This window comes from Oncorhynchus clarkii, chromosome 4 (assembly GCF_045791955.1).
Source record: "Oncorhynchus clarkii lewisi isolate Uvic-CL-2024 chromosome 4, UVic_Ocla_1.0, whole genome shotgun sequence".
Classification (NCBI taxonomy): domain Eukaryota; kingdom Metazoa; phylum Chordata; class Actinopteri; order Salmoniformes; family Salmonidae; genus Oncorhynchus; species Oncorhynchus clarkii.
Window position 1 is genome coordinate 33,561,065 of NC_092150.1, and position 144,179 is coordinate 33,705,243.

The window sequence follows — 144,179 nt, forward strand, 5'->3', positions numbered from 1 at the left end:
ATCAATTGGCCAATAAGTCTCTGTAGAGGTTCCTAGAATTCCTAAACTAAAATATATTACCATATTCTGTGGAGGTACAGCGTTCTCACTCACTGGTGCAACAAATATAGCCTGTTTCAAGGCACGCCTTAAATAATGTTGATGAGCCAGAGACTCTTTCCCCGCACATACAATTTTCCCACAATGCACTATGGTTAATACTGTAAAACAACTCTATGATATTATTCAGGTCATACAGTATTATATTGTTGATTAATACAGAAAGTTATTGATAAACTTACAAAACGGCTAATAGTGTGGTTACTACAGGAGGGGAAGGTCCTGCAGTGAGCAGTGTTGTGAGCATTGGTCAGTAGTGAGAGTCTATATCGGTGCTGAAGTAGAACTAGCTGGTGCCTTGGGCTGTGATGAGTTGTAGAGAGCAGTGATCACCTTCTCAGTGCGCGTGTGTGTGGCCTGTGGGGAGAAGTTCACTGCAGTGATTCACTCAGTGAGATAACTGGGTCTGATGGGAGAATGAATGTTCTTGTCGAGAAGAGGAGTGCTGAGAAAGGTAGCAGCCACCAGAGAGGCAGCTGGAAGGTGAGAGAGACAGAATGAGATGATTGGAGCAGAGCTGGGTGTATGTCCCAAATGGCACCCAGCTTTTGACCAGGGCCAATAGAGCTCTGGTAAAAAAAGAGATGTACTATAAAAGGAACAGGGTGCCATTTGGGAGGCACATCTATTCCTGAAACTTTCCTTCACTAAGGTTATTTTTCCCAGCCTGTGGAAAACACCTAATGCTTTCCTGCATTTGATCCCACTGGCTGTGAGGATATTTTGGTTAGACTGTTTATTAGTTATGAATGATATCAAACTGCTATTTTATGCTTAGTTTTGGATGCAAATGTAAATAGGACTCATTTGGAACAGTAGCCTAATTGAAGGGCCCTGTGTTTTGCGAGATCATGTGACATGCTTGTATTTGAACCTTTAATTAAAGCTTTTTCAAAAAATTTCTCCTTTACTTTTTATTTCAGGTGTTCCAGCAGGCAACCGCTGTGAGATGCTTGTCATTAATTTGATCTGTCAGGGCCAACAGCCCCATGGTCAAACAACCAGCTTTTAAATAGTTGGTAACCACCCTGCATCCTCAATGCAAAGTAATCTCCAGACCTACTGCTTGTTTAAGAATACTTAAAGCTGCCAATCACATGAAGAAGACAGTTATGGCACACCTTGGCAGGGTAAATTATGTTGCCACCACCACTGATTGTTGGACAGCTCATCAAAGGAGTTACATCGGGGTCACGTGCCACTGGATAGATGAAGAAACTCTGGTGAGACGTTCTGCTGCACTCATTTGCAAGAGATTGAGAGGTTCCCACACATTTGATGTGCTTGCAGGTGCCCTCGATGACATCCATTGTGCATACAGGATCAGGGGGAAAGTGGTAAGAACCACAACATACAGTGGATCAAACTTCATCAAAGCATTCAATGTTTTTGGTGAGCAGAGCCAGGCAGTCGAGTCAGCAGACCAAGACTCAGATGCTGAAAAGCCAGCAGAGCAGGTTGAATTCCAAGACATCTATTCCATCCTGGAAAATGACAGTGGCCTAGAATATCAACTCCCTCGGCATCAACGGGGGTGCATGATAAATCTCATTGCAACAGATTCTGCGTTGGCAGAAACAAATAGTGATAGCTACAAAAGGTTTTCCAGGTGGTCTTTTGCCAAATACCAAGCTATGTGGAATAAAACGGGGCGGTCAACCCTAGCTGCTGAAGTTGTAGAGAATGAGTGCAAACTGCAGTTGATCCATCCAAATCAAACACGTTGGAACTCAACTTACCTGGCTGTGGAGAGGATCACACGTATCATACAAGAGAAGGGGGAGGATGCCATAAGAAATGTGTGTGAATTAAAAGTGAAAATGTGAGTAGCAATTCTTTGAATCAATGTAATGTTTTCCTATTACAGTACTATTTATTGTCCATGAAATGTTAGAATTCTAAGAGGTATTACATTTCCCTTACCTTGTCTTTCAGGCTGAGCCCAGCAGAAATGTCCTTCTTGAATGAGTACTGCAAAGTGATCAAGTCTTTGGTCTCAGCTTTGAACCTTCTATAGTCTGAGACCAACACACATATGGGGTAGCTGCTGCCAGGGATCTGCTTACTAAAAACAAAACTTCCAAGGCTGGAAGCATCTTGCCAAATGTGCCAACCACTTATCAGAGCCATTCAGAATGGTCTCCAAAAGCGCTTTGGAGAAATGATGGAGGAGCCACAGCTTATTGCTGCCGAAATCCTTCTGCCAAAGTTCCAGACGTCTTGGACTGACAAAGCTGGTGTCATCACAGCCGGTATAATTTCTTTACTCCAAAAGGTTTTAACCTCATTGTCCATATGATGATATATTTTAGTCTGAGTCTTTTATTTAATAGTTTTTTGTTATGTTTTTCTTTTTTTCATTATTTAAGTTGCATTACAGGTGTTGGACAATCACCTTTTGCATATAACTCATTTTGGGTACAGCCAGACATGGACTCACCTCATTAGAGAATGTGTTAGATCTGAATGTATTTGAACACCTCAAATCAATCTCAGTATCTGAGAATAACAAGTGGAAGTCTGTGTTAGAGCTATTGCAATGGCAATAATATGATTGTGTTGCCAGCCACATACAACAGAGTTTGCAGAAACACTGACTATGTGAATGTTGTGATGCTTCCAATGTACAGGTTTGGAGTACCTGCAGAATCAACTTGACACAATCACACAAAAAATGTTGTTGATTTTCCCATGATGTCAAGCAAAGAGGCACTGAGTTAGAAGTTAGGCCTTGAAATACATCTATAGGTACACTTCCAATTGACTCAAATTATGTCAATTAGCCTATTAGAAGCTTCTAAAGCCATTACATAATTTACTGGAATTTTCCAAGCTGTTTAAAGGCACAGTCAACTTAGTGTATGTTAACTTCTGACCCACTGGAATTGTGATACAGTGAAATAATCTGTCTGTTAACAATTGTTGGAAAAATGACTTGTCATGCACAAATTAGATGTCCTAACCAACTTGCCAAAACTATAGTTTTTTAACAACAAATTTGTGAAGTGGTTGAAAAACAAGTTTTAATGACTCCAACCTAAGTGTAAGTGACTTCAACTGTATAAGGGAGGACTATCGTCTTATGGTGAGGATAGCCGTGTTGCAAGCCCAGCTTCAGATGCAATCGTTAGGCAAGGGCAATTTAAGAAAAAACAGCATCTGTGTCACCAGTAAGTACAGTTATTAGTATAAATTTACCCTCACAGTCCCTGCAGCCGGACAATTTTCTCAAGGCTTCTGGAAAGAAATGTCGGCATTCTCAACCGGTGTCGCTCATTCAGCAACGAGTCGGAGTTAGAGGCCGAGCCTTCTCAGGTTTCTCCTCCACCCATTACGGGTCTGAGCCGCCAAAGCCTCCCACAATTAACTATGATAAATTGAAAACCCTATTGACGACTCCATTAGCCGCAATATTAGACTTGAAAATAATCATCCGGCGACACTGTTACTCTGTTTATCAGGGGGCTGGGCTACTGACATAGAGGCTAATCTGAAGAGGGTGCTTGCTAAAGCTAAAACTGGCGAGCATAGAGTATAGGGACATTTTTATCCACGTCGGAACCAACGATGTTAGGATGAAACAGTCAGAGGTCACTAAGTGCAACATAGCTTCAGTGTGTAAATTAGCTAGAAAGATGTGTTGGCATCGAGTAATTGCCTATGGCCCCCTCCCAGTTAGAGGGAGTGATGAGCTCTACAGCAGACTCTTTCGCTGGTTGAAAACTGTTTTCTGCCCTTCCCAAAAGATAGAATTTGTAGATAATTGGCGCTCTTTCTTGGACTCACCCACAAACAGGACCAAGCTTGGACTGCTAAGGAGTGACGGACTCCATCCTAGCTGGAGGGGTGCTCTCATCTTATCTATCAACATAGACAGGGCTCTATCTTCTCTAGCTTCACAATGAGATAGGGTGCAGGCCCGGCAGCAGGCTGTTAGCCAGCCTGCCATATTTGTGGAATCTGCCACTAGCACAGTCAGTGTAGTCAGCTCAGCTATCCCCATTGAAACCGTGTCGGCCTCGATCTAGGTTGAGCAAAACTAAACATGGAAGTTTTCGCCTTGGCAATCTCACTGGAATAAAGACCTCCTCCATTCCTCTCATTATTGAAAGAGATTGTGAAATCTCACAACTCAAAATATGGCTACTTAATGTTAGATCCCTCACTTCCAAGGCAGTCATAGTCAATTAACTAATCAATGACCATAAACTTGATGTGATTGGCCTGGCTGAAACATGGCTTAAACCTGAAATATTTACTGTGTTAAATGAGGCATTTTCTCCTGGGCTCACTAGTGACCTTATCCCTTGCGCATCCACAAAGATGGAGGTGTTCCTAACATTTATGACAGCAAATTTACAACAAAAGCTTCTAATCATGAAATCTGTGCAGCCTACTCAATCACTTTTTATAGCTACTGTTAACAGGCCTCTTGGGATGTATACAGTGTTCCTCACTGAGTTCCCTGAATTCCTATCGGACCTTGTAGTCATGGCAGATAATATTCACATTTTTGGTGACTAATATTCACATGGAAAAGTCCACAGACCCACTACAAAAGGCTTTCGGAGCCATCATCGACATGTCTCCGGACCTACTCATTGCACAGTCATACTATGGATCTAGTTTTGTCCCATGGAATATATATTGTGGATCTAAATGTTTTTCCCCATAATCCTGGACTATTGGACCACCATCTTATTATGTTTGCAATTGCAACAAATAATCTGCTCTGACCCCAACCAAGGATCATCAAAAGCCGTGCTATAAATTATTGGACAACCCAAAGATTCCTAGATGCCCTTCCAGACTCCTTCCACCTATCCAAGGATGTCAGAGTGCAAAAATCGGTTAAACACCTGAGGATCTAAACTTAACCTTGCGTAATACCCTAGATGCAGTCACACCCCTAAAATAAAAAAACATTTGTCACAAGAAATTGGCTCCCTGGTATACAGAAAATACCCGAGCTCTGAAGCAAGCTTCCAAAAAATTGGAACGGAAATGGTGCTCCACCAAACTGAAAGTCTTCCGATTAGCTTGGAAAGACAGTAACGTGCAATATCAAAGAGCCCTCACTGCTGCTCGATCACCGTATTTTTCCAACCTAATTGAGGAGAAATAGAACAATTTATTTTTGATACTGTCGCAAAGCTAACTGAAAAGCAGTATTCCCCAAGAGAAGATGGCTTTCACTTCAGCAGTGAGGAATTCATGAACTTCTTGAGTTTGCACAGAACTGCCAGGAACTAGGATCAATGGAGACACTCCAGTTTTTTAAATCCTGTATCTCTTGACACATTCATGAAACTAGTATTGGCCTCTAAACCTTCAAGCTGACAAGTGGACCATATTCCAAGTAAACTACTGAAAGATATATTTCCTGTGCTTGGCCATCATATGTTGAACATAATAAATGGCTCCCTACCCACCGGATGTGTACCAAACTCACTAAGTGTCAGTAATAAAGCCTCTCTTGAAAAAAAAAACATGACCCAAAAAATGTAAAAACTATCGGCCTATATCGAACCTCCTATTCCTCAACTTTTTGGGTGAAAAAGCTGTTGTGCAGCAACTCATTGCCTTCTTGTGAAATTTGATTTGATTTGATTTCTTGAAGACAAATAATGTTTACAAAACGCTTTAGACCCCATCATAGCACTGAGACTGTACTCGTGAAGGTGGTAAATTACCTTTTAATGGCAAAGACCAAGGCTCTGCATCTGTCCTCGTGCTCCTAGACCTTGGTGCTGCTTTTGACACCGTCAATCACCATTCTTTTGGAGAGTTTGGAAACCCTAATTGGTCTACACGGACAAGTTTTTGGCTTGTTTAGATCTTATCTGTGAAAGATATCAGTTAGTCTCTGTGGATGACACACAGCTGTACATTTCAAAGAAACATGGTGAAGCCCTAAAATTGCCTACCCTGGAAGCCAAAACTAATATGCTACTTTTAGGTCCCAAAAAACAAAGAGATATGCTGTTGGATCTGACAATTAAGCTTGATGGTTGTACAGTTGTCTCAAATAAAACTGTGAAGGACCTTGTTGTTACTCTGGATCCTGATCTCTCTTTTGACGAACATATCAAGAATATTTCAAGGACAGCCTTTTTCCATCTTCGTAACATTGCCGAAATCTGAAACGTTTTGACCAAAAATGATGCAGAAAAGCTAATCCAAGCTTTGGCCACTTCTGTATTTGTTTACTGCAATGCTTTACTCTCTGGCTATCCAGGTAAAGCACTAAATAAACTTCAGTTAGTGCTAAACACGGCTGCTAGAATCTTGACTAGAACCCCAATATTTGATCATATTACTTCAGTGCTTAAAGCTAGGTATTAGGGCTGGGCGATATGGCCAAAATCTCATACCCCGATATATAGGTCATTTCACATCCCGATAACGATACATATCACGATATAGCACATTTTCTGTCAATTCAAAGAATAAATAGTTTATATAAAATGACCACATGTAAAGGACTATTTCTTATTACATTTTGAATCATACACAACAAATAAAAAGGTACTTACTCATATTTGATTATTTAATTTAGAACCTGTGCAGATTTTCAATTAAGCATGTAATAAAATATGAATGTATAAAATCTAAAAAGGTAAATAGAAAACACTTAAATTATAGTTGCAAACAACATAAATATAGGCATAAAATAGCTATTTGTTATTTTGGCATTTAATACGTGTCACACATCAATCTGCATTTGGTACCTTGGGTCGAGTGTTAGCACCAACTCACAAAACCCCTGTTTCTCCACTGTGTAAATGGGGCCATGCCTTTGCAGATGTAAGTTGTAACGGCAGCTGTTATCTCCTTCCATCTTTGAGTCTTTGCCATATGGTGTGCCGCGGGCAAAAGCCTCTTGCAATGTCTGAGTCGGGGGTTTGTTTTGAGCACTCGACTGTACGTTTTTGGGTCTCATCCGTAGACTGTCCGTACTGTTTCACATGATTCTAGCGTAGGTGGTAAAAGAGGTTAGGGGTGTTTGAGCCTGTTGTCCGTGTCATACTTTTCATACCCGAAACACATCCATGCGACCGAAGTTGCCCCTCTTTTAGGTACGAGCTCCGTGCTCTGTGTCACGTTCACTCTCTTTCATGTTGGTTTGAGTTGCACATTTCCTTCCGAATGCAAAGCTTTGTCCAATTGACAAAAAATATTGCCGTAAAGAGTGTGATTTGCGAAACAACTAATAAAACAATAGAAACATTTCTATTGTTTCATGTTATGCTCTCGTCACACGATATATACCGTCATTTCGCCCAGCCCTATTAGGTATGATTTCAAGGTTTTACTGTTAACCTACAAAGTATTACATGGGCTTGTTCCTTCCTATCTTTCCAATTTGGTCCTGCCGCAGGCCTCCTTATTGTACCTAGAATTTCTAAGCGAACAGCTGGAGGCAGGGCATTCTCCTATAGAGCTAAATTTTTATGGAATGGTCTGCCTATCCATGTGAGAGACACAGACTCGGTTTTGACCTTTAAGTCTTTACTGAAAACTCATCTCTTCAGTAGGTCCTATGATTGAGTGTAGTCTGGCCCAGGATGTGCGAAGGTGAACGGCAAGGCGCTGGAGCGACGAACCGCCCTTGCTGTCTCTGCCTGGCCAGCTCCCTTTTTCCCACTGAGATTCTCTGGCTCTGACCCTATTATGGGAGCTGAGTCACTGGCTTACTAGTGCTTTTCCATGCCTTCCCTAGAAGGGGTGCGTCACTTGAATGGGTCGAGTCAGACGTGATCTTCCTGTCTAGTTTTGCGCTCAGGCTTGTACGGTGTTTGTGTGCTATACTCAGCCTTGTCTCAGGGTAGTAGGTTGGTGGTCTGTTGATATCCATCCAGTGGTGTGGGGGGTGTGATTTGGCAAAGTGGGTGGGGTTGTATCCTGCCTGGTTGGCCCTGTCCAGGGGTATCATCGGATGGGGCCATAGTGTTCCCCAACCCCCCCACCCCTGTCTCAGCCTCCATATCTATCCCCAGTCTACCTGGTCGTGCTGCTGCTCCAGGTTCAGCTGTTCTGCCTGCGGCTATGGAAGCCTGACATGTTCACCGGACATGCTACCTTTTCCCGGACCTGCTGTTTTCAACTCTCTCTCTGTACCTCACCTGCTGTTTGGCCCCTGGCAATGAAAAGCCAACTGACATTTACTCCTGAGGTACTGACATGTTGCCCCCTCTACAACCCTGCTGGTCATTTATGAACAATTTGGCCTTAAAAGAACTGTGTGTATCATAATGACTACTTTCTGTTTTCACATGTGAAGTGTTCCAAAAATGTATGTTTTCACGTGATTTCACATGTGAAATTGTTTTTTTTCTTCTCATAAGGGCCACTTTCCATTTAGGAATAATACCCAAGAGAATGGATAGATAAATATGTGTCAAGGGCTCCACAATCAGTTGCAGCAAGCCGTAGAAGACATGGGTCAAGCATGTCTGCCCCAGTGGACTTTTTAACATCTAAGAGTAGAGAGAACAGTGGTTCACCATTTACAGTATAAGGAAATTCTGTGATTTAACAGGGGTGCATCATCTAGAGATGAGCTTGTGTCACAAACAGTCTTTTCAGAGTTGTCCTTATTGCTGCTATATCCCCTTTCAAATAATTGGTCTGCAGCAATAAAATGTTGGTTAACCGCCTCAGTTATTAAAGTATTGACGTTAAAACCTCAGAGGTGTGGCTGATTCTTTTTAGTGAGTTAATAGCCTTCCAAACTTTGCTGGATCGACACAAGAGTCAGAAATAGAATTAATGAAATAGCCCTTTTTATGGAAGCAGTACATTTGTTTCTAAGTTGTCTGAAAGTGAGCCAGTCAGTAAAGCTTCCAGCGTGTCTGGCTCCAGACCAAGCTTTGTTCCTTAGCTGAAATAACACAGCAAGTTCAGGTTTGAACCATGGGTTGGCTCTATCTTCTAAGTCTTAATCTCTTCATAGCAGCATGTTTATCAACTACAGAGATAAACATAGTAGAGAGTTGTTCAAGGGCAAATTCCGCTTCTGGAATGTCATTATCACTAAGTAAGCCTGAATGGTAAATGTCATATAAGAACCCTTGCTCATGGAAGTGTTTAAAGTTTCTTGTGGTGATAAGGTGTGGTTTAGTTTTAGGCAACTTGGTGTTTCTGACATAGACAATTGAAAAGTGATCACTGTGGTCCATACAAAAGACCCCATATTTGTAAGTATCAAATCAAATTCAAATGAGTGGGGTCAGAAATCAGTTAGACTAAGTTCAAATCAATGCATACTGATTTTAGACAATCTGACGAGGGAGTAAGCCATCGAGATTCCGATCCTCCGATATCACTGTTTCAGAGGCCATGAATGGGTAGCTCAGAAACAGTCATGTTTGCTCCGGCTGTGGCGGAAGGAGGGCGATAGATCCCTGCCACGTAGAAAATATCATTTTGAGAAATAAAAACATTTATAACTTGTAGCTCAAATTGCTTTGGAAGCCAGACATTGAGAGATTGGGCCGCCTTAATAAAGTTATTTTTCAGATAAATAGCTACACCGCAACCCTTCTTTGCCCTATCAACTCTGTAAACATTATAATCATGAAGTGCAAGGGAATTATCATCAACATAGCTTTTTAACCATAAGGCACTGGAATTATCTTGATCCTTTAAGTACTTGTTTTCTGGATCATTCAAATGTCATAGACCATAGATTCACTCTTTTAAAAGTTTAAATTCAAGACAATATGTAAAACACGCTCAGATTCCAAACATGTCATGTGCTTGATATTGTAGCAGAACTACTGTAAAGGCCAAATAAATTCTACTGACTGAAATCTAAACCTCTACCTTTTTAAGTCTGCGTCTTGTACAACAGATAAACTATTACTATTTTAACGATACAATTAGCAACAGACTGTAGTATTACATCAACAACAATCCAATGAAATGTGTCTCTGATGGAGAGAACCAGGCTGTGGTGATTTGCTGCTTGTGTCTCTCTGGGGGAAGTTCTGTCTCTGGTGACGCAGGACCAGGCCAGCAGAGGTATGAAAATCACGTTATCTTCACTTCATCCCAAATGGCACCCTGTTCCCTTTATAGTGTACTGTACTTTTGACCAGGAACTGTAGGGCTCTGGTCAAAAGTAGTATATTGCATAAAGAATATGGTACCTTTTGGGACACAGCCAGATCAGGCTGTGTTGGCACCTTGCCTCTGTCCGCTACAAGGGCAGGTTAATCAAGAGTTTAGCAGTGTCAAGACACTCAGTAATAGAAGAAAATGCTGCCTTCTGGCTATGGAGTCCATGAACTCAAGTCACTGCATCTCAGTGCTTGAGGCATCACTACAGACAACCTGGTTTGAATCCAGGCTGTATCACAAACGGCCGTGATTGGGAGTCCCATAGGGTGTTGCACAATTGGCCCAGCGTCGTCCGGGTGTGGCTGGTGTAGGCCATCATTGTAAATAATAATTTGTTCTTAACTGACTTGCCTAGTTAAATAAAGGTAAAAAAAAAAAAAGTATATTTGGAAAAGCCTGCATATGTTTTATTAAGCTCTGAGCAGCTGCAGAAGTGTACTCTCTGTGTTTGCGTCCCAAATGGCACCCTCTTCTCTATATTTAATTTATTTAACATTCATTTTTTATCAGGGCGTCATACTGAGACCAACGTCACTTTTACAGATGAGCCCTGAATTAAATAAATTACAGAAAATGCACAGTTCACTATAAATACTAAAAGTCTTAATCAGCCTTCTGAATTGCAATAGAGGCACCAAAACATCACATTTGAGAAGATTCTTCCACAAATAATGTGCAAGAAATCTAAAAGCTGGTTTACCTTACTCTGTAGAGACCATCTCTGAGACCGGGTGTGGTAACTCTTATGTCTGAAGTTTAGTAAAGATGTTCGGTACAGTGGGACTTTAAAGAATCAAATCAAAGTTTATTTGTCACGTGCGCTGAATACAACAGGTGTAGACCTTACAGTGAAATGCTTACTTACAGGCTCTAACCAATAGTGCAAAAAAGGTATTAGGTGAACAATAGGTAGGTAAAGAAATAAAACAACAGTAAAAAGGCAGGCTATATACAGTAGCGAGGCTATAAAAGTAGCGAGGCTACATACAGACACCGGTTACTCAGGCTGATTGAGGTAGTATGTACATGTAGATATGGTTAAAGTGAATATTCATATATGATGAACAGAGAGTAGCAGCAGCGTAAAAGAGGGGGTGGTGGGTGGGACATAAAGCAGACAGCCCGGTTAGCCACTGTGCGGGAGCACTGTTTGGTCGGTGCAATTGAGGTAGTATGTACATGAATGTGTAGTTAAAATGACTATGCATATATGATAAACAGAGAGTAGCAGCAGCGTAAAAAGAGGGGTTGGGAAGGGGGCACTCAAATAGTCCGGGTAGCCATTTGATTACCTGATTACCATAGTCTTATGGCTTGGGGGTAAAAACTGTTGATAAGCCTGTTTGTCCTAGACTTGGCACTCCGGTACCGCTTGCCATGTGATAGTAGAGAGAACAGTCTATGACTGGGGTCTTTGACAATCTGTCTGTGGATCTGTTTGGGCGGTATGCTAATTGGAGTGGGTCTAGGGTTTCTGGGATAATGGTGTTGATGTGAGCCATTGCCAACCTTTCAAAGCACTTCATGGCCACAGACGTGAGTGCTACAGGTCTGTAGTCATTTAGGCAGGTTGTCTGTGTTCTTGGGCACAGGGACTATGGTGGTCTGCTTGAAACATGTTGGTATTACAGACTTAATCAGGGACATGTTGAAAATGTCAGTGTAGACATCTGCCAGTTGGTCAGCACATGCCCGGAGCACACGTCCTGGTAATCCGTCTGGCCCTGCAGCCTTGTGTATGTTGACCTGTTTAAAGGTCTTACTCATGTTGGCTATGGAGAGCATGATCACACAGTTACCTGGAACAGCTGATGCTCTCATGCATGCCTCAAGTGTTGCTTGCCTCTAAGCGAGCATAGAAGTGATTTAGCTCGTCTGGTAGGCTCATGTCACTGGGCAGCTCGCAGCTGTGCTTCCCTTTGTAATCTGTAATAGTTTGCAAGCCCTGCCACATAAGACGAGCGTCGGAGCCGGTGTAGTATGATTCAATCTTAGCCCTGTATTGACGCTTTGCCTGTTTGATGGTTCGTTGCAGGGCATAGCAGGATTTCTTGTAAACTTCCGGTTTAGAGTCCCGCACCTTGAAAGCGGCAGCTCTACCCTTTAGCTCAGTGCGAATGTTGCCTGTAATCCATGGCTTCTGGTTGGGGTATGTATGTATGTATGGCTTTATAAATGAAAACATAGCAATGTATCAAACTATGTGAAGTCAAAGAGGGCCAACCAACTTTCTGGTGGAGAATGCAGTGATGAGTACTAAACTTGTCACCAGTAATAAAGAACAGTGCGCTATGATAAACTGCATCTAACGACTTTAACGAAGTGGCAGCTACATTCATATAGATGATGTCGCCATGACATAGGACCGATAAGAATGTTGACTGAATAATCTGCTTTCTACTATTTAGCTAGAAGAGTATAGAAGACAATTAGTTTTATAGAAGAAGCCCATTTTTATTCTCAGCTTCTTTACAAACTCATCAATATGCTTTTTAAAGACAGTTTTTCATCTATCCAGATGCCCAGATATTTGTAAGCAGGTAAACAATCAATTTGGACACCATCCAAAGTACATATGCTTAAAGATTTTATGCGTCCTCTAGAGAACATATCATTCGTTTTACATGCATTCAGTACTAATTTCAGATCAATAAAGTTTTTCTGTAATACAATGAAGGCAGACTGTAGTTAACTGTAGCCACAGGAAAGGATGACACAGAGTTACCTCTGCTGCAGAGGACAAGTTCATTAGAGCTACCAGCCTCAGATATTGCATCACAAATAAATGCTTCATAGAGTTCAGACACATCAACTGTTCAGAGGAGAATGCGTGAATCAGGCCTTCATGGTCGAATTGCTAGAAAGAATCCACTACTAAAGGACACCAATAATAAGAAGAGACTTGCTTGGGCCAAGAAACACAAGCAATGGAAATTAGACCGGTGGAAATATGTCCTCCTGTTGCAGGGTTGGGGCTGCCATGGGGGGTAGGACTGTCCTGGGGGTGGGAGTAGGGAAGGTAACCATAACTAGCCTGGGGGAGAGGTTGTGGGGGGAAATGAAGAGGGTGGTGTGGAGGGCCATGTAGCTGGCAAAGCTCCAAACTCAGCATATGAGTGCTGATGATGTGGATTATAGATGGTGTGGACTGCATCATATGGTGTACAACCCTCGAGAATGTTTTGTCATAGCACTATCTCTACTAAATCCTTCCTCTTTCTCACACTGTTGGTTTTGTGTTTGTTTATCTACACTATGTGCTAATTCTTGTTGTTGTCCTTGTTGGGTTTATAGTCCTCCTATCCCATTCCTTCCTTATGTTGCCTAATGACTCAGCAGATGAGTCTTGTAAGAACCAAGTCGATCAATCTCTCAAAATCTCTCAACTATTTCCACAAAAGAAAGGTATCTTCAAATTCCTCTAGATGGGCAGAACACAGCAATGCACAAAAAAACTAAACTGTTCACATATACTACATGTATTTTTTATTGCAATTTAGGGAGGAGCTCTTAAGTGCTGCTGCTTGTGGAATTGGTTTCTAGGAGATTATATAGTTCACTACTGTTGGCCAAAGCCCATAGGGCTACTAAAGTGCACTGAATAGGCAGCAATTTTGGATGCACCTCGTCTATAAGAAATGTCATTTGTAGAAGTTCGATGATGTCAGCTTAGGAAGTCTGATTGTCCTGGTGCTTTCTCACAATATGGGCCATAATTTCTATAGTCTGGAAGTGACATGGCCATTCCAGTCACCTCTCCCAATCGCTTCTCAAATAACTTCCCTGTTTCTCTTTGTACTGTACTGTGGTTGGGGAAAATGTAATGTAGCATACAAATTGTTCAGTTGCCTTGTTTTCGCAGCCATGTCAGGAGAGTGTAATTTGTGTTTTGCTGTCAACCCACTGGCAAAATAAAAGCCCTGGCAAAATAAGAGAGAACTCAATAAGAAAAAGGTGACAACCCCCCCCTAATCGTGCAATGAATAGTCACACTTTAGCAGCCTGTCTGGCTTGGAAGAAAAGCAGTGTGAAACATAAGCACCAGATGGAATTATATTTCCTTTGTTGCGGTTTTAAGCTGAAATACATGCTATTGTTTGTGATAATGTTTAATTTTCAGACATCTACGTTGCAGAAAAAAGAAAGAAGAGGAAGAAAAAAGCAACAACAAAGAATAACGCAACAATTATAAAATGTCCTCCTGTGGGGTGTATGATCTAAAAGAAAGTGGGATCAAACCACTTTGTGGAGAGAGAGGACATGAGAGTTAGAGAGAGATAATGAGAGGGAAAGCATCAAACACTCTGGTCCCACAATGGGGCCCCCATTTCTCAGGGTCCATGTGCACCCCTCACTCATGAATAGTCACTTTCATCGACTTTTATTCTACTTGTTAAGATCCTGTGTTGTTCTTTTTGTACCGTGTTTGTCTTAGAAATACTTATTCTACCTTCCATTGTCCCTTTCCCATAACCTGTTTATGTTTGCCTTTCGTTCATTCTCACAGTAGAACCATTACAGGATGTGGGTAACGATTTTGATGTGGCTCTTTAGAAACTGGCTGTCTCCCAAATGGCTGCCTATACACACAGTATTCCCTATAGGCCGCGGTCAAAAGTAATGCACCATGTAGAGAATAGGGTGCTATTTGGAAGCAAACAATGTGTAAAGTGTATTATGAGTGATAGATGTGACGTGAGGTGTCCATCAGTGCCCAGTGTGGGCTTCTGGCTGGATGGAGCTGGCAGAGCACTGACAGTAGACTGCGTCACAAATGCAGAACAGCCTCAATTCGTCTGGGCATGGACTCCACAAACGTGCAACAACCCAACGGTTTGAAGTTCGAAACTCATCACAACTTCAGCATTTGAGCTAATTTGCAACTTTTTAACAACTTACTACTTTTTTGGCTTCTTTGCAACTACTTAGCATGTTAAATAACCCTTCTCCTAACCCTCTTAGCTAAACCTTTCCCTAACCATAACCCTTTTAGCTAACCCTTCCCCTAACCTTAACCCTAATCGTAACCCTTTAACATAACGCCTAAACTTAACCCTAACCTTAACCCTAACCCCTAGCCAAACTAATGTTACCCAGCTAACTAATGTTAGCCAACTAGCAAGAATTTGTAACATTATTGAACATTTTACAAATTCGTAACATATATGAATTATAATTCGTAACATATCATATGAAATGGGCATGGACTTTAACATTAGGAGATATAAATACAAGTTGTAACGCAACAACATTTGGAAAAAGTCAAGGGGTGTGTAAAGTTTCTAAAGAAAGACTCACAGCTGTAGGCTAATTGCTGCAAAAAGGATAATTCTAACATGTGTTGACTCAGGGGGTTGAAAACTTATCTAACCAAGATACAGTGCATTCCGAAAGTACTCAGACCCCTTGACCTTTCGACATTTTGTAACTTTACGGACAGATTCTACAATGGATTGAATTTAAAAAAATCCTACACACAATACCCCATAATGACAAAGCGAAAACAGGATTTTAGACATTTTTGCAAATGTATTAAAAATAAAAACAGAAATACCTTATTTACATAAGTATTCAGACCCTTTGCTATGAGACTCGAAATTGAGCTCAGGTGCATCCTGTTTCCATTGATCATCCTTGAGATGTTTCTACATCTTGGAGTCCAACTGTAGTAAATTCAATTAACAGTTGACAGTGCATGTCAGAAAGAAAAAAAAACATGAGATCAAAATAATTGTTCGTAGAGCTCTGAGACAGGATTGTGTCGAGGCACAGATCTGGGGAAGGGGAACAAAACATTTCTGCAGAATTAAAAATCACCAAAAACACAGTGGCATCCATCATTCTTAAATGGAAGAAGTTTGGAACCACCAAGTCTCCTCCTAGAGCTGGCCGCCCTGCCAAACTGAGCAATCGGGGGAGAAGAGCCTTGGTCAGGGAGGTGACAAAGAACCCGATGGTCATTCTGAAAGAGCACTGGAGTTCCTCTATGGAGATAGGAGAACCTTCCAGAAGGACAACCGTCTCTGCAGCCCTCCACCAATCAGGCCTTCATGGTGGTGGCCAGATGGGAGCCACTCCGCAGTAAAAGGCGAGAGATAATCCGCTTGGAGTTTGCCTAAAGGCACCTAAAAGACTCTCAGACCATGAGAAACAAGATTCTCTTGTCTGATGAAACCAAGATTGAACTCTGGCCTGAATGCGAAGCGTCACATCTAGAGGAAACCTGGCACCATCCCTATGGTGATGCATGGTGGTGGCAGCACCATGCTGTGGGAATGAGAGAAACTCCCCAAATACAGGTGTGCCAAGCTTGTAGCGTCATACCCAAGAAGACCCGATGCTGTAATCGCTGCCAAAGGTGCCTCAAAAAGTACTGAGTAAACGGTCTGAATACAAATGTGTATGTGATATTTCAGTTTTTTTTTGTCATTTCTTTGTCATTATGGGCTATTGTGTGTAGATTGATGAGGAAGACAAACACATGTAATAAATGTAATAAAGCTGTAACGTAACAAATGGTGGAAAAAGTCAAGGGGTCTGAATACTTTCTGATGGTGCAGCTGTTGTGCCTTTTGAGGATCTGGGGACCCATGCCAAATCTTTTCAGTCTCCTGAGGGGGAATAGGCATTGTTGTGCCAACTTCACAACTGTCTTGGTGTGTTTGGACCATGATAGTTTGTTGGTGATGTGGACAGCAGGGAACTTGAAGCACTCAACCCGCTCCACGACGGCCCGTCGATGTGAATGGGAGAGTGTTCTGCCCTCATTTCCTTGTAGTCCATGATCAGCTCCTTTGTTTTTCTCACTCTGAGGGAGAGATTGTTGTCCTGGCACCACACTGCCAGTTCGCTGACCTCCTCCCTATAGGCTCTCTCGTCGTTGTCAGTGATCAGGCCAACCACTGTTGTGACGTCAGCAAACTGAATGATGGTGTAGGAATCCTGCTTGGCCAAGCAGTCATGGGTGAACAGGGAGTGGAGTGGAGTAGAGGAGGGGCCTAAGCACGCACCCCTGAGAGGCCCCTGTGTTGAGGATCAGTGTGACAGATGTTGTTGCCTACCTTTACCATCTGGGGGTGGCCCATCAGGAAGTCCAGGATCCAGTTGCAGAGGGAGGTCTTTAGTCCCAGGGTCCTTAGCTTAGTGATGAGCTTCGTGGGCTCTATGGTGTTGAACGCTGAGCTGTAGTCAATGAAAAATCATTCTTACATGCTGTAGGTGTTCCTGTCCAGGTGGGAAAGGAAAGTGTGGATTGCAATTGCGTCATTTTTTTATATTTATTATTATACATTTTCTACTTAACCTTTTATTTAACTATTTAACAATTTCGTATTTACAATGACGGCCTACACCTGACGACACTGATACAATTATGCGCCACCCTATGGGACTCCCAAATACGGCCGGTTGTGATACCTCCTGGAATAGAACCAGGGTGTCTGTAGTGACGCCTCTAGCACTGAGATGTAGTGCCTTAGATCGCTGCGCCACTCGGGAGCCCATGTTGGGGCGGTTTGTGAATTAGAGTGGGTCTAGGGTTTCCGGCATGATGTTGTAGACGTGAGCCACGACCAGTCTTTCAAACACTTCATGGCTACCGACGTGAGTGCTACTGGTCGGTAGTCATTTAGACAGATTACCTCTGCGTTCTTGGGCACAGGGACTATGGTGGTATGCTTGAAACATTTAGGTATTACATACTCAGTCAGAGAGAGGTTGAAAATGTCAGTGAAGACACTTGCCAGTTGGTACGTGCATGCTCTGAGTGCATTTCCTGGTAGTCTGTCTGGCCCCGCGGCATTGTGAATGTTGACTTGTTTAAAGGTCTTTCTTACATCGACTATGGAGGGCGTGATCACACAGTCGTCTGGAACAGCTGGTTCTCGCAAGGATGCTTCAATGTTGCTTGCCTCGAGGCGAGCATAAAAGGCATTTAGCTCATCTGGTAAGCTCTCATCACTGGGCATCTTGCAGCTGGGTCTCCCTTTGTAGTCCGTAATAGTTTACAAGCCCTGCCACATCCATAGATTAGGTTCTAATGAATTTATTTAATTTGACTGGTTTCCTTATATGAACTATAAGTCAATAAAATCATTGAAATTGTTGCATGTTGTTTTTATATTTTTGTGCAGTATATTTAAACAATATATATATATATATATATATATATATATATATACAGTGCCTTGCGAAAGTATTCGGCCCCCTTGAACTTTGCGACCTTTTGCCACATTTCAGGCTTCAAACATAAAGATATAAAACTGTATTTTTTTGTGAAGAATCAACAACAAGTGGGACACAATCATGAAGTGGAACGACATTTATTGGATATTTCAAACTTTTTAACAAATCAAAAACTGAAAAATTGGGCGTGCAAAATTATTCAGCCCCCTTAAGTTAATACTTTGTAGCGCCACCTTTTGCTGCGATTACAGCTGTAAGTTGCTTGGGGTATGTCTCTATCAGTTTTGCACATCGAAAGACTGAATTTTTTTCCCATTCCTCCTTGCAAAACAGCTCGAGCTCAGTGAGGTTGGATGGAGAGCATTTGTGAACAGCAGTTTTCAGTTCTTTCTACAGATTCTCGATTGGATTCAGGTCTGGACTTTGACTTGGCCATTCTAACACCTGGATATGTTTATTTTTGAACCATTCCATTGTAGATTTTGCTTTATGTTTTGGATCATTGTCTTGTTGGAAGACAAATCTCCGTCCCAGTCTCAGGTCTTTTGCAGACTCCATCAGGTTTTCTTCCAGAATGGTCCTGTATTTGGCTCCATCCATCTTCCCATCAATTTTAACCATCTTCCCTGTCCCTGCTGAAGAAAAGCAGGCCCAAACCATGATGCTGCCACCACCATGTTTGACAGTGGGGATGATGTGTTCAAGGTGATGAGCTGTGTTGCTTTTACGCCATTGCATTGTTGCCAAAAAGTTCAATTTTGGTTTCATCTGACCAGAGCACCTTCTTCCACATGTTTGGTGTGTCTCCCAGGTGGCTTGTGGCAAACTTTAAACAACACTTTTTATGGATATCTTTAAGAAATGGCTTTCTTCTTGCCACACTTCCATAAAGGCCAGATTTGTGCAATATACGACTGATTGTTGTCCTATGGACAGAGTCTCCCACCTCAGCTGTAGATCTCTGCAGTTCATCCAGAGTGATCATGGGCCTCTTGGCTGCATCTCTGATCAGTCTTCTCCTTGTATGAGCTGAAAGTTTAGAGGGACGGCCAGGTCTTGGTAGATTTGCAGTGGTCTGATACTCCTTCCATTTCAATATTATCGCTTGCACAGTGCTCCTTGGGATGTTTAAAGCTTGGGAAATCTTTTTGTATCCAAATCCGGCTTTAAACTTCTTCACAACAGTATCTCGGACCTGCCTGGTGTGTTCCTTGTTCTTCATGATGCTCTCTGCGCTTTTAACGGACCTCTGAGACTATCACAGTGCAGGTGCATTTATACGGAGACTTGATTACACACAGGTGGATTGTATTTATCATCATTAGTCATTTAGGTCAACATTGGATCATTCAGAGATCCTCACTGAACTTCTGGAGAGAGTTTGCTGCACTGAAAGTAAAGGGGCTGAATAATTTTGCACGCCCAATTTTTCAGTTTTTGATTTGTTAAAAAAGTTTGAAATATCCAATAAATGTCGTTCCACTTCATGATTGTGTCCCACTTGTTGTTGATTCTTCACAAAAAAATACAGTTTTATATCTTTATGTTTGAAGCCTGAAATGTGGCAAAAGGTCGCAAAGTTCAAGGGGGCCGAATACTTTCGCAAGGCACTGTATATATATATACATACATACATACACACACACAAAACCTGTCAATAAAAACCTATTGTGTGTACTCAAAGCTAATCAATAAAGCCATATGATTAAGGCATAATTCTAATGAAGTCATATCCTTCTTGATATTTTGGTAACATTAACGGAACATTAACTAGACAAAGGGCTGTGCTTAAATGTTTTTTTAAATTTTATTCCAGGTTATCATTTAACATTCGTCACTCTTTCGTCTCACCCCTCTCTCCTGTAACTTCTCCCTAGCTAACACCCAAGACTAGCTAGCATGATACTTGAAGCCTACGCTGTCATTTTGTCACTAGATGGGTAAAGAAAATGACATACTGTATGTTTGTAACCTTAAACAGCTAAACACAACTCTACAACCAAAATACAAGCCCAGGTCTGTTTTTTTTACGTTGCTGAAAACAACTTTTTTTGTTGATAACACGGCGAAACATGGTCGGACTGGGCTGCTCTTTTGCAGTAAGGTTGTCCTGCTCACTCAGATCGTGCTGACTTCACTACATTATTCTAGTTTCTGTGTTATCTGAGAAAATGGGCGTGTTACTTTCGTCCCGGTTCTCCCCTAGTTGCAAAGTAGAAAGTATTTGCGAAGTTGCTAATTAGCTCAAATTGTCAGTGATGCGATTTGAACACACAAGCTTTGGGTTACTAGACATTCACCTTATACGCCCACCTATCCTCCCCAACCAAAAACCCCTCCTTTCATTTATGGCTTAAGTAACCTTCTGTCTTATGTAACCATACCAAACATAACTTATCTTACGAATTGAAGGGACTGGAATATACATTTACTTTGGTAAGTCTCGTCTTTGAGGCCCGGCTTTATTTTGAACACTTGGAGAGAACGCATATTTGGGCTGTTTTGTGATGTGTGAGCAGGGATCAAAACATTGTGCAAACACCATAGGTTTTACCCAACAGCATGTGTTTCCCAGCGTTTGCATACCAAACTGAGATAAGAACGTCCACTATTTCCCTTTCTCTACAGTATTTCATTCTAAAATCAATAATTCACGTTGTGGCACAAATAATTGAAGTGTTGATTTCTCTATCACAGAAACACATTCAAATGTATCACGGCTGCTAGATGCAGCATGTCACACTGCCTCTGTAAAAAGCAGGAGAAGAAGAAAGCCCTATGTTTTAAGACCTCCAGTTGAGAGCACTCCACAATTCATTCCCATTACACACAGATAGCCTGGTCACTCATTTACTCTCTCCCGTGGCAATTCCCAGACACTAATGCTCTGCAATGACGCTCAATACAGAGTCCACAAGAACAGTCGTATGTGCTGCAATGAAGCTAAACTAACACACATGGACTCTCGGTCCGCACACCATCCCCCAGCAGTGCCATCGCAATATTGTTTTCTTCATAATGTATCTGGATTTGTATTTTTTTGTTGTCAGCTCAAATATCTTATTAATGAAAACTAGCTTGTACATTCCGGTTAGAGGGAGAGGGAGGCTATTAAGGCCTGGATGCGCTGTGTGGCCTTACAGCTCTCAATCCATCATATATGTCATCAACCATGAGTAGAAACTATGGATGCATCCCAAATTACACCCTATTCCCAATATAGTGCACTACCTTTGACCAGAGCAAGGCTCAGCCAACCTATAGACTATATTCTATTGAAGTAGAACCTGGTTTCCAAGGTAGGTAGAAGAAAACAACACGGATTGTTCCCACTCTGCGAGAAAGCATGTTTGCATTACTATGCTTTATACCCACATAATTGCATCAGGTTACGACACATTACCTCAGGAAAAGGCTGAGTTTATACAGAACACTACAGTGTATGAAAATCATCCACTTAATACAAATAAGTCAGATTTGTTTTTTTTCCAGAAACAAATGGCATATTTCTTCATTCCCAAATTTCCAGAGTATTGACATGCTTTCAATTCATTTACATTTCCCTCACTCATACAGGAATGCACAGTAGTTCAACTGGAATATTTATCATCCAAACCTTTTTATAAAGTCTTCTGGGCTCAGACCATGTCTTATTATTCAACATGGCAACAAATCATTTTATTGAATGAACCTATTTGTCTGGCTCCTAGACCATCTTAAACCGAGAAGTCTTAATTTTCCTCTGTCACTGAAGAGAGGACAAAATTGAGACTGGGCTGTGCATATTTTCTGTTAAACTGAAAAAGAGGTATCACTGTTATTAGATTCTCTAATTTGATATGCAGTCGAATACTGGCAGAAAATGTTATTTTCCATTCGGTGAGAACACCCCCTACAAAATACGAGATGCCAAGACGGTCGCTCAATAATTAGACACAGGACCTTTTGAAGCTATAAAGGTATAAGTTGACAGTAGCCTTCTCACCAGATAACGTTCTTCTTACGTCTCCCTAAAGATTAAGATATCTGACAGGCAAATAAAATAAAATATGTACTGTAACAACATGCAGATTAATAACACTTAAAATGGTTGCCTGTTTTGTGTTATATTATATGCTTTTGTTATTTTGAAAATGTTGAAACACATGCAAATAACATTGATGTGATAAAAAAAACTCTTAACAGTCTAATTAGGGCTGTGATGTTAAGAAGCTGCCTTTGTCTAAGACAGGTTGTTTTGAGAGACGTTTCTATCACTGCTGCTCCTGGGGGTGGCTACATGCACACAATAATACGATCATTGTGGTTGGTCAGATGAATGTAATAGTTTGTTGAACATTTTTACATGCTTTGCAAGAAGAACAATGTCCTTAAAATCCTGTTAACACAGTCATATACCTAATGGGACTTAAATAAATGCAAAAATCGCCAATCAAAATAAACGTTTTACCACAGCGATCGTGTTATTTTTGCAAAGTCATTTTGATTCTGAGTTTGGACATATAACATTTTTTGTGTGAAACATTTCTAAGACGCATACTTTCAGTTTTTCCCAAACTCACTTCAAATCGTTCATAAGAGGGAGGCTTGCTCTACCCGTGCTGGCATGTGCAGATCAAATACACCGCAGGAACACAAGTTAAGCTATCTATCTACAGGTCCTAATATTTTTAAAGATTGCTCAGAAAACCAGGTATTTTAATCGGCGTATGATTACTTTGATTTTGACTTTACATCGTTGAAGATACGCAGAGTAAAATGTTCACATGACTATTGCCATACTCTGCCTTCTGCCATAATCAGTTTAAAATCAAATTATTAGTGTGCATGTAAAACGTACTCAATGACTGTAGCTTCAGGACATCCTGAAAAGGATATGATGGACAACTGCTAGCTAGGAAAATGAAGGACAAACTTCAGTCTTCTTCTATGAAGCTGCCAGATACTGGAAAGGCTAACATCGGTATCAGGGAGATAACATCTGTATCAGGGAGATAGCATCCTAAAATGCTATACCCTACGGGCCATGGTTAAAAGTAGTGCACTATAAAGCAAATAGGATGCAATTTGGGCTTATCCCAGCTCTGTGGTTCTCCTCTCTGATCTCTCATCAGCTGAAGTTGTGCTGCCTGCAGTTCTCCCAGACTGGAGGATCCACTTATCCATCGGCTCCCTGTCACTGCTGTTATGATGATGAAGGGGCCAAACGTTAATGGCAAAGCTGAGTCGATAACTGAGACTGTAGATATTTCCTGCAAACGGAATGGTTGTCAGAAAGCTCATTACAGAGTTTTACCCAGTTGTATGTTATTATTATTGTGGGAGATGGAGAGGGGGTGTACATACTGTTAAACAACATCTCTGACATGACTCAGAAAACAGAAATTTCAGACAAATAACCAATTCTGTGACCTTTGTATTCAGAGTTTTGTTTTGCCCTTTGCATGTCTGGGTCGATATGCAGTGCATTTGGAAAGTATTCAGACCACTTCACTTTTTCCATATTGATGAGGAAAAGGCTGAGCGTAACAATCTACACACAATACCCCATAATGACAAAGGATAAACTGGTTTTTAGAAACTGAAATATCACATTTACATAAGTATTCAGTCCCTTTACTCAGCACTTTGGCATTGATTACAGCCTTGAGTCTTCTTGGGTATGACGCTACAAGCTGAGTACACCTGTATTTGGGGAGTTTCTCCCATTCTTCTCTACAGATCCTCTCAAGCTCTGTCAGGTTGGATGAGGAGCATCGCTGCACTGCTATTTTCAGGTCTCTCCAGAGATGTTCGATCGGATTCAAGTCCGGGCTCTGGCTGGGACACTCAAGGACATTCAGAGACTTGTCCCAAAGCCACTCCTGCGTTGTCTCGGCTGTCTACTTAGGGTTATTGTCCTGTTGGAAGGTGAACCTTTGCCCCAGTCTGAGATCCTGGACGCTCTGAAGCAGGTTTTCATTAAGGATCTTTCTGTACTTTTCTCCGTTCATCTTTCCCTCGATCCTGATTAGTCTCCCTGGGTTTCCCCCAATCTTGGTTTCATCAAACAGGAGAATCTTGTTTCTCATAGTCTACGTGCCTTTTAGAAATATCCAAGCGGGCTGCCTTTTACTGAGGAGTCGCTTCCGTCTGGCCACTCTACCATAAAGGCCTGATTGATGGAGTGCTACAGTGATTGTTGTCCTGGAAGGTTCTCCCATCTACACAGAGGAACTCTAGAATTCTGTCGAAGTGACCATCGGGTTCTTGGTCACCTCCCTGACCAAGGCTCTTCTCCCTCGATTGCTCAAATTAAATCAAATCATATTTTATTGTTTACATACACATGGTTAGCAGATGTTATTGCGAGTGTTGAAAAATGCTTGTGCTTCTAGTTCCGACAGTGCAGCAATATCTAACAAGTAATCTAACAATTCCACAAAAACTACCTAATACACACAAATCTAAGTGAAGGGATGGAATAAGAATATATACATATAAATATATGGATGCGCAATGACAGAGTGGCATAGGCAAGATGCAATAGATGGTATAAAATACAGTATATACAGTGCCTTGATACTGTTGTGAAGAAGTTTAAAGCCGGATTTGGATACAAAAAGATTTCCCAAGCTTTAAACATCCCAAGGAGCACTGTGCAAGCGATAATATTGAAATGGAAGGAGTATCAGACCACTGCAAATCTACCAAGACCTGGCCGACCTTTTGCCACATTTCAGGCTTCAAACATAGGACAACAAAGATATAAAACTGTATTTTTTTGTGAAGCCACAAGCCACCTGGGAGACACACCAAACAACAAGTGGGACACAATGAAATATCCAATAAATGTCGTTCCACTTCATGATTGTGTCCCACTTGTTGTTGATTCTTCACAAAAAAATACAGTTTTATATCCAACCTCACTTATGTTTGAAGCCTGAAATGTGGCTACAAAGTATTAAAAGGTCGCAGTTTTTGATTTGTTAAAAACGTTTGAAATATCCAATAAAGGGATTGTGTCCCACTTGTTGTTGATTCTTCACAAAAAAATACAGTTTTATATCTTTATGTTTGAAGCAAGGCACTGTCGCAAGGCATATATATATATAGTGGATGAGTAATGCAAGATATGCAAACTTCATTTTTAAAGTGGCATTAATAAAGTGACTAGTGATCAATTTGTTAGAGTGGCCAAAGATTTCAACTCTGTATGTAGGCAGCAGCCTCTCTGTGTTAGTGATGGCTGTTTAACAGTCTGTTGGTCTTGAGATAGAAGCTGTTTTTCAACTGCAGGACAGGTAGTTTCCCTGGTGATGCGTTGTAATGACCGCACCACCGTCTGGAGATCCCTGCAGTTGTGGGCGGTACAGTTGCCATACCAGGCGATGATACAGCCTGACAGGATGCTCTCAATTTTGCATCTGTAAAAGTTTTTGAGGGTTTTAGGTGACGAGCCAACTTTCTTCATCCTCCTGAGGTTGAAGAGGTGCTCAGTTTAGCCAGGCGACCAGCTCTAGGAAGAGTCATGGTTGTTCCAAACTTCTTCCATTTAAGAATGATGGAGGCCACTGTGTTCTTGGGGACCTTCAATGATGCAGACATTTGTGCCTCGACACAATCCTGTCTCGGAGGTCTACGGACAATTCCTTCGACCTCATGGCTTGGTTTTTGCTGGTTTTTGCTCTGACATGCACTGTCGACTGTGGGACCTTACATAGAGAGACATGTGCCTTTTCAAATCATGTCCAATCAATTGAATTTACCACAGGTGGACTCCAATGAAGTTGTAGAGAAATCTCAAGGATGATAAAGGGAAACAGGATGCACCTGAGCTCAATTAGAATTTTCATATTAAAGGGTCTGAATACTCATGTAAATAAGGTATTTCTGATTATTTTTAATAAATTTGCAAAAAAATCGAATTGCTTTGTCATGATGGAGAGTTGTGTGTAGAATGATTGGGATGTTTTCATTTATCCATTTTAGAATAATGCTGTAATGCAACAAAAGGTGGAAAAGGTGAAGGGGTCTGAATCCCTTCTGAATGCACTGTAGCAATGAATCAGACTAGGGAATAATGGTTGGAATATTGTGTGTATTGGCATTTATTCCCTCCCTGTTACATTTGGTGTATTCTGCAGGATGAAATATTTACTATTTACCAATGTATCACTATATCCCGATGTGTACAGTAGACACTTACATTTTTAAACGACTGGTAACTTTGGTAATGAGACCCATATTAGGATACTGTATGTCTACAAGTGAGGAGTTCATTTCCAAAATTGTGTTTTATCATCAGAAATTAATGCTTACCTTTATGTGTTTGTAAAATATTAATGTTCTCAGATTTCCAATTAATATATTTTAGATGTGTAATAAATGGGTTTTGTTGCAAAACACTATATGTAGTGCCTCCAGAAAGTAGCTATGCCCCCCGTATTTACATTTTGCAGTGTTACAGCCTGAATTCAAAATATATAAAACAAATCCTCACCCATCTACACACAATACCCCATAAAGACAAAGTTAAAACATGTTTTTATACATTTTGGCAAATTGATTGAAAATGAAATAACTTGTACATGCATACTGTAAATCTATACACGTTAGAATCACCTTTGGCAGCGATTACAGCTGTGAGTTTTTCTGGGCAAATCTATAAGAGCTTGGCACACCTGAATTGTACAATATTTGCACATTCTTTTAAAAAATCTTCAAGCTCTGTCAAGTTGGTTGTTGATCAGACAGCCATTTTCAAGTCTTGCTATAGATTTTCAGCGCAATTTAAGTCAAAACTCTATCCAGGCCACAGGAACATTCAATGTTGTCTTGGTAAGCAACTCCTGTGTCCTTTTGGCCTTATGATTAAGGTTATTGTCCTGCTAAAAGGTTAATTTGTCTCCCAGTGTCTGTTGGAACACAGACTGAATCAGGTTTTCCTCTAGGATTTAGCCTGTGCTTTACTCTATTTCATTTATTTTTATCCCCTAAAACTCACCAGTCCTTGCTGACAAGCATTCTTATAACATAATGCTGCCACCACCACACTTGAAAATATGAAGAGTGGTACTGGATTTGCCCCAAACATAATGCCTTGTACCCGGGACATAAAGTTAATTTCTTTGCCACATTTTTACCAATTGTACTTTAGTGTCTAATTCAAATCAAATTTTATTGGTCACATACACATATTTAGCAGATGTTATTGCGTCTGTACCGAAACATTTGTGTTCCTAACTCCAACAGTGCTCCAACTGTTGCACCTTCTTTACCACACTGTCTGTGTGGGTGGATAATTTCAGATCATCAGTGATGTATGCGCCAAGGAAGTTGAAGCTTTCCTCCTTCTCCACTGCTGTCCTGTCAATGTGGATAGGGGTGTGCTCCCTCTGCTTTTTCCTGAAGTCCACGATCAGCTCCTTCGTTTTGTTGACGTTGAGGGAGAGGTTATTTTTCTGGCACCCCTCCTCCAGGGCCGTCATCACCTCCCTGTAGGCTGTCTCGTCATTGTTGATAATCAGGCCTTGTACGGTTGCGTCGTCTGCATACTTGATGATTGAGTTGGAGGCGTGTGTGGCCACGCAGTCATGGGTGAACAGGGAGTACCAGAGGGGGCTGAGTAAACACCCTTGTGGGGCCCCAGTGTTGAGGATCAGTGAAGTGTAGGTGTTGTTTTCTACCTTCACCACCTGGATGTCCAGGATCCAGTTGCACAGGGCGGGGTGGCAGCCTTGCGAGGGTTGACCCGCTTAAATGTCTTACTCATGGCCACGGAGAACGAGAGCCCATAGTCCTTGGGAATGGGCCACGTTGATGGCACTGTGTTATCCTCAAAGTGGGCAAAGGTGTTTCGCTTGTCTGGGAGCAAGACGTTGGTGTCTGCAGCGTGGCTGGTTTTCCCTTTGTAATCCGTGATTGTCTGTAGACCCTGCGACATACCTCTTGTGTCTGAGCCGTTGAATTGTGACTCCACTTTGTCTCTGTACTGAAGTTTTGCCTGTTTGATGGCCTGACGGATGGAATAGCTACACTGTTTGTATTCAACCATATTCGACAGGTCACCTTATCATGGTTAAATGAGGTGGTTTGCACTTTCAGTTTAGCGAGAATGCTGCTATCTAGCCACGGTTTCCGGTTTGGGTAGTTTTAATAGTCACTGTGTGAATAACATCACCTATACAATTCCTGATGAACTCAGTCACCATGTCCGTGTATATATCAATGTTATTTTCCGAGGCTACCTGGAACATATCCCAGTCCGCGTGATCAAAATAATCATGAAGCAAGGATTCCAATTGGTCAGACCAGCGTTGAATAGACCTTAAAACTTGTCTATTCAACACTTGATCTGATTCGCCGAAGGCAGGGCAGGGGGAGGGCCTTGTAGGCATCCCGGAAGAGAGAATAGCAAGGGTTGAGTGTTTTCCCGGGACAAGTACTACAGTCAATGTGTCGATAGCAATTCAATAGGGTTTCCTCAAATTTCCTTTGTTAAAATTGCAAACAGGATGTATGTCTTGGAATATTTTTATTCTGTACAGCCTTCCTTCTTTTCACTCTGTCATTTAGGTTAGTATTGTGAAGTACAGTGCCTTGCGAAAGTATTCGCCCCCCTTGAACTTTGCAACCTTTTGCAACATTTCAGGCTTCAAACATAAAGATATAAAACTGTATTTTTTTGTGAAGAATCAACAACAATCATGAAGTGGAACAACATTTATTGGATATTTCAAACTTTTTTAGCAAATCAAAAACTGAAAAATTGGGCGTGCAAAATTATTCAGCCCCTTTACTTTCAGTGCAGCAAACTCTCTCCAGAAGTTCAGTGAGGATCTCTGAATGATCCAATGTTGACCTAAATGACTAATGATGATAAATACAATCCACATGTGTGTAATCAAGTCTCCGTATAAATGCACCTGCACTGTGATAGTCTCAGAGGTCCGTTAAAAGCGCAGAGAGCATTATGAAGAACAAGGAACACACCAGGCAGGTCCGAGATACTGTTGTGAAGAAGTTTAAAGCCGGATTTGGATACAAAAAGATTTCCCAAGCTTTAAACATCCCAAGGAGCACTGTGCAAGCGATAATATTGAAATGGAAGGAGTATCAGACCACTGCAAATCTACCAAGACCTGGCCGTCCCTCTAAACTTTCAGCTCATACAAGGAGAAGACTGATCAGAGATGCAGCCAAGAGGCCCATGATCACTCTGGATGAACTGCAGAGATCTACAGCTGAGGTGGGAGACTCTGTCCATAGGACAACAATCAGTCGTATATTGCACAAATCTGGCCTTTATGGAAGAGTGGCAAGAAGAAAGCCATTTCTTAAAGATATCCATAAAAAGTGTTGTTTAAATTTTGCCACAAGCCAACTGGGAGACACACCAAACATGTGGAAGAAGGTGCTCTGGTCAGATGAAACCAAAATTGAACTTTTTGGCAACAATGCAAAACGTTATGTTTGGCGTAAAAGCAACACAGCTGAACACACCATCCCCACTGTCAAACATGGTGGTGGCAGCATCATGGTTTGGGCCTGCTTTTCTTCAGCAGGGACAGGGAAGATGGTTAACATTGATGGGAAGATGGATGGAGCCAAATACAGGACCATTCTGGAAGAAAACCTGATGGAGTCTGCAAAAGACCTGAGACTGGGACGGAGATTTGTCTTCCAACAAGACAATGATCCAAAACATAAAGCAAAATCTACAATGGAATGGTTCAAAAATAAACACATCCAGGTGGTTCGAATGGCCAAGTCAAAGTCCAGACCTGAATCCAATCGAGAATCTGTGGAAAGAACTGAAAACTGCTGTTCACAAATGCTCTCCATCCAACCTCACTGAGCTCGGGCTGTTTTGCAAGGAGGAATGGGGAAAAATTTCAGTCTCTCGATGTGCAAAACTGATAGAGACATACCCCAAGCGACTTACAGCTGTAATCGCAGCAGAAGGTGGCGCTACAAAGTATTAACTTAAGGGGGCTGAATAATTTTGCAAGCCCAATTTTTCCGTTTTTGATTTGTTAAAAAAGTTTGAAATATCCAATAAATGTCGTTCCACTTCATGATTGTGTCCCACTTGTTTTTGATTCTTCACAAAAAAATACAGTTTTATATCTTTATGTTTGAAGCCTGAATTGTGGCAAAAGGTTGCAAAGTTCAAGGGCGCCGAATACTCTCGCAAGGCACTGTAACTGCAATGTTGTTGAATTTGATCCATCCTCAGTTTTCTCTTATCACAGCCATTTTAAACTCTGTTTTATATTCACCAATGGCCTCATGGTGAAATCCCTGAGTGGTTTCCTTCTTCACCGGCAACTGACTTAGAAATTACGTCTGTATCTTGGTAGTGACTGGGTGTATTCGTACACCATCCAAAGTGTAATTAATAACTTCACCATGCTCAAATGGATATTCAATGTCTGCTTTAAAAAAAAACATTTACCAATATGTGCCCTTCTTTTTAAGGCATTGGAAAGCCTCACTGGTCTTTGTGGTTGAATCTGAGTTTCAAATTTACTGCTCGACTGAGGGACATTACAGATAATTGTGTGTAGGGCACAGAGAAGATGTAGTCATTCAAAAATCATGCTAAACACTATTATTACACACATAATGAATACATGCAACTTATTATGTGACTTGGTAAGCACATTTTTACTCATTAACTGATTTAGGCTTGCCATAACAAAGAGGTGGTATACTTGTTGACTCAAGACATATCTGCTTTACATGTTTTATTAAATTGTAAAAAAAAAAATCTGACTTTATGTAGTATTGTGTATAGCCCAGTGGCCATTTAAGACAACAAAATGTAGAAAAAGTCAAGAGGTGTGAATGGTTTCCGAAGGCACTTTTCCACCATTCATTTTTCCCATTGGGGATTTTAGAAACACTTAAAATAAGGGCTTGGATTCGTGTAGGCTTTACCCTGGCGGGACATTTTGATAACCATGTAACTCTCTCTCGGACAAGGTGACTTCTCTCAATATATTTGCCTGTATTTACCACCAACAAATGAAATGTTAATTAGTTGCTAATGTGGTTGTCATAAAGAACTACAAATGCCATGATGAGCTGGACGAGACTGACGAATCGAAGCCAAAGTCACCTTGTCCGAGAGAGATTTACATGGTTATCAAAATGTCCCGCCAGGGTAAGCCTACACGAATCAAAGCACTTATTTGAAGTGTTTCTAAAATCCCTTATGGAAAAGAAATGAATGGTGGTAAACCATTTCTCTGTTTAACCGTTAGGTTTTATGGGGATTATGACACCCCTGCTGTGGGGCTCTACGGCACCCTGTTTCCTTTATAGTGCACTATTTTTGTCCAGAGCCCAGATCTCATACTACTGTATTGATTACTTTTTAAATATATGTGTTTTACAATGTTGATGTCACAAACTTCCAGTGCTACTTTTTTTCTGAGAATGTAATGGATAACTCATTTCACAACAGAATGTGATTGTCTCTCTAAAATAAAACCATCTAGTGATAGGATTCAAACAAATACATGTCTGTCATTTAACAACCCCATGCCATGATTAGATGTGGCAAAACACACCAATCTATTTAATATGTTTTTAAACAAGAAAAGCAAATTGACCAACGTTTCTGAAAATGTATTTACAGTTTAAGGTTTTGGAAAGACATTTGTCAAGTGCTCCTCTTATACTGACTTGAGACTGAAAAAATGTGACTGTATTATTTCTGTCCTGAGTATATGTTAAGCAGAAACTGATTGTCAAAAATGATATTGTACTGTAACATCAACAAGCACATTTTAGGGGGGGGGGGGGTGATCTGACACAGTGCCAGTTAAAGAGATAGCTGAAGTTCTTATCAGAGCTCGTTCCCCATATGTGGATGGCCTCTAACTTGGCCATAAACCAGTCCTGTGGTATTCCCCTGCAATCGTTACCAATTGGATTAAACTAATCTGTCATGCCTCTATCTGATGGCAGATCCTAGGATAGCATCCGACTTTGAATGCCTCTCGTCTGCTGCTTTATATTCCGCTTATGAACACTCTCTATCTCTCTAACATTCCACATCTCAGTTCTTCTCAGAATAAACGGTTTACATGGCGAGAGAAGAAGAATACAAAGCTACAGTGCCTTCAAAGTATTCACACACCTTGATTTTTTACACATTTTGTTGTGTTACAAAGTGGGAATAAATTGATTTAATTGTCATTTTTTGCCAACTACACAAAATACACTAATGTCAAAGTGGAAGAAAAAGTAAACCCTTTGTAAAAAATAAATAAAAATAAAGCACTAATAACATCTTGATTAGTTTAGTATTCAATCCCCTGAGTCAATACATGTTAGGATCACCATTGGCAGTGATAACAGCTGTACGTTTTTCTGCGTAAGTCTCTAAGATCTTTCCACGACTGGATTGTACAGCATTTGCCTAAAAATGTTTTTTTATTCTTCAAGCTTTGTCAAATTGGTTGTTGATAATTGCTATACAACCATTTTCAAGTCTTGCCACAGATACTCAAGCAGATTTAATTAAGTCAAAACTGTAACTCGGCCACTCAGGAACATTCACTCTCTTCTTGGTAAGCAACTCCAGTATACAGTTGAAGTCAGAAGTTTACATATACCTTAGCCAAATACATTTCAACTCAAATCTTCACAATTGCTGACATTTAATCCTGGTAAAAATTCAGTTTTAGGTCAGTTAGGATCACCACTTTATTTTAAGAATGTGAAAAGTCAGAATAATAGTAGAGATAATGATTTATTTCAGCTTGTATTTCTTTCATCACATTCCCAGTGGGTCAGAAGATCACATACACTCAATTAGTATTTGGTAGCATTGCCTTTAAATGGTTTAACTTGGGTCAAACGTTTTGGGTAGCCTTCCACAAGCTTCCCACAGTAAGTTGGGTGAATTTTGGCCCATTCCTCCTGACAGAGCTGGTGTAACTGAGTCAGGTTTGTAGGCCTCCTTGCTCGCACATGTTTTTTTAGTCCTGCCCACAAATTGTCTATAGGATTGAGGTCAGGGCCTTGTGATGGCCACTCCAATACCTTGACTTTGTTGTCCTTAAGCCATTTTGCCACAACTGTGGATGTATGCTTGGGGTCATTGTCCATTTGGAAGACCCATTTGCGACCAAGCTTTAACTTTCTGACTGATGTCTTGAGATGTTGCTTCAAAATATCCACATAATTTTCCAGCCTCATGGTGCCATCTATTTTGTGAAATGCACCAGTCCCTCCTGCAGCAAAACACCCCCACAACATGATGCTGCCACCCCTGTGCTTCACAGTTGGGATGGTGTTCTTCAGCTTGCAAGCCTCCCCCTTTTTCCTCCAAACGTAACAATGGTCATTATGGCCAAACAATTCTATTTTTGTTTCATCAGACCAGATGACATTTCTCTTAAAAAGTATGATCTTTGTTCCCATGTGCAGTTGCAAAATGTAGTCTGCCTTTTTTTTGGCAGTTTTGGAGCAGTGGCTTCTTCCTTGCTGAGCAGCCTTTCAGGTTATGTCGATAAAGGACTTGTTTTAATGTGGATATAGATACTTTTTTTTACCTGTTTCCTCTAGCATCTTCACAAGGTCCCTTGATGTTGTTCTGGGATTGATTTGCACTTTTCGCACCAAAGTACGTTCATCTCCAGGGAGACAGAACAAGTCTCCTTCCTGAGCAGTATGACATCTGTGTGGTCCCACAGTGTTTATATTTGTGTACAATTGTTTGTATAGATTAACATGGTACCTTTAGGAATTTGGAAATTGCTCCCAAGGATGAACCAGATTTGTGGAGGTCTACAATATTTTTTCTGAGGTCTTGGCTGATTTCTTTTGATTTTCCCATGATGTCAAGCAAAGAGGCACTGAGATTGAAGGTAGGCATTGAAATACATCCACAGGTACACCTCCAATTGACTCAAACAATGTCAATCAGCCTATCAGAAGCTTCTAAAGCAATGGCATAACTTTCTGGAATTTTCAAAACTGTTTAAAGGCACAGTCAATTTAATGTAAACTTCTGACCCACTGGAATTGTGAATTATAAGTGAAATAATTTGTCTGTAAACAATTGTTGGACAAATTACTTGTCTTGCACACAGTAGATATCCTGACCGACTTGCCAAAACTATAGTTGATTAACAAGAAATTTGTGGAGTGGTTGAAAAACAAGTTTTAATGACTCCAACCTAGTGTATGTAAACTTCCGACTGTAAATTTTGCCTTGTGTTTTAGGTTTTTGCCTTGCTGAAAATTGATATACAGAAAAATGTTTTGGAAAGAAATTCGTCAAGTGCTCTTCTTATATCGATTTGAAACTGAAAAAAATGTGACAATGTAATTCAGACTGACAAAATGTGACTGTATTATTTCTGTCCTGAGTTTATGTTAAGCAGAAACTGATTGTCAAAAATTATATTGTACTGTAGCATCAACAAGCACATTTTAGGGGGGGGGGGGGGAGAAAGTGATCTGACACAGTGCCAGCTAAAGAGATAGCTAGAGTTCTTATCAGAGCTCGTTACCCATATGTCGATGGCCCTCTTAGTCGGCCCATAAACCAGTCCTGCGGTATTCCCCTGCAATCGTTGCCAATTGGATTAATAAACTAATCTGTCATGATCTGTCTATCTGATGGCAGATCCTATAATAGCATCCGACTTTGAATGCCTTGTCTGCTGCCTTATATTCCGTTTATGAACACTATCTCTCCAACATTCCACATCTTTGTTCTTCTCAGAATAAATGGTTTACATGGCGAAAGAAGAATAAGAATGCAAAGCTACAGTGCCTTCAAATTATTCACACACTTTGGAAGAAAAATTATAATTTGTAAAAAAAATCCAAACAAAAGAAAACACTTGTTTAGATACAATGCATTCAGAAAGTATTCACTAGTACTTTTTTTGTTAATGTTTTTTTTTAATCTACACAGAATATCCCATAATGACAAAGCAAAAACATTTTTTTGACATTTTTGCAAATATATAATAATAGAAAAACCTTATTTACATAAGGTGCATCCAGTTTCCATTGATCGTCCTTGAGATGTATTTTTTGTACATTTTATTTTTTTACCACAGATGGAGTCCAGCTGTGTTAAATTCAATTGATTGGTCATGACTTAGAAAGGCACACACACCTGTCTATATAAGGTCTCACAGTTGACAGTGCATGTCAGAAAAAAACAAGCTATGAGACAGGTGCCATGATTCTCCTGTGAGGATCACAATGGGTCAGATCAGCTTGGCAATGAGTGACAATAACCAGACCTTCTCTCACCCACAGAAAAGGGGAGGAAGCAACTGGGCCGGTTTGGCAGTTCACACGCTGTTGTAAATTACAGAAGAAGGGTGGCTCTTTCTCCCCCTTTTGTATCAACCAAAGGAAATACTTTGTTTCGCAGACTTTGAAACACAGTCAAAAGTGGATACTGGAACAATATTTCTAACATATGGTCAGTGGGGTCAGTGGGGAGCTATAATAAACAAATGTCATATGGGTTTTCATTTTGTGATGTCATTAAACATTGTAAGGATCAAATGCTGCAACTTGGAGTATATCCCCTTTATCTGTCAAGTTTCCATCCAATACGTTGTGCATAAAATATGAAAAAAGATGAAGGTATTTTTGTTAAGATATGAATGTGATTTTAGGAGGGATAAGATAATTGATCTTCTATAAACTGTTCATAGTAAGTAGCCATGCCCCGAATGAGGGCAGAGAGCGTGTCAGACTGGCGGAACAATCTCATTTTGATGAGAGTGCATAAAAAGCACTGCCAACGAAATTAACAGTAGACCAGGAAACGTGAGGCAATAGCTACATGTTTGAAATGGTTGGAACTTTGAACCTCAACACGAGCTGAAGAAATAAACTCACCTTCCTTTAGACCAGAGAGACGGTGAGTTGCAGCTCATGTCCATTGTGGTCCAAATCCTGAATAATCAACACGAGGTGTAGGCGAGAAGCTCACCTCTCAGACAATCACTGAGACACCTGATTAGCTGTCATGAGTCAAATATCTTGAACTCTTCAAACCATCCTACTAATCTTGTCAAATCACCTAGTACTCTACTTGCATCACCCCACTGTAACCATCGGCACAGCTGGCTAGCCATCTTTCAGAGTGAACAACAATAGAAGATGGGAAAGGAAAGACCCCTTTTAGACAATGAGAGCCATACAGCTTGACGCTGAAAGGCCAATGACCTTCTTAAGGAGGGCTGGTTCTGACCGAACAAAGGCACTCACACGTAAATACATTAATGATTCCTTATTCCAAACGGTCAGCAGTTCATGTGCAAACTATATGATTAATGTGAGAATAGTTCTGAAATGTATTGCCAATAAGTGTTGTTTTTTTTCTCTCTCTCTCTCTCTCTCCCTCTTCATGTCGTTGTGTAAAAGCCACCATGTTGTAAAAGTCCGCTAGGGATGTATTAAGTGTATATGTTATCCAGTTATTATTTAGTTAGCGAGTAAATTGACAATTAAACCAATTGGAGTAGTACTGAATCAATAGTGAGCTGGGTTTTTTGCAGATGCAAGAGGTTACGAATGTTCAGAATGATGATATGATAAGAGATAATGATTAATAAGATGACTCTTTATCAATGTAATAGATACAGTGACTTTCAAAAATATTCAACCCCTTGCTGTTTTTCCTAATTTGCTGCATTACATCCTGGAATTTAAATTGATTTTTGGGGAGGTTGTATCATTTCATTTACACAACATGCCTTCCACTTTGAAGATGCAAAATATTTTTTATTGTGAAATAAACAGAAAATAAGACAAAAAAACAGAAAACTTGAGCGTGCTTATTTATTCACCGCCCCAAAGTCAATACTTCATAGAGACATCTTTTGCACCACCTTCCAGCAGGACAATGACCCTAAGCATACTGCTAAAGCAAAACTGTAGTGGTTTAAGGGGAAACAGTTAAATGTCTTGGAATGGCCTACTCAAAGCCCAGACCTCAATCCAATTGAGAATATGTGTTGTACACCAGTGGGGTGCAAATCAAATCACATTTTATTTGTCACATACACATGGTTAGCAGATGTTAATGTGACTGTAGCGAAATGCTTGTGTTTCTAGTTCCGACAATGCAGTAATAACCAACGAGTAATCTAACCTAACAAAATCACAACAACTGCCTTATACACACAAGTGTAAAGGGATGAAGAATATGTACATACAAATATATGAATGAGTGATGGTACAGAACGGCATAGGCAAGATGTACAGTATATACATATGATATGAGTAATGTAGGGTATGTAAACATATAAAAGTGGCATTGTTTAAAGTGGCTAGTGATACATGTATTACGTAAAGATGGCAAGATGCAGTAGATGGTATAGAGTACAGTATATACATATGAGATGAGTAATGTAGGGTATGTAAACATTATATTTAGTGGCATTGTTTAAAGTGGCTAGTGATAAATTTTTTACATACATTTTTCCATTATTAAAGTGGCTGGAGTTGAGTTATTATGTTGGCAGCAGCCACTCAATGTTAATGGTGGCTGTTTAACAGTCTGATGGCCTTGAGATAGAAGCTTTTTTTCAGTCTCTCGGTCCCTGCTTTGATTCACCTGTACTGACCTCGCCTTCTGGATGATAGTGGTTGTTGTCCTTGATGATCTTTATGGCCTTCCTGTGACATTGGGTGGTGTAGGTGTCCTGGAGGGCAGGTAGTTTGCCCCTGGTGATGCGTTGTGCAGACCTCACTACCCTCTGGAGAGCCTTACGGTTGTGGGCAAAGCAGTTGCCGTACCACGTGGTGATACAGTCCGACAGGATGCTCTCGATTGTGCATCTGTAGAAGTTTGTGAGTGCTTTTGGTGACAAGCCGAATTTCTTCAGCCTCCTGAGGTTCTTCACCACACTGTCTGTGTGGGTGGACCAATTCAGTTTGTCCGTGATGTGTATGCCGAGGAACATAAAACTTACTACCCTCTCCACTACTGTCCCGTCGATGTGGATAGGGGGGTGCTCCTTTGTTTTGTTGACGTTGAGTGTAAAGTTATTTTCCTGACACCACACTCCGAGGGCCCTCACCTCCTCCCTGAAGGCCGTCTCGTCGTTGTTGGTATTCAAGCCTACCACTGTAGTGTCGTCTGCAAACCTGATGATTGAGTTGGAGGTGTGCATTGCCACACAGTCGTGGGTGAACAGGGAGTACAGGAGAGGGCTCAGAACGCACCCTTGTGGGGCCCCAGTGTTGATGATCAACGGGGTGGAGATGTTGTTACCTACCCTCACCACCTGGGCCAGTCAGGAAGTCCAGGGTCAAGACCCAGGGTTGACGATAACGAGTTTGGAGGATACTATGGTGTTAAATGCTTAGCTGTAGTCGATGAACAGCATTCTCACATAGGTATTCCTCTTGTCCAGATGGGTTAGGGCAGTGTGCAGTTTGGTTGCGATTGCGTCGTCTGTGGACCTATTGAAGCGGTAAGCAAATTGAAGTGGGTCTAGGGTGACAGGTAGGGTGGAGGTGATATGATCATTGACTAGTCTCTCAAATCACTTCATGATGATAGAAGTGTGTGCTGGTAAACGCATGCTGTTTTACTCACATCAGCCATGGAGAAGGAGAGCCCACAGTCTTTGGTAGCGGGCCATGTCTTTGGCAGTGTATTGTCCTCAGAGCGCGCAAAGAAGTTGTTTCATTTGTTTGGAAGCAAGACGTCAATGTCCGCAACTGGGCTGGTTTTCTTTTTGTAATCCGTGATTGTCTGTAGACCCTGCCACATATGTCTCTTGTTTGAGCCGTTGAATTGGTACTCCACTTTGTCTCTATACTGACACTTTGCTTGTTTGATTGCCTCACGGAGGGAATAACTGCACTGTTTGTATTCGGTCATATTTCCTGTCGCCTTGCCATGATTAAATGCGGTAGTACGTCCTTTCAGTTTTGTGCGAATGATGACATCAAGGGGGGGGGGGCCTTGTATGCAGCGTGGAAGTTAGAGTAGCAATGGTCGAGCGTGTTACTCGCTCGTGTACAGCAATCAATATGCTGATAGAATTTAGTTAGCCTTGTTCTCAAGTTAACTTTGTTAAAATCCCCAGCTCCAGCAGCATCAGGATATATGGTTTCCAGTTTGCATTAAGTCCGGTGAATTTCCTTGATAGCCGTCTTGGTATTCACTTGCAAGGGGATATACACGGCTGTGACGATAATTGAGGAGAGTTGTCTTCGGAGATAATACTGTTAGCATTTGATTGCGAAGAATTCTAGATCAGGTGAAGAAAATGACTTGAGTTCCTGTATGTTGTTACAATTACACCATGAAACATACATCCCCGCCCTTCTTCTTACCGGAGAGATGTTTATTCCTGTCAGCGGGATGCAATGAAAGTCCCATTGGCTGTATGGACTCCGACAGCATGTCCCCAGCTATCCATGTTTCCAGAAACAGCTTATGTTACTATCCTGAATTTCTCTTTGGAAAGCAACTCTTGCCCTGGTTTCATCGACATTGTTAATTAAGGACTGGACATTAGCAAGTAATATTATCGAAAGCGATGGGTGGTGTGCGCACATCCGTAACCTCACTAGAAGACTTCTCTGGCAGCCTCTCCTCCGGCAGTGTTGTTTTGGGTCGGCCACTGTAATCCGTTCAAATGCCCTGGGAGGTGCAGACAAAGGATCCACATTGGGAAAGTCGTATTCCTGGTCGTAGTGCTGGTAGTTTCCTAAGGACTAGAAGTGAAGCTGCCATTTCTATCGGCGCTATCTTGCTTCCTCCCACTCCTACCTACATGTACATACATACCTCAATCACCTCAACTACCTCATACCCCAGCACATTGACTCAGTACCGGTGCTCCTTCTATATAGCCTCGTTAATGTTACTTTATTGTTTTACTTTATTTTTACAAATGTTCATACTTTTGAACTATTCATTGGTGGGAAAGGGCTCGTAAGTAAGCATTTCACGGTAAAGTCTAAACCTGGTGTATTCAGCATGTGACAAATAAAATTCGAGTTTACAGCATAATCCAGCACCATCAACAAAACACTAAATTATGGAATTTCTCATGGAATAATGGTGTCACATCTCTCCAATAGAGTTCCATATACTTGTAGAATGTATGCCAAGGTACTTTGAAGCTGTTCTGGCTTGTTGTAGGCCAACGCCCTATTAAGACACTAAATGTTAGTGTTTCCTTTATTTTTGCAGTTAACAGTATGTTCTTTCCTAAGCATTGGAATGATCACAATGTGCACTTTCCATTTAGCATACATCCATACAGTAAAAGTCTAACCTTTTGTTATGTGAGCTGGTGAAATCGTCATACTGCAAAATATACTGTACTGTTTCAAATCACATACTATATACATATATATATCTCTCTATTATCAGTGCAGTATTCTCACCTTTCCCAGTGCACTCTAGCCATTTTCCTGCTAATAGTACATCATTAAGATCCTTGTGTCAGTTAGAGTGAGGGGCGGGTAACCTTTCAAGCAGCTCATATGATCAAAAGCCTGGCTCGAACACTGGAGGCGGGTGAAGTGACATTATCGTGGGTCAGTCACAGATGCTGAAGAGTGAAGATTGAACTCTGGTCAGATCAATATAGTCATGGGTTGTGTCCCAAATTGTTAATTTTGTGAAAAATTTCAGCAAGGAAAAAAAAGAAAAAATGAAAGTGATAATCCTGCATAATTATACATTTACATAAACCCACTTCAGTAAAAATAGAAAGTCATCATCTGTACTGACGTAAAATAATGAGCACAATCCACCACCTCTGTTTGTTTTAGTTTATGTCATCAACACAGCATGACTACATCACAACAGTCACACCGAGACACAGTTCGAATCTCAGGCTCCTCTATGATTGCGTCCCAATGGCACCGTATTCCTTAAATAGTGCATCGTATTCCCTAAATAGTGCACACTATTTTCCAAATAATGCGCCCCATTTAATACATATTGCAATACTTTTGACCTGCAATTGGACAAAGTTGTGCGCTATATCAATCTGGACTCCAGGGTTGACATAACATAGTAAACTGAAACCCGGGACACTCAAATAAGTATGACATGTGACGTTTGGTATAGTAAACGCATCAAAAAAAGAAACGTCCTCTCACTGTCAACTGCGTTTATTTTCAGCGAACTTAACATGTGTGAACATAACAAGATTCAACAACTGAGACATAAACTGAACAAGTTCCACAGACATGTGACTAACAGAAATTGAATAATGTGTCCCTGAACAAAGAGGAGAGGGGGGGGGGCAAAATCAAACGCAACAGTCAGTATCTGATGTGGCCACCAGCTGCATTAAGTACTGCAGTGCGCATCTCCTCCTCATGGACTGCACCAGATTTGCCAGTTCTTGCTGTGAGATGTTACCCCACTCTTCCACTAGGAAGTTCCCGGACATTTCTGGGTGGAATGGCCCTAGCACTCACCATCCGATCCAACCGGTCCCAGACATGCTCAATGAGATTGAGATCCGGGGTCTTCGCTGGCCATGGCAGAACACTGACATTCCTGTCTTGCAGGAAATCATGCACAGATCGAGCAGTATGGCTTGTGGCATTGTCGTGCTGGAGGGTCATGTCAGAATGAGCCTGCAGGAAGGGTACTACATGAGGGAGGAGGATGTCTTCCCTGTAACACACAGCGTTGAGATTGCCTGCAATGACAACAAGCTCAGTCCGATGATGCTGCCCCAGACCATGATGGACCCTCCACTTCCAAATCGATCCCGCTCCAGAGTACAGGCCTCGGTGTAACGCTCATTCCTTCAACGATAAACGCCAATCCGACCATCACCCCTGGTGAGACAAAACCGTGATTCGTCAGTGAAGAGCACTTTTTGCCAGTCCTGTCTGGTCGAGCGATGGTGGGTTTGTGCTCATAGGCAACGTCCTTGCCCATGATGTCTGGTGAGGACCTGCCTTACAACAGGCCTACAAGCCCTCAGCACAGCCTCTCAGCCTATTGTGGACACTGATGGAAGAATTGTGCGTTCCTGGTGTAACTCGGGCAGTTGTTGTTGCTATCCTGTACCTGTTCCGCAGGTGTGATGTTCGGATGTACCGATTCTGTGCAGGTGTTGCTACACATGGTCTGCCACTGCGAGGACAATCATCTGTCCATCCTGTCTCCCTGTAGCACTGTCTTAGGCATCTCACTGTATGGAAATTGCAATTTATTGCCCTGGCCACATCTGCAATCCTCAAGCTTCCTTGTAGCATGCCTAAGGCACGTTCCAGCAGATGAGCAGGAACCCTCAGCATCTTTCTCTCTGTGTTTTTCAGAGTCAGTGGAAAGGCCTCTTTAGTGTCCTAAGTTTCCATAACTGTGGCCTTAATTGCCTACCGTCTGTAAGCTGTTAGTGTGTTAACAACCGTTCCACAGGTGCCTGTTCATTAATTGTTTATGGTTCATTGAACAAGCGTGGGAAACCCTTTACAATGAAGATCTGTGAAGTTATTTGGATTTTTACGAATTATCTTTGAAAGACAGGGTCCTGAAAAAGGGCCGTTTCTTTTTTTGCTAAGTTTGTTTGGTTATCTATTTAACTAACTATTTAGCAGTGTTATGGCTTGGGGGTAGAAGGTGTTCAGTTCCAGACCGACTACCGCCTTGCGGTAGCAAAGAGAAAATTCTGACTTGGGTGCTGGACTCTTTGACAATTTTTAGGGCCTTCCTTTTATACTGCTTGGTATAGAGGTCCTGGATTCGGCCGTGCTTGTTACCCTCTATAGCACCTTGTGGTCGGATACCAATCAGTAATCCAACCAGTCAAGATGCTGTAAAAGGTGCAGTTGTATAACTTTTTGAAGATCTGAGGGGGAATATGCGGTGTCGTGCCCTCTTCACAGCTGTGTTGGTGGGTTTGGAACATGATAGATCCTTTGAGATGTGGACACCGAGGAACTTGAAGATCTCGCACTGCTCCACCTCAGCCCCGTCGATGTGAATGGGGGCGTGCTTGGCCCTCTGTTTCCTGTAGTCCAAGATCATCTCCTTTGTCTTGCTGACATTGAGGAAGAGGTTGTTGTTTTGGCACCACACTGCCAGGTCTCTGGCTTCCTCTCTATAGGCTGTCTCATTGTCGTCGGTGAGCAGGCCTACGAACGTCATGTCATCAGCAAACGTAATTTTGGTGTTGGAGTCGTGCACAGTTGTGGGTGAACAGGGAGTACAGCAGGGGACTAAGCACTCACCCCTGAAGGGGCCCAGTGTTGAGGGTCAGCGTGGCAGATGTGTTGTTGCTTACCCTTACCACATGGGGGCGTCTCGTCACAAAGTCCAGGATCCAGTTGCAGAGGAAGGTATTCAGTCCCAGTGTCCTTAGCTTAGTGATGAGCTTGGAGGGCACTATGGTGTTGAACGCTGAGCTGCAGTCAATGAACAGCTTACTCTCTAGGTCTTTTGTCCAAGTGGGAAAGGTGTTGAGTGCAATAGAGATTACATCATATGTGTATCTTTTGGTGCGGTATGCGAATTGGATTGGGTCCAGGGTGACTGGGATGTTGATGTGAGCCATGGCCAGTCTTTCAAATCAGTTCATGGCTACAGATGTGAGTGCTGTGGAGCAATAGTCATTTAGACAGGTTACCTTGGTGTTCATTGGCACAGGGACTATGGTGGTCTGCTTGAAACGTGTACGTATTACAGATTGGGTCAGAGAGAGGTTGGTCATGAAGACACTTTTCAGCTGGTCAGCGCATGCTCTGAGTATGTCTCCTGGTAGTTCGCCTGGACCTGTGGCCTTGTGAATCTTACTCATATCCAGTAGCGGTGAGTGGATAAAATCACTGGGGAAGCCAGAAGAAAAGCCATATTATACCCTTGTGTTGTGATAATTGCATTGCTTGCTCTATAACCTGTTAATTCATATCATAATAATTTTCCAGCCTCATGATGCCATCTATTTTATGAAGTGCACCAGTCCATCCTGCAGCAAATCACCCCCACAATATGATGCTGCCACCCCCGTGCTTCACAGTTGGGATGGTGTTCTTCAGCTTGCAAGCCTCCCCCTTTCTCCTCCAAACATAATGATGGTCATTATGGCCAAACAGTTCTATTTTTGTTTTATCAGACCAGAGGACATTTCTCCAAAAGGTACAATCTTTTTCCCCATGTGCGGTTGCAAACCGTAGTCTGGCTTTTTTTATGGCGGTTTTAGAACAGCGGCTTCTTTCTTGCTGAGCAGCCTTTCAGTTTATGTCGATATCGGACTTGTTTTACTGTGGATATAGATACGTTATAGATATGTTTCCTCCAGCATCTTGACAAGGTCCTTTGCTGTTGTTTTGGGATTGATTTGCACTTTTCACACCAAAGTACGATCATCTCTAGGAGACAAATCGTGTCTCCTTCCTGAGCAGTATTACAGCTGCGTGGTCCCATGGTGTTTATACTTGCATACTATTGTTTGTACAGATGAACGTGGTACCTTCAGGAGTTTGGAAATGGCTCCCAAGGATGAACCAGACTTGTGGAGGTCTACATTTTTTTCTGAGGTTTGGCTGATTTCTTTTGATTTTCCCATGATGTCAAGCAAAGAGGCATTGAGTTTGAAGTTAGGCCTTGAAATAAATCCACAGGTACACCTCCAATTGACTCAAATGATGTCAATTATCAGAAGCTTCTAAAGCCATGACATAATTTTCTGGAATTTTCCAAGCTGTTTAAAGGCACAGTAAACTTAGTGTATGTTAACCTTTGACCCACTGGAATTGTGATACAGTGAATTAAAAGTGAAATAATCTGTCTGTCAACAATTGTTGGAAAAATGACTTGTGTCATGCACACAGTAGATGTCCTATCCGACTTGCCAAAACTATAGTTTGTTAACAAGAAATTCGTGGAGTGGTTGAAAAACGAGTTTTAATGACACCAACCTAAGTGTATGTAAACTTCCGACTTCAACTGTAGGCCTAAGGCTGAGACAATAAGAAGACACAGTAGCAGAATAAATTCAACAGCCTCTATCTGGATTAGAGCACAAAGCATATTGCATATAACAGACAGTTACATACCTACAACATGTTCAAGTAAGTTTCTGCCATTTTCGGACCACTAAACTACTATTGATTTATAACCACAGAGAGTCACCACAAGTCGCAAAGATAACAGTAGCTGCCTCCACTATTCCAACAAATTTTCAACTTTAACATTTCAACATCATCAAATCACCTCTCCTTAGTATAATACAGTGACTGTCACTCCCTGACCTTAGAGCTTTTTATGTCTCTATTTTGGTTTGGTCAGGGTGTGATTTGGGTGGGTATAGAAGACTTTCAAAAAGTAAGTGAATATTTAATCGCTGTTCGTGAATTTATGAAACCTGTGCTGGTGGAAAAATATTTTGTTGTGGGGCACCGTCCTCAAACAATCGCAGGGCATGCTTTCACTGTAAAGCCTATTGTAAATCGGACAGTGCAGTTATATTAACAAGAATTCCAACTTTTAGCCGATATATGACACTTGTATGTTCCTAAATGTTTAATAGCCATAATTTTCATTTATTTGAATTGCGCGCCCTCCAGTTTCACCGGAAGTTGTTCCGCTAGCGGGACACCTTTATTGAGCAATGATATGTTTCTGTGATTTTTCTTGATTTTTGAGTTTGGTACAACGTGTTGGAAGATCTTTTTTCCCCACTGAAGGCCGAAGTCCAATAGCCACGGTTCGCCACAGTTGTTGTTTTATATTGTCAAGGAACGTCAAAAGAACCTGAGTCTAAAATGGCACCATATTCCCAAGTCTGAGTCCAGTTTAGCCAAGGAGAAAGCACTGAACTACATGCATTCGGAGAGTATTTAGACCCTTTCACTTTGTCCACATTTTGTAACGTTACAGAAATACCTTATTTACATAAGTATTCAGACCCTTTGCTATGAGACTCTAAATTGAGCTCAGGTGCATCCTGTTTCCATTGATCATCCTTGAGATGTTTCTACAACTGGATTGGAGTCCACCTGTGGTAAATTCAATTGATTGGACATGATTTGGAAAGGCACACACCTGTCTATATAAGGTTCCACAGTTGACAGTGTATGTCAGAGCAAAAACTAAGCCATGAGGTTGAAGGAATTGTCCGTAGAGGCACAGATCTGGGGAAGGGTACCAAAAAATGTCTATATTATTGAAGGGCCCCAATAACACAGTGGCCTCCATCATTCTTAATGCACCCCACTGAATCACAGATTACACAGCCTATGGTAGCTTCACGCCATCACTATCACACTTTCACAAAAAGCGACAACAGTGACACATCAAAGGATGTGAGTGTGATCATAATTCTGATAGGACAGTGATCCTAACACCAGCGCAAACCATGAATGAGAGCATACTTCTTATTCAAAAAAACATATTGTAGGGCCGATGAACAGACAGCAGACACACACAGCATGATGTTAAAGTATGAGCATTCCATTCACTCGGACAAAATAAACCAGTAGGTCCCAGAATAAAAAATAATTTGGAAATGTTACTTCTCATTGCAAACATATATTTCACGTTCAGCACACAAAGTAACTGGTCATCTAAAGTTTGAATGCAACAACGTTTCACGCACATTGGTTATTTTCAAAGACACACTACGGTTCAAAAGTTTGGGGTCACTTAGAAATGTCCTTGTTTTTGAAAGAATAGCACTTTTTTTTGGCCATTAAAATAACATCAAATTGATCAGAAATACAGTGTAGACATTTGGAATGTCGTAAATGACTATTGTTACTGGAAACGGATGATTTTTTAAAATAGGTGTACAGAGGCCCATTATCAGCAACAGTCACTGCTGTGTTCCAATGGGACGTTGTGTTAGCTAATCCAAGTTTATCATTTTAAAAGGTTAATTGATCATTAGAAAACCCTTTAGCAAATATGTTAGCACAGCTGAAAACTGTTGTTCTGTTTAAAGAAGCAATTAAACTGGATTTCGTTAGACTAAAAGAAAATAAGGCTTTTTCATGCGAAAAATTGCCAATAAACTGAAGATCTCGTACAACGCTGTGTACTACTCCCTTCACAGAACAGCGCAAACTGGCTCTAATCAGAATAGAAAGAGGAGTGGGAGGCCGCGGTGCACAACTGAGCAAGAGGACAAGTACATTAGAGTGTCTAGTTTGAGAAACAGACGCCTCACAAGTCCTCAACTGGCAGCTTTGTTAAATAGTACCCGCAAAACACTCGTCTCAACGTCAACAGTGAAGCGCCGACTCCGGGATTCTGGCCTTCTAAGCAGTGTCAAAGAAAAAGCCATATCTCAGACTGGCCAATAAAAAGAAAAGATTAAGATGGGCAAAAAAACACAAACACAGGACAGAGGAACTCTGCCTAGAAGGCCAGCATCCCAGAGTCACCTCTTCACTGTTGACATTGAGCCTGATGTTTTGTGGGTACTATTGCGGGTACTACTGAAGTCGTGCACAATTATCAATTTCTATTTAGGTTTATGTCGCCCATTCATTGTCAGTTAGAGACACAGTAGGGCCCAAAAGCATAATCAGTGCTCTAACTCGCCCTTGCACTGGTCTGGAGCATTGAAGTGGTGGCACAGGGTACCGTACTAAACCACAAATTACTTCAAAGTCCCGCCGTGTAAGTTTGCAGCTTTTAAAGGAGGAACCACTGTACGTGCTCTATTTCTAATGCTTCTCATTCCTACGTTTTGTTTTGCGTCTTTTACTTTTGGTTTTGTACACCAGCTTCAAACAGCTGAAAAAACTATATTTGGGGTTATGGAAAATATATTTCACAGTGGTTTATATTGTACAATGATTCTCCACACTATGGCAGCTTATTTTGTCACATAAACTGAAATGAGGCAAACTATTACAATTTTAGGAACCAGGAAATGGCAGAGTGATTTCTGCATATTGCACCTTTAATTGTACAGTAGTTTTCTAATTGACTAAAACAAGCAGACAAAAAAAGCATTTCTTTTTAAAAAGGTTATTGTCACGTGTGCTCCGTCTCCGTCCTCTAGGTCACCAGGCTGCACACCTGTCACCAGCGTTCCACTCACCTGGACTCCATCACCTTCTTGATTACCTGCCTTATATTTGTCACTCCCTTTGGTTTCTTCCCCAGTAGTCATTGTTCCTGTATCTGTTTCATGTTGGTGCGCTGTTCGTGTTTTGGTCATTTATTTATGAAATGTATTCACTCCCTGAACTTGCTTCCCGACTCTCAACGTACATCGTTACAGTTATGTTTTTGATGTGAGTCAATGGGGTAACCTACTGTAGGTCACCCCAGGTTGTTTCCACACAGGCAGGTTGGGCTGCATCGTTCTATCTAATATCGACTGGGAATATAGTTGAATGCCAGATGCCTTCTTTAGCTTCTGAGGGCCTAACCAATGGCTGAGTTAGCTAGAAAGGATTATCTCCCCAGATTGGATCTTAAATTAAATAAGAACATAATTGAATGTAATTAGAATACCATTGAAATATTATTGAAAATATTAAATATTTGAAAACTCTACCAATTATTTTATAAATCCTTAGGTCTTCTCTGAAGGTGTAGAAATCCCTCAGTTTCCCACTGAACAAAAAAACGGTGAAAGTTAACAAGAAAAGATTGAGTTTTGAAGGAAACTTTCATTGTCCTACCAAGAGTTTCTGAATATCTCCATATCTCCAGACTGCTAATTTGTGACTACATGAATAAAATGAGAGTGACCAGAGAAACATGTTGGGCATCCCAAATGGCAGCCTATTCCCTTTATAGTGGACTACATTTGACCAGGGCCCATAGTGCACTATATAGGCAATGGGGTGCCATTTGGGACTCAAACATGGTTTGTCTAAAGTCGTTTTCTATTGGCGCTGGAGTACAATCTGATTTTACAGTTCTGCAGTGTCTTGCTGCAGGGCAGACTCTATATATCTTGTATTTTCCTCCTACTGTAGCACTGACTGCTGATAAATACTTTGAGGGAAAAATGACTTGATATGATTGTGCTTTGTTGTCTCAGCTAGCTATCTATCTTAAGATGAATGCACTAATTGTCAGTCACTCTGGATAAGAGCGTCTGCTAAATGAGTAAAATGTAGAATGTAACCTCTCAGAGTTGGCCAGACGGCATCTGTTGTGTTTTTGTTGTTAGTTCAACCCTAAGGCCACATGCCATATGTCCAACTTTATTTACTTAATGTACATTTATTCAAACGCATCATAATCCGGGACAGGAGAGAGTCCATTTAGTCGTTTTCAGCCTCTTCTCCTAGAGGTTAAAAAGAACAGTTATGGTATGGAAGGTAACTTTTAATACAGGATATATCTTCTGTCAGATATGATTATACATACAAGTACTGTACAGTTTTTTTTTTAACCTATGTTTGAGATTTGTTTGACGCCAAGGGATTTACTTCCCTAAACAACATATTTATATATTGGGGTGGCAGGGTAGCTTAGTGGTTAGAGCGTTGAATTAGTAACCAGAAGGTTGCAAGTTCAAATCCCCGAGCTGACAAGGTCGGGGATTTGGGATCTGTCGTTCTGCCCCTGAACAGGCAGTTAACCCACTGTTCCTAGGCCGTCATTCAAAATAAGAATTTGTTCTTAACTGGCTTGCCTAGTTAAATAAAGAATAAATAAATGTTAGTTCACCACAATTCAGGTTACCTGATATACTGCAGTTTCAGTAATGTCTGTCTCATGAGGTGTATTAGTTTAGTCTATCGAATTGTATTTGTCAAATGCGCCGAATACAACAGGTGACTTACTTTACAAGCCCTTTTAAACAACAATGCAGTTCACGATCTTCCCTTAAAGGAAACATTCACCTGTTTTGAATGTTATATCGTGTTTGTGCAATGTTCTATTGATTCCCAGGGTCATTTAATGTTAGAATGGGTATTTGAGCTATATTTGCTAAATAAGCAGGCAGAAACACAGCCAGTCTGACTCAAGATACACATGAAAACATGAAATGACCCCGGGAATCGATAGAATATCGCTCAGAGATTCACAAATATGATAAAACATAAAGAAATTGAATATTTCCTTTTGAACAGTTGCAGTTGTTTTGCTGCAGCTGCATTGTTTGTTGTGTTAAGTCAATGAATTGCAAATGTGAGTTAGTGGGAGGCTTTTCGATCCAGGCTGGTCTTCTGCCATCTGTTTTGTGTGATTTTAATTGGTCTTGGGACCAGTTCGCCAACCAAGAGGTACATACTGTGCGCCTCCATCATTTTCTATTATGGAGTTTGTTATCTGTGAAGGAATGAGACTCATCTAGAAGTTTCTCAATCTTCCTCTCACTGATCTGCCATGGAGTGACTTATTGCGTTTTCCCTTTCCTAACTTTCTGATAACCTTCCCTCAACTTAATGATATAAGCTGTTTTGCTGTTTCATAAAGTATATACTTAGCATGGAATTATAAAGCAAGGATAGGGACGTGGGTGTGTGGACTGATACGCCTTTTCAGTAAACACGATAAGGTTACTGTTGCGGTTTTCTTCTAACGAAGGAGAGGAGGACCAAAATGCAGCGTGGTTATTTAGATTCATGTTTAATGAATAAGAACACAAACGTAACGAGAAAACCTAAACAGCCTATACTGGTGCACACTAACACAGAGACAGGAACAATCACCCACAAAATCACCCACAAAATCACCCACAAAACACTCACAAAAGAATATTCACAAAAGAATATGGCTGCCTAAATATGGTTCTCAATCAGAGACAACGATAAACACCTGCCTCTGATTGAGAACCACTCCAGACAGCCATAGACTATACTAGATAACCCCACTAAGCCACAATCCCAATACCTACAAAAACCCCAAGACAAAACACACCACATAATAAACCCATGTCACACCCTGGCCTAACCAAAATAATAAAGAAAACACAAAATACTAAGACCAGGGTTTGACAGTTACCATGCTGATGTTATGATTATTGGCACAGGAGGAATGCAGGTAGACTAACTGTTTAATAAAACTCAACACATGCAAAATTCCATTACACCCTATTGGATAACATTGGGGCGCTTTTTTTAGTTTATGTACATTTTGCCTCAGAATGTTAGGCTCAGTGTTGCTCTGGTCTATGACTAATCTATCCAGAATCATGTACTTTATGGATCTAATTTAAGCGCTGCTGGCTACGCTGTTATCCATTTATTAGTCATCATCCAAATAATTTAGTACAGCATCCACATCCCATCACAACTGGAACATTATCATATTTTAACAATGCAAATATATGTACTGTGAACATGTATTTTGTCAGAGGGCACAGATAAACACCGCTCTCCGGCTTTACAGATGTTCTTCCAACAGTATGTTAGGGGGTAAGTGGTCCTAATCTGACCTGATTATCCTTTCAGAATGACCCCTAACACAAAAACACATGCCAGAGGGAGTGGACAGCTGGGTTACGGATGTACTGTACTGTACGTTCTTGGAATGACCTCTGTGGCTGGGAAAGCACATCCATTGTCATTTAGAGGAATTTATGTATTTATTATTACATATGGCAAATACAGTTGAACTCAACCTTGAACTGGTATAGTCGTTGTAATGTAATGTCAACTTTCTTTCTCCCCTCTCTCTCTCTCTCTCTCTCCTTTCTTTCTTTCTAAATAAGGGATTACCAACCACGGTCATTAAATGGTTAAAGGATGTAGGCTAAAGGCATCTGCATGCTTCAGTTCGGCTGGCAGCTTGCCAAAAAGAGGCAATAGTACTGTCAATCATTTTGAAACGCCTTAGTCAGTATGCACTTCCCCAAAATAGTCCAAATGTCTCTAAGATCACTCAAGTAATCTGTAATTGATTCTGACGTTTTTCCTGAGATCTTAGTTGTGCGATTTTACATCTAACTAAGATGTTTGGTGCAATATTTCTAAATGAAAAAATATGCATGAAAATGAGTCTTTCGTTGAATGACAATAAAGACTTTACTGAAGAATCCCTACTGTTGGCCAATCACCGATGAAGGGGCGTAGACTGTGGCTAGCAACTTCGGCTTGCCTCAATAATAATTTGTTTGTTCACAAACAAAAGCATCACAAAAAGACATCATAATATATGCACAAACTCTTGTGAACTGTTTCAGCTGTGAAGCATGCGGACGCCTAGAGCATTATCCCCTTATTGAAGCAGACATATCATGACAATCTGAGATTGCTCCAATTAAAATGAGAGCATTCAAGTTACCTTTTTATGTTATACACTGCTCAAAAAAATAAAGGCAACACTAAAATAACACATCCTAGATCTGAATGAATGAAATATTCTTATTAAATACTTTTTTCTTTACATAGTTGAATGTGCTGACAACAAAATCACACAAATTATCAATGGAAATCAAATTTATCAACCCATGGAGGTCTGGATTTGGAGTCACAATCAAAATTAAAGTGGAAAACCACACTACAGGCTGATCCAACTTTGACGTAATGTCCTTAAAACAAGTCAAAATGAGGCACAGTAGTGTGTGTGGCCTCCACGTGCCTGTATGAACTCCCTACAACACCTGGGCATGCTCCTGATGAGGTGGCAGATGGTCTCCTGAGGGATCTCCTCCCAGACCTGGAGTAAAGCATCCGCCAACTCCTGGACAGTCTGTGGTGCAAAGTGGCGTTGGTGGATGGAGTGAGACATGATGTCCCAGATGTGCTCAATTGGATTCAGGTCTGGGGAATGGGCGGGTCAGTCCATAGCATCAATGCCTTCCTCTTGCAAGAACTGCTGACACACTCCAGCCACATGAGGTCTAGCATTGTCTTGCATTAGGAGGAACCCAGGGCCAACCGCACCAGCATATGGTCTCACAAGGGGTCTGAGGATCTCATCTCGGTACCTAATGGCAGTCAGGCTACCTCTGGCGAGCACATGGAGGGCTGTGCGGCCCCCCAAAGAAATGCCACCCCAACCCATGACTGACCCACCGCCAAACCGGTCATGCTGGAGGATGTTGCAGGCAGTAGAACGTTCTCCACGGCGTCTCCAGACTGTCACGTCTGTCACATGTGCTCAGTGTGAACCTGCTTTCATCTGTGAAGAGCACAGGGCGCCAGTGGCGAATTTGCCAATCTTGGTGTTTTCTGGCAAATGCCAAACGTCCTGCACAGTGTTGGGCTGTAAGCACAACCCCCACCTGTGGACGTCGGGCCCTCATACCACCCTCATGGAGTCTGTTTCTGACCATTTGAGCAGACACATGCACATTTGTGGCCTGCTGGAGGTCATTTTGCAGGGCTCTGGCAGTGCTCTTCCTGCTCCTCCTTGCACAAAGGCGGAGGTAGTGGTCCTGCTGCTGGTTTGTTGCCCTCCTACGGCCTCCTCCACGTCTCCTGATGTACTGACCTGTCTCCTGGTAGCGCCTCCATTCTCTGGACACTACGCTGACAGACACAGCAAACCTTCTTGCCACAGCTCGCATTGATGTGCCATCCTGGATGAGCTGCACTACCTGAGCCACTTGTGTGGGTTGTAGACTCCGTCTCATGCTACCACTAGAGTGAAAGCACCGCCAGCATTCAAAAGTGACCAAAATATCAGCCAGGAAGCATAGGACCTGAGAAGTGGTCTGTGGTCACCACCTGCAGAACCACTCCTTTATTGAGGGTGTCTTGCTAATTGCCTATAATTTCCACCTGTTGTCTATTCCATTTGCACAATAGCATGTGAACTGTATTGTCAATCAGTGTTGCTTCCTAAGTGGACAGTTTGATTTCACAGAAGGGTGATTGACTTAGAGTTACATTGTGTTGTTTAAGTGTTTCCTTTATTTTTTTGAGCAGTGTATTTGTACTACCATACATTTACTTTCAGAAGTTTGTATTAGATCTTTGTTGGCATTTGACATTTTTACACTACTCTCCTTAAAAAAAAATCCTAATTAGTTTAATTTGTTATGTAAGGAGCCTGAATGTCATCCTGGTCCTTCCCAGACTTGTAGAATATTCAACTGAATGTCAGCATGAAGATCAGGGTCATAACGTAGGCAATGAACATGAAAAGGACACAAATAATACCACATTGTCTGCACCAATACATGCAGTGGATCCATAGACATATGTTTGCCTGCAATATGCATGTTAGTCCCAATATGATTTATGTTATAGGCAAATTACTTGAGGCCCATAATAAAAACATATGCAACTAATGATATTTCCACAGAGAGATGCATGAACAATGTGGGTTATAACAATTTTAATCTGACATTTATTATAGCTACCTGTTCCATAGACTTTTCACATACAGACTGCCTCAGAAAATAGCCCTTGATAACCACACTAAGACATTTCTTTAATTTCAACACTAAAACACCCTGAAATGCACGGTAACATACCGTAAATATGTTTTACCGCACACTGAAAGACATTTAAAGGTAACATTTAAACAAATAAAGGTGAAATATATTTTTATTTTATTATGTAATTCAACAGTAAAAATGTGTTTTACAGAATTAATTGTGGTGCATTGTGGACGGGGAAAAAAATATCTGGCTCATTAACATATTTTAAGGCATGCCTTGTAAGAGGCTATATTTGTTGAACCCGTGAGTAAGAATGCTGTACCCCACAGAATAAACTAAATATACTGTAGTTAAAGAAATATGAAAAATTATGTCCTGTAAATCTACTTACTCGCCAAGTGCTTCCAGTAAGTTACTGTAATTCAGAATGCAGTACCATACTGCATTATGGAGTGCCAAAAACCATTTCAACCCTACAATGTAAAACATTTCCTGTACAGTAATTGGCCATTAAATTACTGTAATTTATTTTACAGTACAGCTACTATAATCCATTTTGCTGTACCAACAATATTACTGTAATTTGTTTACAGTACCAAGTCAGTTGCTGTAATCTAATTTACTGTACCAATTAGAGCATATTACTGTTATTACCCACTGACATATTACCCAATGTTTGCAAGTTTACATTTTAATATTTGTATTTGTCATTTAGTGGGCGAAAATCCTTGTCCTTAGCAACTCATTCAACCAAGGTTGATCTAAAAAAGATATTGTAGTCATAGCAAGTAAAGAATGATTTCACTGTTAAGGAAAATGTTGTTACAGTTAAGGATTCACTGGTCTTCAAAATAATTACATTACGTGCGAATGACTTGAAGATGGAGTCAGGGGAACCTATAGAGGTTGGTAAGAAGGTGGTACACATTAAGAGTAAATATGGAGCGCTTCAGAAGGAAATTGAACATGACAAGGAGGATGAATTCACTGCAGTGGCAGGTGTGGTGAAGACCGCAGAGTTTGAGAATTGTCCCGATGGTAATTAAGAAAATGTTTGTCCAGTGGGAGTGAGATTTCTGGATAGAATGGATACTTGCCTTTTTTGATGATCCATATGTGGTGTCAGGTTGGGTGGAGAAGAGGTTGGGGAATGTTGGGTCAGTGAAAGTCACTCGAAGTGGAATCGTATCGTTTTTTTGCGTTTCTGCCATCCACAGGGAGCGTGCTCTCCACACCACGGGACTGGGCACAAGAACTGTGACTTGCTTTCCTCTCCGGAGCAGGAAAAGGAGTAATAACCCGAGTAGCATTAAGTGTTGAGGAGGGTCAACTGAATTAGAAGATTCCCGGTGTCTGTGACGACCGTCGTTTGATGCGACGCAGACCCGGTGGAGAGTGTGGTGAAACAGAGAAGACACTGTCTGTACAACTGCGTTTTGATGCAGAGTTTTTACCAGATAAAGTCAAGTTAGGATGTGTCAGTTATCCTGTGAGAGCTTTATCCCGAACCCATTATGATGTTTGTGTGAAAAAGTTGTGTGTGTAAACTGTAGGGGTACTGGTGCTGGAGATCGGAGGTGTCCAGTGAGAGAAAAGGCAGGTTGAGGTTGCCATCAGAGTAGTGCAGAAGGTGTCGAGTGCTGAGGAAGTGAAGAGAGAAGTAGAGGAAGATGAGTCCAGGGTGAGGGATCCAAAGAGGATCCCTATGAGTAGGCCGAGGTCAATAGAGAGTGTCACGAACCGGCTCAAAGTTCACAACATAAAAGGGAGACAATGTGGAGCTAAGAAATAACAAAATATATTTATGAACTAAAGTAAACTAAATACAATTATTAACAATGGTGTGTGTGCAGGCAGTAATCAGTAGTATAAGTGAGTGGTTGTGTGCATAAATGTCATAATGAGAGGTGTTGAAAGGTACCAACGCAAACAAACAAACGCACGCAAGCATGCAAGCAGGCAAACAAACAAACAAACAAACAAACAAACAAACAAACAAACAAACAAACAAACAAACAAACAAACAAACAAACAAACATGCCACAACCCAAACTCTATCAGTGTCTGCATGGAGAGAGTCTCTTCAATCAATGGGGAGGAGGTGCATTTATCCTGGGACACACCCAAGCCCAGGTGTGTCCCATTTTGCTGACGACACTCCCGGCTCCGCCCACCAACATCCTATTAAGGAAAACAAGATCAAAGAGAAATAATTCGGCAGACAGAGTGGGAGGGTCATCACAAGAGTGATAGGAATAACATGTGCTTCAGTAAGGTTGTTTTTTTGGGCGTTCATGGCCATGATTGTCAACTGTACCGCAGGAATGGAACGTAAATCACAGATGTTCTGTGGGCAGCTGCAGAGAAGTAAATGGGTGTATGATATTTTACTGCAGAAGAATTACAAGGTGTTTTGAACGATTGCGTCCGGTCCTCCCAGGCTTCTGGCCTGGTGTAGGATCAGATAGAGCAAAGTAGTGGAAAAGTGAAGAGATTTTAATGGGTGTAGGGTCAGTTGGTAGGGCAAAGTGTAATGAATTCAAACTACAGAATATTAGGCTGACACAAAGTCAATACAGTAGGTAGCGGGATGCACCTACTATATAACATTTGTTTGCAGCCTGCCATAATACCAAAGAAGAAGAAGAAATTCCAGACCATTATTCCTCTTCCACCAAACTTTATAGTTGACACTATGCATTTGTGCAGGAAGCGTTCTCCTGGCTTCACCCAAACCAAGATTAGTCTTCAGACTGCCAGATTCATCACTCCAGAGAACGAGCTTTACACCACTCCAGCTGATGCTGAAGATTATCAACCCCTTCAGCTGGCTGCCACTTCACCACAGAAAGCACTGAGCTAAGCTCAAACACCTGCATTTTGGAGCAGCCTTACTCAAGAAAGCAAAATTGTTTTCAAACTCATATGTGAGACGTATTAATGCCAAAATAACATGCAAAGCAGGCAACAACAAAAAAAATTCAAAATTACGATATATATACAATACCAATCAAAAGTTTTGGACACATACACATTCAAGGGTTTTTCTTTATATTTCACTATTTGCTACATTGTAGAATAATAGTGAAGACATCAATGGTATGAAAAAACACATATGGTATCATGTAGTAACCAAAAAAGTGTTAACTCCAAATCTATTTTAGATTATTCAAAGTATCCACCTTTTGCCTTGATGACAGCTTTGCACACTCTTGGCATCCTCTCATCCAGCTTCACCTGTAATGCTTTTCGAACAGTCTTGAAGTAGTTCCCACATATGCTGAGGACTTTTTCTTCACTCTGTGTTCCAACTCATCCCAAACCATCTCCATTGGGTTGAGGTCGGGTGATTGTGGAGGCCAGGTCATCCAATACAGCACTCCATCACTCTCCTTCTTGGTCACATAGCCCTTACACAGCTGGAGATGTGTTTTGGGTCATTGTCCTGTTGAAAAACAAATGATAGTCCCACTAAGTGCAACCAGATGGGATGGCGTATCGCTGCAGAATGCTGTGGTAGCCATGCTGGTTAAGTGTGCCTTGAATTCTAACTAAATCACTTACGGTGTCACCAGCAAAGCACCCCAAAACCATTACACCTCCATCTCCATGCTTCATGGTGGGAAACTCACATGCAGAGATCATCCGTTCACCTACTCTGCATCTCAATCTCAAGTTTGGACTCATCAGGCCAAAGACATCTCTGAAGAGACCTGAAAATAGCTGTGCAGCAAAGCTCCCCATCCAACCTGACAGAGCTTGAGAGGATATGCTGAAAAGAATGGGAGAAACTCCCCAAATACAGGTGTGCCAAGCTTGTTGCGTCATATCCAAGAAAACTTAAGGCTGTAATCGCTGCCAAAGGTGTTTCAACAAGGTACTGAGTAAAGGGTCTGAATACTTATGTAAATGTGATATTTCAGTATTTAAAAATATATATAAATTAGCAACTATTTCTAAAAACCTGATTTTGTGTTGTCATTATGGGGTATAGTGTGTAGATTGATGAGAAAAAATAATAAGGCCATAACCTAAGAAAATTTGGAAAAGTCAAAGGCTCTGATTACTTTCCGAAGGCACTGTATCCGAAGGCAATGTCTGCACTGTACGCCTGGGGCGGCACATAGTCTAGTGGTTAAATTGTTGGGCCAGTAACAGGAAGGTTGCTGGATCGAATCCCCGAGCTGACAAGGTATAAATATGTTGTTCTGCCCCTGAACAAGGCAGTTAACCCACTGTTTAAATAAAGGTTAAGTAAAAAATAAATTCCTACCTGCTGGGGAGCCAGCCAGTCAGAATACATTTTCCCCCACAAAGGGGCTTTATTACAGACAGGAATACTCCTCAGTTTCATCACTTGTCCGGGTCTCGGACCATCCACCAGGTGAAGAAGCAGGATGTGGATGTCCTGGGCTGGCGTGGTTACACATGGTCTGCAGTTGTGAGGCCGGTTGGACCTACTGCCAAATTCCCTAAAACAACGTTGGAGGTGGCTTATGGTAAATAAATGAACACTCAATTCTCTGGCAACAGCTCTGGTGGACATTCCTGCAGTCAGCATGCCAATTGCACACTCCTTCACAACTTGAGACATCTGTTGCACTGTGTGACAAAACTGCAAATTTTAGAGTAGCCTTTTATTGTCTCCAGCGCAAGAGGCACCTGTGTAATGATCAAGCTGTTTAATCAGCTTCTTGATATGCTACACTTGTCAGGTGGATAGACTATCTTGGCAAAGGAGAAATGCTCACTAACAGGGATGTAAACACATTTGTGTACAAAATTTAAGAGAAATAAGCTTTTCGTGCGTATGGAAAATTTCAGGGATATTTTATATCAGCTCATACAACATGTTGCGTTTATATTTTTGTTAGGTATAAATATAAAACTATGATCCTTCTGTCATCCCAGCCCCCCAGAGTGTTACTCCTCCATCCTCAAAGCTATGAGCTAAATGATGTCAGTCTTCTGAAATGACCTTGTGTCACATCTGTGGCCGGGGCCTTTATTAAGGCGTGTCTTCTACAATCTGTTTCCCCAGTATATGAGCTTGAAATAAATAAACAAATGGCCCCTCTCTTCCTTTATGACCTCTGTCTTCTTTGCCCATTTGATTGTTTGTACAATACCTTTACAGTAAACTACTGTTCAAATGAAGCATCAATCTGCTGTTTTCTGATCAGCAGTTTCATATACTCGTTGTATTAATACAATGTCTGGTCTTGGATTGCATGACAGTGACATGATCAATCATTGTCATCATGTTTTGACAATATTCAATGTAACCATTTAAAATCCAGCGTGGCATTGCATTTCTTTATCCCCATGGAAGAGGTTGTCTAGGAGAACAACCATGGTAGAATAGTTTCACCAGGACCAATAGGGCTCTGGTCAAAAGGATTGCACTAAACAGAGAATAGGGTGCCATCTGGGACATAGACTCATTGGGACACACTCATTATTACCATTTTCTTTAGAGCATACTCATTCTGGAACCTATAGTACTAATACGTGTCCCGTGTGCAAGCGGAAAGTATTCAGACCCCTTGACTTTTTCAATATTTTGTTATGTTACAGCCTTATTCTAAAATTGATTAAAATGCACCCGACCCCACTCTCATCTACACACAATAGCCCATAATGAAAAAACAGGTTAATAATTTTTATATATATAAAAAATGAAACACATTTACATAAGTATTCAGACCCTTTACTCAGTACTTTGTTGAAGCACCTTTGGCAGCAATTACAGCCCAGAGCCTTCGGCACACAGCATCTCTCCTCCGGAGAGATCTCTCCCACTCCACGAGGTACTGAAGGACCCTCGCCCGACGCCTCGAGTCCAGTATGGATCAAACTGCATACGCCGGGGCCCCCTCGATGTCTAGAGGGGGCGGAGGAACCTCCCGCACCTCAGACTCCTGGACTGGACCAGCCACCACCGGCCTGAGGAGAGACACATGGAACGGGGGGTTAATACGATTACCAGGGAGAAGCTGTAATCTGTAACATACCTCGTTCAGTCTCCTCAGGACTTTGAACCGCCCCACAAACCACGGGCCCAGCTTCCGGCAGGGCAGGCGGAGGTGCATGTTTCGGGTCAAGAACCAGACCCAGTCCCCCGGTGCGAACACCGGGACCTCACTGCGGTGGCGATCTGCGCAGCTTTTCTTGAGCCTCACGGCCCGCTGAAGGTGCACATGAGCGGTGTCCCATGTCTCATCAACACGCCTAAACCAGTCATCCACCGCAGGAGCCTCGATCTGGCTCTGATGCCAAGGCGCCAGAACCGGTTGGTACCCCAGTACGCACTGGAAGGGGAGAGGTTAGTGGAGGACGTTCCATGAACGTCCTCCAGACCCTTGGCGTGAACTGGGGACCTCGATCAGATACTACGTCCTCAGGCACCCCGTAGTGCCGGAAGACGTGTGTGAACAGGGTCTCGCAGTCTGTAGGGCCGTAGGGAGACCGGGCAAAGGGAGGAGACGGCAGGACTTAGAAAACCGATCCACAGCAACCAGGATCATGGTGTTACCCTGTGAGGGAGGAAGATTCATCATGAAGTCCACCGACAGGTGCGACCACGGCCGTTGTGGAACGGGTAAGGGTTGTAACTTCCCTATGGGTAGGTGCCTAGGGGCCTTGCGCTGAGCGCACACCGAGCAGGAGGAAACATAAACCCTCACGTCCTTAGCCAAGGTGGACCACCAGTACTTCCCACTGAGACAGCACACTGTCCGACCGATACCCGGATGACCAGAGGGTGACGTGCGGGCCCAATAGATCAAACGGTCACGGACAGCAGACGGAACATACAGATGCCCAGCTGGACACTGGAGGGGAGTGGGCTCCGTACGTAATGCCCGCTCGATGTCCGCGTCCAGCTACCACACTACCGGTGCCACCAGGCAAGACCGGGAGAATGGGAGTGGGATCCATACCACTCCTCACGTCCTTAGCCAAGGTGCGACTACCCTCGCATTCTGAGACAGCACACTGGTCTGTAGGACAGGCTGGATGAAAAATGGGTACGTAACATGGCCCACTTTGCCTGGCGAGGGTCACGGACAGCAGCCCGGATGTACTCCAGACTGCGGTGGTCCGTCCAAACGGGTAAGGGTTGTAACTTCCCTATGGGTAATGTCTCCATGCTTTCAAGGCCTTAAAGACAGCCAACAGCTGTGGCGTACCCGAGCACTGAGAGAGCACAGCTCCTCTCCCTGCCTCGGACACATCCACCTCCACTATGAACGCCAAAGAGGGATCCGGATGAGCCAGCACTGGAGCCGCGGTAAACAGAGTCCTCAGGTGACCAAAAGCCCTGTCTGCCTCAGCTGACCACTGCAAACGCACCGACCACAATCCCCCCCTTCAGCAGTGAGGTAACCCTAGAAACCGCTGCACTTTCTTTACGGAAGGTGGGAGTCAGCCAATTACTCACGGCTGAAATGCAGTCACTCTCCATCTCCACCCCTGAAGTGGAAATGCTGTACCCTACTAGGAAGGAGACAGACTGTTGAAAGAACAGCCATTTCTAAGCCTTGACATACAGGTCATGCTCCAACAGTCGACCAAGCACTCTGCGCACCAGGGACACATGCTCATGCTCAGCGTGTGTAGCGGAGTATATCAGAATGCCATAGATTTACACCACTACACCCTGCCCGTGCAGGTCCCGGAAAATCTCGTCCACAAAGGCCTGTTGGCTGTGGAGCATTCATCAACCCGTAAAGCATGGAGACATTGCCCTGAGGTGGTGCTAAATGCCATCTTCCACTCGGACCCCGCAATCTGGATACGCACCAGTTTGTACGCGCTCCTGAGATCTAGTTTGGTGAAGAAGCGTGCACCGTGCATTGACTCGATCGCACTGGCTATGAGAGGTAGTGGGTAACTGTACCCCACAGTGATTTGGTTGATGCCTCGATAGTCAATACACGGGCACAGATCTCCATACTTCTTGGTGGCACCGGTACTAAAAAGAAACTTGAGGAGGCAGGTGAAGTGGAGGGCCGAATGTACCCCTGCCCCAGGGATTCAGAGACATATATTTCCATAGCCGCCGTCTCCTCTTGCGACAGGGGATACACGTGACTCCTGGGAAGTGCTGCGTCTACCAGGAAATGTATTGCACAATCCCCCCCTCAATAGGGTGGTAATTGAGTCGCCTTCTTTTTTACGGAAGGTGAGAAACAAATCGGCATATTCAGAGAGGATGCGCACGGTGGAGACTCGGTCTGGACTTTCCACCGTAAACCCATAAACACCTCCCCGAGCACTTTCGTGACCACCCCGTGAGAGCCCTCTGTTGCCACGAAATAGTGGGTTATAACAGGCCAACCAGGGTAGGCCCAGCACCACGGGAAACGCAGGAGAATCAATAAGGAAGAGACTGATTCTCTTCTTGTGACCCTCCTGCGTAACCTGGACCGGTGGTCTCCCTAATTAGCCCTGACCCTAAGGGTCGACTATCTAGGGCGTGCGCAGGGAAGGGCATATCCACAGGAACAATGGGGATCCCTAAACTATGGGCAAATGATCTGTCAATAAAATTCCCAGCTGCGACTGAATCTACGAGCGGCTTATGCTGGGAATGCAGGGAAAAATAAGGAAAATGAATAAACAAAAACATGTGTGCAACAGGGTGCTCTGGGTGAGCCTGGTGTCGACTCTCCTGGGGTGACACGAGACTGCCCTGCCTGCTGCCTCGACTCCCAGAGGAACCTCCCCAGCACTGACCGGCAGTGTGCCCTCTGTGGCCACAGATGGTGCATGGAACGGCCCCTCCTCCGGTCGCCCTAAGTGCAGCACCTCCCAGCTCCATGGTCGTTGGAGCGGTGGTGCTGGGGGATGGAACCGACAGACCCCGACCTGGACGTCCGTCCCAACGGGACTTGTGTGAAGTTGGTACCACCAATGTTCCAACTTCTTTCTGTAGCGTCCGAACCGTTTATGGAAAGTGGAGACTCTCACTAACACGATGGTGTTCTCCATTTTGTTCTACAACCCCCTTAACTGTCATAGGTAACCCGGTACCGGATAAAAAAATTAATGGAAGTAGTTTTGTGCCCCATAAAAGGGAGTTGAATATGTTTAATACGGACATTTCAAACCCCTAATACTTATGATACATTTTTTTGCCATTTATAAATGTGTTATTCAATGCATTTCTATGGGCTACAGCAGTAGAGGCCAAATTCAAATTCAATATACAGCAGGTTGTTTCCTCTGGGGCTAATGCATCATAGTGTGTGTCCCAAATGGCACCCTATTTTCTACATAGTGCAATACCTTTTGACCAGGGAGTATAGGACTCTGGTCAGAAGTAGTGCACTAGGTAGCAAATAGGATGCTGTTTTGGACGCAGCCATATTATCTCCGAAGTCTCTTCTACTGTATCCTCTAAAATGTGTAGCTAAGAGCTGAGAGTTTTGCTCCCACAGCGAGGGAATGAAGAGCCAGTGAAATTTGTCAGGGTTAGAGTTTGAGGCTCTCTCCCTCACTTCACTTGCTTATGTAATCACATTCTTATTTTATTGTACAGGGTAATGCCTAATGTTTGAGCGTCTCTGATTTATATGCTTCTAAGCTCACTTGCTTTGATATTCATCTCAATATTCATTCCCAATAGTAACTACTGTCTTTTACTTATCCTTGAAGTTCTAAACATTGGAAGAAAACTGAGAAATGTTATGGAGCAAAGCTACATTTAGCAACAACTATATCCCAAATGGCACTTTATTCCCTATATAGTGCACTACTTGGTCAAAAGTAGTGCACTGAATAATGAATAGGTTGCAATTTGGGACATAGACAGTGTTTAGCAATGGCTTCCTCTCAGAACAGGAGAACAAAGTGAGGCCAGGCCAAATCAGTCTACAAACCACAGTTAAGAATCATTACGGAGCTCTCATCCACAAAGTAATACCTCATCCCATTCCAGGTTGGCTCTGCTCTGCCTCTACAGACATATTGAAATGGATTCACAGTGCTTCCTCGTCTTTTCTCATCTCATCTCTTTTCTTCTCTTTTATTTTCTACTCTACTCTATTCTCTTCTTCTTCTCTTCACTTTTCTTCTCTTCTACTCTCCACTTTTCCCTCTGTGCCTTTTTAATCTGTCCTCCAATGTTTGGTATCATGCGCTATCTGGCCTCGATCGCCTTGTCCCCGCGACTCTACAAATGCCAGTGTTATTCTGTGGGCTTGTAGCATGCAGGAGGGCAAGCAGGGAATCCAATCTCATGACTCCCAACAGGGAGGCCAGACGTTTCATCTGGTCACACTCCGTCCTGCACCTTTCTCAGATTCCTCTGGGCGCATTCCACTGCTCAGGGAGGGAGATGGAGCATGTCAATCTCTGCAACCTACACTTCAAGCGTCTCTTTCTTCATTGCACCCTGCAGTTTGTTGTTGTGATTGTGTTTGTATGGCTGCTTCTCTCTTTCTCTCCTCTCTCTTTCTGTGATGGATCTGAGGGAAAGACATGGCTGTGTGGTGCTGAGAGGTGAGGCAGAGGGCCCTGTTTGTTCTTGCTGTAGTGGTCCTGGGCAGAAGCTAAAAAAGGATGGAGACATCCCTCCCAATAATTCCTCCTAGTGTTCCCACTCAGTATGTGTTTAGATCTATGACCATGGTTTTGTAAAAATAGATTCCGGTGAACTACCAACAATGTATGATTATACAACAAATAACAGCAAAACTGTACCTCAAATTCTTCACAAAAATATAATAAGTGAAGGTTAGTGCAACCCATGAGCAGGTTAGTTGCTACTTTGGAAATGTATTGATATGAAGGAAAGGAGAATATTAAATTGTGACTCAGCTCCTCAGTGTACTCATGCATTTTAGCAAACAATGGTTAATCTACAACAGATTACTCAAATGAAGTTGTTGAATAGACTCTTCGTACACTGACTGAATAGCCCACTTTCTATCATTTGTAATAATCCCTATGCTCTCCTGAAGGTTAGCTGACAATGCTATGGGGTAAAAGCACTTAATTCCAAGCCAGTTTTGATATGTAGAAGGCCTACAGAGTGAGACCGACTCGGTGTGCATCCCAAATGGCACTCTATTCCCTATATAGTGCACTACATTGACCAGGGCGTATATGGCTCTGGTCAAAAGTACTTCACTATGTAGGGAATGGTGCCATTTGGGCCACAGACAGTAACTGACTGACTGACTGAGAGGAGAGAGAAGCCTATGTCTCAGTGGACCAAACAGCCTTCACATTAATTGACTGAGATGCCCAGTTCCCTCTAATCACACAGTTTGTTAACCAAGCTGGCAACCTGTCTTTCATTTCTCTTCCAAATGTAAATCCCTGTTCCATGCTCCGACAAAATTAGCCGCGGTTAGCTGATTAATGTGGTGGCCATTGTGTTGTGTCCTCATGGAGTGGGTTTGGATTGGAAAGGGTGATAGTGGTGGCAAAAGTTTTTATATACTTGAGTACCACGGAAGTGGTAAGATGATGCGGAAGCTACAATACAGGACTGTTTTGCTAGCACAGACTGGAATATGTTCCAGGATTCATCAAAAAGTGCATTATTGACGTTCCCACAGTGACCGTACGTACATTTTCTAACCAGAAGCCATGGATTACAGGCAACATCTGCACCGAGCTGTCGCTTTCAAGGAGCGGGATACTAATCTGGACACTTATAGGAAATCCTGCTATGCCCTCATATGAACCATCAAACAGGCAGGATTTAGATTGAATCCTACTACACCGGCTTGAAAACTATTACGTACTACATTGGGAAACCCAGCCGCAAGCTTCCCAGTGACGCAAGCCTACCAGAGGAGCTAAATGCCTTTTATGCTTGCTTCGAGGCAATCAACACTGAAGCATGTATGAGAGTACCAGCTATTCTGGATGACTGTGTGATCACATTCTCCATAGCCAATGCTAGTAAGACCTTTAAAAACGTCAAGATTCACAAAGCCGCAGGGCCAGATGGATTAACAGGATGTGTACTCAAAGCATGCGCTGACCAACTGGCAAGTGTTTTCACTGACATTTTCAACCGCTAAATGGCTGAGTCTGTAATACCTACAGTGGTTCCTCCTTTAAAAGTTGCGAGCTTGCACCGTGGGACTTAGAGGTACCCAGGGTCGCGGCTTCATTGCTCCAGACCACCACAAGGGGGGGTTAGAGCACTCATTATGCATTAGGGTCCCAAGGTTTTTATAGGACCAATCATATCAATGATGAATTTAATGCAAGCCACCCATCCCTGGGTGAAGATGGCTGTCAAAACATTATGGTGGAACCAAATGTAAGTAGTTATAAAGTCTTAACGAGTCAAGCAAAAATGTAGAATTGAGAGGAATATGTTAGTTAATGTAGAGACACATTTTTTTGTCATTAAGTACATTTTTCGAAAATCGCTATTTAGCAATTTGACTAGCTAATATTAGCCAGAGAGCTAGCTAGTGTTATGACATGAGAATGAATTGTAATTTGTGTTGTTTAATGTTTTAGGGACTCCTGAGAACCAGCAAACCAGGCTGTTGTCTTGTGAAACAGGGGATGTAAAGAATCTAGCTAGCTAAAGCATTTACTGCAAATTGAATGTACAATTGTGTAAGCTTGCCTTGCAATGCAGCTGAAGTAACATAGCTAGCTAACTATTTACTTGCGTATTGTGTAGTGGAGGATAAAAATAACTGTATGCCTATGGATGTGTAGCAAGCTACAGTATGTAGCCGATCTGTGTATGGACCCTCAAACGTTAGGTTCTGAACTAATATTCATACCAATCTATGCACCTCAGCTATCACAGTTGCTGTATCGACTTCAAGTCTGAATGGCATTAATGAAACCTATGGATTGAGTAGAATATGATACATTTATTATGCCAAGGATGCAAGTCCTATATACATGTACTGTAGTTATTACTACGCATGAGATCCCCACATTGTAGCCTGTACATTGAATATATTCACTGATAATGTACTCTTCCTTGGCAAATAAAGGTGCAGTTCAGGAATTAATCTCTGAGACGTTCTTTTTCAGTCATATCAAACTCCATTCTTTGAATGATGATGTGTCTGCATGAATGTATTTGTAATATTATATTATAAACAAGTTCAATCTGTACTTTAATGAACATATGTTGTGCATTATAAAACAAGGAAAAAAGACAAGGTGTAGAAGACAGAAACGGAAAGAGGTAAGAACAGAGGCAGACAGCATATGACTCATGAATTACAGTGCTAACCTAATATTCTCTCAGTTCATCACAATTACAGTCTCTCTAGCGGTGTTTCCTAACCAGCCTTGGGTCCCCAGTTGGCTTAAAGGTTATCTTAAGAGCGGGTGAGATAGCGATGACGGGACTGGCTCCTCTCTCACATAAAAACATACATGCAGACGAGAGACACATGGATAGAGAGAGAGAATGATTAAGCTTTTATTTTATTTTATTCTAACACGGTCAGTCATCATAATTATCAGGATGTGAAATGCAAAACTGACCTTGGATCATTAACTCTGGGACTACTACATCTCTATCTGTATTTCAATGTAAAGCATCTCTTTAACCTGTTGCGACTCTAGGGGCAGTATTTTCATTTTTGAAAAAAAAACGTTCCCGTATTAAACGGGATATTTTGCTAGAATATGCATATAATTGACAGCTTTGGATAGAAAACACTCTAATGTTTCCAAAACTGTAAATATATTATCTGTGAGTATAACAGAACTGATGTTGCAGGCCGAAAGCCTGAGAAAAATCCAATCCGGAAGTGCCCCATATTTTGAAAGCGCTGCGTGCCAATGAGTCCCCATTGAGCTGTGAATGTGCTATGAACCAGTTTACGCTTTCTACGTATTCCCCAAGGTGTCTACAGCGTTGTGACATAGTTTTACGCATTTATGTTGAAGAATACCCGTAGGGGGCTACATTGCGCAAGTGGCCACATGATGCTCACGGAGAAAATCTCCCGTAAAGTACAGAGGTAGCCATTATTTCAATCGCTTCTACTGACAAACCAATTGTCCCAATATATCCACACTTAAATATTGAGGGCTATGTGTCTCACCACTTGGATATTGCAAGGCTAACCCCCAGGGAAATCATGACTTGGCAGCAACAGATTGCAACAGATAGTCCAGTGAAAATGGCTGTGTTTATGTGGTGTAAATCTGAGAAATTAGCAGCTGACATTTTATGTTTTTTTAAATTAATGCATCTTCCATGTACAACAAGACAGGCAGAGAGGAAGAGAGAAAAATAACACAGAACAGTTTAATTACCTCTAGTTATGGAGGTTTTTCCAGCAATAAAACTTCCACGGCTTGTTCCTCGGACAGTGAACATCTGGTAATATCTACATTTTCAACCCCTTGATCAGCTCGCTCTCTGAAAGTAAAGAAAATAGCTTATTTTTTACAGATATGAAAACAATAACTGAGATATGACCGTTCAATCTAAAGCAGATACGTCAATACAGCACAGAAAGCTTAACACCAGACTGGTATTGTGGTTGTTCATTAGGTGATAGGAAATATGCAATGATACCTGCATCAGCTACACGCTGCAAAGACTCCCTAATTCTTCGCCATTGTACATGATGGCCCATTGCTCTGAGACTTCCTTTGAACATTCTAAAGCCAACATGGGGCATCCTTGCCTTAAATAATGGCACTGACATTCTGGTCTAACTCTTCATCTGACATATCAGAATAGCATTCCCTGACAGACACATTGTGTTCTTTCATCCTTATGTAAAAAATGCTAACCGTTACACTGCCATGAAATATGATTACATATCAACTATGAAACAAATGACATGGCCTGCTCATGAATTGCCATGAAAGAAAGTTAGATTAATTCAACTGAAAATGGCGAGAACAGGCGTTCGTAGCTAAATGCTTTTGGTTAGCTTGAGAATAATAATTGCATATGATTTATCATTCTATGGTATGTATGTATGTAATATAGTAGAATGTTATGAACCGAAACTGAATCGTAGGAGCTAACTATTACAGTAGCTATGTAAAAGTTGGACGGAAGGACGCCCAGTGCTGCTTACCTGAGATGCCATCATCACACAGTCCTTACTCTGGAAACCCAGACAGTTTTTCATTTTTCTTGGAATAGAAACACCATAATATGAATCAAATTAGCAAGTATCAGTCAAAAGTTTGGACAGACCTACTCATTCCAGGATTTTCGTTTATTTTTACTATTTTCAACATTGTACAATAATAGTGAAGACATCACAACTATGAAATAACACCGGTCTCTCGCGTACCCAGCATTCTGTAGTACAGACATGGACTGCTCTCCCTTATGTAAGGTATTAGGCACTTTCCCATATTTACCACAGTATGTATTCTAGACTGCACAGTAGCCTAATAAACAAATAAACGCATTTCGTTAATAAAATAATGATACAAATACTCTTTCAAAATGCACATATTGATTTAGTTATGGATCCATAACCAATTACTATGGGAATAAATGTCACTGATTTACAGAAACATTGGAAGAAAGTTGTCTAATGAAGGCAAACAATTTAGAATCTTCCAATCCTGTAGCCTACTCCCGACCTTCACGTTGTACAGCGGAAACCCTGAGGGGTTCGATGTTCTCTGAATAGAAACACCATAATATTAATCAAATTACTTCAGACAAATTTCTTAAAATCAATCTCATATACTATGTTATTACAAAAAAGGTTTTAATTTCTCTGGTAATGGCAATACGGAATACAAATGCTTCTATCAAATGCTTCTCAAAGATGCCCTCTGGTGGTCAAACTAGCAATAACTTGCAGTAACAGAAAAAATGGCTTAAACAGACCACCATAGTCCCTGTGCCCAAGAAAGTGAAGGTAACCTGCCTAAATGATGATTACCACCCCGTAACAGTTGGTAGCGATGAAGTGCTTTGAAAGGCTGGCCATTGCTCACATCAACACGATAAGGCCAGAAACCCTAGACCCACTCCAATTCGCTTACCGCCGCCACAGATCCACAGATGACGCATTCTCAATCGCACTCCACTCTGCCCTTTCCCACCTGGACAAAAGGAACAGCTATGTGAGAATGCTGTTCATTGACTACAGCTCAGAGTTCAATACCATAGTGCCCACAAAGCTCATCACTAAGCTAAGGACCCTGGGACTAAACACCTCCCTTTGCAACTGGATCCTGGACTTCCTGAAGGGCCACTACAAGGTGGTAAGGGTAGGCAACAACACATCTGCCACACTGATCCTCAATACTGGGGCCCCTCGGGGGTGTATGCCTAGTCTCCTCCTGTACTCCCTGTTCACCCACAACTGCGTGGCCAAGCATGACTCCAACAACATCATTAAGTTTGCTGACGACACAACAGTGGTAGGCCTGATCACAGACAATGATGAGACAGCCTATAGATCAGATACCTGGCAGTGTGGTGGCAGGACAACAACCTCTCTCTCAAAAACAGACAAAGTATCTGATCGCGGACTATAGGAAAAGGAGGGCCGAACAGGCTCTCAGTAACTGAAGTGGAGTGGGTCGAGAGTTTCAAGTTTATTGGTGTCCATATCACCAACAAACTATCACGGTCCTAACACACCATGACAGATATGAAGAGGTCACGACAACACCTTTTCCCCCTCAGAAGACAGAAAAGATTTGGTGAGGGTCCCCAGATCCTCAAAAACTTCTATAGCTACACCATCGAGAGCATCCTGACCGGTTCCATCACTCCTTGGTATGGCAACTACTCGGCATCTGACCGCAAGGCGCTAGAGAGTGTAGTGTGTACGGCACTGTACATTACTGAGGCCAAGCTTCCGGACATCCATGACCTATATAATAGGCGGTGTCAGAGGAAGGCCCAAAAAATTGTCAAAGAGTCCAGTCACCCAAGTCATAGGCTGTTTTCTCTGCTATCGCACGGCAAGTGGTTCCGGAGCACCAAGTCTAGGACCAAAAGGTTCCATAACAGCTTCTACCCCCAAGCCTGCTGATAAAATAAATAATACAATAAAATGGCCACCTGGACTATTTACATTGCACCCTCCTATTGTTTTACACTGCTGCTACTCGCTGTTGATTATCTATGCATAGTCACTTTACAAATTACCGCAACTAAACTTTACGCTTGTGCATTGATTCGGTACCGGTACCTCCTGTAAATAGCCTCATTGTTGTTGTAAATTTCCTGTGTTACTTTTTGATTGGTTTTATTTTATATTAGTTTATTTAGTAAATATTTTATTAACTCTATTTCTTGAACTGCATTGTTGGTTAAGGGCTTGTAGAGTAAGCATTTCATTCTTTTTGACAACCTTTACCAGAATGTTTCATATAAAAAACATTTCGTTTTGCACAGTTCTTCCTCACGTTGATGTTCTGTGAAGAAAAATTGCTATAGATTTTTCATGACCTTGTAAACTGCTTGAAACAAACCTATGCTTTTGTGGAACTAGAGGTGCTTTGTCTAAACTCTAAACTCCTTATTCATTGACTGTATATTTACAATTAACGAAAAACATAAAAACAGAACGTTTTTTTTGTCAGCATTGGGTGTAGTAGAAAATCATAATCTTGATGAGAAGCTTTTTCAGATTAAGAAACTTCTTGATGCACCCATCCTGTTAGCGTGATCATTTGTCAACATCAGCTGAATTGCAGAGCGCCAAATTGAAATTTAAACTACTAAAATATAGAATTTTCATGAAATCACAAGTGCAATATAGCAAAACACAGCTTAGATTGTTGTTAATCCACCTTGTCCACTTGTCAGATTTCAAAAAAGCTATTCGGTGAAAGCATACCAAGCGTTTATGTAAGGACATCTCTCTCAGTAGACAAAACATTACAAACAGCTAGCAGCCAAGTAGATTGATCACGAAAGGCAGAAAAGCAATAAAATTAATCGCTTACTTTTGATGATCTTCAGATGTTTGCATTCACGAGACTCCCAGTTACACAATAAATGTTCCTTTTGTTCCATAAAGATTATTTTTATATCCAAAATACCTCCATTTGGTTGGCGCGTTATGTTCAGAAATCCACAGGCTCGAGCGGTCACGATATCACAGACGAAAATAGTATCCTTAAAGTTAGTATAAACATGTCAAAAGTTTTTTTTATAATCAATCCTCAGGTTGTTTTTACAATATATAATCGATAATATTTCAACTGGGACTGTAGCTTCTTCAATAGTAGAGAGAGAGAAAATGTCTGCTCCAAGCTGTTGCGCATGCTGCTGCTTGCACCCAGTCATACAATGACGCGATGTGATCTTTTTCGCTCATTTTTCAAAATAAAAGCCTGAAACTATGTCTAAAGACTGTTCGCACCATGGGGAAGCCATAGAAAAAGGAATCTGGTTCATATCCTTTTAAATGGAGCGAAGGCAGGCAATGGAACAGAGAGCTTTCAGAAAAAACAGCACTTCCGGGTTGGATTTTCCTCAGGTTTTTGCCTGCAATATCAGTTCTGTTATACTCACAGACAATATTTTGACAGTTTTGGCAACTTTAGAGTGTTTTCTATCCTAATCTGACAATTATCTGCATGTTCTAGATTCTGGGCCTGAGAAATAGGCAGTTTCATTTAGGTACGTTTTTCATCCAAACATCAAACTACTGCCCCCTAGTCTCAAGAGGTTTTAAGAAACACACTTTAATCCAACCAAGGTTTCGGCTATAGGATAGGATATGAGCCATTGCATGTGGGTAAAACACAGAAGTTCAGAGGAAGAAATTCAATGCCTTGGAATGGACAGCTATGTGGATTGATTACTTACAGTAACATTCGTGTTAAGTGTTTAAGGTGTGGAGTGAGGAGATACGTAAGAGCGTCTGAAAGATACGGCCACTTACACACACACACACACACACACACACTTTAAGTCCCTCAACATATCCCCTAGCACAGAAAACATTAAGACGACTGACAGAGATAATTTCAAAGTCACACAAAACAAGCTGTCGGCATTTTTAACAATTACTTCTTTTATCCTGAAAGTAGGGTGAATGACGGTATGAGAAGTCTTTAAATGATTATGATACACGATTCCTTCAGGGGAGTCTACATTTCAGTGTTTTCAATTCTCCATACTTAGACAGATCTGACTTGAAAAGATGATACATTGTGTGGCAGCTGGCGGTTCCAGATTATTTACAAACACTGCCTTCCAAATGGCAATTTATTCTCTATATAGTGCCCCTGGTCAAATGTAGTGCACTATACAGGGAATAGGGTTTCATTTGTGATGCAGTGTTTTGAAGTGTTGTGAACAGTATGGCTTCCTTTCCTTGGCGGAGAGATAAAAGAATATGAGGATGTAAATTATTATCGGAGACATCGGAGGGAAATCAGAATGTAATGGTAGCTGGCAAAAAAAACGTGTGGTCAAAGAAGAGGAGTTTAAATTGCTCCTCAAAGAAACCAATTGTCAGTGTACATTTATTTTGTTACCCTGCTGTTAAAAGTGTTTCTGCTGTTGGCAGTGGACAGGAAGCTGGAGCGAGAGACACTAAAACAGTACAAAAAATGAAAAGAAAGAAGGAACACATTTTCAGAAAACAGCTCAATGTGATTGGAGAATCACCTGGTCAGTCTATGTCATGGAAAGAGTAGGTGTTCTTGATGCTTTGTATACTCACAGTGTTTATAAATGAATTGGTGTCACGACTTCTACCAAAGGTGGTTCCTCTCCTTGTTCGGGCGGTGCTCGGCAGTCGGCGTAGCCGGCCTACTAGCCGTCACTGATCCATTTTTATTTTGTCGGGTTGTTTTGTCTTTGGTTCCTTCACATCTAGTTTTCATTTGCTTTAATTTCTGTGTGTATATTTACCCCTGTTTTCTGCTTAGGTTTGTGCGGGATTATTTTCATGTTGCTCGTTGAGGTTGTCCTCAGTTTATTCACGTGTGTGCCATGTTATGGGATACGTAGGAGCATTGTTTTCTCCTTCCGTGAGTGACTGTGTGTTCCATTGTCTTGGGCGTTTATTTCGTATTGTACCTGTACCAGTTTTGGATTTGCCTATTAAAGATGCTTATTTGACATCTCTGCTCTCCTGCGCTTGACTCCTAACTACCTTAGGCACTAAGTTGCAACAATTGATCAACACTAGAACAGTCTGCAGCACTCGGCCTCACCCTACTGTACTCAGAAATCAAATGTCTACTGTTTGCAGATCATGTGGTGCTTCTATCCCCAACCACGGAGGGCCTACAGCAGCACCTTAATCTTCTGCACATATTGTGTTAGACTTGGGCGCTGACAGTGAAGCTCAGTAAGGCAAAAGTAATGGTGTTCCAAAAAAGGTCCAGTTGCCAGGGCAACAAATTATATCAAGACACCGTTGCCCTAGAGCACACAATGAATTATACCCTGGCCTAAACATCAAGAATGAAATTTACAATCAAAGTGCCTAAAAATCTGAAAGCCATGCCCCTAAAATGTAGAGTCTCCAGTCTTCTGATCTGACCCACATATCTCAATAACCAAGCACCAATAACCCAGCACCCAGCATCAGTAACCCAGCAGTTTGAAAGAAAACAACCCAACTAAGTGACCCAAATCCTGCAACACAGCAGTTGGGTCAACCAAACAACCCAGTATTTTTCAGAGTGCACTAAGAATTGATACATTGATCAAATCAAATGGTATTTGTCACATGCGCCGAATACAACCTTACAGTGAAATGCTTACTTACAAGCCATTAACCTAAGATGCAGTTTTAAGAAAATACCTAAAAAATGTAAGAGATAAGAATAATAAATAATTAAAGAGCAGCAGTAAATAACAATAGCGGGGCTATATACAGGGGGTACCGGTACAGAGTCAATGAGTAAATGTGCTGGGGCACTGGTGTCGAGGTAATTAGATAATAACAGAGAGTAGCAGCAGCGTGGGGGGGAGGGGCAATGCAAATAGTCTGGGTAGCCATTTGAATAGCTGTTCAGGAGTATTATGGCTTGGGGGTAGAAACTGTTAAGGGGCCTTTTGGTCCTAGACTTGGTGCCCCTGCACTACATACCGTGCTGTAACAGAGAGAACAGTCTATGACTTGGGTGGCTGGAGTCTTTGACAATTTTTAGGGCCTTCCTCTGATTCCGCCTGGTATAGAGGTCCTGGATGGCAGGAAGCTTGGCCCTGGTGATTTACTGGGCCGTACGCACAACCCTCTGTAGTGCCTTGTGGTCGGAGGCCAAGCAGTTGCAATACCAGGCAGTGATGCAACCCGTCAGGATGCTCCCGATGGTGCAGCTGTAAAACCTTAAGGATCTGAGGACCCATGCCAAATCTTTTCAGTGTCCTGGGGGGGAATATGTTTTGTTGTGCCCTCTTCACTATTGTCTTGGTGTGCTTGGACCATGTTAGTTTGTTGGTGATGTGAACGCCAACCTGCTCTACTACAGCCCTGTCGATGAGAATGGGGGTGTGCCCGGTTTTCCTTTTCCTGTAGTCCACAATCATCTCCTTTGTCTTGATCACATTGAGGGAGAGGTTGTTGTCCTTGCACCATACAGTCCGGTCTCATTGATAAACTCTGATATCTGGTAGGAGAAATACCGCAATGTGCATTCACAGCAGAAAGATATTTGGCCTGTTGCAATGAGAAAAAGGCAACCAGTGGAGCACAAACAACATTGTAAATACTGCCAATATTTATCTGTTCATTTATCTCCCCCCAACCATTCGTACTACAACTATTTGCACAAAGCAAAAACACTGTACATAGCTAATAATATAATACTTGAATGTCTTTATCTTTTCGAAACCTTTTGAGGTCTGGGGTCAGCTCACCAACCAATAATTCTCAAAATGGGGCAATCACCAAATTGAGAGTCTGAATGCATGCATGTTTTGCTCACAGGAATCGTCTGAAGTCGGTCCCACCGATGTGCCAACGCATGTCTGCAGCATCCAAACCATTTGGGCTACAAACTAATATGACCCTACTAAGTGACACTGGACTCATCTGAAGGTAACCTGGTACTGTTTTTAAAAAATTATGGAAGTATGGAGGTAGTTTTGTGCCAACAAGAAAAAGGGGTTAAATATGTGTCCAAAAAACCAAAATATTTCCTGAGTTTTCTTATATCTCCTAGATATAGGACAGACCTTCATAACCTTATTCCTTCAGATTTACTTTTGGACTGTCTGTTTTGCTATTTATGAATGTGTTATTAAATTTCTATGGGCTTTAGCAGTAATGGCCAAATTCAATATTATATCAAATATATTATTTTGGTGTGATACCTTCAGGGGTCTTAAAATTCAAATTCCCCCCAAAGACTTAGACCTTTAGAGGTTAGAAACAGATTGACATCCCATGGATGACGGGGGCGTCGATTCTGTCCATTGTGAAATGATTGCCAACCTAATGACACCAGTAAGGCTCCTTTAGTTGTAATCTTAGACTGCTAGCTAAACACTAAACAGCACTCAGTGTTGCCTGCCTGCCTGCAAGCCTCCAAATGGAAAGATTTCTTGATGACCTCAATTATCTATTGTTCCGGGAATCTTGGCAGGGGACTAATACATCTCTAGATTGGAGTGTCTGATTGGATTTCTCATACTGTGCCCTGGCCTCTTACTGTGTTCAAGTAGAGCTGTGTTCTGCACTGCATTTTGATGCTGTTGATTTTCTTCTTGTGTTCTTGAACTACTTTAGTTTTCTCAATATTCGTTGACGTCTTAACTTCGTGTTTTTGTATTTCTGGTCATAAAAATCAACTGTTTACCACAGTATATCAATACAATAGCGGAATGAATCAGAATGTACTGTCCCTGTTTTGGATAAAAATGTCTCTAACGTCCTGTGCTATGTATTGAACGTAAAGCAAACTGTAGTTATTTTTGCTGTGGCCAGAATACCTTGAAACTAGAGAACTGCTGTAACCATGTTGATGTATTAATTCAAAACGGTTTGGATCCAACTGAGGGACACAGGGGGATGACCTTATCAGTCAGAGGTTCAAGAGATGTGTGGATTATTGCAGAAAAGAGATAACAAGGACATTTCTTTATGACATTTTATGTGGGGAGCGTGGTGTGTGTGTGCGTGTGTGGCGTAACACACCTTGCACTGGAGGTCGCCCCCCCCACCCCTTCCCCAGATAGAATATGAACACATAATAAGCCATGTCACAAAATGTGCTGTAAAACGGCAAAACTGAAACATTCTCTCATGGCAAAATGTATTGAAAAGCAGGACATCTGCTTTAAAATGTGTAAAATAGCACAAGATTAGCTATAAAACTGAAAATATTTATATTTTCCCCATGACAACGTGAATAATTGTAGGATTATTAGCTCTTTTCTCCATAAAAATCCACCTGCCAAAATTCGACCTTGTGGTATGCTGCAGTATGTTGCTGGTGTGTGTAGATGGGTGTGTAAGTTTGTGGGTGGGGACCATTAACTTATTGGGCGCCAGTTCCGGAGATCCTTGAGGTCCCTTTTCTTGGGGATAAGAGAGACCTTACTCTGTTGAATGGACCCACCCAGCTTCTTTTCCCTGTTTACATCTCTGAAGACATCCACCACATTGTAATTAAGAAGTTACCAGAAGGTCTGATAGAACTCTCCTGGGATCCCATCCTGTCCAGGTGCTTTGTTTGTTCAGGGAGCACACGACCCGAGTGAGCTCCTTGATGCTTAGGCGCCAGGATGTCCTCACTGTTGGTCACAGAGTCTCCTTGGTTGTTGGAAAGGAACAGGTTGGGTTTTTGCTTTCACTGTGCCCTGCGAAAGAACAAGCAGTTGCATCTCTCCTCCTCCTCCTCCTCCTCCAGATCCTGGAGTTTTTACTTGTGCTGGATCTTCCAGATAGAGTGTGGAAAGGTGTTCTTTGGTTTCAGCAAGCTCTCTGGCCATCTCCCACCCCTCTAGCTGGAGGAGGCTAAGACATTGGAGGGCCTTATTGTGGTGTTCAAAAATGTCCCTCTTTTCCTTAGCTTTCTACCCAATTTCCCTGAAATAGCCCTTGGTCCTGGCCTTGACCATTTTCCACCCCTCTATCGGGGTGTCAAATAGCTCTTTCAAAGTTCTCCACTCCAGGTAGCGTCTGGAGAAGGAGCGCTTGACTGCTTAATCCTGAAGGATAGATGTATTCATCCTCCAAGACCTCCTACCTACTCTCACTAGGCCTTCCCAATCTACGGACATGGTCAGCTTACCATGGTCTGAGAAGTGCACCGCCTGGCTTGTCAGGGAGCAAGAACCTGTCAATCCTGGATTAGGATGCTCCGGAGGATCTCACCCACTTTGGTGTTGGAGGGGAGTTGACAAGGCGTCTGTTAGGGAGAAGTTGTCGATGATTGATTGTAGTTCCTGTGTGCTACGGTCTCTACTGGGACTACTGCGGTCTCTGTCTTGGAGGGCACAGTTGAAATCTCCCCCTACCAGGACTGGAGGGATGTTCTCTCGGGCACATTGGTTGGGCCATACACATTGTTGACCCTGTGACGACCCTCCCACTCTGTCTGCCGTATTCTCTCTTTGTTGTTTCCTTATTAGGATGCCGGTGGTCGGAGTTGTGAGAGTCGTCAGCTACATGGGAAACACCTGGGCCCGGTGTCTCCCAGGATAAATACACCACTTCCCCATTCATGGAGGAGACTTTCTCCATGCAGACACCTTTATGGATTTTGTTGTGTTTCTTGGTGGTTTTTGAGTTGTTTGCTTTAGCATCTTTTCAACACCCTGCATTATCACCTTCATGCATGCAAAACACTCAGTTACACTACTGATTACACACACACACCATTGTATATTTTCCTTAGTTGCTTTAGTTAATAAATATATATTTTGTTACGCCTTATCTCCACCTTGTCTCCCTTTTGTTATGGGCTTTGAGCCGGTTTGTGACAAGTGGGGGCTCATCCGGGATTTTTGAACTATTGGTTTGGGAGACAGTGGAGGTACGTGTTTGGTTTGCATATTTTGTTTGAGTTTGATAGGCCCAGTATTGGTTGCCTTTGTTGTTTTGGGTTGTGTGCTGCGTTGGAGAGTATAATGGTTAGTTTCCAGGCCCTGCCTAGTCTGGAAACGTTTGTTCTACTTTCTGTTGGGACGTCAGTCTGAGGTGAGTAATCGGCTGTGTACCTCGGTGGGAGATTTGGGTAGGGTAGTGGAACTTGCTACCTGAAGCTATAGCCTTTTTCCCCTGATAGGCTTAGCGACATGTTTAATTTTTTGGAATATGCTGGGCATGGTTAATGTTTGTTATTTTTGTGTGGTGTCTATGGACTGAGCAGTTGTCTCGGGGGCACATCCGTGGCTTGGTGGAATTTGCCAGCATGCTGGGGAGTTGTATTTCCTTGCCAGCTGGCTACAGTGCATAAATTCCCACCGCAAATCCGCACGAAGACTAGGGTTGAGGTATTGTAGGTTTTGGGGAAGCTCCGTATCTCATCTCTCTTCTGTGGTGCTCAGGGTGATTGTCAATTCTTGGGTTGTGGTCTGGTGTGCTCAGCAGAGGGGAAGAGTGAGGTTGTTTTTGTGTGACTATGGCGTCTTATGTAGATGAGTTCATTCGCTTTCCATCAGAGGAATTGTTAGATTTAGGTACTAAAGAACAGCTGTTGAAGATCGCTGAACACTACAAGGTTGAAATTAGTGATAAACGTTTAAAGAATTCTATTAGGTTGATATTGAAGGCCAATTTGATGGAGAGTGGTATTCTTGAAGTTACCACTGGGCCAGCCTCTGCTGAGGACTTGTCGTCTCCCCATAACGTTACAATGGCCATTCCATCGGTTAGTCCTAGTAGCCTTCTTTTTGAACAGCAGAAAGAACTGCTTCTGTTACAGCTAGAGCATGATCGGCAGCATGAACGTGAGAAAAGAGAGCATGATCGTGTAAAGTTTGAAAAGGAATTGGCATTTAAACAAGATATGGAGCGTGCTAAAATCAAGTTGCAACAAGAATGTATAGAGTTGGTTAGGGAAGGAAAGATCTCAGGGGAGAGTTTGTTCTGGGAAGGTGACCCAGATTTACCTAGGGGTAGTTCCTCTTTTGGTCGTGCCCCAGAGACATTTGATATTGTTGGGAACTTACGGTTATTGCCTCAGTTTAATGAAAAGGACCCTGAGACATTCTTTTCGTTGTTTGAGCGTGTTGCTGACACTAGGAGTTGGCCTGATTCTGACCGCACTTTAATGTTGCAGTGTGTGCTGACCGGTAAAGCGCAGGAAGCATATTCAGCTCTTAGTGTAGCAGACAGTGCCAGTTATGATAAAGTTAAAACAGCTATGTTACAGATTTATGAATTGGTCCCTGAGGCTTACCGCCAACGATTTAGAACTTTAAAAAGGGATGATAAGCAGACTCATGTTGAGTTTGTGCGACAATTATCTTTACAGTTTAATCGCTGGTGTTCCGCCTCTGCAGTTGTGACTTTCCAAGGGCTGTGTGATCTGATTATGTTAGAGCAATTTAAGGACATAATTCCTGATCGTATTGCCACGTATATTAACGAACAGAAAGTAAAGAATGTTGCTGAAGCTGCGGTTTTGGCGGACGAGTATGTGTTGACTCACAAAAGTGTCTTTGCAGAGCCCCCGTATTCAGAAAGAGTGGGGGTGTTCAGATAGATTTGGGCTTCGCTCACCGAGATACTTTGGTTCACGGGGAGAGTTCTATTCAACTAGGGTTGAGCCTGGCTCCCATGGTAAAGCTGACTTTGGGCAGGAGTGTCACTACTGTCAAGGTTCAGGTCATTGGAAAAACGAATGTCCACTTCTCAGGTCAAAGGGTGCTTACGCTAAATCTAATCCTACCGCGTTAGCTGCATCTGTTCCACACCAGTTCACTCATGACTCATTTCCTCAGGCCCAGGAGAATGTGAAAGTCCATATTGATCCAGACTATTTACCTTTCATTACGGAAGGTTTTGTGTCTATGTTAGGAAGTAAAGACCTAGTGCCAGTGAAGATCCTGAGAGACACAGGTGCCTCTGAATCATTTGTGTTGGAGTCTGTGTTACCCTTTTCTGCTGAGACTGATTCGGGGAAAAGTGTTCTAATTAGGGGAATAGGTTTGAACACTCTGTCAGTTCCATTGCATAAACTGATGTTGGATTGTGGACTGGTGAAGGGTGAAGTTGTTGTGGGGGTGCGTCCTTCGTTGCCTATTGAGGGTATCGACGTTATCCTTGGCTGGTGAGCGTGTATGGCCTGTCGTGTTTCCATCTCTAGTGGTTTCCACTAAGCCGTCATTTGTTGGGATTCCTGATGAGAGTGTACAGAGTTTCCCAGAGGTGTTCTCTGCGTGTGCAGTGACACGTTCTATGGGCCGTGGCGAACTGGTCACTGCGCCGACTAATGATAATAATACAAAGAAGTATGTCACTGTTTTCCCTGTTCCGTTATCTGTAACCCGCTCAGATCTAATCAATGCGCAACGGGATTACTCCACGTTAGAAGAGTTGCGTGACCAAATTGTGCCTGTAGAACAGTTGGGAGATGTCGCCCATGGCTATTTTCTCCAAGAGGATGTCCTGATGAGAAAGTGGGTGTCTCATGATAGTTGTTTTTTGGGGGAGGCAATTAGTCAGGTTGTTGTACCAGTTAAGCTTTGTGAGTTGGTGTTGTAAACTTCTCACAGCGACGTTGCTGGACATATGGGGGTGAGGAAAACCTACAATCGCATATTAAGACATTTCTTTTGGACTAGATTAAAGAGGGATGTTTCTGATTTTATCAAAACTTGTCACACCTGTCAATTAACTGGTAAGCCTAATCAAGCTATTAAGCCGGTACCCTTGTTTCCTATTCCTGTACTCAGCCAACCTTTTGAGTATCTGATTATTGACTGTGTGGGTCCTCTGCCTCGTTCTAAAAAGGGTAGCAGTTACCTGTTCACTGTGATGTGTCAGACCACTAGGTTTCCTGCTGCCTATCCTCTCCGATCTATCACGACTAAGTCTGTGTTAAAAGCTTTGACTCAGTTTCTCTCATTGTTTGGAATCACCAAGGTCATTCAAGGATCTAATTTCACCTCTAATCTGTTTAGTCAGGTTCTGCAACAGCTCCATATTAAACACAATTTGTCTAGCGCCTATCACGCGCAAATTCAAGGAGCACTGGAACGTTTCCATCAAACACTTAAGTCTTTGTTGAGAGCTTATTGTACTGAGATGGATAAGGATTGGGAGGAGGGGTTGCCTTGGTTACTGTTAGCCGCTAGGGAGGTTTCACAGGAGAGCACGGGTTTCAGTCCAAATGACCTTGTTTGGACATAGGGTGCATGGACTTTTATCTGTTCTCCAGGATGACTGGAAGTCTCCCGAGCCTCCTCAGTCCCTGTTATCGTATGTGTGTGATTTCCGGCAACGCCTGTACGCCGCCGGTGAAATGGCTAAGGAGACGTTATCATCTTCACAGGAGAGGATGAAGGGCATATTTGATCGCCGAACTGAGCCTCGTCACTTTAGTCCGGGTGACCAGGTTCTTGCTCTGCTGCCAATTGTTGGTACTCCTTTTCAAGCCAAGTTTCAAGGTCCATATACAGTGGTGCGCCAGTACACTGAGCAAAATGATCTAGTTGCCACTCCAGAACGGAGGAAAGCACACCAGCTGTGCCATGTAAATCTGTTAAAACCTTATTATGCACGTTCCTCTGAGACTGAACAGTGGAAGTCCACAGAGGACGGTAAACCTGTTCTTTTGGCTGATACCGTTGTTTCCTTGAGTTCTTGTCGTGCTAGATCTGTGCATGAAGAGGAAGATGTTCCTGGTCCTGACGATTGTATATTGCAGGGTAGATTGAAAAATTCAGAAACACTGGATATTTTAGACAGTCTTCTCACTCACCTACCTGTTGATGGGCAGAAAGAGATGGTTGGTCTGATTCAGAGATTTCCAGGTTTGCTTTCTGATACACCGACAACCTTAATAGAACATGATATTGACATTGGAGATGCTGACCCCATTCGTCAGCGGTTCTATAGAGTTTCTTCAGAGAAACTACGTTGTCTGGATGCTGAGGTCAAGTACATGCTGGAGAGTAAGATGGCAGAGCCTTCTTTCTCCAGTTGGGCTTCTCCCTGTATCTTGGTCAGTAAACCGGATGGAACATACCGATTTTGTACGGACTACCGTAAGGTAAACAGTGTCACAAAGCCAGATTATTTTCCTCTTCCTCGGATGGAGGACTGTGTTGATCAAGTCAGTGCAGCTAAGTTTGTGAGCAAATTTGACCTGTTAAAAGGCTATTGGCAGGTGCCACTGACGACTAGGGCACGTGAAATCTCTGCCTTTATTACACCCTTTGGTCTGTACTCATATTCGGTTATGAGTTTCGGTCTGCGTAATGCACCTGCCACTTTTCAGCGACTTATTAACAGGGTTGTCCCCGGTCTGACCGGGTGCGCTGTTTATTTGGACGATGCAGATACTTGGGAAGAACATCTGTCCCGTATTCAAGCCTTGTTCGAACGTCTGGCTGCGGGTCGCCTCACAATCAATCTGGCTAAACGTGAGTTTGCTCAGGCGACCGTTACATACCTTGGAAAAGTGGTTGGGCAGGGTGAAGTGCATCCTGTTCGGGCTAAAGTGGTGGCTATTGATGCTTTTCCACCACCAACTACTAAAAAGGAACTGATGCGTTTCTTGGGCATGATTGGTTAATACCGTAGTTTTTGTAATAACTTCTCTACTGTGGTCGCTCCTTTGACAGATATGCTGAAAGCTAAGGCTGTTTACGTTTGGTCTACTCGTTGTCAACACGCTTTTGAAGATGCAAAGAGGTTGCTTACCTCAACTCCGGTGCTGGCTGCTCCTCGCATGGATTTGTCATTTATCTTGCAGGTGGATGCTAGTCATGTGGGGGCAGGTGCCGTTTTGCTGCAAGCAGATGTGTCTGGGGTTGAGAGGCTTGTTTGTTTCTTTTCTAAAAAGTTTAACGATTATCAGTTGAACTATTCGGTTATTGAAAAGGAAGCGCTAGCACTCATTTGGGCCCTACAACATTTCGAAGTGTATGTCGGGTCGGGGGGTAGTACCTATTGTGGTCTACACCGACCATAAGCCCCTCACTTTTTTGAGGGCCATGATGTGTCCAAACCAGAGGATAATGCGATGGTGTTTATTTTTACAATCATTCCATCTCGATGTGCGGCACATCCGGGGGACTGAAAACGTGATTGCTGATGCGCTCTCTCGTGCGCCCTGTTCCTAAATGTTTACGTGACTGACCATTGTTCGTATTGTCATGTTCTCTCTGTCCTGTCTGCTCCCTCCTGGTTTTTTCTTCTTTCCTCTTAAATGTTGCTTCCTGTGCGAAGGTTGCTGAGGTCTAGGGAGGAGGTTGGCTGGGGCAAATTGTAAGTGAACACGTAACCCCTCATCATTTTGGGACGAAGAAGCTGTGTCAAGTTGGGACGCAGAGGGCTGTGTCGTTGTTCCGGGGCCCTTGTTGGTCCCCGGTTTTATGGGGAGGAATGTGACAACCCTCCCACTCTGTCTGCCGTATTCTCTCTTTGTTGTTTCCTTATTAGGATGCTGGTGGGCGGAGTTGGGAGGGTCGTCAGCTACATGGGAAACACCTGGGCCCGGTGTCTCCCAGGATAAATACACCACTTCCCCATTCATGGAGGAGACTCTCTCCATGCAGACACCTCCAACATCCAAGATGGCGTAGCAGTCAGACGTGTTGTCGTGTCGTGTCCCTTGTATATATAGTTTTTTTTTAACATATTTTTCTTCGCATATCTTTTAAAACATTTTGCTAAACCTCAACATCTAAATACACTCCTGCATCCCGCCTCACCCAATGTAGCGCGGATCTGCTTTTTTTTCCTAAAGTATTTATATTTACTCCGGATCCGGAACCCCTCAACTGAAGCTAGCCAGCTAACTACCAGCTATCAGTCAGCAAACCATTGCTAGTGGTCATCAGCTAACCTTTAGCTCGGAAAGCTCTCGCCAGTTCGAACAATGCGACTCTAACCAGAGCATAACGGACCTATTATTTTTATCCCCGGATTCCCACCGCAAACTAAACATTTTCAGCTGGATCTTCACAACTAGCTAACTAGCTAACCGCAACCCCGGATGATTACTCCTTGCTAGCGTTTCCATCCACTTAGCTTGAAGCTAGCCCTGCCAGAGCTCCTGTGCTACCACCGAAGCATACTCCTGGGCTACAATATCCAGACCCACGACCGGTCTATCGATGTCACCGCATGAAGAGGCATAAACAGACTCACCCCATCGCGACGTCCCCCAAAGGCTAACTTTCTAGCCCTTGCTATCTGCTTGCTTGCTAATTCGGCCTGCTAACTGCTAGCTTGTTTAGCCCCGGTCCGCTAACTGCTACCTTGTTTAGCGCCGGCCTACTAACTGTTAGCTTGTTAGCACAGGCCTGCTAAATGTCTGAATCGCCACGTCCCAACCACTCACTGGACCCATATTTACTTTCAATCTCTTTTCGATTCTTAATTCGATTAAACCTTCCGGTAACCTGCCTCACCCAATGTGATACGGAATCGCTATTATTTTTACAAGCTATTTAGTCATTGTTAGCCACTGCTAGCGGCTTTTGCCTTCTGCACAGCCAGCCAGTTTTTTAAACCTGGATAATACTCGCCAGTCTAGCTTCCCTGCCCCATCCACCGCTGCCCCCTGGACACTGATCACTTGAATACATAGCTGATGCATGCTGGATTGTCCATTAATCACGGTACTCCATTCCATTTGTTTATGTTTTATCTGTCGGCCCCCGCCGCACTCAGGCTCTGTGTGTAGTTAATCTGACCCTCCCTGCCTAGTCAACGCCATTTTACCTGCTGTTGTTGTGCTAGCTGATTAGCTGTTGTCTCACCTACTGTTTTAGCTAGCTCTCCCAATTTAACACCTGTGATTACTGTATGCCTCGCTGTATGTCTCTCTCAAATGTCAATATGCCTTGTATACTGTTGTTCAGGTTAGTTATCATTGTTTTAGTTTACAATGTAGCCCCTAGTTCCACTCTTCATACCCCTGATACCTCCTTTGTCCCACCTCCCACACATGCGGTGACCTCACCCATTACAACCAGCATGTCCAGAGATACAACCTCTCTCATCATCACCCAGTGCCTGGGCTTACCTCCGCTGTACCCGCACCCCACCATACCCCTGTCTGTGCATTATGCCCTGAATATATTCTACCATGCCCAGAAATCTGCTCCTTTTATTCTCTGTACCCAACGCTCTAGGCGACCAGTTTTGATAGCCTTTAGTCGCACCCTCATACTACTCCTCCTCTGTTCCGCGGGTGATGTGGAGGTAAACCCAGGCCCTGCATGTCCACAGGCACCCTCATTTGTTGACTTCTGTGATCGAAAAAGCCTTGGTTTCATGCATGTCAACATCAGAAGCCTCCTCCCTAAGTTTGTTTTACTCACTGCTTTAGCACACTCTGCTAACCCTGATGTCCTTGCCGTGTCTGAATCCTGGCTCAGGAAGGCCACCAAAAATTCTGAGATTTCCATACCCAACTATAGCATTTTCCGTCAAGATAGAACTGCCAAAGGGGAAGGAGTTGCAGTCTACTGCAGAGATGGCCTGCAAAGTAATGTCATATACTTTCCAGGTCCATACCCAAACAGTTCGAACTACACATTTTTTAAATTACTCTCTCCAGAAATAAGTCTCTCACTGTTGCCGCCTGCTACCGACCCCCCTCAGCTCCCAGCTGTGCCCTGGACACCATTTGTGAATTGATCGCCCCCCATCTAGCTTCAGAGTTTGTTCTGTTAGGTGACCTAAACTGGGATATGCTTAACACCCCGGCAGACCTACAATCTAAACTAGATGCCCTCAATCTCACACAAATCATCAAGGAACCCACCAGGTACAACCCTAAATCTGTAAACAAGGGCACCCGCATAGACGTCATCCTGACCAACTGGCCCTCCAAATAAACCTTCGCTGTCTTCAACCAGGATCTCAGCGATCACTGCCTCATTGCCTGTATCCGCTACGGAGCCGCAGTCAAACGACCACCCCTCATCACTGTCAAACGCTTCCTAAAACACTTCTGTGAGCAGGCCTTTCTAATCGACCTGGCCCGGGTATCCTGGAAGGATATTGACCTCATCCCATCAGTTGAGGATGCCTGGTCATTCTTTAAAAGTAACTTCCTCACCATTTTAGATAAGCATGCTCCGTTCAAAAAATGCAGAACTAAGAACAGATATAGCCCTTGGTTCACTCCAGACCTGACTGCCCTCGACCAGCACAAAAACATCCTGTGGCGGACTGCAATTGCATCGAATAGTCCCCGCGATATGCAACTGTTCAGGGAAGTCAGGAACCAATACACGCAGTCAGTCAGGAAAGCAAAGGCCAGCATCTTCAGGCAGAAATTTGCATTCTGTAGCTCTAACTCCAAAAAGTTCTGGGACACTGAAGTCCATGGAGAACAAGAGCACCCCCTCCCAGCTGCCCACTTCACTGAGGCTAGGGAACACGGTCACCACCGATAAATCCATGATTATCGAAAACTTCAACAAGCATTTCTCAACGGCTGGCCATGCCTTCCGCCTGGCTACTCCAACCTCTGCCAACAGCTCCGCCCCCTCCGCAGCTACTCGCTCAAGCCTCTCCCAGGTTCTCCTTTACCCAAATCCAGATAGCAGATGTTCTGAAAGAGCTGCAAACCTGGACCCGTACAAATCAGCTGGGCTTGACAATCTGGACCCTCTATTTCTGAAACTATCCGCCGCCATTGTCGCAACCCCTATTACCAGCCTGTTCAACCTCTCTTTCATATCGTCTGAGATCCCCAAGGATTGGAAAGCTGCCGCAGTCATCCCCCTCTTCAAAGGGGGAGACACCCTGGACCCAAACTGTTACAGACCTATATCCATCCTGCCCTGCCTATCTAAGGTCTTCGAAAGCCAAGTCAACAAACAGGTCACTGACCATCTCGACTCCCACCGTACTTTCTCTGCTGTGCAATCTGGTTTCCGAGCCGGTCACGGGTGCACCTCAGCCACGCTCAACGTACTAAACGATATCATAACCGCCATCGATAAAAGACAGTACTGTGCAGCCGTCTTCATCGACCTTGCCAAGGCTTTCGACTCTGTCAATCACCATATTCTTATCGGCAGACTCAGTAGCCTCGGTTTTTCTGATGACTGCCTTGCCTGGTTCACCAACTACTTTGCAGACAGAGTTCAGTGTGTCAAATCGGAGGGCATGCTGTCCGGTGCTCTGGCAGTCTCTATGGGGGTGCCACAGTGTTCAATTCTCGGGCCGACTCTTTCTCTGTATATATCAATGATGTTGCTCTTGCTGCGGGCGATTCCCTGATCCACCTCTACGCAGACGACACCATTCTATATACTTCCGGCCCGTCCTTGGACACTGTGCTATCTAACCTCCAAACGAGCTTCAATGCCATACAACACTCCTTCCGTGGCCTCCAACTGCTCTTAAACACTAGTAAAACCAAATGCATGCTTTTCAACCGTTTGCTGCCTGCACCCGCACGCCTGACTAGCATCACCACCCTGGATGGTTCCGACCTTGAATATGTGGACATCTATAAGTACCTAGTTGTCTGGCTAGACTGTAAACTCTCCTTCCAGACTCATATCAAACATCTCCAATCGAAAATCAAATCTAGAGTCAGCTTTCTATTCCGCAACAAAGCCTCCTTCACTCACGCCGCCAAACTTACCCTAGTAAAACTAACTATCCTACCGATCCTCGACGATGTCATCTACAAAATTGCTTCCAACACTCTACTCAGCAAACTGGATGCAGTTTATCACAGTGCCATCCGTTTTGTCACTAAAGCACCTTATACCACCCACCACTGCGACCTGTATGCTCTAGTCGGCTGGCCCTCGCTACATATTCGTCGCCAGACCCACTGGCTCCAGGTCATCTACAAGTCCATGCTAGGTAAAGCTCCGCCTTATCTCAGTTCACTGGTCACGATGGCAACACCCACCCGTAGCACGCGCTCCAGCAGGTGTATCTCACTGATCATCCCTAAAGCCAACACCTCATTTGGCCGCCTTTCGTTCCAGTTCTCTGCTGCCTGTGACTGGAACGAATTGCAAAAATCGCTGAAGTTGGAGACTTATCTCCCTCACCAACTTCAAACATCTGCTATCTGAGCAGCTAACCGATCGCTGCAGCTGTACATAGTCTATCGGTAAATAGCCCACCCATTTTTACCTACCTCATCCCCATACTGTTTTTATTTATTTACCTTTCTGCTCTTTTGCACACCAATATCTATACCTGTACATGACCATCTGATCATTTATCACTCCAGTGTTAATCTGCAAAATTGTAATTATTCGCCTACCTCATGCCTTTTGCACACAATGTATATAGACTCTCTTTTTTTTCTACTGTGTTATTGACTTGTTAATTGTTTACTCCATGTGTAACTCTGTTGTCTGTTCACACTGCTATGCTTTATCTTGGCCAGGTCGCAGTTGCAAATGAGAACTTGTTCTCAACTAGCCTACCTGGTTAAATAAAGCTGAAAAAAAAATGGATTTTGTGTTTCTTGGTGGTTTTTGAGTTTGCTTTAGCATCTTTTCAGCACCCTGCATTATCACCTTCATGCATGCAAAACACTCACTTACACTACTGATTACTGATTACACACACCATTGTATATTTTCCTTAAATGTATTAACTAAAGTAACTATCTTTTGTTACGCCTTATCTCCACGTTGTCTCCCTTTTGTTACCGGCTTTGAGCCGGTTCGTGACAACCCTCAGTGGCAAACCCTGAATCTTAAGGTCAAAGACCAGGATTCGCCCACTCTCGACTACCCTGCTGGACTTCAGTTGGAGGTAGGGGTTGGGCTCAAATATAGCAGAGAAATCCCCCAGGGTCCATCTCCTTATACAGAATGCCACAGTCCTGGAGGAGGTAGATATTTACCAGGTTATTGGAGAGTTGTCGCAAGACGATCTGTTATCTGTCTGGAAACCAGTTGCTTCTGGGTAAGCAATACAAAAATTGACATTTTTAATCACCTGCATTCAGAATTACTGCCGAAGTTAGCAACATGTTGGGTAGACTGCCTAAGACATTTAAATATTTTAGTAATGGGTGCAAAAACTGATTGGATTAGTTTAGAAAAAATACATTTTATTTGTCTTTGTGTAGCATAAGATTAGTCAATCAACCAATGTATATGCAAACACATAGATATTGAAACAAACAATTCTAAAAAAACAACTGCAATAGTACATGCTGTGAAATATGATAATGATGGGTGTGGTTTTGGTTCAAAGTTATGTGTATGAGTTTCAGGCCCCTGCATTAGGGTTAAACTAGGCCCTCAAAATATAGCTTTAAGAATGTACATATGGTATTGTGTTATTATAAACACAATTTAAGATAACTTATTTGTTAGGATCTTACTTGGTGAAGTACTTGGGACCTAAACAGATGAATGGCACAAGCAATTTAACTGTCACTAACAAATACAGTCATGGGTGGTAACAATTTACATGAAAGTCAAGGCACTCTGGGAAATATTTGAATAAGGCTTTACACTGAACAGTGTGTTGTTAATTTAACACTGCTCCGGTGTCTATATGGATCTACAGAACCCTTTGTGTTGTTTTTTAACACTGGAGAATATGCTGTGCGTTAGAAAGATGGAGAGGGCCAGGTGAGGAGGGAGGGTGAGAGAGAGAAGAGGAGACATTTTCTCCTTTCTCGGAAAGAGACAATTATAATGCAATGCGCCTTTTTCCCCTGTAAATTTTGCCCTATATCAACTAACCTCTGAAATTAATTTCAATATTCTTTACAAATTTTCCAATCACAGAGAAACTTGCTCGCTCTCTTTCACTCAGGGCTGTTCCATTTGACTGGAGGAAACCATATTTATGCATGCATGACTGTAAGTCACTTTGGATAAAAGCTTTTGCTAAATATATATATTTAATTATTATTATTATCATCCATTATCCAACCATCTCATCAGCCTTACACACTAGTGCTCAGAGCCTTGGGGATCTTGACATTATTGCTCTTTCTTATGCATATACCTTTTCAACCAAAATATCCAATCAATGTCAATATAGTCAAACAGTTGTAAATCCTTTAAAAATCATGCACTTGCAATTATGTGAGTGTATCTGTTATTAGCATATACCTCCCAGCATCTGCCTAAAGGACCTTTCAGACGAGATTGTTCATGATATGTTCTGTTTGTGATTCACAGGGTATAGGGGAGGGGCAGGTAAGGGGCCTTGCTGTGCATCAAGATCGTCCTCTGCATGCTCTGATAGGAAATTAAACAATGAAAATCTGCGTTTGGCTGAATGTCATGATTTATCACTCTGACTCATCTTAAATTTCACCCTATTCACTATTTAGTAGTGCACTACTTCTGACCAGGGCCCAAGGGCTTTGATCAAGTTAGTGCACTATATAGGGAATAAGGTGCAATTTGGGAGGCTTCCTTTACCACCAGCCAGCTAGCACTACGCTGATACTCTCCTCTCTCCTCATTCTCCAACCTGCAGCCTCCAATCTATTCATGGAACCATTGTCATCCCTAATAAGGCCCCTGAAATACTATTACAAGTGACGGAAATATCAAAGAGTGACAGAAATCATCTGCTCGCTATCTCACCGTAATTACACGTAATTACACTCTCAGTTTTCCCTGATAGGCGAACCCTTTTTGGTGCTGGGTAGAACCATTTGCAGAGGGTTCTATCTAGAAGGGTTCTATGTATGGATCTTCAAAGAACCCCCTGTATATGATTCTATCTAGAACCCTCTATGAAGGGTTCTTCCTGGAACCCTCTATGACAGTTCTGCCAGCCTTATTAGCCTTTAATAAAGGTCATAAACAGTGAAAATCATGGTTTTCATGCAATGGAATGATATTTGAAGGAAACCAGATCAAGGTATGATGAACAAAGTATGAAAATGAACTGTTGCTTCTACATTGATGCAATTATATCATAAAGTTACTGGTCCCCTCCCCCATTTCAAACACTTGGATTCATTATTAAGTGGACAAGGTGACATAACCTTAACTCTCATTTTAATGCACCAATGGTTACAGGATATACTCTTACCAAATTTAAATAAGTACCTACCACCTTGTAACCAACATTGGATAAGGCGTGTTTGCAAAAGGGTGAGGTATATATAGCTAGCTAGGTACTCTACTGGTGCCAAAACATGAATGTAGGGTGTCTGCAAATATAAAAGTTTACCCTATAAATGTTTGGCAAAAATACATATATTTCCCATTTCAACTGTGTCTGGTGTGAGCTAGTAACTGCATCTCTGAATGCAGCACACTGTAAATGATGGTGCATTGTGGAGAAATATTGTGGGAAAAGAGAGAATTGCAGACTCATTAACATATTTTAGGCGTGCTTTGTAAGTGGTTAGATTTGTTGCACCCGTTAGTGAGAGTTCTGTACCAATGTAAATGATATGTGGTAGTAGTTAGTCATATTACATGAGTATAGGAAACCGATCAATGAAATAACAGGTCCACAGGGGCAGTCCCATGATTTACCTCTGGGTCTAGGGCTGCCTTGCATGTCGGTGCTCTCCTCAGGTTGTCCTTCCTTTCCTCTGCATATCCAACACCAGTTCCAGTCACAACATGAGAAGAGTCGTGGAGGAGGGACCAAAGACCAAACCTTCACCAGGAGCAAGCTGACCACAGGGGAGTGCCACATTTTACCTCCAGGTTTAGGTTTCCCTTGTGTGTTTTCTTGCTCCTTAGGTTGTCCTTCCACCCTTCTACAGACTCTGACCCATCCCCGGTTCTTGATTTCTCCCAAAACCCCAGACCCAGCACCAACCCTAGATTTTCCCAGGTCCCAACACCAGCACCAACCCTGGACACAGCACCGACCAACCACAACTGCCACCTCCATCCAGTATCTACCAGCCCAGACCCCACCCATTCTCCTCCCACAAGAAAAAGACAAACACTCTGTCAACAACCCCACCAGACCAAGCAAGTAAGGAAGACTCCAAGGAAAATAAACAAATTGTGAAAGACCTGAATCTTGCTTTGCGCCATCGGCACATCAGTTTGTGCTGTATGGGGTGGGCCAAAGCTCTGGCTCACCCTCATGTGTCTGAAGGACGCACTGTGGTCCTTCCACAACTTGATGGTTGGGAAACGTGTGGGGACCACCCCCCAACCAGTGGCCTTGATAACGACAGAAGTCCTGGGGTGGTATAAACAAAAGGGAGCTTCAACCCCAGACGAAGGGTCCCCCACAACGTCTAAGGACCCGGCGGCCATGGCATGACAGTGCACAAAATTCTAAAAAATGTAAAACGGAGAAGTGGTGTGTGCTTATGTATTCACCCCCTTCGTTATGAAGCCCCTAAATAACATCTAGTGCAACCAATTACCTTCAGAAGTCACATAATTAGTCCATCCGTGTGCAATCTAAGTGTTAAATAATCTGTCACATGATCGCAGTATATATATACACCTGTTCTGAAAGTCCCCAGAGTCTGCAACACCACTAAGAAAGGGGCACCAACAAGCAAGTGGCACTATGAAGACCAATGAGCACTCCAAACAGGTCAGGGACAAAGTTGTGGAGAAGTACAGATCAGGGTTGGGTTATAAAAAAATATATGAAACTTTGAACATACCATTGAGCACCATTAAATCCATTATAAAGAAATGGAAAGAATATGGCACCACAACAAACCTACCAAGAGAGGGCTGTCCACCAAACTCCCAGACCAGGCAAGGAGGGAATTAATCAGAGAGGCAACAAAGAGACCAAAGATAACCCTGAAGGAGCTGCAAAGCTCCATAGCGGAGATTGGAGTATCTGTCCATAGGACCACTTTAAGCTGAAAACTCCATAGAGCTGGGCTTTACGGAAGAGTGTCCAGAAATAAAGCCATTGCTTAAAGTAGAAAACAAGCAAACATGTGGGAGACTCCCCAGACAGAAGGGAGAAGGTTCTCTGGTCATATGAGACTAAAATGTAGCCTTTTGGCCATCAAGGAAAACGCTGTCTGGTGTAAACCCATCACCCCGAGAGCACCATCCCATGAAGCATGGTGGTGGCAGCATCATGCTGTAGGGATGTTTTTCATTGGCAGGGACAGGGAAACTGGTAAGAATTGAAGGAATGATGGATGGCACTAAATACTAGGACAGAGGTTCACCTTCCAGCAGGACAATGACCCTAAGCATACAGCTAAAGCAACACTCGAGTGGTTTAAGGGGAAACATTTAAATGTCTTGGAATGGCCAAGTCAAAGCCCAGACCTCATTCCAATTGAGAATGTGTGGTATGACTTAAAGTTTGCTGTACACCAACAGAACCCATCCAACTTAAAGGAGCTGGAGCAGTTTTGCCTTGAAGAATGGGCAAAAATCTCAGTGGCTAGATGTGCCAAGTTTATAGAGACATACCCCAAGAGACTTGCAGAGACGCATGTTATTGCTGCAAATGGTGGCTCTACAAAGTATTGATTTCAGGGGGGTGAATTTTTATGCACGCTCAAGTTCTGTTTTTTATGTTATTTCTTGTTTGTTTCACAATAAAAAATATTTTGCATCATGTGTAAATCAAATAATACAAACCTCCCAAAAATCTATTTTAATTCCAGGTTGTAAGGCTGCAAAATAGAAAAAATGGCAAGTGGGGTGAATACTTTCGCAAGCCACTGTAGGTGTCACGTTTATGTTATATTGGAGCAGTGTGTTGGAGGGAGAATCCAAGATGTGGGAAGTGTGCAGGAGGACATGGGGCAGAGGAATGTGTCATATTTGTAGAAAAAGTTGTGTGTGTCAACTGTAAAGGTGCTTATATTGCTGGGGATCGGAGGTGTCCGGTGCGAGAGAGGCAGGTTGAGATGGCCAAGGTCAAAGTAGTGCAGAAGATGTCATATGCTAAGGCAGTGAAGAAGAGGAGGATGATTCAAGGGTGAGGGATCTTGAGAGGATCCCTGTGAATTGTATAAATGTGACAGAACTAAAGGATAGGCCCATGAGTAATATACAGTATGTTTCAGTAAGTTTGGCTTCTTAGCATTCATAGCAATGGCCATCAGCTGTACCGCAGAGATGGAACATAAGTCACAGAAAATAAATGTTGTGGTGGCAGCTGCAGAGAAGTACTTAGGGGTACGAGATACGAATTCAGAAGAGTTACAGGGTGTGTTGAGTGGTCGTTTCCCGTCCTCTCAGGTAGTTGGCCTGGGGTATGATCAGATAGGGTTAAAGTATTGGAATAGTCCATAATATTTCCAGAGTCAATGTCATGGAAAGAGTAATGCTTTGTGGTGAGAGGAACAAGTAAAGATGGAGGATAGAACACAGCAGTGCAGATCGCCTCAAGATAAAAATGTAATATTTTGACTAAATATTAGCATTTCACTCCACATACTCGTGGGTAACAGCCTTCAATCTGGATAACAACACAAAACAAATAAGGCTAGAGAAAACGTTTTTACATTGTTTGTGTTTAACCCCTCTTTTTCTCCCCAATTTTAATCTCATCACTGAAACTCCCCAGCACGCTTGGGAGGTGATGGTCAAGTCATGCATCCTCCGAAACTTGACCCGCCAAACCGTGCTTCTTAACATCCGCCGGCTTAACCCGAAAGCCATCTGCACCAATGAGTCGGGGGAAATATTGTTCAACTGACAACCGAGGTCAGCCTGCAGGTGCCCAGCCTGCCACAATGAGATGCTTGAGTGCGATGAGCCAATGGGATTCCCAATCATGGTCGGTTGTGATACACCCCGGAATCCGACCCGGGTCTGAAGTGACCCCTCTAGCACTACGATGCGGTGCCTTAGACCACTGCACCATTCGGGAGGCCCAAGGCCTGAGAAGTGTATCGACAAATATTACCAAAAAATTAACACCCAAACATGACGGAGAGCAAACACAGAGAACCAATTACCAAAAGAAAATGCAACTCCTCGACGGACAGAGACAATTTATGCTTTTCACCACCTTGAATGGTATGGGTGTAAACCGATCTGTTAAAGTCGATAAATGATAAACTGTGCATACTTGAATTAGTCAGTAAAGATATAAAGGAGTTGACGACGAGCCTTCGAGATGAGTGACGGAGTAAGTAACAAACAAGCTAAAAGCTACAGTCAATAAGATGGAAACACATGTTAAAATTTTAATGAACTTAAAAAGGAGAACATGTTTCTGAGAGAACTAGCTCTATGTGAGAAAAGCTGGTACTTACTGGTATAGAAGAAAATAATGCGAAAACCCTGAATTCTTTCTCATTGCGCTACAGATCCCAGGTGATGTTGTCGACAAAATCTAATTTGAACGTGTACACCATATCAGACAGAGAGGACAGAGATATGGGCACCCAATCTTTGCCAAATTTGCATTCTTCAAAGATAAAATAATGGTTAAAAGCCTGGGTAAAAGACTCGCTGGCACGTAAATAGGCATGAATGATCAGTTCCCGAAGGAAATTGCAGAACGGCACAAATTTCTGTAGTCATTCTTCAAGAAGAATAGATTAAAATATAAACATCTAGCACTCGTAAATAGATAAGACAGCATTAGAAGAAAGGATAATTAGCAAAATAATACATCTTCAAATATAAGGAACTAGAAAACAAAAGTACTCAATCAACATGGTACAGATAAAAACACAGCAAACAGAGGATATAGAAGGCACATTATGTGGGTATGTGCGGGTATATTGTGATAGAAGATGGTGTGTGTGTTTTTGTGTTTGGAAAAGTGTGGAGTTGAGTGAGTTAAAAAGGAAAATGGCTGCGAATACCAGAGCCCATGGTTGTCTGTGAGAAGGGTTTATGAGAGAGCTTTCAATTTTGTAAAGATATGGGATATACATTTTATAATGAATCATAATTATAGTTTATTGTCCTATCATGATGGAACAGTCCCCCGCCCTATACCCTAGACACCCACCTAAGTGACCCATACACTAAGGAGAAGTCCTTATATGTTTTATGGGCCTACTGTAAGTAGCCTGGTGTGTCCTCACCCAGGTAGTGGCAGTGATGGCAACACTAGCTGCAGTAACCCATGGGGAGGGGGTCACACTAAGACAATCAGAGAGGAGCCAAATTATTGTGGCCCTGGTGGCACGGAATGATCAAAGGTCTGACTGCACAGACATGCTTGGGAAATTGTCACAACGGGGGACCAGTGTGTGTGTGTGTTTCAGAGGATGGGGGTGTACCTGATCTCTGTCAGCTAGAACTTGACATTGGTTAATCAAATGTCAACATTTCTGCTAAATTTTGCATGCCTTCTCAAACAGCTGCAACTGTATGTGCATTCGCACATCAAGTCCTTTCTTGAGTTGGGCTCGGTTATGGAACACTGTTCAATGTCTGAGCTTGTGATTGTTTGTGGGGGACAAGGGTCAAGTCAAATCAAATCAAACTTAATTTGTCACATACACAAAGTTAGCAGATGTTAATGAGAGTGTAGCGAAATGCTTCTGGTTCCGACAATGCAGTAATAACCAACGAGTAATCTAACCTAACAATTTCACAACAACTACCTTATACACACAAGTGTATAAGTGTAAATATATGAATGAGTGATGGTACAGAACGGCATAGGCAAGATGCAGTAGATGGTATATAATACAGTATATACATATGAGATGAGTAATGTAGGGTATGTAAACATATAAAAGTGGCATTAGTGATACATTTTTACATCAATTTTTCCATTATTAAAGTGACTGGAGTTGAGTCAGCATGTTGGTAGCAGCCATTCAATGTTAGTGGTTGCTGTTTAACAGTCTGATGGCCTTGAGATAGAAGCTGTTTTTCAGTCTCTCGGTCCCTGCTTTGATGCAACTGTACTGACCTCGCCTTCTGGATGATAGCCGGGTGAACAGGCAGTGGGTCGGGTGGTTGTTGTCCTTGATGATCTTTATGGCCTTCCTGTGACATCCGGTGGTGTAGGTGTCCTGGAGGGCAGGTAGTTTGCCCCCGGTGACGCATTGTGCAGACCTCACTACCCCCTGGAGAGCCTTACGGTTGTGGGCGTAGCAGTTGCCGTACCAGTCGGTGATACAGCCCGACAGGATGCTCTCGATTGTGCATCTGTAAAAGTTTGTGAGCTGCTGCACCTTCTTCACCACGCTGTCTGTGTGGGTGGACCAATTCAGTTTGTCCGTGATGTGTATGCCGAGGAACTTAAAACCTACTACCCTATCCACTACTGTACCGTCGATGTGGATAGGGAGGTGCTCCCTCTGCTGTTTCCTGAAGTCCACAATCATCACCTTTGTTTTGTTGACGTTGAGTTTGAGGATATGTTCCTGACACCACACTCCGAGGGCCCTGACCTCCTCGCTGTAGGCCGCCTCGTCGTTGTTCTTTAATCAAGCCTACCACTGTAGTGTCGTCTGCAAACTTGATGATTGAGATGGAGGTGTGCATGGCCAGGCAGTCGTGGGTGAACAGGGAGTACAGGAGAGGGCTCAGAATGCACCCCTGTGGGGCTCCGGTGTTGAGGATCAGCTTGGTGGAGATGTTGTCACCTACCCTCACCACCTGGGGGCGGCCCATCAGGAAGTCCAGTACCCAGTTGCACAGGGCGGGGTCGGGACCCAGGGTCTGGAGGGTACTATGGTGTTAAATGCTGAGCTGTAGTCGATGAACAGCATTCTCACGTAGGTATTCCTCTTGTCCAGATGGGTTAGGGCAGTGTGCAGTGTGGTAGCGATTAAGTCGTCTTTGGACCTATTGGAGCGGTAAGCAAATTGGAGTGGGTATAGGGTGTCAGGTACGGTGGAGGTGATATGGTCCTTGACTAGTCTCTCAAAGCACTTCATGATGACGGAAGTGAGTGCTACGGGGCGGTAGTCGTTTAGCTCAGTTACCTTAGCTTTCTTGGGAACAGGAACAATGGTGGGCCTCTTGAAGCATGTGGGAACTGCAGACTGGGATAAGGATTGATTGAATATGCCCGTAAACACACCAGCCGTCTGGGCCTGCAGCCTTGCGAGGTTTAACACGTTTAAAATGTTTTACTCACGTCGGCTGCTGTGAAGGAGAGTCCACAGGTTTTGGTAGCGGGTCATGTCAGTTGCACTGTATTGTCATCAAAGGGAGCAAAGAAGTTGTTTAGTCTGTCTGGGAGCAAGACATCCTGGTCTGCGACGGGGCTGGTTTTCTTTTTGTAATCTGTGATTGACTGTAGACCCTGCCACATACCTCTTGTGCCTGAGCCATTGAATTGTGACTTTACTTTGTCTCTATACTGACACTTACCTTGTTTGATTGCGGGAAGGGAATAGCTAAACTGTTTGTATTCGGTCATGTTTCCAGTCACCTTGCCTTGGTTAAAAGCAGTGGTTCGCATTTCAGTTTCGAGCGAATGCTGCCATAAATCCACAGTTTCTGGTTTGGGAATGTTTTAATAGTTGCTGTGGGTACGACATCGCTGATGCACTTGCTAATAAACTCGCTCACCGAATCAGCGTATTCGTCAATGTTGTTGTTTGTCGCAATGCGGAACATATTCCAATCCACTTGATCGAAGCAATCTTGAAGCGTGGGATCAGATTAGTCGGACCAGCGTTGAACAGACCTGAGCACGGGAGCTTCCTGTTTTAGTCTCTGTCTATAGGCTGGGAGCAACAAAATGGAGCCGTGATCAGCTTTTCCAAAAGGAGGGCGGGGGAGGGCCTTATATGCATCGCGGAAGTTAGAATAACAATGATCCAGGGTTTTACCAGCCCTGGTAGCACAATCGATATGCAAATAGAATTTAGGGAGTCTTGTTTTCAGATTAGCCTTGTTAAAATCCCCAGCTACAGCCTCAGGATATGTGGTTTCCAGTTTACATAGAGCCAAATGAAGTTTGTTCAGGGCCGTCGATGTGTCTGCTTGGGGGGGGGGGGGGGGGGGATATATGCGGCTGTGATTATAATTGAAGATAATTCTCTTGGTAGATAATTAGACATTTGATTGTGAGGAATTCTAAGTCAGGTGAACATAAGGACTTCCTGTATGTTATAATCACACCACGTCTAGTTAGTCATAAGGCTCCTCTTCTTACCAGAAAGATGCTTGTTTCTGTTGGTGCGATGTGTGAAGAAACCAGATGGCTGTACCGACTCCGATAGTGTGTCTCGAGTGAGCCATGTTTCCGTGAAGCAAAGAACGTTACAGTCTCTGATGTCCCTCTGGAATGCTACCCTTGCTCGGATTTCATCAACCTTGTTGTCAAGAGACTGGACATTGGCGAGTAGTATGCTCAGGAGCGGTACACGATGTGCTTGTCTCCGGAGCCTGACCAGAAGACCGCTTCGTCTGCCCCTTTTACGAGGACGTTGTTTTGGTTCACCGGCTGGGATCTGATCCATTGTCCTGGGTGGTGGGCAAAACACAGGATCCGCTTCGGGAAAGTCGTATTCCTGGTCGTAATGATGGTGAGTTGACGTTGCTCTTATATCCAGTAGTGCCTCCAGACTGTATGTAATAAAACCTAAGATTACCTGGGGTACCAATGTAAGAAATAACATGTTTCCTAGGAACGCGAAGCGAGGCCATCTCTGTCGGCGCCGGAAGTGTGTGAGTATGTGTGTGTGTGTATGTATCCCACATCTATTGCTATGGTCTTATGATGTTAGGGACAATACAGGATTAATTAAAATAATTAAAATAATTATTGCTTGCCAATACTGTAATCTTTGTAATGGCAATACTGTTCATAGGTAACAATCCTTTGCATGAACTGCCTACATTATTAGGCATAGAATTCTTCAAATGTGAAAAATAAGATACACAAGATTCTTTATATATACAGTATAGTACCAGTCAAAAGTTTGGACCCACCTACTCATTCAAGGATTTTTATTTATTTTTTATAAATGGTGAAGACAGCAAAACTATGAAATAACACATATGGAATCATGTAGTAACCAAAAACGTGTTAAACAAATTAAAATATATTTGAGTTTTGAGGTTCAGCTTAGCACACTCTTGGCATTCTCTCAAGGTAACTCTGGGTCTTCCTTTCCTTCATGTGGATTGCGGATTGACCGATCTTCATGTCTTAAAGTAATGATGGACTGTCATTTCTCTTTGCTTATTTGATCTGTTCTTGCCATAATATGGACTTGGTCTTTTACAAAATAAGTATATAGTCTGTATACCACCCCTACCTTGTTACAACACAACTGATTGGCTCAAATGCAGTAAGAAGGAAATTCCACAAATTAACCTAAGGCACACCTGTTAATTGAAATGCATTCCAGGCCACTAACTCATGAAGCTGGTTGAGAGAATGCCAAGAGTGTGCAAAGCTGTCATCAAGGAAAAGGGTGGCTACTTTGAAGAATCTCAAATATAGAATATATTTGGATTTTTTTAACACTTTTTTGGTTGCTAATGGTGGAGAACAGTTGGAGGTTTACTTAGTAGCAATGCAAATGTTATGGTACACCTATATGGACACTCAATTACTATTTGCACTTTGTAATGGTAAGTTTACAAACATATATTATGATAAATAGAATTGAAACTTGTATCTCCTTACGGTAATGGCTTAGTGGACAATATGAAAAGACGATCAGTATTTACCTGCAAAAAGACAAGGAATATAATATCTATTGTTTACGGCAAACTCAATCAACAATTCTAGATGAAGTTGTGTGGAAAAAAAGGAATGAGGGGGCAAAATATACTTCTCCCATGGGCAAAAAAAAAATCAAAAGAGGTAATGATACTAATTAACAATAATTTTGATCGGAATGTGCAAATTGTCCAAACACATCCGGAAGGTTAGAAGTATGATTTTAAGTATGTTATTGGACCATTTAAAGCTATGGATCATTATTCTATGCAGTCCAAAAATTGATGACCCATGCTGCTTTGAAAATATACTGTATATAATAATTTATCAAAGACTCTATTATTATGGTGGGGGATTATAACATGGTTTTAAATACCTCAATGGACCGTAAAGGAAATCACACTACAAACTATCAACCTCATGCACGGAAATCACTAATTCCATGGATATGTTGGAACTAGTGGATATATATATAACTACCAATTGGGTAAAACAATAAATAATCCAGGAACATGGTAATATCTTATCAGTGTAATAATATCTGAATATATTATGCCACAGTAGCCTACATTCAAATTTGATTTTAACCCTATCAGTCTCAGGCCTATTATATTTTGGAAGGGAGCCCACCTCCCTCCTAGTTCATTTCTGTATATTTGAATACTTTTCTCACTACAAAACATACAAGTGTTACACATCAACTTGTCATGGGTTAAATGCGATCATCAAATGGCATCAATAAGTTTAATAGATTGTGATGTGCACCAATACAAATGTTACCATGGTCACACACTGATTGCCAAGAAGCTTGTTGTGTGCTTGTTTAATGACCCTTCTCAGAAGTGCAGCAAATATGGAGTTCTGATATACAAATATGGCCTGATAGAAATTGAAGGAAATCCACCTCCCTGTGTGTGTGTGTGTGTGTGTGTGTGTGTGTGTGTGTGTGTGTGTGTGTGTGTGTGTGTGTGTGTGTGTGTGTGTGTGTGTGTGATGCTACCTACCTGGGATAAATTGCTGAAGCCATATAACCTATCCTCAGTATGACTGAGGCTGCAGCACAGCAGAGGCACTGCTCACCTGGCCTGTTTCCAGCTATTGTAAAGAGAATTTGAGTGTGGCTGTCAGCCCACAAAGAGAGTATGGTGACAGCATGGCTGAGGCTTACTGCTTTAGAGGAGTCAAGAGGAGGTGAAGCTTTGGGGTCCTCTGCTGTATAGTCTGTAGACTTATATTTAGTCTGACAGCCCTATGGGGAAATCTAACTGGAAAACAAAAGAGCAGAAAAGCAGATATAGACAGAGAGATTATCTTGAAATTCCAACATTTGTGGCAGTCAGTGTCAGGAAGTGTAGTCAATGTCAAGAAGTGTCAAGAAGTACTGTATATCACTCAGCCAGGGATTGAGCTAGTATTAAACCTCTCTTGGATAGTGTAAGTCACATAAATCTCTTACTAAGAGCATCCTAACCATATAAATTATATAAGCGATGTTAAATATGAATATATATTATTTTCCCAAGAGGTTTCATTCTTGCTCTGTCATTAATAGTAAGACTCTGGGGAGGCCCTGCCTGTTCATCCACACAGCAACCATGACTAACTGATCACTCACAAATGAGACCCATTACATAAGAAGCATGAATATTCTCCCTGGTAAGACAGAAAAAAATGGAATAATTGAGTGCACTGGCCCAACAAATTAGGAAGCTCTGCGAATAAGAAACAAGACTGAAAATAAAAAAACAGATACACAGTATACACAGATTCCAGGCTTCCATTCCGTTAGTAAGATAAAAATTAATAGAACTCAATCATTATACTTAAAAAAAAAACTATCACAGCTGAACCCTTCTGACTCACCCTAAACCACCAAATCAATGGTGCACATTCACTCTGAAAGTGTTAAATGTACACTATTTTCTGTGAACATATGAGTCTCACTGAACTGGTGTAAAAATAACTATTTTTAAAGTGTAAAATATTTAACTTTGTTGCAGTTTTCCCCATTCAACTCTTAGTGTTCAAATGAACTTAACATAACACTTTAGAGTAAACTGGACTCATTTTGCTTAGTGCTGATGCTGTTACAATTTCTCAGTGTAAGACATTAACACCTGTAGTGCTACAGTACATTTTTGGGTGTTGTTTTAACACTGTTTGGTGTAAAACCAAATTAGCATATTTCTTTAGTTTTTGATTGTAAGAAGGAATCAGGAGGATAGAATTATTGTCAGATTTGCCAAATCGAGGGTGGCAGAGAGCTTTGTATGCATCTCTGCCATCTAAAGGTGGTTTTCCCTCTGGTTGCACATGTGACATGCTGGTAAACATTTGGTAAAACTGATTTATGTTTGCCTGCATTAAAGTCCCCAGCCACTAGGAGCGCCACTTCTGGGTGAGCATTTTCTTGTTTGCTTATGGCCTTTGTCATGACTTTGGCCTGGGGGGTTGGTTTATGACAGTCATAAATACCTCTTCCATCCTTTTTCCTCTCTCTACCCTACTAAGGTTACATTTGCATAACCCTTGGTTAACATAGAGATTCTGGGATGTCAGAATGTGGGAGGAAATAAACTATAATCTGGTAATCTGAACAATTGAACATATGCAGTGGTACTTAATGACATTCTCATCAATGATAAGATGACAAACTCTACAGTGGAAAGTCTACACATCAGTGTTATCGGATTCACATGGAATTGTTGTTCAATTTAAATGTTTGAATATGAAATGATTTGTGACCTTATATAGATGGTTGAGTGTGGTCTTAGTGCCAGCATCGGTCTGTGGTGGTAAATAAATGGCTATGAATAATATAGATGAGAACTCTCTTGGTAGATAGTGTGGTCTACAGCTTATCACAATGTACTCTACCTCAGGCGAGGTTATACCTCGATACTTCTTTAATATTAGACATTGCACACCAGCTGTTATTGACTGTTATTGACAAAAAGACCCTTGTCTTACCAGACGTAGCTTCTCTGTTCTGCTGGTGCATGGAAAGTCCTCTAGCTCCATATTATCCGTGTCGTCATTCAGCCATGACTCGGTGAAACATAAGATATTACAGTACGTAATGTCCCGTTGTTAGGATAATCACAATCGTAGGTCATCAATTTTATTTTCCAATGATTGCATGATAGCAAGTATAATGGATAGCAGTGGGAGTTTACTCTGTTGCCTACGGATTCTCAGAAGGCAACCCGATCTGCGTCCTCTTTTCCTCAGTCTTTACTTCACGCAAATGAAAGGGGTTTGGGCCTGTTTCGGGAGAGCAGTATATCCTTCTCATCTGACTCGTTAATGGAAAAAGCTTCTTCCAGTTCGTAGTGAGTAATCGCTGTTCTGCAGTCCAGAAGTTATTTTCGGTCATAAGAGATGGTAGCAGCAACAATTTGTACAAAATATGTAAAAAAAAAAACAAACAAGTTACAAACATTACAAAAAAAATTAACAAAATAGCACAATTGGTTAGGAGCATGTGAAACATCAGCCATCCTCTTCGGCGCCTTTTTAACAATTCTGCTATCATTACAATTAAAATATACATACAGTATATTATAAGCCCTTACTTTGATAGCCTACAGCAGTTTACCCTGTGACGACCCTCCCACTCTGTCTGACGTATTCTGTCTCTGCTCTTGTTTTTATTAATAGCAATATTTATTAAACTATATACAGCATTGACTGCATCAATTTAATTCAGCCAACAATGCCTTACTTTAGTAATGGAATTTAGAGTCAAATATAACCTATTTTTAGAAACTTTATACATTTGGTTTTGAAGCATTCAATGCAAATCTTATATTTTACAACAATATTATGATTGTCTGTTTATTTCATTTCTTCAAAGTAGTTAAAACAGTGCCAGTTCCACATTAAATAGCATAAGGCATTTTGTGGTCATTGTCCTTTGTCAGACAGCTTCACTCCAAATGTGCAGACAGATGTTAGGCTATCTGACATAAAACAATGATTTTAAGATATAACTAACGTGTGTGATAATTCTGGCTTTCTTTATCTCCTTAATAACCCTGAACTTTTATCCAATAGAAGGTGGGAGGATGTCTTTAAATCAGAGAGAAAGATGGCAGAAACCATCAAGTCACTCAGGTTGTGTCCCAAGTTGCACCCTATTCCCTGGTGCACACAGTACTTTTGACCAGGACCCATAAGGTTCTGGTCAAAAGTAGTGCACTATATCGGGAATAGGTTGCCATTTGGGATGCAATCCCAGACAAGGTTGTGGCTCATTGCCATGGGGGTGACCAACCTGCGTGACTACCTGATGACAGAGCCTCATATAGAAATGATTGACACAGGTAATTGCATGACATTTCCAGATATTAATTGAATGTCATCCTCTCTATAATAAGCCCATCAATATCTCATATTGTATTTTTTCTGTGAGTATCCAAAAGCTGTCACTGGTCTGTCTGCTGTCTGGACAGCTCTGAACATTAAGGCCGGTCTACACACCACATGAGGGAGAGAGTTTTACTGTGTGTGTGTTTCAAATGTATTTCTTGCACTTCATGCATGTGTACTGTGTCTTCCTGCCTTTCTTGGGTCCACATACAGTGGGGCAAAAAAGTATTTAGTCAGCCACCAATTGTGAAAGTTCTCCCACTTAAAAAGATGAGAGAGGCCTGAAATTTTCATCATAGGTACACTTCAACTATGACAAACAAAATGAGAAAAAAAATCCAGAAAATCACATTGTAGGATATTTTATGAATTTATTTGCAAATTATGGTGGAAAATAAGTATTTTGTCACCTACAAACAAGCAAGATTTCTCACTCTCACAGACCTGTAACTTCTTCTTTAGGAGGCTCCTCTGTCCTCCACTCGTTACCTGTATTAATGGCACCTGTTTGAACTTGTTATCAGTATAAAATACACCTGTCTACAACCTCAAACAGTCACACTCCAAACTCCACTATGGCCAAGACCAAAGAGCTGTCAAAGGACACAAGACACAAAATTGTAGACCTGCACCAGGCTGGGAAGACTGAATCTGCAATAGGTAAGCAGCTTGGTTTTAAGAAATCAACTGTGGGAGCAATTATTAGGAAATCGAAGACATACAAGACCACTGATAATCTCCCTCGATCTGGGGCTCCACGCAAGATCTAACCCCGTGGGGTCAAAATGATCACAAGACCGGTGAGCAAAAATCCCAGAACCACACGGGGGGGTCCTTGTTAATGACTTGCAGAGAGCTGGGACCAAAGTAACAAAGCCTACCATCAGTAACACACTACTCTGCCAGGGACTCAAATCCTGCAGTGCCAGACATGTCCCCCTGCTTAAGCCAGTACATGTCCAGGCCCGTCTGAAGTTTGCTAGAGAGCATTTGGAGGATCCAGAAGAAGATTGGGAGGATGTCATATGGTCAGATGAAACCAAAATATAACTTTTGGTAAAAAAATCAACTCGTCGTGTTTGGAGGACAAAGAATGCTGAGTTGCATCCAAAGAACACCATACCTACTGTGAAGCATGGGGGTGGAAACATCATGCTTTGGGGCTGTTTTTCTGCAAAGGGACCAGGACGACTGATCCGTCGAAGAATGAATGGGGCCATGTATCGTCAGATTTTGAGTGAAAACCTCCTTCCATCAGCAAGGGCATTGAAGATGAAACGTGGCTGGGTCTTTCAGCATGACAATTATCCCAAACACACCGCCCGGGCAACGAAGGAGTGGCTTTGTAAGAAGCATTTCAAGGTCCTGGAGTGGCCTAGCCAGTCTCCAGATCTCAACCCCATAGAAAATCTTTGGAGGGAGTTGAAAGTCCGTGTTGCCCAGCAACAGCCCCAAAACATCACTGCTCTAAAGGAGATCTGCATGGAGGAATGGGCCAAAATACCAGCAACAGTGTGTGAAAACCTTCTGAAGACTTACAGAAAATGTTTGACCTCTGTCATTGCCAACAAAGGGTATATAACACAGTATTGAGATAAACTTTTGTTATTGACCAAAGACTTATTTTCCACCATAATTTGCAAATAAATTCATAAAAAATCCTACAATGTAATTTTCTGGATTTTTTTCTTCTAATTTTGTCTGTCATGGGTAAAGTGTACCTATGATGAGGCCTCTCTCATCTTTTTAAGTGGGAGAACTTGCACAATTGGTGGCTGACTAAATACTTTTTTTGCCCCACTGTAAGTATGTGGACACCCCTGCAAATTAGTGGATTCAGCTACTCTATTTCAGCCCCACCCGTTGCTGACAGGCATACAATCTCCATATACAAACATTGGCAGTAGAAGAGCTCAGTGACTTTCACCATGGCACCGTTATAGGATGCCACCTTTCCAACAATTCAGTTCATCACATTTCTGCCCTGCTAGAGCTGCCCCGTTCAACTGTAAGTGCTCTTATTGTGAAGTGGAAATGTCTAGGAGCAACGACGCCTCAGCCGTGAAGTGGTAGGTCACACAAACTCACCGAACGGTACTGCAGAGTGCCGCAGCGCGTAAAAACCATCTGTCCTCAGTTGCAACACTCCCTACCGATTTCCAAACTGCCTCTGGAAGCAACATCAGCACAATAACTGTTCGTCAGGGGTATCAGGAAATGGGTTTCCATGGCCGAGCAGCCGTACACAAGCCTAAGATCACCATGCGCAATGCCAAAATACGTCTGGAGTGGTGTAATGTCGCCGCCATTGGACTCTGGAGCAGTGGAAACGTGGTCTTTGGAGTGATGAATAACATTTCCCACCTGGCAGTCCGACGGAAGAATCTGGGTTTGGTGGATGCCAGGAGACACTACCTGTCCCAATGCATAGTGCCAACTCTAAAGTTTGGTGGAGGAGGAATAATGGTGTGGGTCTGTTTTTCATGGTTTGGGCTAGGCCCCTTAGTTTCAGTGTTGGAAAAGCAGGTGTCCACATACTTCTGGTCATAGTGCATGTGGTAGCATTTCCCTAACAATTAAATGTATATTGCAGTTAGACCAGAGTGTCAGAAAGACTCAAACCTTTAAAGATGCACTATGCATAAATCGCTCCGCCATTTCCTAGTTGCTAGAATTCTAATAGTTTGCCAAATTTCAGTTTATGTGACAAAACAAGCAAGTTTAATGTAAAGAATCGTTGTACGAACAAAACCGCTGCCGAAATCTCTTTGTATTTGTATTGTATTTTCAGCTGTTTGAACCTGGTGTACAAAACCTAAACTTAAGAATGGGAAGCACAAAATAGTGCACATAAAACAGATCTAACGCTTCTTAGACTTGCTTCCAATGAGAATGACAGACATTTAAGACACATTTCTATGTGAATTTGGTTGGGTCGCCCAAAAAGTTACTTATTGCAGCTTTAATACCACTTTGTTTTCTCTTCATTATGCACAACCTTGCATGATGGAGATTTTCTGGGGTTGTGTCCCTCTCTCTACCCTCCTTCTCACTATCCTTTTCTTTGGACGGACCAGGAGCCAGCAGCAGTAAGTGGCTGGTCCAGCGGACAAGGACAGAATCTCTGGAAGGACTGGGGAAAACGGAAAGGTAATAGTTGCTTGATGCATCGGCCCGACCTGATTCTCCAGTCCACAGACCACCACAGCATCCACAACCAGCACCAGACCAGCTACCTGAGGAGGAGACGATGGACTGCAGGCATTGAGGTGAGTAGCGTGCTGCTGAGGCTAGCCTTACTTCCTTTACCTGTGGCCTGCAGCCATCCTCCCCTGACTTTCTTTTTTTCCATCTTTTATTATTTATTTTTTTCACCTTTATATAACCAGGTACGCTAGTTGAGAACAAGTTCTCATTTAACTCTGCGACCTGGCCAAGATAAAGCATAGCAGTGTGAACAGACAACAACACAGAGTTACACATGGAGTAAACAAAAAACAAGTCAATAACGCAGTAGAAAAAAATAAAAATAAAAAAAGAGTCTATATACATTGTGTGCAAAAGGCATGAGGTAGGCGAATAATTACAATTTAGCAAATTGACACTGGAGTGATAAATGATCAGATGGTCATGTGCAGGTAGAGATACTGGTGTGCAAAAGAGCAGAAAAGTAAATAAATAAAAACAGTATGGGGATGGGGTAGGTAAAATTGGGTGGGCTATTTACCGATGGACTATGTACAAGTGCAGCGATCGGTTAGCTGCTCAGATAGCAGATGTTTAACGTTGGTGAGGGAGATAAGTCTCCAACTTCAGCGATTTTTGCAATTCGTTCCAATCACAGGCAGCAGAGAACTGGAAGGAAAGGCGGCCAAATGAGGTGTTGGCTTTAGGGATGATCAGTGAGATACATCTGCTGGAGCGCGTGCTACGGATGGGTGTTGCCATCGTGACCAGTGAACTGAGATAAGGCGGAGCTTTACCTAGCATGGACTTGTAGATGACCTGGAGCCAGTGGGTCTGTCGACGAATATGTAGCGAGGGCCAGCCGACTAGAGCATACAGGTCGCAGTGGTGGGTGGTATAAGGTGCTTTAGTAACAAAGCGGATGGGACTGTGATAAACTGCATCCAGTTTGCTGAGTAGAGTACTGGAAGCTATTTTGTAGATGACATCGCCAAAGTCGAGGATCGGTAGAATAGTCAGTTTTACTAGGGTAAGTTTGGCGGCGTGAGTGAAGGAGGCGTTGTTGCGGAATAGAAAGACGATTCTAGATTTGATTTTGGATTGAAGATGTTTGATATGAGTCTGGAAGGAGAGTTTACAGTCTAGCCAGACACCTAGGTACTTATAGATGTCCACATGTTCTAGGTCGGAACCATCCAGGGTGGTGATGCTAGTCGGGCGTGCGGGTGCAGGCAGCGAACGGTTGAAAAGCATGCATTTGGTTTTTACTAGCATTTAAGAGCAGTTGGAGGCCACGGAAGGAGTGTTGTATGGCATTGAAGCTCGTTTGGAGGTTAGATAGCACAGTGTCCAAGGAAGGGCCAGAAGTATACAGAATGGTGTCGTCTGCGTAGAGGTGGATCAGGGAATCGCCCGCAGCAAGAGCAGCATCATTGATATATACAGAGAAAGAGTCGGCCCGAGAATTGAACCCTGTGGCACCCCCATAGAGACTGCCAGAGGACCAGACAATATGCCCTCTGATTTGACACACTGAACTCTGTCTGCAAAGTAGTTGGTGAACCAGGCAAGGCAGTCATTATAAAAACCGAGGCTACTGAGTCTGCCGATAAGAATATGGTGATTGACAGAGTCGAAAGCTTTGGCCAGGTCGATGAAGACGGCTGCACAGTACTGTCTTTTATCGATGGCGGTTATGATATTGTTTACTACCTTGAGCGTGGCTAAGGTGCACCCATGACCGGCTCGGAAACCAGATTGCACAGTGGAGAAGGTACGGTGGGATTCGAGATGGTCAGTGATCTGTTTGTTGACTTGGCTTTCGAAGACCTTAGACCTATATCCATCCTGCCCTGCCTAACAGTTTGGGTCCAGGGTGTCTCCCCCTTTGAAGAGGAGGATGACCGCGGCAGCTTTCCAGTCCTTGGGGATCTCAGACGATATGAAAGAGAGGTTGAACAGGCTGGTAATAGGCGTTGCGACAATGGTGGCGGATAGTTTCAGAAATAAAGGGTCCAGATTGTCAAGCCCAGCTAATATGCACGGGTCCAGGTTTTGCAGATCTTTCAGAACATCTGCTATCTGGATTTGGATAAAGGATAAATTGGGGAGGCTTGGGGGAGTAGCTGCGCGGGGGGGCTGTTGGCCGAGGTTGGAGTAGCCACGAGGAAGGCATGGCCAGCCGTTGAGAAATGCTTGTTGAAGTTTTCGATTATCATGGATTTATCGGTGGTGACCGTGTTACCTAGCCTCAGTGCAGTGGGCAGCTGGGAGGAGGTGCTCTTGTTCTCCATGGACTTTACAGTGTCCCAGAACTTTTTGGAGTTAGAGCTACAGGATGCAAATTTCTGCTTGAAAAAGCTGGCCTTTGCTTTCCTGACCGACTGCGTGTATTGGTTCCTGACTTCCCTGAACAGTTGCATATCGCGGGGACTATTCGATGCTATTGCAGTCCGCCACAGGATGTTTTTGTGCTGGTCAAGGGCAGTCAGGTCTGGAGTGAACCAGGGGCTATATCTGTTCTTAGTTCTGCATTTTTTGAACGGAGCATGCTTATCTAAGATGGTGAGGAAGTTACTTTTTAAAGAATGACCAGGCATCCTCAACTGACGGGATGAGGTCAATATCCTTCCAGGATACCCGGGCCAGGTCGATTAGAAAGGCCTGCTTGCATAAATGTTTTAGGGAGCGTTTGACAGTGATTAGGGGTGGTCGTTTGACTGCGGCTACGTAGCGGATACAGGCAATGAGGCAGTGATCGCTGAGATCCTGATTGAAGACAGCGGAGGTGTATTTGGAGGGCCAGTTGGTCAGGATAACGTCTATGAGGGTGCCCTTGTTTACAGATTTAGGGTTGTACCTGGTGGGTTCCTTGATGATTTGTGTGAAATTGAGGGCATCTAGCTTAGATTGTAGGACTTCCGGGGTGTTAAGCATATCCCAATTTAGGTCAACTAACAGAACAAACTCTGAAGCTAGATGGGGGGCGATCAATTCACAAATGGTGTCTAGGGCACAGCTGGGAGCTGAGGGGGGTCGGTAGCAGGCGGCAACAGTGAGAGACTTATTTCTGGAGAGATTAATTTTCAAAATTAGAAGTTCGCACTGTTTGGGTATGGACCTGGAAAGTATGGCATTGCTTTGCATGCTATCTCTGCAGTAGACTGCAACTCCTCCCCCTTTGGCAGTTCTATCTTGATGGAAAATGTTATAGTTGGATATGGAAATCTCAGGATTTTTGGTGGCCTTCCTAACACAAGATTCAGACAAGGCAAGGACATCAGGGTTAGCAGAGTGTGCTAAAGCAGTGACTAAAACAAACTTAGGGAGGAGGCTTCAGATGTTGACATGCATGAAACCAAGGCTTTTTCGATCACAGAAGTCAACCAATGAGGGTGCCTGGGGACATGTAGGGCCTGGGTTTACCTCCACATCACCCGCGGAACAGAGGAGGAGTAGGATGAGGGTGCGGCTAAAGGCTATCCAAACTGGTCACCTAGAGCGTTGGGGAAAATAATAAAAGGAGCAGATTTTGGGTGTGGAAGAATATATTCAGGGCATAATGCGCAGACAGGGGTATGGTGGGGTGCGGGTACAGTGGAGGTAAGCCCAGGCACTGGGTGATAAGAGAGGTTGTATCTTTGGACATGCTGGTTGTAATGGATGAGGTCACCGCATGTGTGAGAGGTGGGACAAAGAAGGTATCAGAGATATGAAGAGTGGAACTAGGGGCTCCATTGTAAACTAAAACAATGATAACTAACCTGAACAACAGTATACAACACATATTGACATTTGAGAGAGACATACAGCGAGGCATAAAGTAGTCGCAGGTGTTGATTGGGAGAGCTAGCTAAAACAACAGGTGAGACAACAACAGCTTATCAGCTAACACAAAAACAGCAGGTCAAATGGCGATTACTAGGCAGAGAGGTTCGGATTAACTACACACAGAAACTGAGTTCACGGCTGGGGCCGACAGATAAAAAAATAAATAAACAGAATGGTGTACCGTGATTAATGGACAGTCCAGCAGGCATCAGCTATGTAGCCAAGAGATCAGTGTCCAGGGGGCAGCAGTAGATGGAACTGGGACGCCGCCACTACGCTAGCGAAACAGCGTTTAAAGTTAGTAGCCCTGGGCTAGTAGGAGCGTCTGCTCCGACGGAGGCCGGATGAAGGCACAGCGGATGGAGTATTCATCGGCAGACCAGTCGTGGTGGTGCGGTGGGGAGCCTTGTCGACAGAGAATCCAAGCCAGATGGCGAAAGAGGTATTGTGGAATTTAGTTTGCTAGCCGGGAGATGTGCCTGGCTCACGGCTAACTGGTGCTAGCTTCGTGGCAGTGGCGTTAGCCACTAAAGCCAATCGGTAGCAGCGGTGATCCGGTGCCAAGGTCCAGAGTTTGCAGCAAGGATCCGGTGGAGTATTGGGCTCTATCCGTGTATGAGTGGGGTTCGGGTGAACAGCTGAGTAGGCCGGGAGGTGGGCCTCAGGGAAAGCTTCGGTACAGGGTGCCACGGTGAGTGCTAACTGTGAGCTAGCTAGCTGCAAGCTGTGAGCTAGCTAGCTGTGACCAAAGTAACCAATCTACATTGCCTTTGGAAAGTATTCAAACCCCTTGTCTTTTCCACATTTTGTTAGGCTGAAGCCATTCTCTAAAACTGATTGAATTATACACACTTTACCCTATAAAATCAAAGCAAAAACAGGTTTTAGATATTTTTGCTCATTTATTAAAAATACAAAACTGAAATATCACATTTACAGTATTCAGACCCTTTACTCATTACTTTGCTGAAGCACCTTTGGCAGCGATTATAGCCTCGAGTCTTCTTGGGTATGACGCTACAAGCTTGGCACACCTGTGTTTGGGGAGTTATTATTCTCTGCAGATCCTCTTAAGTTCTGTCAGGTTGCATGGGGAGCATCACTGCACAGCTATTTTTAGATCTCTACAGAGATGTTCGATTGGGTTCAAGTCCGGGTTCTGGCTGGGCCACTCAAGGACATTCAGAGGTTCTGAGCACTCTGGAACAGGTTTTCATCGAGGATCTTTCTGTACTTTGCTCCGTTCATCTTTCCCTCGATCCTGATTACTATCCCAGTCCCTGCTGCTGAAACACATCCTCAGAGCATGATGCTGCCACCACCATGCTTCACCGTAGGGATGGTGACATGTTTCCTCCAGACATGATGCTTGGCATTCAGGCCGAAGCTTTCAATCTTGGTTTCATCAGACAGGAGAATCTTGTTTCTCATGGTTTGTCTCGCCTGGTTCAGCAACTAGTTCAGTATATCAAATCGGAGGGCCTGTTGTCCGGTCCTCTGGCAGTCTCTATGGGGGTGCCACAGGGTTAAATTCTCAGCCCGACTCTCTTCTCTGTATACATCAAGGATGTCGCTCTCGCTGCTGGTGATTCTTTGATCCACCTCTACGCAGACGACCCCATTCTGTATACCTCTAGCACTTCTTTGGACACTGTGCTAACTAACCTCCAGATGAGCTTCAATGCCATACAACTGTCCTTCCATGGCCTGCAACTGCTTTTAAATGCAAGTAAATCTAAATGCATGTTCTTCAACCGATCGCTGCCCACACCTGCCACATAGCAGCATCTCTACTCTGGACGGTTCTGACTTAGAAGATGTGTAACTCTGTTTTGTTGTATGTGTCGAACTGCTTTGCTTTATCTTGACCAGGTCGCAGTTGCAAATGAGAACTTGTTCTCAACTAGCCTACCTGGTTAAATAAAGGTGAAAAAATAAATAAAATGGTATGAGAGTCTTTAGGCGCCTTTTGGCAAACTCAAAGTTGGCTGTCATGCCTTTTACTGAGGAGTGGCTTCTGTGTGGCCACTCTACCATAAAGGCCTGATTGGTGGAGTGCTGAAGAGATGGTTGTCCTTCTGGAAGATTATCCCATCTCCACAGAATAACTGTAGAGCTCTGTCAGACTGACCATCGGGTTTTTGGTTACCTCCCTGACCAACGCACTTCTCCCCCGATTGCTCAGTTTACAGCTCTAGGAAGAGTCTTGGTGGTTCCAAACTTCTTCCATTTAAGAATGATGGAGGCCACTGTGTTCTTGGGGATCTTCATTGCTGCAGAAATGTTTTGGTACCCTTCCTGAGATGTCTGCCGCGACACAATCCTGTCTTGGAACTCTATGGATTGTTCCTTAACCTCTAGCGTCGAGCAATCCCGTATCCGGGAGCGTAATCATAGCCTCAAGCTCATTACCATAACGCAACGTTTCCTATTCATGAAAATCGCAAATGAAATGAAATAAATATATTGAAACACAAGCTTAGCCTTTTGTTAACAACACTGTCATCTCAGATTTTCAAAATATGCTTTAACCAAAGCTACACAAGCATTTGTGTAAGAGTAATGATAGTCTAGCATAGCATTAAGCCTAGCATTCAGCAGGAGACATTTTCACAAAAACAAGAAAGGCATTCAAATAAAATAATTTACCTTTGAAGAACTTCGGATGTTTTCAATGACGAGACTCTCAGTTAGATAGCAAAGTTCATTTTTTCCAAAAATATTATTTGTATAAGAGAAATAGCTCCGTTTTGTTCATCACGTTTGGCCAAGAAAAAAAAACAAATGCAGTCACTTACAACGCCAAACTTTTTTCCAAATTAGCTACATAATATCGACAGGAACATGGCAAACGTTGTTTAGAAACAATCCTCAAGGTGTTTTTCACAATTCTATTCGATGAAAAATCATTCCTGGCAGTCGGTTTCTCATCAGAGGCAAACGGAAAATATGCTGCAGCTGGAGATTACGTGATAATTGCGACGGAGGACACCAAGCGACCACCTGGTAAATGTAGTCTCTTATGGTCAATCTTCCAATGATATGCCTACAAATATGTCACAATGCTGCAGTCACCTTGGGGAAAACGTGGAAAAGGTAAGCTGACTCCTAGCTCCTCCACAGCCATATAAGGAGTCATTGCCATGAGGCGGTTTCAAAAAATGCGGCACTTCCTGATTGTATTTTTATCTGGGTTTTTTCTGTAACATCAGTTCTGTGGCACTCACAGACAATATCTTTGCAGTTTTGGAAACGTCAGAGGGTTTTCTTTCCAAAGCTGTCAATTATATGCATAGTCGAGCATCTTTTCGTGACAAAATATCTTGTTTAAAACGGGAACGTTTTTCATCCAAAAATTAAAAGAGAGCTCCCTATATTGAAGAAGTTAAACCTCATGGTTTGGTTTTTGTTATGAGATGCACTTTCACCTGTTGGACCTTATATAGACAGGTGTTTGCCTTTCCAAATCAATCAATCAATTTAATTTTCCACAGGTGGACTCCAATCAAGTTGTAGAAGCAGCTCAAGGATGCACAGGATGCACCCAAGTTAAATTTTGAGTCTTACAGTAAATGGTGTGAATACATTATTTATGTTTTTTATTTGCAAACATTTCTAAAAAACCTATTTGTCAACCTTTGTCATTTTGGGTTATCGTGTGTAGATTTAGGATGGGGAAAAATACAACCATTTTAGAATGAGGCTGTAACATAACAAAATGTGGAAAAAGGGAAGGGGTCTGAAAACTTTCCCAAATTTTTTATTTTTATTTTTTATTTTACCTTTATTTTACTAGGCAAGTCAGTTAAGAACAAATTCTTATTTTCAATGACGGCCTAGGAACAGTGGGTTAACTGCCTGTTCAGGGGCAGAACGACAGATTTGTACCTTGTCAGCTCGGGGGTTTGAACTTGCAACCTTCCGGTTACTAGTCCAACGCTCTAACCACTAGGCTACCCTGCCGCCCCTATATGCACCATATACCTGCTATAAACTGTGTACGTGACAAATAAACTTTGATTTGTTTTATGTTTTGTTTCATGATTTTCAAGTTGAGCATCATTATTTTTATTTACCCTACATTCTCTTTCTGACCTTTCAACGCTGGTCGGACAGCTGTGGCTTTGTGACAATGATAACAAGAGCAGCTGCATTCCGATTTGACAGCTCCAAAACATTACACCTCTAACCTTGCCTAAAAAAACAACAACTATATGCTATTCAGTGTGTTGTTTATCTCTGGCTAAAACTCAAAGGATTGAATCTAAGCTTATGAGAATTTATGAATGGTTTTCTCCTTTGCCACATCCTTTGTTTTCAGTAGTATATTTTTATATTCTGAAGGTGTTTATTTCTACTACTGTGCGGTGGGAAACATTGTAGATCAGACGCAGATGTACACGGCTGGTACAGTGTAGTCTGCCGTTGTCATTTTCTTTGAGTCCACATTCATCACTGAGATAAATAGAGAGCTTCACAGACAAGAAACGCCACCGACTAAAATGCACTTGTTCACACCTGTTCATATTCCTTCCAAGCGCTGGGGGTATTGTGTTACAAAAGTAACGCATTACGTAATCACATTATTTTCATGAGTAACAGAGTAAAGTAATGCTTTTTCAAATTGGTAATATTGTTACAGGTACTTTGTCAAACCACGCATGCGTCACTTTCAGAACAATATCAAATCAAATCAAATCTTATTTGTCACATACACATGGTTAGCAGATATTAATGCAAGTGTAGCGAAATGCTTGTGCTTCTAGTTCCGACAATGCAGTATTAACCAACGAGTAATCTAACCTAACAATTCCACAACAACTACCTTATACACACAAGTGTAAAGGGATGAAGAATATGTACATAAAGATATATGAATGAGTGATAGTACAGTACGGCATAGGCAAGATGCAGTAGATGGTATAGAGTACAGTATATACATACGAAATGAGTAATGTAGGGTATGTAAACATAAAAGTGCCATTGTTTAAAGTGGCTAGTGATACATGTATTACATCAAAATGGCAAGATGCAGTAGATAGTATAGTGAACAGTATATACATATGAGATGAGTAATGTAGGGTATGTAAACATTATATTAAGTAGGATTGTTTAAATGGGGCTAGTGATGTATTTTTACATCAATTCTTCCATTATTAAAATGGCTGGAGTTGAGTCAGTATGTTGGCAGCAGCCACTCAATGTTAGTGGTGGCTGCTTAACAGTCTGATGGCATTGAGATAGAAGCTGTTTTTCAGTCTCTCGGTCCCTGCTTTGATGCACCTGTCCTGACCATGCCATCTGGATGATAGCGGGTAGAACAGGCAGTGGCTCGAGTGGTTGTTGTCCTTGATGACAGTGTCACAGTGTCTCCTGACCCCTCCTGTCTCAGCCTCCAGTATTTATGCTGCAGTAGTTTATGTGTCGGGGGGGCTAGGGTCAGTTTGTTATATCTGGAGTACTTCTCCTGTCCTATTCGGTGTCCTGTGTGAATCTAAGTGTGCGTTCTCTAATTCTCTCCTTCTCTCTTTCTCTCTCTCGGAGGACCTGAGCCCTAGGACCATGCCCCAGGACTACCTGACATGATGACTCCTTGCTGTCCCCAGTCCACCTGGCTGTGCTGCTGCTCCAGTTTCAACTGTTCTGCCTTATTATTATTCGACCATGCTGGTCATTTATGAACATTTGAACATCTTGGCCATGTTCTGTTATAATCTCCACCCGGCACAGCCAGAAGAGGACTGGCCATCCCACATAGCCTGGTTCCTCTCTAGGTTTCTTCCTAGGTTTTGGCCTTTCTAGGGAGTTTTTCCTAGCCACAGTGCTTCTACACCTGCATTGCTTGCTGTTTGGGGTTTTAGGCTGGGTTTCTGTACAGCACTTTGAGATATCAGCTGATGTACGAAGGGCTATATAAATAAATTTGATTTGATTTGATTTGATGATCTTTATGGCCTTCCTGTGAAATCGGGTGGAGTAGGTGTCCTGGAGGGCAGGTAGTTTGCCCCCGGTGACGCGTTGTGCAGACCTCACTACCCTCTGGAGAGCCTTACGGTTGTGGGCGTAGCAGTTGCCGTACCAGGCGGTGATACAGCCCGACAGGATGCTCTCGATTGTGCATCTGTAAAAGTTTGTGAGTGCATTTGGTGACAATCCGAATTTCTTCAGCCTCCTAAGGTTGAAGAGGCGCTACTGCACCTTCTTCACCATGCTGTCTGTGTGGGTGGACCAATTCAGTTTGTCCGTGATGTGTACGCCGAGGAACTTAAAACTTACTACCCTCTCCACTACTGTCCCGTCGATGTGGATAGGGGGTGCTCCCTCTGCTGTTTCTTGAAGTCCACGATCATCTCCTTTGTTTTGTTGACGTTGATGTGAGGTTATTTTCCTGACACCACACTCCGAGGGCCCTCACCTCCTCCCTGAAGGCCGTCTCGTCGTTGTTGGTATTCAAGCCTACCACTGTAGTGTCGTCTGCAAACTTGATGATTGAGTTGGAGGCGTGCATGGCCACGCAGTCGTGGGTGAACAGGGAGTACAGGAGAGGGCTCAGAACGCACCCTTGTGGGGCCCCAGTGTTGAGGATCAGCGGGGTGGAGATGTTGTTACCTACCCTCACCACCTGGGGGCGGCCCGTCAGGAAGTCCAGTACCCAGTTGCACAGGGCGGGGTCGAGACCCAGGATCTCAAGGTTGATGATGAGTTTGGAGGGTACTATGGTGTTAAATGCTGAGCTGTAGTCTATGAACAGCATTCTCACATAGGTATTCCTCTTGTCCAGATGGGTTAGGAATTCCGTCTCATTCCATTTTCGACGATGTAAATACACACACGAAACGTGACTTTTTCAATAATGTTTGGTTTCATTGCAATCAACTGGTTTGTTTTTAACACAACCATTGATATGTTTGTAACACAACCAAACCTTATGGGTCATTTCGCGGGACGTATTGACTGAAAGAAACCGTTTTGAAGACAACAAGTAATGACATCATTGTGCACCAATGATATGACCGCTATTTCATTGATTGACTGTATTTTAACCCAATGACTACTGATCGTCTTGAAATCTAGCTGGGTAGATAGCCAATGAGCTGAGGTAAACGTCAAAATGTAATGTTTATGTGTTGGAAGACCAACCCATGTAGTAAACTCTGGCGTAAAGAGGGTCATTCGCCATTGAAGTTTCATACCGGAAGGAGCAACGCATGTTACGCACAGCGTTGTTTTGGTAAAGCGCATCTTCAGCTGTTTATATATCAATCGGTATGGCAACTAAGTCAGGGAAAGCTAAATCTAAGTCTAGATATACAGATGTACACACAATTTTAGAATAAATTGATCGGGGAAATGAGACAGAGATTGTTAGAGGACGATTCATTTAGTGATTCCCAAATGGAGTAATATGTTTTGAACGGAGAGGGTATCGTTTTGGACTGGTAAGTTTTTCTCATGCCAATGCCGTTGTTTGAAATTAATAATATAAAATGTTTTTTGTGAAATGAAATAGCCTATTTGAGGCTGTTGAGGGGAGGGCAGGCCGACAACAATGGCCAAAGTGAAATGGAGACAGTAGATACAGCTGGTCTGTTGTAATATAATAAAGACAGTAGATCTAGCTGAAATGTCATAATATAAAATATACAGTAGATCTAAATGGTCTGTCATAATATTAATGACACAGTAGATCTAGCAGGTCTATAACAATATATTCAACCTTATCTGTTTATTATACCTGTTAATACAGGGCTCATTTGTGAAACTATTCGAACTGAACATTTTCTTTCACAGTGACACTGACTCCGAATGGGAGCCCCCAGTGCCAAGGTGTCCATCCCCCACTGAAGCTGGTTCATCCAGCTCCTGCCACAAGTGGTGTTCATCTGCCCAAATGTATTTCTGTAGGCATGGATGTGCCTCAGGGCCAAAAGGGCACAGCATGGAGGCGTCGCTGTGTTCTTTGCTAAATGAAGTCCCCCATCACCTGCACCACATGCTTAGTGACCCTCTGCTCTACAGCAGAAAGCGACTCTAATGGCACCTGGCATCAACAGCACAATATTGGGTAGAGGACTGAGGATCTTCCAAATATTGAAAGTGTTATTTTATATATATATTTTTTTCATGTTTTTTCTCAATTTTTTGGGGGGGTGTGTTAGAATACCATTTTGGTATTTTGTATATAGTTATTCCAATCAAAATGTATAACTTCACCAATTTGGCCACTTGGGTACATTTGGGCTAATTGTGTGGGAGACCTGGGTGATTTCATGATAAATGTCATGTAGCACACTCATTTTGGAAGTTATCATTCTGAAACTTTGCACAAGTACTGTTACCCTCTTATGTTTTTCACTGAAATTGTCCCCATCATCCTTCATCTGAATGTTTGTTTTGTCTTGTTCATTTTAAAGATGATGATACAACAATAAAAATGAAAAAACGTATGGTTGGGGGTAAGTCTGTTTTTGCCTCTTCGTGTGGTGACGTCGATAGACCAGTCGTGGAGTTCCAAGTAGCTCGAGGTAGTTTGCAGGTTAGCAGAATGGGCCTTCAGCGGGCGTCGCACCTGAGGGGCCTGTTGGTATCCTCGGGCAGATTATGTTGGTATTCCAGTCGTAGAGGATCGGCGGGGTTCTGTGCCCCATACCGGCAGTAGAAGGGGTCCGGATATTGTAGCCCAGGAGTGAGCCGGGAGATGGTTCTAGCATGGGCTAGCCCCAGGCTAGTTGGTGCTAGCTCCGGGACTGAAACGTTAGCCAGGAGTAGTCAACCCTGGTTGCGGTTAGCTAGCTGTGATGATCCAGATGAAAAGGGTCAGAGTTTGCGGTAGGAATTCGGGGATATGGAGAGAAAAATAGGTCAGGTATGCTCTGGTTTGAAACGCGTTGTACAAACTGGAGCGTTGTACAAACGTTGTACAAACTTCCGAGCTAAAGATTAGCTGATGACCACTAGCAGTGGTTAGCTGACTGATAGCTGGTAGCTAGTTAGCTAGCTAGCTTCAGTTGAGATATTCCATTTCGGAGGTAAATATAAATACTTTAGGGGAAGAAAAAAAAAATCCACACCACATTGGGTGAAGCGGGTTGCAGGAGAGTATTTTGAAGTTGAGGTTTAGGAAACATATTAAAAAGAACGCGAAGAAAAATATATATACATATGGGACAAGACGAAGACAAAGACGTCTGACTGCTACGCCATCTTGGTTTAGAAAATCATACATCATGCGTTCTATCTGGTGGCTCTGTCTGGGGGAGACATCAAGCATAGGTACAGGAGACCAGGATCTTATTGTGACAGACCGTGCCCTCCATTCACAGATCTTCTGTTGAACATGGCGAATGGTCTCCTCCCAGCTGTCAGAGCCATCTCCATCCCTCTGGAAGGTGACCCCAAGCAGCTTGATGGTCTCTGTTTAGACAGGAAATGAGGGCGCCAGTGGCTGCACAGTAGTCTTCCACTTTTGTTGCTGTGGCGATGGAGTGACTATCTGTGCCGTCGTCCATATACGCGACCACGATAAGCCTTTCCCCATGGGCCCCTAGCATCTGGTAGCCAGGGATTCCTGGTGTTGACCTGCTTTTCTAGTGGAAAGGCTCTAGGTACATGACGTACAGCAGAGGAGTAAGGGACAGCCTTGGCGTACGTCGGCTCAGATAGGGAATGGGTCTGTGAGGGTTTTGGATTACCAGAACTCTGCTTTCGATGTTCTGGTAGCATGGTTCCATCCAGTGGATGAGGTGTTGGGGGAAGTTAATCTTGGTTAGCACCCTCTGCAAAAAGCCATTAATAAACCTGTCAAAAGCCTTCTCCTAGTCTAGGCTGAGAAGGCCCAAAGGTGACCTCAGGATGAGATATCTCACCAGGAGCAAATTGTCATTGATGGATCTACAGGGGATGCTGCAGGTCTGGTCTGGGGGCTATTACTGAGAGGATGTATTTTGGAACTGTTTGGTGAGGGCCTTGGTGATGATTTTGTAGTGGTCTGAGTGGATGTTAAAGGATCGAACCGTTTTTTTTGCCTAAAATGACATACCCAAATCTAACTCCCTGTAGCTCAGGACCTGAAGCAAGGATATGTATATTATTGATACCATTTGAAAGGAAACACTTTGACGTTTGCGGAAATGTGAAATTAATGTAGGAGAATACCATCATGATGATGTACCATCATCTTTGAAATGCAAGACAAATGCCATAATGTACTATTCCAGCCCAGGCACAATTAACATTTTGGCCACTAGATGCCAGCAGTGTATGTGCAAACTTTTAGACTGATCCAATGAACCATTGCATATCTTGTAAAAAAAGTCTAACTTGCTAACCTGGTCTAACTGCTAGCCCCTGCTAACTGCTTGCTTGCCTGCCCCAGTCTGCTAACTGCTAGCCCCTGCTAACTGCTTGCTTGCTAACCCAGTCTGCTAACTGCTAGCTTGTTTAGCCCCGGCCTACTAACTGTTAGCATCGGCCTGCTGACTGTCTGAATCGCCATGTTCCTAGTCAGCGCAACCACTCACTGGACCCATATGTTCACTTGGCTATGCATGCCTCTCTCTAATATCAATATGCCTCGTCCATTACTGTCCTGGTTAGTGATTACTGTCTTATTTCACTGTAGAGCCTCTAGCCCTGCTCAATATGCCTTAACCAACCATGTTGTTCCACCTCCTACATATGCGATGACATCACCTGGTTTAAACATCTCTAGAGGCTATATCTCTCTCATCATTACTCAATGCCTAGGTTTACCTCCAATGTACTCACATCCTACCTTACCTTTGTCTGTACACTATGCCTTTAACCTATACTATCATGCCCAGAAACCTGCTCCTTTTACTCTCTGTTCCGAATGTGCTAGACGGCCAGCTCGTAAAGCATTTAGCAGTCTCCTTATCCTACTTCTCCTCTGTTCTTCTGGTGATGTAGAGGTTGATCCAGGTCCTGCAGTGCCTAGCTCCACTCCCACTGCCCAGGTGCTCTCATTTATTGACTTCTGTAACCGTAAAAGCCTTGGTTTCATGCATTTTAACATTAGAAGCCTACTCCCTAAGTTTGTTTTACTCACTGCTTTAGCACACTCTGCCAACCTGGGTGTCTGAATCCTGGCTTAGGAAATCTACATCATTAACTATAGCATTTTCCGTCAAGATTGAACTGCCAAATGGGGCGGTGTTGCAATCTACTGCAAAGATAGCCTGCAGAGTTCTGTATTACTATCCAAGTCTGTACCTAAACAATTCGAGCTTCTACTTCTAAAAATTCACCTTTCCAGAAACAAGTCTCTCTCTGTTGCCGCTTGCTATAGACCTCCCTCTGCCCCAGCTGTGCCCTCGATACCATATGTGAATCGATTGCCCCCCATATATCTTCTGAGCTCGTGCTACTAGGTGACCTAAACTGGGACATGCTTAACACCCCGGCCATCCTACAATCCAAGCTTGATGCCCTCAATCTCACACAAATTATCAATGAACCTACCAGGTACAATTCCAAATTCGTAAACAAGGGCACCCTCATAGATGTCATCCTAACTAATTCACCCTCCAAATACACCTCTGCTGTTTTCAATCAAGATCTCAGCGATCACTGCCTCATTGCCTGCATCCGTAATGGGTCAGCCGTCAAACGGCCTCCACTCATCACTGTCAAACGCTCCTTAAAAAACTTCTGCGAGCCGGCCTTTCTAATTGACCTGGCCGGGGTATCCTGGAATGACATTGATCTCATCCCGTCAGTAGATGATGCCTGGCTATTCTTTAAAAGTTCATTCCTGGGCCTCCCGGGTGGCGCAGTGGTTAAGGGTGCTGTACTGCAGCTCCAGCTGTTCCACCAGAGACTCTGGGTTCGCGCCCAGGCTCTGTCGTAACCGGCTGCGACCGGGAGGTCCGTGGGCGACGCACAATTAGCCTAGCATCGTCCGGGTTAGGGAGGGTTTGGCCGGTAGGGAAATCATTGTCTCATTGCGCACCAGCGACTCCTGTGGCAGGCCGGGCACAGTGCGCGCTAACCAAGGTTGCCAGGTGCACGGTGTTTCCTTCGACACATTGGTGCGGCTGGCTTCCGGGTTGGATGGCGCTGTGTTAAGAAACAGTGCGGCTTGGTTGGGTTGTGACGCATGACTTTCTCTCCCGAGCCCGTACGGGAGTTGTAGCGATGAGACAAGATAGTAGCTACTAAAACAATTGGATACAATTGAAAAGTGCCTTCCTCACCATCTAAAAAAGCATGCCCCATTCAAAAAAAATTGAACTAGGAATAGATATAGTCCTTGGTGTACTCCAGACCTGTCTGCCCTTGACCAGCACAACAACATGCATTCTGCATTATTATCAAATAGCCCCTGTGATATGCAACTTTTATAGGAAGTTAGGCAGTTAGTAAATGTCATAACGTTGGCCTGGGGGTTGGTTTATGACAGTCATAAATACCTCTTCCCCCCATTTTCCTCTCTCTACCCTACTGATGTTACATTTGCAAGACACTTAGTTAACATAGAGATTCTGGGAACATCAGAAGGTGGGGGGGAAATTAACTATATTCTGATAATCCGACCACTTGAACATATGCGGTGGAACTTAATGCATATGATGTCAGTTTGGTTCTCATCTGAGACATTCGCATCAATGATAAGATGACAAACTCTACAGTGGAAAGTCTACGCATCAGAGTTATCGGATTCACATGGAATTGTTGTTCAATTTAAATGTTTGAATATGAAATTATTCGTGATGGGATGTGATTTTAGCTTCTAAAATGTGAGATTTGGGATTTCATAAGATCGGACTCTGCTCAATCAGTGGCCCGCCCCTGTGAAGGGAGATGGGCTATAAAAGTTTTCAAATACGCCCTCCTCTCCCTTCCTATATAAGCCCTTGAAGACAACATAACCTCCTGTTCCGAGGACATGAGGACGACGGTCCGATGTCAGAATGGTTCAGATGGTTGGTTCAAACTACAGAACGAAGCCAACATCAGCGTGAGCTTTGGTTGCGAATGGTATGAATTTTGAACTCTTATTCACTACAGAAGTGATACCTCCTAGCCGTTGAGTTCGCAACAGCCGCTGCAAACGAGGGTTAGGAAGGAACAGACAGAGTATCCCGTCTACCACACAACGACGTTACTACAACGTATTGTAGTGACCCGCACAGACAGCTGTGTGTTATGTGTTAGGCTAGTAGGTGGTTGTGTTGTATTTACCAGTACCCAGTGTTCGCGGGGTCCGACATGCCAATCAACCTGCTATCACAGGAATTCCTGGAATGTTCTGATGCCGGGCATCCTGGCGGTTGGCGGAGTGGTGTGGAGGGGGGTTGGGCAGGGAGATGGAGCATTGGAAGTTAAGACCAGATTTAGCCTTTGTTCTCTCTCTTACGTCTGGGCTTCACAAGAGAAGGTCACAATTGGCTTGTGGGTTATCTTTCATTTATTTGGCGTGGGCTACGGCCAAACAGTAGCCTGTGTAAAGTTGGTTTAATAAACCGTCAATTCGTAAACTCAAACCTCTGTCTGGACAATTGTTCCTTTATGATCTAGTCAGGTCATTACAGTATTTAATTTACCAGCAGAGACATTCTTCAAAGGACGAAGGACTCGGTTGGGCAAAACAGCCTTCCATCTACCCCCAACCTACCGAAGCGCAGCTCAGAGTAAATGTTTATTGCATTTTCCTTTTCCAAATGGGCGGTAATTTAGAATGCATGAGATACTGTATTTACGATAGCACAGCTTCGCACTTTGTTCCTCAGCCTTCCCGCTCTTTCACTCAAACCCAGTCCTTTTCTTTTGTGTAACAAGCTGTCATATCTGTTCCGCCCGCTAGGGACGTTTCCTTTATGACCTAATTTGTAATCAAGTTATGATTTAATTATGTGTAATTCTGTGTGATTTGTTAGGTATTTAGTAAATAAATAATTAACCCAATTTTGTATTGCTAGTTCAACTTGTTAGCCAGGGTTCGTGCAGGTAACCAAGAATTTACAACTTTCAGATGAGACTGAATTAAAATGAGGATTAATATTGACTGCTATTGATGTACAATATTACTAGGTCTTTAAGAGTTTATTCGGAAGATAACAGCTCTATAAATATTATTTGATGGTGCCCGACTCTCTAGTTAATTACATTTACATGATTAGCTCAATCAGGTAATATTAATTACGGATAAATTATTTTATTGAATAGCATGTCATATCACTTAATTTGGCATAGCCAAAGACACGACAGAAAGCTAAGGCTAGCTTTTTCAAACAGAAATTTGCATCCTGTAGTACTAACTCAAAAAAGTTCTGGGACACTGTAAAGTCCATGGAGAATAAGAGCACCTCCTCCCAGCTGCCCACTGCTCTGAGGCTAGGAAACACTGTCACCACCGATAAATCCACTATAATTGAGAATTTCAACAAGCATTTCTCTACGGCTGGCCATGCTTTCCACCTGGCTACCCCTAACCCGGTCAACTGCCCGGCAACCTTCACAGCAACCCACCAAAGCCCCCACCATTTCTCTTTTCTCTAGATGGCCAGGTAGGTGTGGAGCCAGAGACAGCGGGAGTCCGGCTGGATGGATGAACCAGCTTAAGAGGGAGATGGACACCTAGACATTGGCGGCTCACAATCAGAATCACTGCCACTGTGAAAGATTTTTAAAATCATTAACAATACTTTCACGTATGAGCCCTGTATCAACACATAAAATAAACAGCTATATATAGAGTACAGGGAACATAATCACTATGGTGAAGTGGTGAAGGGCTGTTTCATTCCATGTTTATGTCAAATACATTTTAAAAATAGAACACACACAGTTTAGCCAATGTGTACTTTACACATTTCATTACAGATTATATTTTTATATATGGAAAATAAAATAAGAAAATCTAAAAATAAATCTCACATTAATAATATTTGATATTATTAATTTCAAACAATGACATTAGCATTAGATCTTACCAATCCAGCATGGCATCCTCGCCATGCAGAAACATGTCTTCTGCCTGGGAGTCAAAACTAGCTTCATTAAAAGATTAATCTTCCTGAAGCAACTCAGTCTCGCTGTATCTATCTATTTCCTTTATAATTTGGGTTAAATCTGTATATCTAGACTTTTTTTTAGCTTTTCTTGATTTATTCGCCATATTTTAAATATATAAACTTGTTGAAAATGCTATTGAATATGTACTGTTATGCGTAACATCAGTGGCTCCGTCAAGTAGGATTTGCAATGGCGAATTAACCTCTTTTACGCCAGAGTTTACGACAAAGGCTGGTCTTCAAACGTATAACCATTACACATTGCCGTTTACCTCAGCTCATTGGCTATCTTCCAAGCTAGATTTCAAGATGATCAGTGGTCATTGGGCCAAAATACAGTCAATCAACGATAGACCAGTCCTACCATTGGTGCGCAATGATGTCATTGATTGGTGTCTTCAAATCGGTTTGTTTAGGTCAATACGTCCCGGGAAAAGAACCATCACGTATGGTTGTGTTAGTAACAACCAGAGGAATGCAATGAAACCTACCATGACTGGATAAACGTTTGTTTAGTGTGTGTAATTACCACGAAAGCATCGTCCAAAGTTGAATGAGACGGAAATCAAGACGCAAGCGGTTTACAAATGTTTCATGTTAGACTATAAAAATGGATTTTATCAAACAAAACAAACATTCACTGTGTAGTTAGGACACTTGGCATTGCCACCAGAGGAATATCTTCAACGGTAAGCGATTTATTTTATTGTTACTTCTGACTTTCACAACGCTAATGCTTGGTTGGAAAATGCTAGTAATACTTGTGTGTGCGTGGCGCCGTCCTCAGAAAATAGCATGTTTGCTTTCGTAGTAACAGCTTTTTGAAATCTGACACAGCGGCTGGATTAATAAGACGTTCATCTTTTAAATGATGTAAGATACATGTATTTACAAGAATGTTTACTATAATGGTGTATTTGGTTTCACCGGATGTTGGCCTGGTGGAACGTTAGCGTCTCACCTACCCTAGAGAGGTTAACTAACCTCCAGACGAGCTTCAATGCCATACAACTCTCCTTCCATGGCCTCCAACTGCTCTTAAATGCAGGGAAAACTAAATGCATGCTATTCAACTGATCACTGCCCGCACCTGCTCGCATGTCCAGCATTAATACTCTGGACGGCTCTGACTTGGACAACTATAAATACGTGGAGAACTATAAATACCTAGGTGTCTGGTTAGACTGGAAACTCTCCTTCCAGACTCACATTAAGCATCTCCAATCCAAAATTAAATCTAGAATCGAGTTCCTATATCGCAACAAAGCCTCCTTCACTCATGCTGCCAAACATACCGTCGTAAAACTGACCATCCTACCGATCCTCGACTTCGGTGATATCATCTATAAAATAGCCTCCAACACTCTACTCAACAAACTGGATGCAGTCTATCACAGTGCCATCCAATTTGTCACCAAAGCCCCATACACTACCCACCATTGCGACCTGTACGCTCTCGTTGGTTGGCCCTCGCTTCATACACGTCGCCAAACCCACTGGCTACAGGTTATCTACAAGTCTCTGCTAGCTAAAGCCCCGCCTTATCTCAGCTCACTGGTCACCATAGCAGCACCCACTCGTAGCATGCACTCCAGCAGGTATATCTCACTGGTCACCCCCAAAGCCAATTCCTCCTTTGGTCGTCTTTCCTTCCAGTTCTCTGCTGCCAATAACTGGAAAGAACTGCAAAAATCTCTGAAGGTGGAGGCTCAAATCTCCCTCACTAGCTTTAAGTACCAGCTGTCAGAGCAGCTCACAGATCACTGCACCTGTACATAGCCCATCTGTAAACAGCCCATCTATCTACCCACGTCATCCCCATACAGTATTTATTTATTTATTTATCTTGCTCCTTTGCACCCCAGTATCTCTACTTGCACATTCATCTTCTGCACATATACCATTCCAGTGTTTAATTGCTATATTGTAATTACATCGCCACCTGCTCCTTTGCACCCCAGTATCTCTACTTGCACATTCATCTTCTGCACATCTACCATTCCAGTGTTTAATTGCTATATTGTAATTACTCTGTATAAAGCAGCTGCGAATCGGGGGAAGGACCTCCGAGACATCCTTAACATCATTAGGGCATAGGGACTATCCAACTTTGTCACCAACATCCACAAGACAGACAGGAAAGCCAGTTACTTCAAACGGTACTTTGCCACCCCTATCCTCAGAACCCTCAGCCTCAGCTGAAAACAACCTAAGACAAAAGTACTTTAAAAAAAGATAATCTTTAAAGTCATTTTTACATATGATTGAAAACAACAGTATACATCTTTAAGACATGAAAAACATGTTAAATAGTCACTTTCTTAAAAAAAATGTCTTTAGTCCTTTGTACAGGAATGGGGTGAGTCCTTATCAAAAAATGCCTCCTCCTGCTCTTCCGAATCAACTCCGTGCCCACCTGTCGGGGCCCAGAGGAGATCCCTCTCCTTGTCGGATCACCCAAGGTACCACAGTGCTGTGAGACAGAGGCCGCCGGGACCTTAGGTGTTGTGGACGACCCTACGTCTGGGGTCGAGGCCACCTTTCTGTTCGTACTACCCCAGGACTTCTGTGGCTATCAAAGCCACTGCCAGGGGGGGTGGTTTCTACTCATTCTCCTACCAGCAGGTTGCAGGAGGGCCACAGTGCATCCTCCAGACACGTGAGGGTGAGCTAGAGCTTGATGAAGGCCTTCGGTGGGATGGGCCTTAGGCCCACACCATACAACACAAGCTCCTCCTCTGCTGGCAGACACGGGAAGATCAGGGGGTCTGCTTCCTTCCACATGTCCCTGGCAGCTCTGCAGAGCAAGTGCCTCACCGACTCGTCTTGGCCATGTCCTCGCCATGGCCCGGGAGTGCATAACAGACCTGACCAGGAGGATCTCGTGGGCGACCATTCAAGACGGTTCCCGGTGCTGGTTCAGCAGAGCAGGATGGGCCACGTTGTGCCAAACCATTGTGGGCTCACCTATAGCGAGTCCGCACACTGGACACACTGTTTCTCATTCCTGCACAAGAGAGAGAGGAGAGCATTTTTAGTTAAAAGCGTGAATGGCTCTTTTTCCAGTTTAAAATGTCTTAATAACTTTTTGAGCTGTGCATAGTGTATGGGGAGCGGGAGGGAGACTGGTGCTCGCAGGTCAACGAGGATCAGCTTCAGGATCCTGAGGTAGGACCCCAGCAAGAACCGTGCGAGGGCCTTGGTCTTGTTGTTGACCGGGGAGGTGGCAAGAGTGAGGTGTAACACCATGTACCGGCTGCCAAGGAACATGTATCAGTCAGGAAAGCCTTTCCCCCCCCGAACCTGGGCCTCTTCACCACCTCAGACTCTCCCACTTGCTTCCCCACAGGAAGTAAAACACCATCCCATCCAGGGATAAAAGCGTTGTTTGTGGTGGTATTAAAACAGAACTGATTAGTAAAAGTACAGGTAAATGATTAAAATCTTACGCTCAAAAAGTACAGCCTTAATGATTAAAATCTTACGCTCAAAAGTCAGCTGTCATAGCCCTCAAAGCCCCGTCTCTGTCTCACTGTCCCTAAAATCCCAGTCCAATTGCTTTTCCCTCCTCCCTCCCGGTCAAACATTACTCCCAGTACCCTTATGTCCGTCATGTTAACTGTTAGTGGTAGTCTGGTCGAGTCTGCCCAAAAATTGGGCCTCCGTCTTGTCACTATTCAGTCTCGCCCCAGAGGTTCGTCCGTACCAGTCAGTCCTGTCCAGGGTCCTATCAATGGATACAAGGTCGGTGCATAGAATGTTAACGTCATCCATATAAAACATGCACTTGGCGGTCATCCCCCCACTTCCGGGATACCCACCCCACTGACCCGTTGGTCCTTTCTCAAGGCATGTGCCAGTGGTTCAATACAGGCCACAAACTAAAGAGGAGATAACATACACCCCTTACGAACGCCGCAGTGTACTCCCACTGCTTTTGACAATTTCCAATTTAGAAGGATTTTGCTGGTAATGTCCCCATACACCAATCCCACCCAAGCTAGAAACTATTCAGGGAACCCCATTTGTTGCACTACATTGAAGAGGTACTGATGCGAGACCCAATCAAAAGCTTTCTCAAAATCTACATTTAATCCAACAAGCCGCATATTTCTGTCTCTCGCATAACAGAAGGCATGTCTCATCCATCAGTACCAGGCTGTCCGTGATCTTCCTTCCAGGGATGGCACAGGCTTGGTCCGGGTGCATCACCTCCCCTAAAACAGAAGAACATTCTGAGTGTTAAAACCTTTGTAAAAAGTTAACAATCAAAGTTTAAAAGGGTAATCGGTCTCCAGTTTTTCGTTTATCTTGTCATTTTTCTCATGTAAAAGGGTCACAATTCCTACTCTAAAACTGTCAGGTAGTCTGTTGAGTCGTTCAAAGTCCGTAAAAACAGTCAGAAGGTCGCTAAAACATCCCAGAAAGTCAGATAAAACTCCAAAGGGACGCCATCCTCTTCCGGTGATTTACCCCTCTTAAAATATTTTAGTCCTGTGTCTTAGTCCTTCATTGTCCAGTCTTTTACCAGGTTGTCTGTGTTAGATAAAGTCTTGTCGATGTATGTTAAAACCTCCCCTGTGGTTTCCTCACACACTTCGTTATCTCCAAACAGTTCCCCATGAAAATACTTATTTTATTCCTTCTGTGTCTGTTTTTAAAACTCCATCTTTGTTTTTTAACTCCGTAATTGTCCTTCCCTTAATCACAATTTTCTTTAAAAAGTACCTTGTACACTTCTTCTAGTTCCATCTCTTTGCATCTTAAAATAATCCACTTGCTCTTTTGTTCTGCTAATAATGCCATCTCTTTCTTTACCTCTTTAATCATAATTAAAATCCAGGCCTTGTTGTACGAGATTAAAATACCTTTCCAGTCACCTCTGCAGTTCTTTTCTTAATTTTTTAAATTCCTATCTCTCGAAAGAAGGTCCTCGTCTTACCCTTCAACCTTTCCCACCACTGTGTTCGTGTGTCACAGAAGTCCTATAACATCTGCCACTGGCTGAACTGCTCTCTGTACTGACTAACTACTCTATCATCTTCTAGAAGGGAGCAGTTCAGTTTCCAGGGACCTTTTCCCAGTCACACCCAGAGTTAGTGAAAGGGTGCATGTCAGCATTACGTGATCTAAGTAGAAAGCAGGGGTTATTCTAGCATCAGTTGGGGGACAGAGACGGGTAAAGAGATAGTCAATGCAAGAGGCTCTGGTGCCGTCTGTTCTACTTAAAACAGAGTTAAAATCCCCACCCACAACTAGAGGATCAATCCCTAGCATGTGGGACTGCAGGTCTTCTAAAAGTGCGCACCAGTCATTTTTGTAATTAAAACCATAAACATTTAGCACATTAAAATCCCTTCCCATAAAGGTACAGTTGGCCAAAAGAGCACTCCCACCAAACACCACCGTGCTCCCCTTCACCACCAGCTGTGGGATTAAAATGTCAACGCCATCATTTTTGTTCAAATTGGATCAACTCCAAATGGAGGGCCCATGCTGTCATTTCTCCTCCCATTTCCTGTGAGGTTGAAAAGGGTAGACCACACTCCTGTAATAAAAATATATCTGAATTAAATCTTTCAAAAAAGGTAGTACGTACAGAGAGCTGCCCCCACACATGCACTGACACTGAAAACATCTACCAGCTGTTTGTTGAGTGCACCGTGGCCAGGCGGGTCTTGGCCCACTTTGCTCCCTCTGTCTCCCCCAACAGGTTGATGACACTACCTCGCTTGACGGCAGAGAACATCCTGGATGGTATATCCTATGGAAGACAAGGACCATCAGGTTATAACAACAACAAACTGGGGAAGCCAATTCCTCCTTTGGTCGCCTTTCCTTCCAGTTCTCTGCTGCCACTGACTGGAACGAACTGCAAAAATCACTGAAGCTGGAGATTCCCATCTCCCTCACTAGCTTTAAGAACCAGCTGTCAGAGCAGCTCACAGATCGCTGCACCTGTTCATAGCCCATCTGTATACAACCCATCTGTATTTATTTATTTTGCTCCTTTTGCACCACAGTATATCTCTACTTGCACATCCATCTTTTGCACATCTACCATTCCCGTGTTTAATTGCCATATTGTAATTACTTCCCCACCAGGGCCTATTTATTGCCTTAACTCCCTTATTTGCACTCACTGTATATAGACTTTGTTTTCTTTTTTTCTACTGTATTATTGACTGTATGTTTTGTTCATTCCATCTGTAACTCTGTGTTGTTGTATGTGTCAAACTGCTATGCTTTATCTTGGCCAGGTCACAGTTGCAAATGAGAACTTGTTCTCAACTAGCCTACCTGGTGAAATAAAATAAAAAATAAAAAACAAATGACTCTGAGGAAGAGATATCCATAAAGACCCAGAAGAGATGAAAGCGGTATGGGGGGTGGCAAGATGGAAGGACATCAACATCTAAACCCCCACCCGAGCCTTCCAGACTAAGACAAACGCCAGACCCGTCCTCTGGTCTTCATCAGCCAGCCTCGTCGCCGCATTGCTGCCATCCAGGACCTCTATACCAGGGGGTTTCAGTGGAATGCCCAGAAAGGGTCAAAGTCTCTAGCCACCCAAGTCCCAAAATGTTTTTTCTGCTACTGCAAGGAAAGAGGAACCATTGTGTAAAGTCTGTGACCGAATGGTTCCTGAGCAGCTTCTACCTCCAAGCCATAACGGCTGAACAGTTAATAAAATGTCTACCTGGACTATTTGCATTGTACCCCTTTTTTTTGCACTGACTTTCATGATCTGGGTCTATGCACACTCACTGGACTCTACCCACACAAACTACACACACACACACACACACACACACACACACACACACACACACACACACACACACACACACACACACACACAGAGGCTACAGAAACACAATCATACATAAACACAATCTTGTCACGAGTCCGACCGAGGGTGTTTCCCTTTCCCGGGCAGGTGGCGCACAGCGGTCGTCGTCACCGGCCTATTAGCTGCCACTGATTGTTTTTCCTTCCCCTCCTTGTATGTTGAGTGGTAGCACCTGTGGATGTTTAATTAGTTTGTCTTTATTAGACAGCCGGCCCGCCTGGTTGTTGTGCGGGATTATTTCTATGTAACCTTCGGCTCTGTGGTATAGGCACGTGTTAGTGTCCGGTCGGGATTGTTTCCCATTGTACATTTTGATTCCCTGTGTTTTTTTGAACGTAACTTTTTTTGTGAGCACCCTGTGGTGCGTTGGTGCGATTAAAAGACGCGCAGCATTGAACTCTCTGTCTCCTGCATTTGACTCCACACCCACGACACCCGGAGCGTTACAAATCTTCACATACGCTGCTGCTATTCTGTGAATTTTTTATCCTGATTGTCTAGTCCCTTTTACCCCTACCTCATGTACATATTACTTCAATTACCTCGTACCCCATCACATTGACTCAGCACCGGTACTCCTTGTATATAGCCTCATTATTGTTGTTTTATTGTGTTACTATATAATTTTGTTATTTAGCAAATCTTTCTTAATTTTAACTTTGCATTGTTGGGAATGGGCTCGTAAGTATGCATTTCACAGTAGTCTACATATGTTGTAGTCAGCATATGTGACAAATACACATTTATTTGATTTTAATTGCGGCTCAATTATGCACTTATAACTAAAGGTACAAAGGATGACCTTACAGGGTATGACTAAAGTGACAAGTTATTGTACCCCTTTAAGAATAAATAAAAATAAAAACATCTGATAGTTTAATACAGTGGCCTGAAACTCATGGTTTACAGGCCACATCTAGTGATGGGAGACCGAGGCTTTCCGAATGCTTTGGAGCTTTCAGCAAATTGTGCCGAAAAATGATTCATTACTCTGAGATGAATTATTGGTTCACGATGCACATTAGTAACATCTGCTGGTCAACAATAAATAGAAGCATGTGATTATGAGATGGAACATTTTTCTCCACTGTTTTCATCAAACCTCCATGGCGCAGCGGAAATTCGTTGGCTTTAGTAGCCTACAATCAGTTGGAATACCAGATTCTAATCATGCTTCCCTTTTTTGCCTTCAGGTATACTCTATTTTCTTTACGGAACCGATGGCAATATTTAGGATGCAGTGCAGAAAGTGTGGTTTCACATAAAAATATTTTCAAAAGTGTGCCATTAACAGGATTCAACCTCGTACCCTCACCTCCCTGAATTTTCTATAGCTCCCTACTCAATCTGCAAGCTACCAGTCAGGTGAAACTACATGTACAAAATCCTAATTATACACTGCTCAAAAATATAAAGGGAACACTAAAATAACACATCCTAGATCTGAATGAATGAAATATTCTAATTAAATATGTTTTTCTTTACATAGTTGAATGTACTGACAACAATATCACGCAAAAATGATCAATGGAAATCAAATTTATCAACCCATGGAGGTCTTGATTTGGAGTCACACTCAAAATCTAAGTGAAAAACCACACTACAGGCTGATCCAACTTTGATGTAATGTCCTTAAAACAAGTCAAAATGAGGCTCAGTAGTGTGTGTGGCCTCCACGTGCCTGTATGACCTCCCTACAACGCCTGGGCATACTCCTGATGAGGTGGCGGATGGTCTCCTGGGGGATCTCCTCCCAGACCTGGACTAAAGCATCCGCCAACGCCTGGACAGTCTGTGGTGCAACGTGGCGTCGGTGGATGGAGCGAGACATGATGTCCCAGATGTGCTCAATTAGATTCAGGTCTGGGGAACGGGCAGGCCAGTCCATAGCATCAATGCCTTCCTCTTGCAGGAACTGCTGACACACTCCAGCCACACGAGGTCTAGCATTGTCTTGCATTAGGAGGAACCCAGGGCCAACCGCACCAGCATATGGTCTCACAAGGGGTCTGATGATCTCATCTCGGTACCTAATGGCAGTCAGGCTACCTCTGGCGAGCACATGGAGGGCTGTGTGGCCCTCCAAAGAAATGCCACCCCACACCATGACTGACCCACTGCCAAACCGGTCATGCTGGAGGATGTTGCAGGCAGCAGAACGTTCTCCACAGGGCGCCAGTGGCGAATTTGCCAATCTTGGTGTTCTCTGGCAAATGCCAAACGTCCTGCACGGTGTTGGGCTGTAAAGCCAACCCCCACCTGTGGACGTCGGGCCCTCATACCACCCTCATGGAGTCTGTTTCTGACCGTTTGAGCAGACACATGCACATTTGTGGCCTGCTGGAGGTCATTTTGCAGGGCTCTGGCAGTGCTCCTCCTGCTCCTCCTTGCACAAAGGCGGAGGAGCGGTCCTGCTGCTGGGTTCTTGCCCTCCTACGGCATCCTCCTGATGTACTGGCCTGTCTCCTGGTAGCGCCTCCATGCTCTGGACACTACGCTGACAGACAAAGCAAACCTTCTTGCCACAGCTCGCATTGATGCACCATCCTGGATGAGCTGCACTACCTGAGCCACGTGTGGGTTGTAGACTCCGTCTCATGGTACCACTAGAGTGAAAGCACCGCCAGCATTCAAAAGTGACCAAAACATCAGCCAGGAAGCATAGGAACTGAGAAGTGGTCTGTGGTTATCACCTGCAGAACCACTCCTTTATTGGGGGTGTCTTGCTAATTGCCTATAATTTCCACCTGTTATCTATTCCATTTGCACAACAGCATGTGAAATTTATTGTCAATCAGTGTTGCTTCCTAAGTGGACAGTTTGATTTCACAGAAGTGTGATTGACTTGGAGTTACATTGTGTTGTTTAAGTGTTCCCTTTATTGTTTTGAGCAGTGTATAAGTATGGTGTCCAGTAGAGGTCGGTATTTGAAAGCAGTTTAGAATCAAAGAAAGCACTGGAACCACGGCAAATTCAGTGGGATTTCGCATTTTGCAACACACGACTTGAAAAAGCACGTTATCAAACAAAGCTTTGGACGTCATTGATGACATTACTTCTGATACACCCATTGGCACATGATTTGTTTCACGATATCCAATTGGTAGTTACAGTCTTGTCCCATCGCTGCAACTCCCCTACGGACTCAGGAGAGGCGAAGGTCAAGAGCCATGCATTCTCCGAAACATGACCTTACCAAGCAGCACTCTTTATTGACACACTGCTCGCTTAACCTGGAAGACAGACGCACCCATGTGTTGGAGGAAACACTGTCCACCTGGCAACTCTAGTAAGCTTACAGGCACCCGCCCACCACAAGAAGTCGCTAGAGAGTGATTGTATGAGGAGAGAAGAAGTTGTGTTGAGTAGACTACAGTTTGGGAACTTAGGTTTGAATGCCACGTTGTAGATGATAGGGAAACATGAAACCGGTCTGGTGATGAGTGTTTAGTGGAGGAAACGGTGGAGCATGTGTTGATATTTTGTCAACTGTATTTTTGTAGATAGGGAGAGATTGTTTGAAAAGGTTAGAGAGGCTGGGCAGGGTTGAGGTTTGGGGGGTGTAGTAAGGTGAGGAAAGCGAAGGGAAGTGATGTCCAGGGCTCTATTTCACTTTCTTAGAGGAACAAGACTAAAGAAGAGAATTAGGTAGGTCGGCCGTGACTGGCCTCACACTCAAGTACGGTAGGTGGCGGTATTTCCACCTTAGAAGTTGGATGCAATCTGCCAACCCAATACAAAAAAAGAAGGAGAAGAAGATGCTTTAGGTAGACTCATAACTTAGTCTTCCCAACTCTGGCAGTCATTATGAATACAGGTTGAGGGTGATAAAAAATTACAAACGTTTTATATCCCCACACTGCCTCGATTCCAATAGGAATCCCGCCCGTCCAAACCCTCCCCTAACCCGGACGACGCTGGGCCAATTGTTTGCCGCCTCATGGGTCTCCCGGTCACAGCCGGCTGTGACAGAGCCTGGGATCGAACTCGGGTCTGTAGTGACGCCTTAGACGGCTACACCACTCGGGAGGCCCTCACATTGCTTAGAATTTAGCTGCTTAGCAATTTCTACGCACGCCTCGGAGCTCCCGGAATCATCACTAGACACATCAGGCCTGCAAGTCACATTGTGCTGGCTTGCAAGGTGATCTGTAATTCCTATTGTAATCAAGGCAGTGTGTAGTCTACTCCACACAGCTTCTTCTCTCCTACACACCATACTCCCCACCTCTTCCTTTACTGACCGATGTACACAATAAAATTGCCTCCCTTTGCCAAAGATCAATCCTTTTTGCCCAGATCAAAGACTTCCCTGCGGCCCAGCGGGATTTGAATATCTACCCCCTCTCTCACACCACTGTTAGCCACCACATCGTCCTTCTCATTACCCTCCACACCCACATAGGCAGGAACCCAGCAAAATCTTACCACCCCTCCCATCCTATAAAATCCCATTAACAGCACCATTATCTCCACAAACAGGTCTCCCCTATCTGACCTATCTTCACACTACTCAACACTGCATCCGAATCAGATTAGATCACCACTGAGTGGTTTCACCTCCTCCACCCATCTCAAATCTATAATCATTGCCATCAACTCGGCCGAATACACTGACACATAATCAGTTAATCGCTTACATAGTCTAACATTGAAATCTGGGGTATACAGCCCTGCCCCCACCTTACCACCTTTACTCTGACCATATGTTGCAGCCTAACATCTTTAAACTTCCTCCTGGAATACACCGTAAAGCAGGACTTGGACACAGACTTCTTAAACCCCCATGTTAGAGACCAATCTTCCACAGCTTCTTGGTTCTTCCTCATCACATATTTCACATTCCCATCTCTCTTCCATACAGCCCCATCATCGGCATACAAGACCACACCCACTCACTGTCCCACATCCTTAAATATGTCATCTATCATCAAGGCGAACGATACCATACTAAACACACTTCCCTGAGGAGTACAGTGCCTTACAAAAGTATTCGTCCCCCTTGGCGTTTTTCCTATTTTGTTGCATTGCAACCTGTAATTTAAATGGATTTTTATTTGGATTTCATGTCATGGACATACACAAAATAGTCCAAATTGGTGAAGTGAAATGAAAAAAATGACTTGGGAAAAAAAAGAAAATAAAAATAAAAAGGTGAAATATGTATTCACCCCCTTTGCTATGAAGCCCATAAATAAGATGGTGCAACCAATTACCTTAAAAAGCCACATAATTAGTTAAATAAAGTCACATAATCTGTCACATGATCTCAGTATATATACACCTGTTCTGAAAGGCCCCAGAGTCTGCAACACCACTAAGCAAGGGGCACCACCAAGCATGCGGCACCATGAAGACCAAGGAGCTCCCCAAACAGGTCAGGGACAAAGTTGTGAAGAAGTACAGATCAGGGTTGGGTTATAAAAAACCCCACATGAACATCCCACGGAGCACCATTAAATCCATTATTAAAAAATGTTAAGAATATGGCTCCACAACAAAACTGCCCAGAGAGGGCCTCCCACCAAAACTCACAGACCATGCAAGGGGGGCATTAATCAGAGACGCAACAAAGAGACCAAAGATAACAATGAAGGAGCTGCAAAGCTCCACAGCGGAGATTGGAGTGTCTGTCCATAGGACCACTTTAAGTCTTACACTCCACAGAGCTGGGCTTTACGGAAGAGTGGCCAGAAAAAAAGCCCATGCTTAAAGAAAAAAATAAGCAAACATCATATTTTTCAGTGAGAATCACTATTGGCTCCTTGATTTGTTGCTAGAAATCACTAGAAAACTTGCTAAATATAGCGACAAAGTTGCTAAATTGACAACACTGGTGGCAGCAGGCACAGTACACTGTTGCTATATCCAGCCAGATCGCTCAAGATTCACTTAAAACGTTGACATTTGTCCATGTCCTGAGGACGTCTGGAAATTCCATCAAAACCGACTCTGGATCCGACGGTTGCGTGTTCAATCCCAGTGGTAGACACCTGTTTTTTGTCTTAACCATTCAGAATGAATACCAAAACTTTATGTTTTAACCCTATCCAAAACCTCAACCCTTAACCATTCAGAATGATGCAAAACAGGACGAGCAACCCAGGGTGTCAAAGAACTTCTAAATTTGACATTTGGAGCAACTTTGAAATTTGATGTTTGGAAAAACATGGAAAAACATCAGAATTAATACATATTTATTTCACTTTTGGTCTCTTTCTTATCCTGTTATTTTAATAGTAAATAACTCCCCATAAAACTAGCTATTTTCTTATTTTTGAATCTTGGAAAATGTCCCTCCCCCACTCCTCCACATGTGTCACGTGACACACTGCACTCATCCTGCAGCTGCACAAGCAGAGGATTATGAGTAGAATGAGAGAATAGTCAGATTAATTGATAACTAAAATGGCAGTGCAGATGGCACTCTTTTGCTAAATGCAGAGAGGTATATAGGTAATGAATGTATATAGACCCCTTTCCAGTACACAACACACTGACGTCACGTATGGATGCCCACGACTCTTGGCTGCAGTAAGAAAGCCATTGACATCTGTGCCCATTTAACATAGCCTAGATTTATGTTTTTATTACTTTAAACAAAATGACATTTTGGGGTTCTCGTGCTTACAATTATGTTTTGATTCTTACTTGAACAGTCGGTAAGATTATACAGTATTTGGTTGTGATCTTTGCAAAATAAGACTTTGGATTCAGCAGTTGTTAGTTATTGTCATAGGCTGTAGCAAAATATAGCCAAAGAGCCAATTTACTGGTTTGAGTTCAAATGTTTGTTTTTTAAGTATAATGCAGTTGATTTGCGATGATGACACAAACATTATATTAAGCAGGACATTTATACGAGCCTTAAAATCCAATTATAATCCAAAAGTAGTGAAATGCACTCATCAGCAACATGTAAATAGAGCCTTTTTTGCTGGTGCATCGCCCTTGGGACCATCACGTGACTTCTGAAGACCGGTAAAACAAATGTCTTGAGAAACTTACAAACATCCTAGCATGGTCCTCACCTTTATGGAGAAACCACATTCATTTCACTTGATCACATGTTTCCACATGTGAAATGTCACATGTGAAGTGCTCCAAAATCACATTTTCACATGTGAATTGTCACGTGAAGTGTTCCACAACCAAGTTCACACGCCACCAGGTCTGTGGCCATGACAAAGATCGACCACAACAACAATCAGACCAGACAACACCAAGATGAAACCAGAACCAACACCCTCTTCCAAATGTCTCCATCCATTCCCTTCCCACCAACCTTCCACCCCCACCTGAAGAAGATGGCCGAGATGAATCCAGGAGCGATGCACCGCTACAAAGTGATGAGAAATCAGGACCCACCTGGAATTCAGCAAGGCCGTTCTCTAGAGACGTATAGGCTTTGTGCCTGGTGAAACCCCAAGGTCACAGGAATCATTTGAAGCCAGTTTTAAGACCCCCAATTTACTAGAACAGTTTTGGTTAAAATGCAGAAATTGGAGCCTCCCGGGTGGCGCAGTGGTTACGGGCGCTGTACTGCAGCGCCAGCTGTGCCATCAGAGTCCCTGGGTTCGCGCCCAGGCTCTGTCGTAACCGGCCGCGACCGGGAGGTCCGTGGGGCGACGCACAATTGGCCTAGCGGGTTAGGGAGGGCTTGGTCGGTAGGGGTGTCCTTGTCTCATCGCGCACCAGCGACTCCTGTTGGCGGGCTGGGCGCAGTGTGCGCTAACCAAGGTGGCCAGGTGCACGGTGTTTCCTCCGACGCATTGGTGCGGCTGGCTTCCGGGTTGGATGCGCGCTGTGTTAAGAAGCAGTGCGGTGCACGGTGTTTCCTCTGACGCATTGGTGTGGCTGGCTTCCGGGTTGGATGCGCGCTGTGTTAAGAAGCAGTGCGGGTGTTGGGTTGTGTATCGGAGGACGCATGACTTTCAACCTTCGTCTCTCCCGAGCCCGTACGGGAGTTGTAGCGATGAGACAAGATAGTAGCTACTACAACAATTGGATACCACGAAATTGGGGAGAAAAAGGGGTAAAATTCAACAAAAAAAAATTCTGAAATTGTAAAGATAACTCAGACTCAGATAACTCAGACACAGAATCAAAAACAGTCCAATAGCATACAAGCTTGCTGAGTGCACCTGTATAATGATCATGAATGATGATGCTAAATGTGTTTATGTTAATTAACCGTGAGACCGACAGTTTTGCTTGACAATCACCGGCTGACAAAATTTCGTGACCCTACACCTAACCAATAAAACTATAAACGCTTATGGGATTTCCTCCAACCTGATACTACTTTGTGAATCAAATCCATGCCCTGTTCAATAGTACCAATGAATTTGATACATGATTTTCTGTTTTTACCTACTCAACAAGTCTCTATCTAACAAGATACGCGGTTATCTAAACTTAATGCTACAATTTATTGTACCCCAGATGGAGTTTACATTGATATCCCAAACAATGAGATATTAAACCAATGAGTAAGCAGGCAAATTGAACCACTACCCCAGGAGGAGTGGGGGTCTAACACTGTTTCCCAGTCTATCCTGTCTCAGGTGCCAGACTCATTATGGATGGAGCACTCAAATGACAGGGGACTGAGAGGCAGTGCTAGCCCAGTTATAATAACTGTTGATCCCAGAAAGAAACTCTCGTCTCGAGAGCTACCTTAAACTTTGAAGGGAGCTTCCTTTTTATCTCTCCACTTCTAAATTTGCCAACGTATTTTATAATTTTGGTG